Source organism: Microtus oregoni, unplaced genomic scaffold, assembly GCF_018167655.1.
Source record: "Microtus oregoni isolate MIOR12 unplaced genomic scaffold, Mior012 000064F_ref0000363, whole genome shotgun sequence".
Taxonomy (NCBI): domain Eukaryota; kingdom Metazoa; phylum Chordata; class Mammalia; order Rodentia; family Cricetidae; genus Microtus; species Microtus oregoni.
The window spans coordinates 9,396,083-9,540,261 of record NW_024543874.1 but is presented as its reverse complement, the minus strand read 5'-3'; the positions used below and the strand labels follow the sequence as shown (position 1 = coordinate 9,540,261).

General features: G+C 42.3%; 1 protein-coding gene across 1 annotated transcript; it reads right to left on the bottom strand.

Moving 5' to 3' along the window:
* Nucleotides 1–26,800: 26,800 nt before the first annotated feature.
* Ube3c (ubiquitin protein ligase E3C) lies at nt 26,801–131,726 on the bottom strand. Its single transcript, XM_041640591.1, has 23 exons — nt 131,352–131,726; nt 114,958–115,011; nt 111,160–111,234; nt 109,983–110,129; nt 104,697–104,812; nt 100,639–100,796; nt 97,975–98,128; nt 97,239–97,459; nt 96,236–96,387; nt 93,103–93,290; nt 86,263–86,349; nt 81,884–82,041; nt 81,521–81,753; nt 71,481–71,585; nt 69,803–69,890; nt 67,563–67,660; nt 65,963–66,095; nt 63,456–63,703; nt 50,302–50,514; nt 44,915–45,103; nt 44,749–44,815; nt 39,480–39,610; nt 26,801–28,505 (listed from the first exon to the last, which is right to left on the bottom strand). The coding sequence occupies exons 1-23, from the start codon at nt 131,415–131,417 to the stop codon at nt 28,335–28,337; spliced, it is 3,252 nt and encodes a 1,083-aa protein (XP_041496525.1). The 5' UTR covers nt 131,418–131,726; the 3' UTR covers nt 26,801–28,334.
* Nucleotides 131,727–144,179: the final 12,453 nt, after the last annotated feature.

Here is a 144,179-nt window from a genome sequence, read left to right as displayed (position 1 = left end):
TTCTAGATTCTTCCAGATGCCTCTGGCTGTGCGCTCTCTCATAACGTATCACACAGTGGTCACGTCAGTGCAGTGGCCTTTGTGCTATCTGTGTGGCTAGAGACTTTTCTAGCTCCGGTCCCTTATTGTGAATGTGTTTTTTTCAGGCAATCTATAGAACCCAGCTCTATGGACTTCACAAAGAGTTCGATGTCATCACATCTGATCTGTATTAGCTGACTTCGTTCCTTTTGAGTTATGTTATGCCAAACTGCCCTCTTGCCTCCCCTGTGAAGGACACAGAGACCCTCCACCAGGGGACCCAACCCACTCTGTGAGCACACGGTACACATACATACCTGCAGGCCAAACACTCAACAAAAGATTATAGCCACACTTGGGAGGCAGATCTCTGAGCTCGAGTCCAGTTTCATCTATAGAACAAGTTCTAGGACAGCCAGGGATACACAAAGATACTGTGTCTTGAAAAACCATTAATAATAATAGCCACAACTCTTTCCTTAAGTTGATTCTAGTCATTAAAAAATTGTGTATATATGTATATGTCTGTGTACCGCTACCCACAGAGACCAGAAGAGGGCATCGCATCCCCTGGAGCTGGATTTGCAGGGGATTGTGAACTGTGAACACAGGTGCTGGGAACTGAACAAGCAGCAAGTGCTCTTAACTACCAAGCCATCTCTCCAGCCCTGGTGATGGTATTTTATCTCAACAACAGAAAGTAACTCGTATACTCAGAGCTGGGTCAGAGCCCTCATACACGTACTAGGTAAGCATTTTCCTGCTGAGCCACACCCCAGCTTTCCCTCTCCCTAGTAGAAAAGCAGTCATTGTACTCAGGACTACCAGCATGACCTCATCCCAACTACCCACTTGGCATAAGCCCCATTTCCCAATGAGACTGGAAGGTCAACACAGCGTTTAGGGATCACAGTTCCAGAGGCTTGTTTGCACCTAGTGAAGACTCTTGCTGCCCCTCTGGGCTGTCTGGGTTCAGCACGCACTGCAGTCCCAGGGCGGCAGAGACCCTCACTGTACACAGCAATCCTAGAGACCCGTAGCTGACTCACTGCAGCTTCGCAAGCTTACACATGTAGCAAACTTGGACTGTGGGCGAATAATAGATGCTTACAAATGCATGACAAGGAATGTTTAGGCTGTTCCAATTAATTAGGCACACACTCATTTGAACTGTTACTGCGGGTTGGAACATAGCTTGGTGGTGCAGAGCTTGCCTGGCATGTGGGACTTACTGGGTTCCCTCCTCAGGATGGCAAAAATGAAAGGTAAAATATCACTGATTTTACTGTGGACTTCGGGTCCCCTGGGATTTTCTCATTCAGTAAGTAATCAAATTATTGAAAGAGCACACTAATTAAAATTTTGATTTGATTTTTTCTCCCCAAGACAGGGTCTCATGGGCTGGAGAGATGGCTCAGTGGCTAGGAGCACTGGTTGTTCTTCCAGAGGACCCAGGTTCAATTCCCAGCACCCACATGGCAGCTCACATCCTGTTCTGGGGATCTGACGCCTTCACACCAATGCACATGAAATAAATTAAAAAAAGAAAAAAAGACAGGGTCTCGTTATGTTGCTCTGGCTGTCCTGTAACACTGTGTAAACCAGCCAGGCCTTGAACTCACAGAGACCCATGTGTAGATCAGCCAGGCCTTGAACTCACAGAGACCCACCTGCCTCTGCCTTTCAATTAATTAAAGACATGCACCCACTACACCTGGCTGTTTTGAGATTTACTTGTTTTTTAATTATGCATAAATGCATATAGGTGTTTTATTTGTATATATGTCTCTGTACCACATGTATGCCTAGTGCCCACAGAGCTCATCCAATTCCCTGGAACTAAAATCACAGAGTTATGAGCTGCCATGTGGATGCTGGGAATTGAACCCAGGTCCTCTGAACGAGCAGCTAGTGCTCTTAACCACTGAGCCATCTCTCCAGCTCCTTTTATCCGCCTGCCTCTGCCTCTCGAGTGCTGGGATTAAATGCATGCGCCACCACCACCCGGCCGTTGGGGTTTTCTGTAGGAACTGGCACCTCTGGTTTTGGTCCAGCAAATTTCCTCTGCTATCACAGGAGAGTCTGAAGTTGGGCCCTGGGGGTGGTGTGGGAGGGTGGGGGCTGGGTGTGGGGTTGGTGGAGCAGCCTTGCTGCCAAAAGGAGGCAGGAGATGGGGCTGCCATGGCTCCCTCCCATGCAGCCTGATGTTAAGTAATTCATTCAGTAGGGGAATCAAAAAACTCTCATAGCACTAGGGTTCTCCCAAGGGTTGAGTGAGATCTGAGGACAGTACTGTGGTACTGACCCACAGTAGTGTCAGGACAACTCCATGGTGGTGGTGGTGGGGGTGGGGGTTCTAGCATACAGGAGACCCTGGATCCCATCCCAGCACTGTGGCAATAAAACACAAGCTAGCCCCTCTCCTGGGGTCTTCAGCTGTGAGTGCTTTGTACATAGTATCCATTGTTCCTTACAAGCACAGGGATGGGGTTGGGGGTGGGAGTGGGATGAGGGGGTGGGGGGATGGGAGGTGGGGTGGGGAGGTGGTGACACTAGCTTCCAGAGTGACTGGGTCCTGGTGACTCGGACCTGGGACCTGGGCTTCAGACCTGGGGGGGTTCCCTGCCAAGGGTTCTTCTGCAGATAGGAGAACTAAAGTTTCAGAGCTAGAGAGGTGCCCTACTTTGGGTTGTCAGCCCAGGGTCACTTTAGTTCTGACAATTAGTGGCTAGCCAGGTCCAGGTGGGAGGCTCCTGTCCCATGGTCCTCTGTCTTTGATTTTTGTTTTTTGTTTTTTTTTAGTTTATTAATCATACAATGATTTTTTTTTAGTTTTTTAGTTTTTTAGTTTTTTAGTTTTTTTTTAGTTTATTAATCATACAATGTACTGCTGGCAAGGAAGGCACCAGGTCTCATTATTGATGGTTGTGAGCCACCATGTGGTTGCTGGGAATTGAACTCGGGACCTCTGGAAGAGCAATTAGTGCTCTTACCCTCTGAGCCATTTCTCCAGCCCTCCTCTGTCTTTGTAAGTCTGGGGTGTGGCTCACCGGCCCATGGTCATATGGGTGGACTTTGCCTGGAGCTGTGCTCTGAAAGAGAGGATACCGTAGTCACCATAGTGCAAGATTGGGCCTCATTTTTGTTTGCTTGTTTTAAAATCTGTAAAATTTGTCACTCCAGATTACAACAGTTCTGGAAAAATACAAACACATGGCTAGCAGCCGTTTTTTGTTGAGGTCAAAACAGAAACCTCAGTGCTGTCTTTAGTAAGGGCACCTACATGCGCTGGCCCTACGAAGGAGACATTCCTCTCCAATAATTTAGATACAACTGCCAGGTAAAGGACCCTAATTCTCAAGTGCCTTTACAGATCTGAGAGTATGGCACTTAACAAAAGAGCTTCTTATGACAGAGAGATGTGCCAGCTCCTGCAGCATCCTATAGCGCCTTCAAGAAGATGCATTGCTGCAGAAGACCTTCCTCCTGGTCTTGCCTTTGGATATGGTAAAGCCACCCACACAGCACAGAGCTGCGTTTCACCTCATCAGCTGCCTGGACCCTGCCTGGAACGGATGACTGTACACTGGGGAGTTGATCCTGCCAAGACAGGTAGACTGAACCCACTAACAGTAAGTACTGTTTCTGAGACTAGTGTTCGCCAAAGACCATGGAGAGGCTTGGGATTGTCTGGGTAGCTGGAAAAGCTGTCTCACTTCTGCTCATATACTTATCCCTCTGAAATCTGTCTGACAGCATTTGATGGCTAGGGTACTGGTAGCTCGTTACTTCATTTGTTAAGTTTTCTGCTAAAAGTACAGCCAGGTGTGCCTTTTTCACAGGCTTCATAGTCCAGAATCAACAGCTTTCAGATGTATCTTCAGAGGTTCAGAGTTTTCAGTTTCCTTTAATTGTCTTCTAAAATGTTCATGACTTTTAGCCATAGCCTTTTGCTATGACACCAAGATGTAAATCTGTTCCAGCTGTCTTACAGATATCTGCAGGTTTCTGGGAAAAGAAAAAAAAAAGATCTGTGAGTGCCGTGTGAGTTAGGATTCAGGCGTTATGCTGGCCTGCCCTGTCATCTGGGGTCCTGGTCTGTACACAGGCACAAAGGTCCCTTTAAGAGACAAGCTCGGGGGGCTGGAGAGATGGCTCAGTGGTTAAGAGCATTGCCTGTTCTTCCAAAGGTCCTGAGTTCAATTCCCAGCAACCACATGGTGGCTCACAACCATCTATAATAAGGTCTGGTGCCCTCTTCTGGCCTGCAGACATACACACAGACAGAATATTGTATGCATAATAAATAAATAAATATTAAAAAAAAAAAGAGAGACAAGCTCCGGCCACTCCTTTCTCTATTTCTTTCTGTCTTTCTCTCTAAGTAGGATGCTTTCTGTACCCCCCTCCATCCCTCTCATTTTCTCTTCCCTTCCCCTTTCCTTTTATCTCAATAAACTCTACACTCTGTCTGTATGGCGTATCTGTTTGTCTCTCACTCACTCAGTCCCACAATATGGATGCTGGGAACTGAACCTGGGTCCTCTACAAGAGCAGCTAGTATTCTTAACTGCCCAGCCATTTCTCCAGTTCCTACCATTAATTAATTAATTTGTTTGTTTGTTTGTTTTTGAGATAGCATCTAGGTCCAGCTAGAATTTGGTATGTAAACCAGGCCTGTAATCATCTGCTTCTATCTGCCTGTCTCTGACTCTTGAGTGCTGAGATTAAAGGTGTGTGGCATTCTGTCTGGCCCAAACCATTCATATCGTGTGTGTGTGTGTGTGTGTGTGTGTGTGTGTGTGTGTGTGTGTAAAATACATTTGGTTTTTCCAGACAGGGTTTCTCTCTACATATCCCTGGCTAGCCTGGAACTCACCCTGTAGACGAGGCTGATCTTGAACTAGGAGATCTGCCTGCCTTAAGAAGTTTCTTCTCAGCCGGGCGGTGGTGGCGCACGCCTTTAATCCCAGCACTCGGGAGGCAGAGGCAGGCGGATCTCTGTGAGTTCGAGACCAGCCTGGTCTACAAGAGCTAGTTCCAGGACAGGCTCCAAAACCACAGAGAAACCCTGTCTCGAAAAACAAAAAACAACAAAGAAGTTTCTTCTCAGCCGGGCGGTGGTGGCGCACGCCTTTAATCCCAGCACTCGGGAGGCAGAGGCAGGCGGATCTCTGTGAGTTCGAGACCAGCCTGGTCTACAAGAGCTAGTTCCAGGACAGGCTCCAAAACCACAGAGAAACCCTGTCTCGAAAAACCAAAAAAAAGAAAAAAGAAGTTTCTTCTCCTATTGAAGGCCTCCCAGGAAGTTTTCTGAGCTGGGCTGAGGGTCAGTACTTCTTCTGTGAGGCGGTATCACACACAGCTGTGAAGAATGAGTTACCAATAGGGTGCTAGGCAGGAAGGGACACTTGATCTCCTCTGCTCATCATCCACCCTTCCCCCAACCCACTTGGCCTTGCTGCAGTGTACTTAGAAGGCAGTGCGCATGGGGGAGGGGCACAAGTACGCACAGCCTTTACCGCGCCCAAGGTTGATCAGGGCTAGCCAGCTCTAGGACCTTCAACCCCGGAGACAAAAAGCCAACCTTAAGGCCCTTGGCCTTCCTGGAAGAGATGAGTCTGTCTTTACTGTGTTCAAGGCTGAAGACGGTCTAGGCAAATACCCTGGGGCACCTCAGTCAGCCTAGGACGCTCTGTGGGTTGGGTCTGGGAATCCCCATGGGCAGCCACACCCTGCCTGTGCAGGCTGAGTCAGAACTTAAGTGTGTAGAGCCTCCAGCCTGCACCAACCCTCATCAGCACCAGGTGAGGCCAAGCACTGGCTGAACTCTCACAGCCCCAGAGAGCTACAGGCTCTGTTCCCAGTAGCCATCCTATGCCTTAAGCACTTCCTTATGACCTTTCTGCTGCCACAGGCCCCTTTCTGAGGACACCTGGAAAGGCAGGTGATTGACCTAGGCCTAGGGAGTACTAACGCAAAGATTTGTGAACCTCAAGCTCCCTCTGAGACCTGCAAATGGCCTCTCCAGGTGTGGACCAGTCAGCTGGGCTGGAGAACCCTGTGGCTCTCCGGACATATGCATTGCCAATATCACTGTCCTGCCTGCACGCACACACACACACACACACACACACACACACGCTTGTATACACCCACCCACTGACATGCTCACATGTGAGAAATACCAAATACTATAAAACTTGTATTTAGGACAAAGAATCAAATCTTTCTTAAAATCTCCACCTTGTGAGATTTGCGTGCAAACATTTTTTACATCCCCCTCCCCAGTAAAACCTTTGTTCAGCCAAAGGCCCCTGCTATATCCCAAGAGCATCCGTTTACTCTTGGCAGCAGTGAGCGCTTCCCCCTTCCTCCTTCATTTCCTGTGTACAAATCCTTTTCAAATCAGCCAGTGAACGAGACTGTGAGGTAGGACCCCAGTCAAGAAGCAGAAGAGAGTTACTATCTGAATCAAAACCAAATGCACCTCCTGTCTCTGCGTTGCTCTCCCAAGCCCACCCTTTTGATCGACAGTCAAGTTCTGCCCTGTCCAGCCCACCAGGCAGAGTGGTCACCTCTTTCTTTGGGACCCTGGACTTCTCCCATGCACAGCCACACTCAGATGGGTGTGTGCCTGTGCACACATTTGCAACCCTCCTCCTTCTGAAGTGCTCCTCCATTGCCCACTGTGCTCCACGAGAGGACAGAGAAGATGGCTGCTGTTGTCCAGGGAAGGAGGATCTCTGTGAGTTTGAGGCAAATTTGGTTTACATAGTGAGTTCCAGGCTAGTCAGGGCTACACAGTGAGACCATCTAGGATTTTCTGGTTGTGTCAACAACAAGCCCAAGCCTACAGTACAGTCTCAACAAGACAGACAGGCTGTCCTCCCCTCAGGCAGCTGCTGCCCATTCCTCAGTTCTCAGGAGCACCCTACACACACACACACACACACACACACACACACACACACACACGAAGATGCGTCTTTTCATGGAGCATGCCAAACCGATGCTGCCATTTTACCATGTGACACCTGCTTCCTTCCTGGGTGGGCAGTGATGGTTCACTCCTCCTGTCTGACGTAGCTGTTGATGGGGCCGTGGCTTCCCTCACAGCTACCCCAGAACACTGGGCCTTGTGTCCCAGTTCTGGTGTGGACAAGGTGGGCAACCTGATGGAAATGGGCTCTGGAGACAGAACTATGGCTTACTTTAGTGTCTTTGGGTCAAATGTGCTCCCTTTGAGCATGGGCTCCATTCCACCTGTTTCTGCAGAGCAGACTGAGCACGAGCCCTGAGGTCTCCATTTGCTTCTGAGCATCCGCTGTTGATAAGTAGGGACCTGAGCCCATGCTGCACAGGCACAAGGACCCTCCCCCACTGTCTCCCACTGTCCTCTGTGCTGCTCCACTGTGAAGAACCCTTACACATTGTGCAAGAACCACTGGGTTTTCTACCCTTCCCCCTCATTTACCATGTGTGCCACCCCCCACCCTGGGGAGCCCTCCTAGTTCTCACCATCATCCCTAAGGATTGGTATTGTTCCCATTTGGTGTGTTTTTTGGGGAATCAATGTTAGACTCTATCAGGGTTTCATAGACATTAAGGAAAAGATCTGACAGTCAGGGCGTGGTGGCCCAAGCCTTTAATCCCAGCACTCAGGAGGCAGAGACAGGAGGATCTCTGAATTTGAGGTTTGCCTGGTCTACAGAGTGAGTTCCTGGACAGCCAGGGCTACACAGAGAAACCCTGTCTTGAGAAAGAATAAAACAAACAAACAAACAAAGATCTGTTACTATTCTATATCCCCCAGTCTCAAGACATGTCTAATTACAATAAAAATTTAAACATTTTATTTTGTGGTTTTTTTTTTCTTTTTCTTTTTGTTTTTTCAAGACAGGGTTTCTCTGTGGCTTTGGAGCCTATCCTGGAACTAGCTCTTTTTTTTTTTTTAAATATTTATTTATTTATTATGTATACAATATTCTGTCTGTGTGTATGTCTGCAGGCCAGAAGAAGACACCAGACCTCATTACAGATGGTTGTGAGCCACCATGTGGTTGCTGGGAATTGAACTCAGGACCTTTGGAAGAGCAGGCAGTGCTCTTAACCACTGAGCCATCTCTCCAGCCCCCTGGAACTAGCTCTTGTAGACCAGGCAGGCCTCAAACTCACAGAGATCTGCCTGCCTCTGCCTCCCAAGTGCTGGGATTAAAGGCGTGCACCACCACTGCCTGGCTATTTTGTGGGTTTATGCTCATGTCACAGCGTTGTGTGTGTGTGTGTGTGTGTGTGTGTGTGTGTAGGTCAGAGGATAATTTATAGGAGTCAATTCTTTCCTACCATTTGGGTTCCAGGGATATAACTTGACTCAGGTTTGGCAAGTGCCTCTATCCACTGAGCCACCTTCAAGGACCTAGTTTTGTATGTGTGTTTGCTCTTTTAATTTAATTTACTTAGGGGTTGGAGAGATGGCTCAGAGGTTAAGAGCATTGCCTGCTCTTCCAAAGGTTCTGAGTTCAATTCCCAGCAACCACATGGTGGCTCACAACCATCTGTAATGAGATCTTGTGCCCTCTTCTGGCCTGCAGGCATACAGACAGAACATTGTATACATAATAAATAAATATTTTAAAAAAAAATTTAATTTACTTATTCATTTATCTGTTTGTTTGTATGTTTTATCTGAGGTAAGTTTTCTTTTGTGTAGCTCTGGCTGTCCTGGCTGACTCTAATCCAGGCTGGCCTCAAACTCACAGAGATCTACCTGCCTCTGTATCTGGATTGCTGGAATTAAATAAAGGCATGCACCACCACTGCCTGGCTTTTTGTTTATTTGTTTTTTTTTTCTCTTGAAGAATGGGTTTATTAACCTACCACTAATAATGCATTTAAAATAACCATATGATTTAAAATATTAGCATATTGAGGTTTGTTTTTTTTTTTCCAAGGATAAATGCCTCAAAAGTTTCAATGCAAAAACCAAATAAATAAAACAAAGCAAAAATGTCAACAACTAGTCCTGGAGAGGTGGCTCAGTGATTTAGAGCACTGGCTGCTCTTCCAGAGGACCCGGGTTCAATTCCCAGCACCCACATGGCAACTCAGGGAATATTGTAAGACTTTAAGACAATCCTGAAGCCATTTCTGACAATTCTGAATCCTCTCAGCCTCTGTGCCATAGTGCTTCCCCTCCTCCCCTGGGAACCAAGGACCTAACAGCTACACATGTACGTACTCAGTTCCTGAACAATTACCCATATACGTATGTATTGATTCAGTCCCCTGGGAAATGGGGTCAAAATGACCTCTTACCTCATCTGATCTGGCAACAGCCCTCCAGTCAATTATTGGTAATAGCTCTTTCGAATAAGCCAATCAGAATAGTCAAAGAACAACCCCCCTTGCTTCTGTGGCCCCTTTAAAAGTAGCCTGTGCCAGCTATTCGAGGTCTCTCAGCTTCCCGAATGCTGAGGGACCCTGTCATGACAGAATTAATAAAATCCTCATGCTTTTGCATCAACTGTGGTGTGTGAGGTGGTCTCTGGGGGCGACTCCTCTTCGGTGTTTGGACGCTAGAGTCCAACAATATGACACCCTCACATAGACAAACATGCAGGCAACTCATCAATGTACATAAAATAAAATAAACTCACCAATGTACATAAAAAGTAAATAAATCTTTTTTTTTTTTTTTAAGGTTTTCGAGACAGGGTTTCTCTGTGGTTTTGGAGCCTGTCCTGGAACTAGCTCTTGTAGACCAGGCTGGTCTCGAACTCACAAAGATCCGCCTGCCTCTGCCTCCCAAGTGCTGGGATTAAAGGCGTGCGCCACCACCGCCCGGCGTAAATAAATCTTTAAAAAAAGAATAAGTTATGTAGTCGCAGGGCATCAGCTAAAATGTCAACAGCTAAACATAAAAAGATGCTTTTAATAATAAAGAAAAAATGGGATGTCAGCTGTGAAAGACAACTGGATGTAGAAATATGAAGTGTTTGATGCTCTCCACTGATACATAATGAAAACCATCAAACTGATGTTAAAATTAAGAACCCTGCCTAGTCATTCACATTTACTGTTCTTGATGAGCATGTTTCTTGTTAATTAATTTAGATTTTACATACCAGTACCAGTTCCCCCTCCCTCCTCTCCTCCTTCCCCCCACCCCAGTTCCATCTGCTCCTCAGAGAGGTTGAGGCCTCCCCTGGGAAGTCAACTAAGTCTGTCCCAAAACCTGGTTGAGGCAAACCAAGCCTCCCCTACCACCCATGCCTAAGGCAAGGTATCTCTCTATGGAGAACAGGTTTTACAAAGTCAGTTCATGCCCTAGAGTTAGATCCTTGTCCCACTGCCAGGGGTACTGACCAAGCCACACCGTTGTCACCTGTATTCAGGGGCCTGGCTCAGTTCTATGCAGGTTCCCCAGCTGTCATTCGTGAGTCAGTGATCTTCCACTAGCTCAGGTCTGCTCATTCTGTGGGTTTCTCCATTGTGGTCTTAACCTCTTTGTTCATGTTATCGCTTGTCCCTCTCTACTCCTGGAGCTCAGCCCAGTGCTTAGTTGTGGCTCTCTGTATCTGCTTCCATCTGTTTCTGGAAGACAGTTCTAGCTTTTCTTGGGTTGTGGACTTGTTGTTCTTTGCTTTATGTTTGGTATCCACTTATGAGTGAGTACATACTATATTTGTCTTTCTGGGTCTGAGTTACCTCACTCAGAATCTTTTTTTTTTTTTGTTTTGTTTTGTTTTGTTTTTTTCGAGACAGGGTTTCTCTGTGGTTTTGGAGCCTGTCCTGGAACTAGCTCCTGTAGACCAGGCTGGCCTCGAACTCACAGAGATCCGCCTGCCTCTGCCTCCCGAGTGCTGGGATTAAAGGCGTGTGCCACCATCGCCTGGCTAAAAATGTGTAGCCCAGGCTGGCCTCGAACTCGTGATCCTCCTGCCTCTGCCTCCTTCAGCAAATCCTACCAGCGTGCGCCACCACAACCGGTTTGACTGATGAATCTATTCTGTTGTTTATGTTTGCATTTGTGGTTCTTGGTTGTTTACCCAAATTTTCCACTTGTGCTTTCTTTATTGTCTCGATTTTAGTTTTCAGGTTTGAATTGCTTCTTTCACCTGTTTGATCGCTTTTTCTTGGTTTTATTTAAGGGATTTGTTGATTTCTTTCAATTTTTTGGTTGTCTTTTTCTCCCTTTATGGGAATTTTTCATTTCCTCTTTAAGGGCCTCAATCATTTTCATTGTTATATTTAAGATTGTTTTCTTCTGCTTCAACTTCAGTGGGGTGTTCAGATCTTGCTTTTGTAGAGTCACTGTTTCTGGTGGTGCCATATTGCTCTTTATGTTGCTGAGGGTGTCATCTGCCCATCTCTTCTTCCAATTGGTATAGGTGGAGCCTGTGCTTCAGGGGGTCCCTCTTCCTTCAGTTGGTGTAGTTGGGGCCTGTGGCTCTGTTGAACTCTCCTTTGAGTGCAGGTAGATCAGAGCCCCCAGTGATCTCTCTTCCATGTGCCAGTGGGTTTTTAGCCTCAGATGATTGCTCCTTGAGGTGGACGCGAGGTCACATGCTCTGGGTTTCTAGGGCCTCTGGCGCTCCCAGGTGAGTCAGTCCCTCAGACCTCCTTTCTCTTTTGAGACTGGGTTTCTTTAACTTTGGAGTGGGGCCTGGAACTCACTCTGTAGACAATGCTGGCCTCAAACTCAACAGAAATCTACCTTTCTCTGCCTCCCAAGTGCTAGGATCAAAGGCATACACCACCACTGCCCAACTATTTTTTGTTGTTTTTGTTGTTTTGTTTTTTCGAGACAAGGTTTCTGTGTAGCCTTGGCTATCCTGAAACTCACTGAGATTACTGGCCTCAAACTTAGAGACCCACCTGCCGCTGCCGCTCAAGTGCTGGGATTAAAGGTGTGTGCCACCACCGCTGAGCTGCTATTTGGGTTTTTTAAGATAGGGTTTCACTATGTAGCCCAGGCTGTCCTCAAATTCTTCCTGCCTAACTTCCTGTTATGTCTCATACTTAAGACAAATGGCTAACTGAGGTTCCTATTTAACACATCAAAGTGCATTCTGCCCACCAGGTTCTCCCAGCATCTCTTAGCACCTGTTACAAAGTCATCCTGGTTGGCACACCTCACCCCTTACCCTAAACTCCCAGTCTAGGGAATGGGCTGGGCCCCTTCTCCCAGCTTCTCTTCTGTTTATAACTCAGCCATTTTGGCTATGCTGCTCTCTGGGTCTCCTGGCCTCTTGGCTCCTGGTCCCCTCTCCTGCCCTCTCTCCTCCTCTCCCCCACTTCATGGCCGTGTTCAGTCTGGACCCTTCCAGATGCCTCTGGCCATTCTTTTCCCTCATATCTGCAATAAACCGTTCCCTCAACTAAACCCTGGAGCAGTCAGGGCCTCAGTTTCCATTTATCTGGTGCTGAAACCATGGGAGTGGCTAAATGAGCTTCCTTCCCAGGGACTTAGCTGCTCCAACCCAAGCTGCTGAGCTGACTCTCCTAAAGTATGGATGGATCATTTGTTTCTGTTGGTTTCTGCCTCCCCCCAAATTTTTTTTCATTTATTTATTTATTATGTATACAGTATTCTGTGTGTATGCCTGCAGGCCAGAAGAGGGCAACAGACCTCATTACAGATGGTTGTAAGCCACCATGTGGTTGCTGGGAATTGAACTCAGGACCTCTGGAAGAGCAGGCAGTGCTCTTAACCACTGAGCCATCTCTCCAGCTCCCTGCCTCCCCCAAATTTGACAGCAAATTCTAGTCTGACACCTCAGTTACTTCTCTCCAGCTGCTCTAACCTTCCTTCTTCTTGTCCTCTAGGTAAGTGTCTCTTCAGCTCCTAGAGCCTTGTATGTCCTTCTGGGTACCTGCCTAGGTGTTCATCTCGCATCTTTCAGCTCTGGCCTGCTACACCCATCTGGGTGACTCTTTACACCCACTCGGGCACATCGTCCTACTAAAGACACATACTGTCTCCCTTGTCCCCAAAGCCTCAGCTGCTCTCTTCTCTCTCTACTGGATATGTGTCACCATGGAAAGGCTGGGTTATTCTGGGTTATAGGAATGAGACACCATAACTGGCAATAAAATCATGGTCTTCACTACACACACACACACACACACACACACACACACACACACACTCCAGCTCTTCTCTGCCTGATTTTCTGCCCTGGTGTGTCATCCTGCAGGGTTCTCAAGACTCGTCTGTGTACACACTGATGACATGACTGGTCCTTGGTTAAGGGGAAGGTTTTTTTTTGTAGATATCAGAGAGAGAACAGCGAGAGGGAGAAATTAGTGCCCTGAACATGGCCAGGCTATCCGTGAGAAAGTGGTGAGAAAGGGGAGCATAGCAGGACGTAGAGAATAGATAGGGTAATTGAGGAGAAGATCTAGTGAAAGTGGGAGGAGCAGAGGGAGGGAGCAGAGTGAGAACAGCAGGGTTACAAGGAGAATGCTCAGCTGGGGGGTGCAGGGAAGCCTGTGAGTTTGGGGTAGGGGAGGAGGTGAGAAGGGCATGAACTTTGAAATGTGTAATAGGTATTTATGATAAGGAAGGAGCCTGGAGGCCAGCGTGAGCTTTGAAATACGAATAGGCACCACAGGTGGCCCTATGTTCCTTCAGCCAGAGTTGAGGGAAATGACTCCTTTAGGTAGAGGGGAACCTCCTTCATAATTCCTGAGAAATTCCAGCTTTTATCCAGCTGCCTGAAATCTTCCTATGGTCCAGGCTGAGCCTATTTCTGGATATTTGGATGCCTTTGGGGATTCAGGGAATTGGAGTTTCCTTTGGACCTGACACACTGCAGGCCACCTGCTCAGAATGTCCTTCCCAGCAAGACTAGGTGACCTGGGAGTCTGTTTCCATTCTGTTCTCCCCAGTCACTTTCCCGGATGTTACCTCTGGGCTCTGAGGGGCAGGAATTGACCATATGATGAAGTCATGTACCTGCTACCTACAGGGCTGTCCTGAAAATTGCGGAATACCTCCTACTCACTCCACAGCATCCCTGGCTCAGAGTAAGTCAAGGTTTTTGTTATTAGCTCCTCAGGTGCCATGGTGGTCACATCCCCTCTCTCTCTTTTCTCATTTGCCTGGCTCTGTCCCTGCTATACCAGGTGGTGTATCCTCTTTCCCCATCCTCCTGTGGCTCTGGTGGTGACCTCTGTGCAGCCCTTCTCTGGTCATAGGTGTTTCAGACGCGCTGCATAGACCTTCGATGCAGAACGCAGTGTTCTGTGTGCACGTTCTCAGACACCGGCCGCCAGGTGAGGAAATAGCTAGGACAGAAGCCCTTTCAGGCTGGTAGGAAGGTTTGGCCTCCAAGGTCATTCAATCACGGGCCTGCCTCCCAGCACAGCCAGGCAGACCTGTCTGCTCTACCCACCAATGACTCATTGCCACCCACGCTTCTCCACCTACATTGCTGGAGAGCCCCTAATTCCTCCCATCCACTCCTCTGGGACAAGCCGGGTCTGGGCAGCAGCCTCTGCCCGGTGCCACCCTTAAGAAACATTCCTCAAAAAACCCTGAGAAAGTTCTCCAGACGCTCCGGATGATAGTGTCCTTCTCTGCTATCCTCCTAGTCGTACAGTCCTTTACATGAGAGCTGCAAAAAGCTGACTCTGCCAGCTCTCAGACAGAGGTCCTTTCAGGGGAAAAGTAAGTTCACAGCGCAGAGAGGATCTGGGTGTTTCCAGGAAAGCAGGTCTGGGCAGGGCACCCAGACAGGAGCCCTGAGGTTTTCCAGGGCAATGCCTGGAGGTGCTGCTGCCCTCAGGCACACAACCTTCCACCGGAGGCCCCAGCTCCCCAGACTGACTCAGTCCTGCCTGGGAACTGCTCTTTTCAGGGATGGACCCAGTCAGCAGGGACATTTTGTTTATTTCTTACCCCAAGGCTGTTATATGGCAGCTTATGGGCTGATAGGGCTACCTGTTGCTTTACTATGTCCTCCTTCCTGCACCCTCTCTATCTTGCATCTTATGCCCTGAATTCTTCATCCTCCATCTTGCAGCTTCCTTGTGTCCTGTATCCTGCATCCTGTTCCATCTACCCTGCACCTTGCCTCTTGTGCCCTGCATCCTGCATCAGGGATCCTGTATTCGTCATCCTCCATTCCCCACCCCGTGTCCCGTAGCAAACGTGCTTGGGGCAGTCTGAGGCTGTGGGGCTTGAAGCTGACAGATCTTTGTTTTACGCTGTTGTCAGCCACCTGGCTTCTGCTCACCAGGTGCCCTAGCTATCTCCAGATGTGGCCAGTATCCCCTGGAGAGAGAAGCGGGCTGATTATAGTGCCCTAGGCAGGGAACCACAAGAAGTTATCCCCTGGGTTGGGAGCGCTACCTCAGAGTGAAGGACCTTTGCTGCTTACAGCGCTCGGATCCTCCCTGCATGAAAGCATTCAGTGGACAGAGCTGCACCGGGCCATTTGACCTGGGCGGGGCTGGCAGCTGAGTTGGCCCTGTGTGGTGCCATGGGAGCAGTTGCCTTTGTTGACTACTTTGAATTCCTTGAAGGTAGGAGTAGCCTGGCAAGCTACTCAGCTCTGTTCATTTATCCACCCGGAACCAAGTGGTCCCTGCCTCATGGGGCGGGACTTCCTGAGTCATTCCCGTCACACCCAGAGCTTGGCCTAGGACCTCCATGCCCTGGAATGCATGCAGAGCTGCACTTGACTTCCCTGGTGGAATCTGAGCTTGTGAAGAGGCTCTGCATTAGAACATGGCCTCTCACAGGACTTAGGCTTAATAAATATTTGCTGGATGACATTCAAATGTGGAAATAACATCAACCCATCAGGCTGGTCAAGACTCATACACAGAAGGCCAATGTAAACAGCTGGTGCATAGCATAGACCATCCATGTGTCTGTAGGGTCTGTTGTCATTGACCCTTTCAGTCCGTGTGGGTTTCAGAGCAAGCCCTGTGCCTGATGGAATCTGGGAGCTGATGAGGAAGCTTAGTCTTAAAGGGACAGCAAATAGCCCGGGAGGCTGACCACTGTCATCCCACATTCACGGAATCAAGGGACATGTAGTCTACATTCAGCCCACATGGGGTGTGTTTTATACTTTGGATCCTCCCTGTCTATCTGAAATTCTGGCCTGGACAGGAACGCAAACTCCCAGTGCTACCTGTGGTGGCCTCCAGGAACATGGGAGGTCGCAGCAGCAAGGTTGATTGTAATAATAAGCTGTGAGGACCATGGGCTGGGATTGTGAGGCCGGCTTCCTCCTGTCCCATCACCTCGAGCAGAGGACAGGTAAGAGCCTTGGGAAGGAAGTGCGAGGGCTCCCGTATGGAGACACAGGGAGGCCAAGAATGCCAGCCCCACATTTTCTAAGGAGACTCAGAATGAGGAAACAAAGCAAAACAAGATGAACAGGTCTGGAGTCAGCGGCAGCTCAGCACTATTGCATGGCTTCCAAGCAACCCAGTTCCTTTTCCTGCCATGCAGCAGGGCCCTGGAGACTAAAACTGCCAGGAACTCTGCCAGGACACAGCTTCCTTGTTCTCCTTGTCTGGAACCAGGTGAAGAAATACAAGGTGGGGCTGCTGCTGGCCTTCCCTTCTCCCTCTGGCCTCTTTCTATTTCCTTGTATCTCTGGGCCAAGTATGGCTAATTCTCTTCTCTCTCTTTTGAGATAGTCTCTCAATGTAGCTTTAGCTGGTCCCTAGCTCAGAGAGACCTGCCTGTCTCTGCCTCAGGAGCGCTGGGATTAAAGATGTGCGCCATCATGCCTGTTTTATCTCTAATTCTTTTTTTTGTTTTGTTTTTGTTTTTTGAGACAGGGTTTCTCTGTGTAGCCTTGCTGTCCTGTAACTCATTCTGTAGACCAGGTTGGCCTGCCTCTGTCTTTTAAGATTAAAGATGTATACCACTACCGGCTAGCTTTGGCTTTAGTTCTGGTTATGGAGATTTTAGCTGTTTCCTGACCCTCACTTCACTGGGTGAGATGGTCTTCTCACTCAGTATGGACCACAGCCTCGATCTTGAGTCTGCCATCACTCTCCTTTCACCTTTTAAATTTTCAGTTGTTCTTAAACTTATGAAGAGTCTTGTGGGCAGACAAGGTGACTCAGGGAAAAAATACACCCGTTGCCAAGGCTGATAACCTGAGTTTGACCTCTGGAACCTGTAAATACTGATAACATGGCCACTCCATGGTATAGTTAAAGGGAAGTTGTTGTGATTTTTTTTTGAGTGTGTGTGCACGCTATGCGCATGCAAAGGCCCATGGAGGTCAGAAGAGGGTAGCAGACACCTGGAACTGGTGTAGTAATGGGGGTGGTGAGCCACTCTATGGGTGCTGGGAACTGAACCTGGGTCCTCTGCAAGATCAGCTAGTGCTCTCAACAGGTGAATCATCTCTCCGGCCCCAAGGGGAGGGGTTTATTGTAGATATGAGAGGGAGGACAGCCAGAGGCATCTGGAAGAGTCCAGAGAAGAGAGCTGTAGACTGAAGACGGATAGCAGACTGGACCTGGCCAGGGTCGATAGGGAGAATAGCAGAGAGCACTTGGCCAGAATGGCAGGGCTGTAAGGAGAATGAGCAGCTGGGGGGAGGGAGTGTAGGGGAGGGGAGGAGAGGAGAAGGGCTAGGATGCTAGTGGACTTCGAGATGTGTAACAGGTACTTGTAAAACCAGAATATGCTTTGATATGTTGATAGGTGACATAGGTAGCTAGCCATTTGTCCCTTCTGCCAGAGGTAAGGGAAGTGACTCCTCTTAGCAGAGGGGAACCAGTTTCCCAACTTCCTGAACACTGGATTTATTTAATCACCGGAAATCCTCCTATACTCCAGGTCGAGCTCATTTCTGGATATTCGAACTGCCTTTTGGGGTTGGACCTGACAAAACCCACACGGTAGAAGGAAAGAACTGACTCTGAAAGTTGTCCTCTGCCTTCCATACATGTACCATGGCACATGCATGTGCACACAAAAATTATATAATTAAGTAATTACATGGCTGGGGGGACTGGCCTCCCACTTCCTGCCTGCTAGCCTTCACTGCCCTACATGGTAACCCTGTACTCTTTTTGCTTTTTATTTTTTGGTTTTTCAAGGCAGGGTTTCTCTGTGTAACAGCCCTGGCTGTCCTGGAACTCACAGAGATCTGCCTGCTTCTGCCTCCCAATTGGTAGGATTAAAGGAATGCGCCCCCACACCTAGTTCACTCAAGGGGCGAGGGAAATGCTGATGTCCTTTCTGGAGTCTTCTGAGAAGGCAGAGCTGGGTGCTTGGGATCTTATTCCTGCCACACTCAGGTGGGTGGCCACCCGTCACCCCTCTCAGCCTCAATTAGAATGGCTATGTTCTCTGACCATCTACCTAGTCTGTGGCCTTAGGTAGATTGTCCTTCAGAAGGAGCTAAGTACCTGTGAGTTCTGAGACAGGACAGAAGGGTAGGGAAAACCTTGGTGACATCAGAAAGAAGAGAAGCCCTTCACCAGAAGCTGAGCAAGAATTCCAGCACAATTAACAACTGTTTTAGGTCAGTCTCTCTTCCAGTTGTGAACCTGCAAGTTTCTCGGGCTGTCACCAGAAACCTAGTGGCTTCTGTTAACAGATTATAATTCCATCCCAGGCATGTTGGGGGAAGAGAAATGGGGAGGGGGGGGCGGTAAAAAGGAGGAAGAGTAGGAGAAGTGATTCCTTAGCAACCTTCTTGGATGTAACCCGAGAATTATCAGAAGACTGTGTGGCTAATGATAAGACAATTAGTAGCTTTGCTGTCTGTGTTCAGGAGCCAGGCCTACACTTGGGTACCCTTATTCCCCAAAGCTCCCTTGGGAAACACATGCTGCTGCCATGGGGATCTTTCTCCTGTGTGCCTCTGTGTTATTTAGCCCTCATGTTTGGGACTGCACTAAAACACCTCTAGCAAAACTTAGCTTGGCCCCACTGACTAGCTGGTACAGTCAGCATTGCTGGTTGGGCCTGAGTTGAAGTCCCTAAAAACTTCATTCCTACTGCTCCGGCTAGATGTGCAGTGATGCGGATAGCACTGCCCTCACCTTTGTATCCGTTTTGTCATATAGCCTGGACTGGCCTCAAACTCAGGATGACCTTGAGCTCTGCTGATCTTCCCTTCCTCTATTTCCCAAGTACTGCTGAGTGTGCACCACCAAGCTGACATTTGAAGCATCTTTTAAAAACCATACACATATCCTTCCTTCCTTCCCTCCTTCGTTGTTGGTTTGTTTTGTTTTTTGGATTTTCGAGACAGGGTTTCTCTGTAACTTTTTGGTTCCTGTCCTGGAACTAGCTCTTGTAGACCAGGCTGGCCCCCAACTCACAGAGATCCGCCTGCCTCTGCCTCCCAAGTGCTGGGATTAAAGGCGTGCGCCACCACCGCCCAGCTTGCTTTGTTTTTTGAAACAGGGTTTCTCTGTGTAGCCTTGGCTGTGCTGGAACTTACTCTGTAAACCAGGCTAGCCTTGAACTCAGAGATCCACCTGCCTCTGCCTCTCACGTGCCATCACTGCCCACTTCTGGCTTCCATGGTCACTGCACTGCATGACTATTCTTTCTGGTCACTGCATGATTCTCTCCCTCCTCCCCCACCCCCCTCGCGCGCACACACACACACACACACACACACACACACACACACACTACATTGTGGTTGGAGGGGTCTGGAGAGATGGTTCAAGGATTGAGAGCACTTGTTGCTCTTGTAAAGGACCTGGGTACTATTCCGAGGGCCCACAAAATTGCTTATAACCACCTGTAACTCCATTTCCAAGGAGTCTAATAGGCATATCTGGTGCACTTGATGCTCTTCCAAAGGCCGAGTTTGGTTCCCAGTACCCACATGGCAGTTAACAACCATCTGTAACACTAATTCCAGAGGATCTAATGCCTCCTCCTGGCTTCCATGGGCATTGCACACGTCCCAAACAGACAAAGACAAAACACCCATACACACACATACAAAATCAAAATACATTAATCTTTTAAAACATTATGGCTGGTGATATGGGTCTTGCCACCAAGACTGACAACCTGAGTTCAATCCCTGGGACCCACAAGATGGAAGGAGAGAACCAAGTCCTGAAAGCTGTTCCTTGGCCTCCACAAGTGTGTGCACACATCATACACACATTAATTAAATAAATAAATGTAACTAAAAAAATTTAAAGGGCTACCATGCCCTTTAAAGGTAGCACATGCCTTTATTTTTTTCTTTTTTTTAAAAAAATATTTATTTATTTATACAATGTTTTGTCTGTATGCCTGCAGGCCAGAAGAGGGCATCAGACCTCATTACAGATGGTTGTGAGCCACCATGTGGTTGCTGGGGATTGAATTCAGGACCTTTGGAAGAGCAGGCAATGCTCTTAACCACTGAGCCATCTCTCCAGCCCAGAACATGTCTTTAATATCAGCACCTGGGAAGCAGGTAGGTGTGTATGTCTATGAGTTTGAGGCCAGCCTGGTCTAACAGTGAGTTCCAGGATAGCCAGGACTACATAACAAGACCCGGTCTTTAAAGACTTCTCTGTTTATATATTTCATGTGTATGGTACTTTGTTTTCATGTTTGTCTGTATACCAGAAGATGGCAACAGACAGCTGTGAGCTGTCATGTGGGCACTGGGAACTGAACTTGGAACCTTCGTATGAGCAGTGAGTGCTCTTAACTACTGAGCCATCTCTCCAGTCCTAAGACCCTTTCTTAAAATAAAAAAAGTATTTAAGGGGCTCGTGAGATGGCTCACTGCTAAAGGTGCTGGCTCTAAAACCTGTAGACCTGAGTTGGCTCCCTGGAGCCCACATGGCGGAAGGAGAGCTGATTGTATAAGTTACCCTTTGACCTTTACATATGCACCTTTCCTTGATCCCACAAATCAACATAAAGTAAACAGTGTTTGTGTTTGGTATGTGTCACTACCCAACTTCAGAACTTCCTCACATGCTGTCATTCCTTGTCATTCTCCCCCAGCCCTGGAACCACCTAGCCATGCCAAGCCACCTACCTTCATCATTTTCACGTCTGCCACCCTGCCGGTCTTACTGAAGGGGATCAGCAAGGTTTTGTTGGCTGTCCTCAACCCTTGGCTAATGTGACTAATGCTGAGGATGCTGGTGTGCTATCACCCGTGGACACAGGTTCTTTCCCATGCCATGCCCGAGTGAAACCGCTGGCCTGGAGAACTGCTCTGGCAGCATTTTTAGACGCCAGAAAAGGAGGACTTACAGTCCTACCATCTGGTGGTCACCACGTCACACAAGCCTGCTCATCCTGTAAATAGTGGCTGGGTAGGGACTGGCTGCAGGAACCTCTTTTTGTTTTGTGTCCTCAAGACAGGGTTTCTCTGTGTAACAGTCCTGGAACTCAGTTTGTAGACCAGGAATCTCTGCCTCCCAAGCGCTGGGATTAAAGGCGTGAGCCACCACCACCCAGAGCACCCCTCTTTTGGAGAGGGGTATTGTGCCTTTTGGGTGCAGATTCTCACTGACCGCTAGATGGTGCATGCTCCCTGTTGAGTCTGAGCTTGACTGACCTCGGCCACTAGGTGGTGGCACAACCTCCCCATTCAGACAGCTCTTGCAAATGGCAGAGGGTTTAGGAAGGAGCCCTCTGGCAAGCACATCAGTGCAGGCCAGCTCCAACAGTGCGAGTGAGAATGCACGTGGGTCTTGTTTGTTTGTTTTGTTTTGTTTTTCGAGACAGGGTTTCTCTGTGGTTTTGGAGCCTGTCCTGGAACTAGCTCTTGTAGACCAGCTGGTCTCGAACTCACAGAGATCCGCCTGCCTCTGCCTCCCGAGTGCTGGGATTAAAGGCGTGCGCCACTACAGCCCGGCTTGCACGTGGGTCTTGAAACAAACTCAGCAAAGCCTTTCTTTAAATTTGGTGTGTAGTTGTGTGTGTACAGGTGCACAGGTGCCATGAATGGCTAGAGAACATTCTCAGAAGCTGATTCTCTCCTGCCTTGTGAGATCCAGGGATCCAACTCAAGTAGGAAGGGCTGCACTCAGCACCAGAGCCACTTAGAGGGTCCAGCAAAGTTTTTCTCCATTGAGCAGATCCATCACTCACCAAGTATTTCTGAGCACCTTCCATGTACTAGGTATTATTCTAGGTGCTGAGAACTCGGCAATGTATTAAACAGACACAGAAATGAAACTTACCCCCATGGGCCCAGTTTTCATAGTAAGTTCTAGAACTGCTAGGGCTATGTATTGAGACCTTGTCTCAAACAAAAGATCATACCTGGTGCTACTGTGCACCTCAGTTCTGGTTGAGACAGAAAACATCAAGAGGATCTCAAGTTGAGTGGTGGTGGCACACGTCTTTAGTCCCAGCACTTGGGAAGCAAAGGCAGGGGAATCTCTGAGTTGAAGGCCAGCCTGGCCTACAGAACAAGTTCCGGGACAGCCAAAAGCTACACAGAAAAATCCTGCCTCTCAGGGGGAAGGGAAGGGAGAGGACTTTCCAGGGCAGATGGAGCCCTTTGCCTCTTGCAGTTCTGGGACAGGAGATGGCAGGGAACAGGGTCAAGGTGCTTAAAGGACAGACTAATGGTCTGGGAACTGAAGGCTGTGATGGTGAGGTCTGAGTGTGACACGGCATCTGTGGGACACAGCTCTGAGTGTGAGGGTGTTTCAGGAGCCAGTTAGATGCAGGGCTCTGGCCCATGAGTGAATTAATCCTTGGATGGACTACTAAGACATCAAGAATGGGGAAAATGAGGTGAGTCCCTGGGAAAGTCTTTAGGGGGAATCTTGTCCTGGCCCCTTGCTGCCTCTCCTGAGATGAGCTTTTCATGGCTGGATATTCTACAATGATGCTCTACTAACATGCATGGGGCAAGTGACCATAGCCCGAACCCTTTAAAAACAGGAGCCAAACCAAAGGGGTTAAACTCTCCCACTGTTACAAGGAATTTAGGTTTCAGTTCTCTGAGAGGGACAAACAGGTGTCTCTCCCAACAAAGAGCCATTTATGAATAATACATTCAGGGTCAAGGGAGAGAACAGAAACAAGGCCTGCAGTCTTATTCCCCAGTGTCTCAAGGACAAGTTCTACAGCCCCTTTTCTGGGTCACAACCAGACCTGCTCAAGCTTGTGAAATATGTCCAAAGTCAAAGAAAAATATACTAGCCATGTGGTGGTAGTGCCCACCTTTAATCCCAGCACTCGAGAGGCAGAGGCAGAGGCAGGCGGATCTTTGTGAGTATGAGGCCAGCCTGGTTCAGAGCGAGTTGCAGGACAGCCAGGGTTGTTACACAGAGAAACCGTCTTGAAAAAACAAAACAAACAAAATAAACTAATGTAGCCGAAGCTTGCTTAACCGATTACATTTGTAATGACCTCACTGTCCCTGAAATTCCCCTTAGGCCACATGCTTTTTAAGCATTGTCACCATTTTGTACAGGAGAATGACCTCACACGCATGCTGGCATAATAAATACACTGTAGGAGTGTGGCAGGGGTCCACGCCTTCCAGGGTGTGCCACACTCGGCACCTGGGCAGGCACTGGACAACAGAGTGAGACTTACATGCCTTTCAGACTGAGGTAGGAAGGCAGTGTTTTGGCTGACAGTTTCAATGGGCTTAGCCCATGGTTGCTTATTCCTGTGGCCTTGGATAGAACATTATGGTGGCAGGAGTGTGTCCACTGCATTGCAGACAAAATGCAGAGAGAAGGGCTTAGGGACCGGGTACAGCCCCTGGAGTTACTCCTCCAGCAACCTGCTTCCTACAGATTAGCCTCACCTCCTAAAGTTACAGAACCTACTAGAGTAGCACCAGCAGCAAAGGGCCATCCATTCAGCATCGAGGTCTGAGAGCATGTCATGTTCAAGTGCTCAGAGCATGAGACCCACAGGCAGCAGGGCCAGGAAAGGTGTCTCACCAGAGTTCACACGGTGGCATTTCTAGCTTCCTGTGGTGTCACAACAAAAGGAAATAAATAGAACAGTATTGGTATAGAAGGTGATGTAGCACACACCTTGGGTTGTAGAGGCAGGTTGATCTCTGGTGAGTTCAAGGCCAGCCTGGTCTACAGAATGAGTTGTGGGAAAGCCAGGACTACATGAAGAGACCCTGTCTCAAACAACAATAGCAAAAATAGTGTGTTGGTTGGTAGAGTACTTATCAGGAACATTCTGGAGGCAAAGAGGCACAGGAGTTCAAGGCCATCCTCAGCCACATTGAGTTCAAAGTTAACCTAAGCTGTATGAGAGTCTCTGTCTCAAAAGAAAACTATCCTCTTACACTTTTAGAGACAAATGGGAGACCTGGGTGTCTATGGGATACACCCCTTCTGTGGTTTCTGGGAAGAGTCCATATTTTATTAGTGAACCACATTTGTTAGTGGGTACTGTATCCCTTGAGGCCACATCGCCCCATACCTGCCTCCACAGCCTACATGTCAGTGTTTGTGTGCGAGGGAGAGAGAGGGAGAGAGAGGGGGGGGGGGTAGAGAGGGGAAGAGAGGGAGGGGGAGAGAGAGATACCCTCCATTTCCTCCCATAAACTGGCATGACAGACATGTACCCCCATGCCTGGCCTCTCTTAGGATGATAGGCACCCACTAGAATTAGCCCTCTCACCCATTTACAATCCAGAATGATCTCATCTCAAGGTCTTCAACTACATATGCAAAGATCCTTCCACTAAATAAAGCCTCCTTTATTGGGCTTAAGATATGCAATCCTATAGGTTGCCACCATTCAGGTCACCAAGTATTACCAAGTATGGTATGAGGTGGCCTTAAACTTCATCTGAAAACCGAAGCAAGTGGCACCTGGGATCTGAAAACTTGGTCCCAAGCTTGGAATTGTCCATTTGGCCTAGAGCAAGGCAAAGTAGTCAAACAGAAGGTGGGAGGAAGGGAGGAGAGCGGAGAAAAATAAATAGTTTAATAAAAATAATTAAAAAAAAACCCTCACTGTAGTTTTTAACATGTCTTCACTAAACTTAATGCTTTTTAGTTTTTGCTGTTTTTAAGGCTCTCACTCATGCGAGACAAGTGCTCTTGTGGCACACCTCTGACTCTTAGCTCAAAGCAGCAAACAACTCTTCCTTTTACTTCACCTGCAGGGCCACTGTAGAATTAACTGGACTGATAGCAACACTGCTGTATTTGTGGGACTAGACACTTAATGAGAGGGGCATGGAGACCACTGTTAGTAGTCAGAATATGATATTTATACATAAAGTTCACTATCTTATCCTGGTTCACCCTGTGGTATCCCCAAACAATTTTCTTCTTTTTGAGAAAGGGTCTCTCTCTGTGTAGCTCTGACTGCCCTGGAACTCGTTCTGTAGACCATGCTGGGCTTGAACTCAGAGATCCACCTACCTCTGCCTCCTGAGTGCTGGGATAAACAGTGTGTGCCATTGCTCGACTTTTTTTCTTGTTTTTTTTTAAGACAGGGTTTCTCTGTGAAATCCTGGCTGACCAGGGCTCTGTATACCAGGCTGGCCTCAAACACAGAGATCCATTTGCCCTTGAATGCTGGGAGTGAAGTTGTGCATCACTACCTGCCTGACGCAAAACAATTTCTTACAGGAATAACAAAGACTGTTTATCACAGACAACCATTTCAGAGTAACAAGGGGACAGTAAGTTTGAAATGTGACAACTGCTAAACCCGGAACAAAGACATCAAGAGCCCACTCATGCACCTCATATAGTCTACAGGAGGTGTGGCACCTGTGAAGCGTACTCAGTCCAAGTATGCCCAACCTCAGGTTTCTAGAACAGAGGCTTCCACGTATTTAGTGATCTTTTGCACTGGATCTCTGGGTCCCCAGTATGTTTACATTACTATCCAACACTAAAAGTTGAAGTCAGCTAGGACAACTCAAGTACAGTGCTGTCTGGGACCCGAGGGATCTTTTGTCTGGAGGCCTGTGGCCCTTGGGGTGGTGAGTGATAAGTAAGTTCTGGAGCTACTGACACTAGTATACAACAGACTGCTTTGCAGCTGGGTGGATGTGAGTGAAAGAGCAGTAGACTTTTTTTTTTTTTCATTTTCTTTTCTTTCTTTCTTCCTTTTTTTTCTTTTTCTTTTTCTTTTTTTTCCGAGACAGGGCTTCTTTTTTTAGCAGCTCTGGTTGTTCTGGAACTCAGCTTTGTAGACCAGCCTGGACTTGAACTAACAGACATCCACCTGTCTCTGCCTCCCAAGTGCTAGGATGCACCACCACCACCACTGCCCTGCTTTCTTAATTATTTGAGTAGCTATAAATTTTAAGCTTATGCTGTTTTCAGGAAACTTTTGTAAGGATTAACTCTACAACAAGCAGTCTCGAGCATGCACAAAATGCCAGCACCTCAGTGCACTACAGCTTTACAGCTCACATTGGGTGACTCCACATACCCGTGCCCACTTATTGACAGCACACACCTGGTGCTTATGATTTGGTGGGAGAACACTTATGTAATGAGCCCACAGACAACAAAGCAAAGTTCTCTGAGCCTGTAACAGCTCATGAGAAACACCCGTAACAACCAATGACCAACCCAATGTTTAAGTCTGAGAAAAAAGTTACCCAAAGTAAGCAAAATAAGATAAAACAAAAAGATACCTAGAACAATGAAGACCTAAGAATCTTACTTTAGGAAGGTTTCATTTTTTCTCAGCAATTTAATCTAAGACCCACTGAGAACTGGTACCTGAGCTCCTCACTTAGTGGGTATTCCAGGGCTGGCTGAATGCAAGGGACCACAGGCTGTGTGGCTTTCTATACTGCACACATATGTGACCAGTGACCTGGGGTAGAACTCCAACACGATCTTAGGGAAAAAGATTTAATGTAAATATTCATCCATTAGGACGTACAAATAAATAAGCTCAGAAGAGCCGATAGAAAAAAAACACACAAATATGTAAACTGCCAATTTATCTCCAGTATCAGATACTTCACTTCTAAAATACTAATACACAAATTAACTAATTAAAAGATATAGGACATTAAACATAAACATCCCCAAACAAAAAAATAAGATCAAGGATAAACGCTATTTCTTCCTATGTATCAAGACTACAAATAGCATTTAAACACTTTATTATTCAAATTAAGAAATTATACATTTTGTCTGATAATGGTCATTGTTTTAAAAGTGTCATTCAGTTTTCCCACATTTAAAAGTATATTGCTAATTCTGGTCACCTAACCCAACAGCACAAAGAGCCTCCAGGCACAAAGATGCTGGACTTGGCAGAGATGCGGGGTTTGGAGTCCTCACCAGCTCCATGTTGGTCCTTGCATGCGACTTCCTTAGATGCTTCCCTGCTTCCTGTGTGCAGAGGTTGAGGTCACCTGGAGACAAGTTGGACCCTGATAAAGCGCCTAAGTGAGAATCACCTGGCCTGATGCTCTTCCCTGACACACTCCAGGGTCACTGTCTTCTTATCAAAACAGCAGCAGGAAGCAGAGGTGCCAAGGCCTGGCAAATCCCCCCAAGATACCCAAGAAAATGGGCAGTACTGTTGGGCCAGGAGGGCGCGTGGATCACGGAGAGACGCAGCCCGCCACTTTGGTTCAAATGACTTTAATAAAAGCTGCAGTGCTCACATCCCCCAGTTGCCAACTCACTGCAGGTGACAAAGTACCTCAGGAAGTGCAGGGACCCTCCTCCTCCACCTCCCCGGAAAGCTCTCCAGGTACAAAGCAGAGACAGGAAAAGAGCAATGAGGGCAGCAGCCACCTCACACCCACACAGCCATGTCTAAACCTCATGATGCAGGTCAGTAGGAGTCTGAAGAGAAGCATGCGAGTCCCACCTGGGGGACATGGCTTAAAAAGCACAAATAAAATAATACTAGCGTTATCCATTTTCCAAACCTAATCACTTTGGGAAAAGGCAGCAGGAAAAATGCCTTCAGTTCTTATAATTAGGCTTGTAAACAATCAACCACATGAGAAGCAGTGGCTTGGGACTTTGTGTATCAGCCCCAGACCCCGTCTGCAGATACGGGCGCCTGACCCAAAGGGGATATGAACTGGGTCAGCAAGGCCAAAGCTTCATCTTTGGTTAATTTCACTGAATTGCCACTAGTCTAAAACCTGTGCTCTTCTTGGTGAACTTACTAAACCAGCCACATGGCACATAACAATGGTTAAGTTAGGTGAAAAGCAATGTCCACCTATGTAAGTGACTGTCTCAATAAAATTATCTAAAAAAAAAAAAAAATCAGAGAGGGAGGAAAGAAGAAAGAAGGCCTGAGGAGAGCCACGGGTCCCGCCTGAGTGCTCTGGGGGGGTGGGGGTGGGGGGTCTGGTAGGTGATGGTTGCCTCTGGGTCAGATCAAGTTCCCTGGGCTCAACTCAGCTCAACTCAAAGCCAGCAGCACACTCAATAGCATAAAGCAGCTTGCTTCGCAGCAGGGCTTCATCATAAAATTCTGGGAGCTTCAGCAGGTTCATGCAGGTGCTGGCTGTAGGTAGCCGCTCAAGGTCCGAGCCTCCATTGTGAATGCAAAACGCAGGATACAGCTCCTGGAAGACAGGGCACAGGACATGGTTAGAGGGATCTGGCACTGCCTAGAGCCTACCAGAGTCTTGTTCTGCCAGAGAGGTACTGTTGCTCTGGAAGCTACCTTTCTCAAAAATATTCTTTCTTTTAAAAAAGATTTTAAATTATATTTGTGTACATATAAGTGTGTCTGTGCATGAGTGCAGGCACCCAGAAACCAGAGGTGCTAGGATACTCTTGAGGCTCGGGTTACAGGTGGTTGTAAGCTGCTCAACAGGGGTACTGGGAACTTAACTTGGGTCCTCAACAAGAGCAGCATGGGCTCTTAGCCACCCAGTCACCTCCCTAAACCTTTGCCTTTCTTTATGTTATGTTTTTTGCTTAATTTTATTTGTTTTCAAGACAGGGCTTCTTTTTGTAACAGACCTTACTGTCCTTGAACTTGCCCTATAGACTAGGCCTCAAACTCAGAGATCTGCCTGCTCCTGCCTGCTGAATGCTCAGTGTTGTGATTAAGGGTATGAGCCACTATGCCTGACTACCAGCCCACCTTAAAAAAAGAAGATACATTTATTGCTGGGCGGTGGTGGCATACACCTTTATTCCAGCACTAGGAAGGCAGGGACAGGCAGATCTCTGTGAGTTTGAGGCCAGCCTAGTCTACAATAGCTAGTTCTTGTCGGGCGATGGTGGCGCAAGCCTTTAATCCCAGCACTTGGGAGGCAGAGGCAGGCAGATCTCTGTGAGTTCGAGACCAGCCTGGTCTAGAGAGCTGGGTTCCAAGGACAGGCTCCAAAGCCACAAAGAAACCCTGTCTCGAAAAACCAAACCAAACCAAACCAAACCAAACCAAGAGCTAGTTCTAGGACAGGCTCTAAAACTACAGCGAAACCCTGCCTCGAAACCCCCCCCCCAAGATATATACATTTATTTATTTTTTTTAAATATTTATTTATTTATTATGTATACAATATTCTGTGTGTGTGTGTCCGCAGGTCAGAAGAGGACACTAAATCTCATTACAGATGGTTGTGAGCCACCATGTGGTTGCTGGGAATTGAACTCATGACCTTTGGAAGAGTAGGCAATGCTCTTAACCACCGAGCCATCTCTCCAGCCCCCTATACATTTATTTTTATTTTGCGTGTATGAGCATCTTGCCTGAGTGTATGTATATGAACCATATGTGTACCTGATGTCTAAAGAGGTCAAAAGAAGTCATTAGATCACTGGAACTGTAGTTATAGACAGTTGTGAGGTACCGTGTGAGTATTCTGTAAGAAAAGTCACTGGTCTTAGCCAGTGAGTCATCTCTTCAGCCCCTGGTAAACATCTCTTATCAACTACTCAGAAAGCTGAGGCAGGACTCGGACTGAATTATGGATTCGAGGTTAGGCCACATTACATAGTAAGATACCCATCTTAAGGAAAGAATTTACAGAAGAGGACAGGGTCAGTTGGATACTTCAAATGAGCTGCAGTAAGTACACTGAACTTAGAAGCCATGCAGATGTTTCAACAACACACATAAACAAACACAACAGAAACGGGAGCAAAGCACAGTCTCTATACAGAAAGTTGCCAGAAAGAGGCTCAGTCACACAGTCAGCATGATTTCAAGCTATTAAAAGAAAAAAACAAACTTAAGTTGAGCTGGGCAGTGATGGTAAACAGCTTTAATCCCAGCACTCCAGAGCAGAGGCAGGAGAATCTGTGTGAGTGAGGCCAGCTTGGTCTAAGAGTGAGTTCCAGGACAGGCAAGGCTATACAGAGAAATCCTGTCTCGAAAAAAAAAACAAAACAAAAAACAAAAAATTACGTTGAATTAGTATGTGTGTCAGAAGACAACTTGCAGGAATTAGTTCCTGCTTTCAACTATATGGGACCCAGAAATCAAACTCAGGTCATCAGACTTAGTGGCAGGTACCCGTGGGGCATTCTTACCAGCCCCACAAATGTTTTTTTTTTTTATTTTGTGTTGAACCGGTAATTCCAGTCTGCACTTGTGTGATGGAGGAAAAGAGTGGATAGCTTCCAGGTATTAATGAACAATACATGGTCCCTTCAGAACTGGTACTCAATGACAGGTACAGCTTTGAGGACTTTACTCTAGCTCTCCTGTACAAATCATTTCTTGATATAACTTAACAGCTGAGCAGAAAAGTTCTTCCTAGAAAATTTCAGTTGGTGGCAAAATGATACATATTTTAAACATGGCTATGATCGCAAGTGGCCACTATCATCACTTGGTTAAAGGTGACTAGACCCATAGAGGGTCTAGATCCCAGTAAAGGGATGAGTCTCCCACCTTGCCGCCAACCAGATCTGAGGAAATGGTTGCATCTGTGTAGTGCTGCTGCCAAAAAGGGAAAATTCAAACCTAAAAACTGAGGAAATTTGCTGATTTCTAATGTTATAGACAGGAACATAAGGATGAGTCTAGAGTATGCAGCTTGTTTACAGCAGTACTGAATACATCCTACAGGGTATAAGGAGGACAGGGTGGTGCCATGGATACTATTTAAAGATATGACAGTGTATGCTAGTTATTATTCTTTTTAAAGATTCATTTATTTTTATTTTATATGCATGAATGTTTGCCTGCCTGTATATATATATATATGTATATATACATGTGCACCATATGCATGTATGGTATATCTTCAGAGGCCAGAGAGGGAGTTGGATCCTCTGGAACTGGAATTAAAAGATGGTTGTAAGCCACCTTCTGAGTGCTGGGAACAGAAACCAGTTTCTCGAGTCCTTCACTGAGTAATCTTTCCATTTCCATGTTGGTATTATTATATTACTGTTGTTGTTGCTGTTAGGCAGGGTTTTTCTGTGTAGACCAGGCTGACCTTGAGTTCCAGAGATCCACCTGCCTCTGCCTCCTGAGTGCTGAGATTAAAGATGTGGGCCACCACTGCCTGGTCGTTACTTTTAGTGTACAACATAGAACCCCTCATTTATATGTGTAGGTACTCAGATCCCTTAGGTGTGTCCAGACAGTTAAAGCAAAGAAGAAAGTATGTTTTCTTCTCTCGTATTGTATCAGCACATCACAGCCACCACTTTGTGCCTTTTTTTTTCTGTTATTGTGTCTTACGAATCTGAGTAGCACAGTGTTCCCACTGCATAGGAACACACAAACTCCTGATAGGCACACATTCAGTTTCAATACTGCATAAATAATAAGACTGTGAACATTACTTCTTTGCTTGAGACTTATTTGTGTATTCTGGGCTGACCTTGAACTCATTATGTAGCCAAGGATGACTTAACTCCTGATTTTCCTGCCTCTACCTCCAAGGAGCTAGGATGGATGACAGGTGATCTTTACACTTAGCAAGGATTGTGTGACTAAGTTAACCATTGCACTTGTCTGTAGGCTAAATATATATCCGATAGATGCTGACGGTACTGCAGACCTGTGAATGAGATCTAAAGAAAGGCCAAACGGTACAAGCAACTAATAATGACACCTCATTTTACCCAAGAGCACCATTAGGTACCATCTCATACCTGAGATGTGACCATACTCCTCTCCAACACAGAACAACAAAGCAGAGACTGCCTTGAACTGGCTTACTCTCCCACCTGGTTGGTACTTATTTCAAATCCCTGCCTAGTTCACCCCCCATTGCAAATGTCTACAAGATGAGGCCCTGAGAAGCAAAATAGTAGCTAGCTGTACATCTGGCTGGTAACAGATTCTGGATCTGCTCTTCAGGTGCTGTGACTGAAGTGAAGGCCATATGATGGGGCACAATGTTCACTCAAAGTATTTCAAGCTGTCATTCCAGCACTGGAAAAACTTTTAGCTTTCTTTGCTAAGTTTTATGTCAATTGACACAAAGCTAGAGTCATCAGATAAGAGAGTAACTTAGTTGAGGAAAAAGTCTCCACAAGATCAGAATATTCTCACTCTGTGGGTCGTGACCCTTTCTTTCAAAGGGGTCATCTAAGACCATTGGAAAACACAGATATTTACATTATGATTCGCAACAGTAGCAAAATAAGTTATGAAATAGCATCAAAATCGACTTAATAATTGGGGGTTACCACAATATGAGGAACTGTATTAAAAAGTCACAGCATTATGAAGGTTGAAAAAAAAAAATCACTGCTGTAGAGCATTTTCTTTTTTTTTTAAAAAAATATTTATTTATTTATTATGTATACAATATTCTGTCTGTGTGTATGTCTGCAGGCCAGAAGAGGGCACCAGACCTCATTACAGATGGTTGTGAGCCACCATGTGGTTGCTGGGAATTGAACTCAGGACCTTTGGAAGAGCAGGCAATGCTCTTAACCACTGAGCCATCTCTCCAGCCCCTGTAGAGCATTTTCTTTCTCTTTTCTGAGACAGGTTTTCTCTGTGTTGTAGCCCTGGCTGTCCAGGAACTCATTCTGTAGATCAGGCTGGAACAGAACTCAGAGAGATCTTCAGGCATCTGTACTGGCCTGAACTTGGGGTTCTGACAGGATATGTCCTCAGCTACAGTCACTAAGACAACCTCCTATGTACATTCATTATGTTCCCTTTTAAAAGGACCCTACGCATCCCCCATCTCTCTCTCTCCTCTCCTGTTACACCTATCCCCAAAGGCCTGTCTCCCCTCTGCCCTCCCCCTCCTTTCCTATTCACTATCACCCAATAAAAAACCCACCCGAGCTCTGTCACATGGTGTGTTTTTCTCTGGTGCCGCTTTTTCTAAATTACAACATATGCTAAGCAAGTGCCTTACATGTAAGCTATATCTCCAGCCCAAGATAATGCTGAATAAAAGCAGTAGCTTATGACAGTGAATAAAATAAGATGTAACAGTGGCCCGAATTGGAAAAAAACAGATGTTTTTATTCTTCTACCTAACCACTGATTCCCATTTACTATCTTGAAAACATAGATTTTGTTAGAAGAAAAAACAAATCCAACAGTGTAAGAAACAGTAGATACCTTACAGCCATTACAGCAAAACAAAGAACAGAATTTAAACAAGGGCTCTGCAGGAACTGGCAAAAGGCATGCCACACTCAGCTGTCTGGAGCTGCCACTTTAGCAGACTGCTGCATGTGCCTCTTGAACTCAGCATGTGTTTTAGGTTTTCCTCAACTGGGTAAGAACACCACCTGGAAAGGGCCAGGTGTGGTGGTACATGTCCTTAGTCCAAACACTTGGGAGGCTGAGCTACAAAACAAAAGACCCTGTCTCAAACAAACAAGACCTTATTGGGGTGTGAGCGCAGGGTGGTATACCTGTAAATTCCAGTACTTGGGAGACTGAGGCAAGAGGTCTGGTGTAAATCCCAGGACAGCCTGGACAACTTTAAGTTCTGTTTCAGTGAAACAGAAGCTGGCTGAAATACAGTAGCAATACTGTCTCCAAAACAAAACATAAACATAAGAACAAAACATTCTCATTCTATCCTTAATTACAACATATTGTGCCACTATGTATCTCTCATGAACAGGAAGCAAAGGATGCAGTTCTGAGTACACAAGGGCAGCCAGTTTCTCACACACTTGAGGCTAAAAATAGACACTATAGATTTGTTCGTTGGTGTTGATACACCTTTAATCCCAACACTTGGGAGGCAAAGGCAGGTGAATCTCTATGAGTTTGAGAACAGCCTGGTCTACAGAGCAAGTTCCAGGACAGCTAGGAATGTTACACAGAGAAATCCTGTTTCAAAAAACAAACAAAAACCCACAAAAAAAAAAAAAAAAAACCCAAAACCAAACCAACAAAAATTCCTAGAGCTTAGGAGGCAGATGCAGGTAGATCTTTTTGGGTTTGAGATCAGCCTCTCTATAGAGTGAGTTCCATGACAGTCAGGGCTACACAAAGAAACCCTGTCTCAAAAAAACAAATAAACAAAAAACCCAAAAACTCACCAACAACAAAACAAACCTACCACTAACAAGACAGAAGTATTTGATGGCACGGTCAGCAATACCTTTGTAAATGGAGAGCTCTAGATACACTTCACAGTGAAACATTGTGAATGTCGAGTCAGTCCACAACGTCTCCCCTCCCTCTCTCCCCTTGTCCTTCTTTTGGTTTCTGGAGACAGGGTTTCTCTGTGTAGCCTTGGCTGTCCTGGAACTCACTAAGTAGCCAGGGTGGTCTTAAACTCAGAGATCTGTCTGCTTCTGCCTCTTGGGTGCTGAGATTAAAGGTGTGTGTCAGCACTGCCAAGAAAATGTCCTATTTTATTATTTCTTTCATAATGCTAATTGGGTTTCCTACTTGGGAGTCTTAAAAGTAAAAAATGAAGTTCTTTACTAAAGTCTGAATCAAGGGTAGTACTTTATACATAATTAAATACAACACAATGAGAATTTGCATTAATTCAGAGAAAGAAAAAAAATCAATTTACTGTGTGGCCTGATGGTAACTTAACAATTTTTCTACAGCATTTAATGATTTCTTTTTTCTGCAACAATCCTACTTATTAAACATACTAAGTTCTAATTAGCTTTAGCAGATGCTGTTCTTCCCCAATATTGGGCACAGAGGTGTTCGGTGAGTTTCTTGCTATCTGCATCACAACAGATCTACACCGGTCCTCCCTCTCTGTGTCTGTCTGCTCTGAAGCACTCAAGAGGCACCTCCGAGAATCACAAGGTCAACATGCTTTGTAAACTCTGATGTCTGACATGACAATTGTAAAAACTAATATGGAATTCTTTTCTGGTAGAGAGGATCTTGCTGTGTACTATGGTATTGCTTGGAACCACTACCCTTCCTGCCTCAGCCTCACAAAGTACTGGATTACAGATATGCATTACCATGTAGCTTTTTCTTTCATAGGTGAGTTCAGCCTTAGTACAATCTTTTTTTTTTTAAAGATTTATTTATTTATTATGTATTCAATATTCTGTCTGTTGTATGCCTGCAGGCCAGAAGAGGGCACCAGACCCCATTACAGATGGTTGTGAGCCACCATGTGGTTGCTGGGAATTGAACTCAGGACCTTTGGAAGAGCAGGCAATGCTCTTAACCTTTGAGCCATCTCTCCAGCCCTTTAGTACATTCTTTATTGAAGAGTTCATGCTTTTCTTATTTTTATATTTTCTCTTTCATGATTTTTACAACTTTTTTTGTAGTTGTTGCTTTTTAAGATACGGTTTCTCTGTGTAACTAGGTTGTTCTAGAACTCACTTTGTAGATCATGCTAGCATTCAATCTTGTCATTTTTTAAAAGACTTATTTTAATTTTAGGTGTGTGGGTGTCTTGCCTGCATTATGTTTGTGTACCACACTGCCTGGTACCTGCAGAGGCTAGAAGATCTGTTGGAACTATTGTTAAATAGATGGTTGTAAGCTGTCACATTGCTGGGAACTGAACCTGAGTCCCAAGAGTGGCCAGTGATCTTAACAGCTGAGCATCTCTCTAGCTCACCTGACATTATCTTTACTCTCTATTTCTGTCAATATAACTGGTTCTTTACCTTATTTCAGTAACTTGGAAGACTCACATGATTACTGCCCTACTTATTGGATGTTCCTTTTTTCCCCTTTTGTTTTGAGACAGGGTTTCTCTGTGTAGTCCTGGCTGTCCTGAAACGTGTAGACCAGGCTGGCCTACAACTCAGAGATCTGCCTGCCTCTGCCTCTCAGGTGGTGGGATTAAAGGCGTGTGCCACCACTGCCCAGCTGAACAGATCTTTCTCATTACTGTCCCTAAACCCAGCAGTACAGACAGCTGCTTCCTGTGAAAAATTAGCTTCTGGCAGTTGTGCAGATCTTCCTCCAATTTTCATCTGAGTACAAACTGAGATGTTTTACTGACGGACTGTTTTGTTTCTTGATTTTGGGTTTTTTTTTTGTGTGTGTGTGTGTGTGTGTGTGTGTGTGTGTTTGAGACAGGGTTTCTCTGTGTAGCAGTCCTAGCTATCCTAGAACTTGCTTTGTAGACAAGCCGTGTCTGCCTTCCAAGTACTGGGATTAAAGGCTTGTGCAACATTGCCCAGCCCACTGTCCATTTTTAAAAAACGGTTTAAAAACTGCAATCTGCCTACTTTAGAATTTAGTCATTAAATTTATAATTCAGTAATCTAGAAAACTGCTACATTTGTGCCACTATCTCCACTATCTATGTTTGGAACATGTCCACACTCTCATTGAGTTCTTCCTTCTGCCTTCAGCCCTACATTTACCTTCAGAGCTCTGCCTTTAAGGGTAGTTCATGTGGTAGAAGTCACAGCAAGATGTCAATGCTCACACTTTCTGATTCATACTATAGTAATTTGTTTCTTTTACATTTCTGAATATCTTCAGTTCACGGTGTCTATTACCAGATGACCCTTGGCCTTCTTGCAGGTTGGGTCATCATAACCAATGCTGTCATTTATCCTGAGCACACTACTTAAAATGACACCCAAAACACTGTCAAAAGAATCTGCGTATACCTACCCAAACTGTCCAGAACACATAGATGGAAGGAAACGAAAGAACATACCTAGCCTGGTAAGGTAACATAGACCCCAAATCCCAGCACTCAAGAGTACAAAGCAGCAGAACTGAAGAGTTTGAGGCCAGCCTGGGTTAAATAGTGAGTTCAAGGGTAGCCTGAACTACAGAGCCATAAAACAAAACAAAATGAAAAAATCATGCCCATGCCTGCCCTGTGTAGCATTGCACTAGATCCTTACCTACAAGACAAATTCTACAAGGGACATTAAGCAACAAGCGGTATCACTTCACCAAGCTTCAGATACTTGAAAGAGGTTAAAAACATGGCTACCTAGCTCTACACAGCAGTATAAGGGAGCTGGTCCCAAGGGCATACAAATGTCTGTTTCTAACAAGCTCTCCAATGCTGCTAGAGTTTTAGATTGAACAGTAAGACTCTAAACCATGGTGTTAATACATCATGGGTAAATTCCTCTATTGCTGATCAATGAATTGTGGTGATTTACAGGAATATCCATTTTAGGGAAATATGAAGCCAATAAGAGGGAAAAAGAAATGCCCCTAACCTGCTTTGAAATGACTCAAAACTATAGAGCAAAACATGGTCACGTCAGTGGTTAAAGTGGGCAAAGAAAGTCTTTTCCAATTTTGCCACAGCACATGTACGGGGTAGAGGACAGTCTTGGGTGCTAGTCCTTGCCTTCAACTTTGTTTGAAATTGGGGTCTCTCTTTTGTTCATTAAGCATATTAATATCTAAAGATTTACTTATTTATTGTGTATACAGTGCTCTGCATGTGTGCTTGCATGGCAGAAAAGGGAGCCAGATCTCATTATAAATGGTTGTGAGCCACCCTGTGGTTGCTGGGAACTGAACTCAAGACTTCTAGAAGAGCAGTCAGTACTCTTAACCTCCAAGTCATTACTCCAGCTTCAAGTATATTATTTTTTTAAAAATCAATCAATCTCTCACTCACTCACTCACTCACTCACCCACTCACCCACCCACCCACAGGGATCCTGGGGAATGATTGAACTCAGTCTACCAGGCTTAGCAGTAGTTTAACCACTGGATAATTATGCTGGTTCCATATGTGTATGTACACACACTCGCATGTATGAACACCTGAGCCATCTTTGTTTTTGAGATAAGATCTTACCATATAACTCTGGCTGGCCTGGAAATCATAGATATCCACCTGCCTCTCTGCCTTCCAAGTGCTCTGATCAAGGTGTACACCACTTTGTCCATCTAAAAATTTTTAATACACTTATCTGTTGTGTGTGTGTTTGCATGATATACGTGTGTAAGCAAGGGTGTGGAGGTCAGAGGATAACCTTCAGGAGCTTGTTTTTTTTCTTCTATCACATGGGTTTTGGGGATTGAGCACAAGTGCCTTTTCTCAGTGAGATAGCTTAACAGGCCCTGCTGGCTCCACTAAGTACTCCTTAAGTATATATGCTGCTTCATATTATTTTATAATGAATATAGGAAATATCACTAAATGTTTCTCAAACAACCTTTTTTGTGTGTGATATGTTGTGTGGGTGGGTATGAGTATGTATGTAGATGCAAGAGTTTGGGTGACTTCCTTGACTGCCCCCCACCTGATATATATAAATAAAATGTGTGTATGTATAGTATGGTATATACTAAGGTTAGAGAACAACTTTAAGGAATTTATTCTGTCCTTCTTTCAAAGCAGAATGCCTTATTTCTGCTGCATTGCATACCAATTGGAGCTTCCAGTCTCCAATTCCCAATGTACTGTGGGAGTGCTGGCATCACCAAAGCACAGTACTGAACCAGGATTAGACTCAAGCAGACAAATAGGCAGGGAAAGTGACTTTACCAGCTAAGTCATCATGCTGGCCCTTGACTCATGTTTTGAGGGAGGTCTTCCAGTGAACTTCAAGCTTGCTAATTCAGCTTGACTGGCTGGTCCCGGTCTCTACTTTTCTAGTGCTGGGATTACAAGCCCAGCATTTGAATACTGGTTATCTGTTTGTTTTGTTTTGGAGACAGCATGGTCTCACTGGCTCTGACTACCTTGGAACTCACTATTAGATCAGGCTGGCCTCCAACCCACAGATATCAAAGTCCTGCTCAATCTGAGTGCTGGGATTAAAGGCATGTAACACCTTGCCTGGTAGATACTATGTAATGAATTTAGCCTCTCCTGCATGCATCGCTAGTATTTACTAATTAATTGAACTACTTCCCCAAACCCCCAATAACTTTAATTACTAAAAACAACAGGTAGGCCAAGTTATGTGAGATTAATACTAATTTTCAGAAGTAATCAATCAAGGGTAGGATAATGTAAAGCAAGTAGTACTAACAACCATTACCAATGTTTAGGCTGTATATTCTTCAACTGAGAGTGGAAAAGGATCACCACGACCTGAGGCTGGGCTGATGATTTCAATTGCAGGCAGCCTATCTGAACACAGGCTCTCTAGATACAATCCTAAGTACAATTATCACAGCACCTAGTACTTACAATAGGACAAAAGACAACAAACATAGAGTGGCCAGGCCTGTATGGTTTAAAATAAATAGCATGAAAGATGCATACCTTAAACCCCAGGAGAGGCGGGCGAGAGCAACTTGTTACAAACTTGAGTAACTTGCGCTTTTCTTCATCAGTGAAACCTTCTACAACTCTCCAAAAGATTTTAATGACAGGATGATCAGCAGAATAGCCCCCTATGACAAAATGAGCACATTATGCATTAAAGATAAAATCAATGCAAAAGCAGGAGCAACAAACTTGGAAGTATGACACCCATGTTTTGAGGGAACTTTCAGAAACGAGAGTGGGTTTACTAAGAGCCAAACTGGAAAATACTTGCTGCAGTAGTCTGAATGTAATTGGCTCCCATAATCTTGCAGGAAGTGGCACTATTAGTGTCACTTTGTTGGAGGAAGTGTATTACTGTGGGAGCAGACTTTGAGGTTTCCTATGTTTGGAATACCACCCAGTGTGTCAGTAGACTTCCTGTTCCTGGCAGGTCAAGATGTAGCCAGCAGTATGTCCGCCAGCACACTGCCATGCTCCCTGCCATGATGACAATGAACTAAAACTCTGAAACTGTAAGAAAGCCACCCCAATTAAATGTTTCCTTTATAAGAGTTGCCATGGTCATGGTGTCTCTTCACAGCAATTGAAACCCAAACTAAGACACGTGCCTCTGGTTCTTGGTGGAGGGCAGATGTGACCAACCATGACAGAGCAACTGTGAGCCAGAATAAGCATGATGAGAACATGAAATGCCTAACGAATGCTAGAAACCAACAATTCCCTTCTGGGTAGGACTGACACTTGGCTACACATCTAAACGGTACACACATCTTATTTCTCAGAGAGCTAGGCATTTGGCCAATATGATCTCCATGTCTTCATAATTTTATTGCCTCTTCTTCTTATAATAAGGTTCAGAGTTTAGCTGACAACCAGCCCTGCCTGTGATTAGACACAATTCTAAAATGTACTATCTGCTACTTACAGTTTTTAATCTCATTAAGTGCTTTCTAAAACTAAAATAATTGCTATATATTGTTCCCTCATTGTTAATCCACTACAGAAATAACATCAATAAGGTATCTTAAGTGCATTAATTGGCACCAAAATGACTACGGTACTATTTTAAATCTATTTACTGGAATAGCTGGGATCCTTAAAGGTATAAGCTCTCAGTGCAAGTCAAGGAAGGTCAAACAACCCAGGGCAAGTTCTTGGCAAAGAAAGGTCAGAACAATGGCATTTTCTTAAACACATGACTTGAGAGTGCAGACACTATGACTTTTGGCATTATTTGCTTTTATGTAAATTTAGAGTTCGGGTTTAAAGCAACAACTACAGAAGAAACAAATGCACACACACAAATAAACATATACATTTAAGTGACTGACATAACTAGATTTAGAACATTTCCATTTTCTCACAAAGATCCTACAGTTGGGGCTGGAGAGATGGCTCAGCGGTTGAGAGCACTGACTGCTCTTCCAGAGATCATGAGTTCAATTCCCAGCAACCACATGGTGGCTCACAACCATCTGTAATGAGATAAGGTGCCCTCTTCTGGCCTGCAGGTATACATGCAGACAGAACACTGTATACATAATAAACAAATCTTAAAATAAAAGAAAAAAAGATCCTACAGTCATCTCTGACCTCTGTCTCTACCTTAACAGATGGTGTACACAAAACGCCATTTAACAGAACACAGTAGCCTGAATTGGGTTTTTCCTTCTCTCTCCTTTCCTTTCTCTTCCCATTCCACCTGCTAATTTGTTTTTGATACAGAGTCTCACTTTGTAGCCCAGATTTGCCTTGAACACAGTAAATCCTACTAGTGTATGCCACCCCAACCAGCTGGGTTTCTTTTCTTAATTTAAAAGTTACATTTTTCATATCTATTTTTAAATTTTATTTATTATATGGACAGTCTTCTGCCTGCATGTGTGGTTGCATGCCAGAAGAGGGAACCAGATCTCATTACAGAAGGTTGTGAGATACCATGTGGTTGCTGGGAATTGAACTCAGGACCTCTGGAAGAACAGCCAGTGCTGTTAACATCTGAGCCATCTCACCAGCCCCACCCCCCTTGTGTATTGTTTGTTTGTATGTATGTATGCATGCATGCATGCATGCACATCATGTGCATACATTATACATGGATAGCAGAAGGGGTACTCCTGGAACTAGAGTATAGTTGTGAACTACCATGTAGGTACTGGGAAATGAACCCATGTCATCTGAAAGAGCAGCCAGTATTCTTAACCACTAAGCCATCTCTAAAGCCAAACAGCTCCAAGGAATCTGATGCTTCTGGCTTCTGTGAGCACCAGGCAAACATGTGATGCACAGACATACATTGGAAGCAAAACAGACACATAAAATCACACAATTAGATTGAATTAATAGGTCAATTTGGAGATAATTACCATTTTAATAATATTAGTTTTCCAGTCAAAGAAAACAGTTTTTCTGTTTATTTAGCTCTCCTTGAATTTCCTTTTTCCTTTCTTTCCTTTTCTAATTGTTTCATTTTGAGAGTTTCTGACTCAGTAGACCAGGCTGGCCTTGAACTCAATTTAGAGATCTACCTACCCTTGCCGTCTGAGTGTTGGGGTTAAAGGTGTGCCTCTACTGCCCTGCTAGATCTCCTTTAATTTCTTACAACTCTTTGCAGTTTTTATTATATATACCTTATATTTACATTACTGGGTCCATTTGTAGTCTATAATTTTTGATGCAGTCAGTGGAATGATCAATTCTTTTTTTCTCCACACAGGGTTGCTTTCTTTTTTTCTTCTTCTTCTCCTTCCCCCCTTCTTTTTCCTCTTTTTTTAAAAAAATTTTATGCATATGAGTGCTTTGTTTTCTTTTCTTTTTTTTTTAATATTTATTATGTATAGAATATTCTGTGTGTATGCCTGCAGGCCAGAAGAGGGCACCAGACCTCATTATAGATGGTTGTGAGCCACCATGTGGTTGCTGGGAATTGAACTCAGGACCTTTGGAAGAGCAGTCAGTGCTCTTAACCTCTGGGCCATCTCTCCAGCCCCGAGTGCTTTGTTTTCATCCATACCAGAAGAAGAAATCAGATCTCATTACATATGGTTGTGAGAGCCACCATGTGGTTGCCGGGAATTGAATTCAGGACCTCTGGAAGAGCAGTCAGTGCTCTTAATTATTGAGCTATTTTTCCTGTAGAATGGAGGAGTGAGCTGAGTCCTGCTGCCTGGCTAGCTTAACCTCCGAAATAACCACAAAGAAATTGTATTAATTTAATTACTGCCTGGCCCATTATATCTGGCCTCTTCTTGGCCAACTCTCACATCCTGATCTAACCCATTTCCATTAATCTGTGTATCACGACAAGGTTGTGGCTTACCGGCAAAGATTCAGCATCTCTGATCTGGCGACTTCATGGCAGCTCTCTCTCTCTCTCTCTCTGCCTTCCTCTTCCCAGCATTCAGTTCTGTCTACTTCGCCTATCTAAGTCTGCCCTATGAAAAGGCCAAGGCAGTTTCTTTATTCAACCAATGAAAGCAACACACCGTGGTCAGACGGATCTCCTACACCATTCTCCAGTCAAGAGACAGGGTTTCTTGTGTAACAGCCCTGGCTATCCTAGAATTCGCTTTGTAGACCAGGATGGCCTCAGACTCACAGAGATCCACCTACTTTTGCCTCTTGAGTGCTGGGATTAAAGGTGTGCTCTACCACGCCCAGCAGAATGATCAATTCTTGTGTATAGAAGCCCATGTTTTGCTGAGTTGTTTTTGTTTTCAGAAACCCATCTTATTGATTTTATTTTGTTTTTTTGAGACAGGGTTTCTCCGTGTAACAGTCCTGGCTGTCCTGGAACTCGCTTTGTAGACCAGGCTGGCCTCGAACTCACTGAGATCTGCCTGTCTCTGCCTCCTAAATGCTGGGATTACAGGCGTGAGCCACCACCTCCCGGCTCCCATCTGATTTATTAACCCAGAATATAATCTTGCTAATCAGTCTCCTACACACTCTTCAAAGTGGAGGTTGAACCTAGAGTCTTGGGAAACCTGCAAGCAAGCACCTGACCACTGACATAATTGCTTTTTTTTTATTGTTTTCTTGATATTAAGATAGGGTCTTGCTAAGTTGCCCATGTCGGCTCTGAATTCTCCATCTTCTGGCATTCCCAACCATCCATATATTATCAACTTCCCTTTTGAGACAGGGTCCTAGTATGGAGCTCTAGTTAGCCTGAAAGTCTTTATGTGTACTACAGGCTGGCCTCAAACTCAGACAACCACCCTGCCTCTACCCCATACATTCTGGGATTAACGGTATGCACCATCACACGCAACACAATTAAAATAGATTACTTAAAAACTAACCTCCCCACTACCCCTAAAGGCACATGCCTTTAATCCCAGCACACCTTGTTTTTTTATTTTTTATTTATTTATTTATTTTTTAAATATTTACTTATTTATTATGTATACAATATTCTGTCTGTGTGTATGCCTGCAGGCCAGAAGAGGGCACCAGACCCCATTACAGATGGTTGTGAGCCACCATGTGGTTGCTGGGAATTGAACTCAGGACCTTTGGAAGAGCAGGCAGTGCTCTTAACCTCTGAGCCATCTCTCCAGCCCCCACCTTGTTTTTTTAAATGTGAGTACATGGAATGTGAATTCAGATTCTCATGCCTGGGCAGAAAGTGGTCTTACCACTTGCTAATCTCTGAATCTAATTTTCCAATCTTTACTAGTGTTTATCTTTTGATAATGGAATCATTAGTACTGTTGTATTTTTTCATTCAATTAATTATTTCTGTGCTGGAGCTTGAAGCCAGAGGTTCACACATATTAAGCACATTTAACTATAGAGTGCTATGCTAGTTTATCACCCCCTTTTACTGTTGTTACTTTTGAGACAAGGTCTCTCTATATAGCCCTGGCTGTCCGGGGACTTAGTATATAGACTAGGCTGGCCTAGAGCTCACAGAGATCCATCTGCTTATGGATCTTAACTGTTGAGATTAAAGGCATGTACCACCATGACACCTCCTTTAAAAACAAGGATGGAAGCAACCAAATGTCTGTGAGTATAAGTAAAAGAAGGCAGGTTATGAAGAAGAGAATAAACAAGGTACAGAACACTACAAAAATTAGAAAAAGTTCATACTTGTACTTGCTGGTAGCCCTGCAAATGACTGAGAAGAGCTCTTAACAGTAAGGTGGACAGATAGGAATGGAGCAGTGTCCTGTGTCTCACAGTACACAACCCATGTAAGAGATTGTGTTGAGAGCTGACCTATGGGGAAGGTACACCTAAATGTGGTGTCACATACCTGAATAGTTTGTAAAGGATTTTAGGTCCTCCAGACTTACAGGAACTTGTGCACCAGAAATTAATACCTGGGGGGAAAAAGGTTAAATTGTAAACCCAAAGGGAGATTTTTCAGAAAGTGTCTTATTTCCTGAGGCAATGGTCTTTGATAGTAGTAGCTATGGCACCTGAATTTCCTGCTGGTCAAACATTCGGAGCCACTCTAGGCTCACAACGTTGGCCAGGCCCTGGCGGAAAGCTAGGCAGTGTGGTCGAATCTGCTTGTTCAGCCGGTAGTCAGCCACCAGGTGGATGTAGGCAATGCGGTTGGCCCCAGTTACTGGGATATCTTTCCCACCAAATTTTAGTTCAACCACCTGTGAACATAAAGCACAGGGTTCTAGAGGGTTCAACAGGGAAACAAAGTTCCAGAAAACAAGAATCCAACACATAACAGCAGCACAAGCTCACAGGACAGCATGGCAAGAGGCAGCACTTTCTGTCTTTCCTTCCATTAAGCATCCTGTCATCTCTCAGCACTAAGGAATCATGTAGTAATGGAATTATTACACTTCATTTAAAAACAGTAGAGCCATTAAGGGCAAACTTATGAATCAGAGGGTGATTTGAGTCCCAGAGACAAGGTACTCATTCTGGAGAATAAAAAGTCATCATACTCCGTTTTACATTTTCAGAATGTTGTCTCTACTGTAAAATGTTTGATTTAAAGACAGTGGTAAATTATTTTTGAGGGGGAAGGAGTAAGATATATTGAATGCCTTTAATTCCATTACTAGGGAAGGCTGAGGCAGGAAGATTCCTGGTTATACTGAGTTACACAGAGAAAACTGTAAAAACAAAATTCAAAACAAACCAAAATATAAAGAAAAAGACAAACCCTCCCCATCCTAATGCAGTTACACTGTGTTTCTATTTAGAATGAACATGAAGAACAGCTCTGTAATTGTCATGGCAGGATCAGTATGAAAGTAGTGCAGTGAAAATGTAGCTCTCACCTTGCAGTGAGTCCTTGCCTCAGCAGCAGGTGCTATGACTGTGTAAACTTTCACATACAGAAAAGACCACCACAGGTCACCAGAGATGCGGTACCATCAGCTACAAGAGCATGCTCTGAAATGCCTTGTTTATAACAATGTAAAAGAAATACATTTCTGGGGTTAGTGAAGGTTACCTATTCTGTGAATAAAGAACATACAATAATCAAGGGTAGGGCTGCACACTTGTAACCCCGGCACTTGGAAAGCAAAGGCAGACAGCTAATTCTAAGCTATCCTGGGCCACATACTGGCAGTGAGAGGGTGGAGACACACAATAAAAGAGCAAAATCATTTTTGTGTATCCACTTTAACATTCACTGCTAGTGAACTAAGAACGACATGAAATGGGATCAGTGTCTGGGAAAGCAGGAGGCAAGTTCTGACTGTAGGTGCTTATAATGTAGATTGCAGAACTACTGGCAACACCATCTCTCCAGCTTTACTTTTTTTCATGGCTCCATTAACTCTCCAGAATAACAAGAACATACTATGAGCTGAGTAGTGGCTTTTATACCAAGTATACCACTTTTTATAAAGGTATTTCACTGTGAAGTGAAGAACTTTACTTATCCGTATCTGGTACTGGACGGCAGAGTGGTCTAATTGCCATTTTATTAAAGTTATGCAGCTTTAAACTTGAGTGTTAAACTTGACTGATTCCTTCCTGCAGTATCTCACATTTTAGACATTCAATCTTTCTTACTAATTTGCTTTTTCAGTTTGGGACCCATCAAATCTTACAATGGGCTTTCAAGCCATTGTCTCTGGGCTGAGTGAGGACTGTTCATTACCTTAATTCCTCTCCTTGTATTCAGCTGACAGTTCATCTGTTAACCAGGCCTCCTGAGGCTGGCTATTATATTACCATATATAAAAACATTGCTTCCTTTAAATGGATTAAGGAAGGTAATAGATGATGATGTGATTGTATGATGCGAAGACAAAGAAACAATCAAGTTTTCAGTTAAATGGACTTCCAAGACCACCAATTATTTTGCCTAGTAAGATAACAGTGAAATTTCTAGTGACTTAATAAAGAGGCGATACTACCTTTAATTTAAAATCTGCCCTCAGACTAAATCTAAACATATTTTTTTATTTAAAAGTCACCCAAATGCGCCACAATTCTAGGTTTGATAGAAACATTAAGGCACCCTTTGAAGACTGGACAGGTTGTGGGCATAGTTTAGTGGTATAGGAAATGGCCGGCATCATGAGACTCTGGGTTCCACCCCCAGCAGTGCAATGAAAAGGCACCACAAGGAAGCTCTCCTTGTAGGCATTTTCCTCTGGGACTTCTGAGGGTCAACTGTGATACCACCACAGTTGCTCCCACATCAGGGAAGGCCCTGTGACTTATCTAAGGTCATATAGCCAAGAAAATTGAGGACGCCAATCAAGGTTTTATGACTCTATTCCCACTATTCATGATTACTTATGGTGTGGTCACACCCTTGGCGTTTTCCTCCAGTAAACACACATAAATTAGCATCTAAACTTTAAGTTCATTTTTAGACTAAGAAAAGGCAGATTGTTCACACTAAGGAAATACTCTAGGAACAGAACTGCTACTTTACAGAGGAAGAGTAGTGGCACATGGTCCACAGAGGGTTCTCTGCTTCTAAGTACTTCTGCAGAAGTCCCTTAGATTGGTACTTCTGTACTCTTCTCATGAGATCTTTGGTATAGCAATTTCTACACCAGCATTTATCACTTCTTAAATCAGTGGAAAATTCTATGCCACCAGTAGCTGCCTCAGGGATCACCTCACAGTATTAATCAAGTGTGCCAACTAGTTATTTTTTTTTTTAAATCAACTTGACATAGAATAGAGTCATTTGGAAAGCAGTATCCTCAATTGAGACTATAGGCCATCAGACTGGCCTATAGGTATTTTCTTAATTAGTGACTGACGTGAGAGGGTCCAGACCATTGTGGGTGGGGTCATCCCTGGACTTGTGGTCCTGGGTTCTATAAGAAAGCAGGCTGAGCACACTACAAGAAGCCACCCAGTAAGCAGCACTCCTCTATTGCCACTGCATCAGTTCCCGCCTTTGGGTTCTTTCTGAGTTCCTGCTCTGACTTCCCCAGAAGACAGACTATAAACTGAAGGACGAATAAACACTTTCCTCCCCAAGTTGTTTTTGGTCAGTGTTTTACCATAGTAACAGAAACCTTAACTAAGAGATCATGCTGCCAAGATACAGGGCAACAGTAGCATACATACTGGCCGTAAAAGAAAACATCCTTATGATGGTACAAACCTCACCTTCCAGCCAATCTTGCCCCTGCCCTCTGTGCTAGGATTACAGTTTATTCCCTAGATGTGACTGATTGGTGAATTCTGGAACCTTGGCACAGAACACACCCAGGATGTTTCCAGGTTACAACACTTGGCTTTCTACATGGGCAATGGGGTCCTCATAATTGAGCAGCAAGCATTTTATGAACTGAAATTTCTCCCCAACCCCCTAAATTTATTTTTCATTTGATACATTAAAAACAAAAAAAGTATGCATTTATGGGTTCCTATGTAATGTGATGTCATGATGTTTGCTGCATATTAAAGTCAGGTTAAACACATAGCCACAAAGTTTTTTGTTTTGAGACAGGGTTCCTTTGTGGTTTTTGGAACCTCTCCTGGAACTTGTTCTGTAGACCATGCTGGCCTCAAACTCAGATTCGCCTGTCTCAGCCTCCTGAGTGCTGGGATCAAAGGCGTGCACCGCCACTGCCTGGCTCACTTATCATCTTTTCAATGATAAAAGCAACCGAATTCCTTTCTTCTAGATGTTTGAAATACACAGGGACTTTTTCTCTACAGTCACTTTACTATGTGAATACATACTTGTATTTCATGTACTGATTACCTTTGAATAACCAACATCAGAAACAAGTAACAGTGTAAATTAAAAAAAATTGCTAGGTGTGTTAGCACATGCCTTTGATACTTGGGAGGTAGAGGCAGGTGGATCTCTGTGAGACTGGGGCCAGTTTGGTCTACATCGTGAGTTCCAGAACAGTCAAGAGCTACATACTGAGATCATTCCTGTCTCAAAAAACAAACAAACAAGAAAATCAAACTTTGTTACTAACCCAATTACTGAACTCAGAAAAAGATTACCGCTGTACATCAAGGACTAACAATGCTGTCTGGAGGCACAGTGCCTGCCTAGCACATGCCTGGGTTCTAGCTCCAACTTTTCTACCTATAACTTTTAAGTCATGCTTGTTAATACTTCACAGCTTATAATTTGTGCTTCCTTAGCTCACATTTTGTTTGGTGGCTAGTAATGATCCACTTATGAGGATGACGTATGTTTTCTGCTCTTTGTTGAGACAAATTCTGGATATAGACCAATCTAGAATCGGTTAGTCTGTTGCCTTAGTCTCTCAGGTGCTAGAATTACTACATCCATCAGTATGTACAGTTTTGTAAGCATTTTAAGGAGTTTTCTAAGTTTTGGGAACACTTAACACATAATACAAAAGATAGGATAGTATGCTGCTGTGCCAAGGTCGGGCAGAAAACAACTGTTTTTCTTCCTTTTCTTTCCCAGAGCTACACAATGAGTTCGTGTCTGGTCTATAGCATGAGCTCCAGGACAGCCAGGGCTAGTGCTACACAGATAAGCCCTGTCTCAAGAAACTACACAACAAACAAAAAACTAGTTTGGAGGTGGATATGGTAGTTTATGACTTCAATCCAAGCACTAGAGACAGAAACAGGTGAGACCCTGTCTCACCAGACCCTCCCATACAAAAAAAGAAAGAAAGGAAGGAAGGAAGGGAAAAAAAAAAAGTGATTTTGGGTTAGGCACATGTCTTTAATCCTAGCACTTAGGAGACAGAAGTAGGCAGACCTGTGTGTGTTGAAGATCAGTCAGCTTCACCTACATAGTGAAACTCTGTCTCACAAAAATCCACATGAGCTGGGCGGTGGTGGAGCATGCCTTTAATTCCAACACTGCAGAGACAGGTGGATCTCTGAGTTAAAGGCCAGCTTGGTCTTCAAGAGCTAGCTAGTTCCAAGACAAGCTCCAAAGCTACAGAGAAACCCTCCCTCAAAAAACCAACAAACAAAAAAAACCATGCACACAAAGTGCACACACCAAATAACAAAAGCCCAACAAACCAAAAACAACATCAAAACCTAGTCTGACTCTAATATAGGCTTTTTATTTATTTATTTTTCCTTTTTGCAAATAGGATGAAAGCAGCAGGAGTGACCAGGTAGATGTGAGGGAAGGAAGGTTTGGCAGTCACTCCCCAGGATGGAAATGAGAGAAGCTCCAGCTGCAGCACAGCTATGAGGCACTAATTTAGAGAGGGAAGGACTGCCAGGCAGGGCAAGCTATCCCTAAAAAGATGTTGAGAATAGGAGTGAAATGGAAGGCTTGAGCTGCTGTGGCTGCCAAGCCCACCCCAAAAATCTTTTCCAATTAAGAATACTGCCATGGCGACAGAGGTATGAAGAACATCTTCCCACTGAAAGAATGAAATGAGCCCCAGCTCACCTGTGCTTCCCCCAGGTCATTGTTCACAACAGTAAAGTTCAGTCCCAGCTCTTCCACATCCTCCTCGTAGCTCTTGAGGAAAAGCAGGTTCTTATAAACTTCAGGGTCCAATGAGGCCAGATGGTGAATGTCCACATCTGCACTGGTTCCCAGTAGCTTAGACAGGAAAAACCCAGCAAATGGTAGCTCCACCAGCATGTTTTCATACAGAGCCTTCAGACAGACCAGAGGGCAGACAGGGATTACTAACATTCAATATTATCCTCATGCTTCCTATAACCCAAACACAGTTTGATTCAACAGTGAAAGAGTCCTGAGTAGTAGTATACTCTGTCTCCATGATAATGAGACAACCATAAGTGAGGCCAATGCATTTACCATGTGCTAGGCCAGGGCTAAAACCACAGAGTGCTAATACCAAGTGGGACTTCTAAGGTCATTGCCAAGTCCTTTATGCCATAATAGGTAAGCAAATGTTTTCCACAGAGTCAGACATGAGTGCTTTAGGGTTTGTAGTAGTGTTAGGCACCAACAGGAAACTCAAACACACCAGAGTACTGTCTCACAACACTACAGATGGATCCTTCAAGCTCCGGGCAGCTCGGAACACCCATAATCTATGGCTTCAGCTGTACCCCTCTACTTCCTGCCTCTGCACCCGCTGGTCTTCACTGTGTCTTCTTTGTGTCACATCTTTCATTTATCTTTGAAAGACACTGGTCATTGGATTTTGGGACCTCTTCTAATTCAGCATGGTTTCATGTTTTAACTTGACCACATTCACAGACAGGGTGCACTAAAACTTGAACACAGCTCCCTGGAGATTATAGATCTGGACATATCAGCTGCAGCTGCTCACACTCTACTACTATAGTTCAGAAGACTGCTGTTCTTCCAGAGGACCTGAGTTTGCTCCTGTAACTATGGCTCCAGAAGATCTAATGTATTCTTTTGGTCTCTGTGAGCTCTTGAATACATATGGCATATGCTCACACAGATACACACATACACACCCCTTAAAAAGAAAAAAGAGAAGAAATATGTTTTTATAGCAGGTCATTTCTACCTTTAATGTTAACATTTTTTTTTTTGAAATTATTTGCACAGCAGTATAACTGACAGACAAACCTTGCATGACACTTGATAAATTTCTTACTTGGTTATACCTGAGTAACTTAAGGGAACCCCCTCCACAGATCTACCCTTAGTCTGCTCTCTTAACAGTAAGTTTCACCACTCTTATAAGATAGCACACATTAGGTTTTTCCTGAGGTGTGATAGATTCACCTATTTACCTGGTGATGGGTATGCGTGGTGTTGTCACTTCTGAACTCTCGTGAACATTAGGAGCAGAAGAGCACAGAGGTAGCTGGCACAAGGAAGACATTATCCAAAGAGTTCTAAAATGCTAGTACTTTTCTTCTACCAGTGACGTGTAAAGACTCCTGCTGGCTCTCATGCTCCCACCTGTCAGTACTGCCAGCTTTCTAATCTTGGCCCTGGTTGTTGAGGCAATGGATGATCATCTCACTGTGGCTAGAAGCTGACAACTATTGGATTAATTAGTGTTAGTTAGTATGTAGATCTCCAGAGATTTCTTGGCAGAGATGGAAAGTAAAGTTTCCAACATCAGGTCAGAGATTCACGCCACAAGGTAAATATTCCAATGGCCACAGTTGTAAAATGCAATAAAGACTCAAAAATGTGTGGTGAGATTAAAAAAAAAATTTAGAGTTAGTGGCAAGGTAGCTCAGGGGGTGAAAGCTCTTGCTGCCAAGCCTGATCCTCGGGACCACATTGTAGAATGAAAGAACTTTTACCTTTACATCCACTTGTGCACCATGGCAGATGAGCACACACAAAAGCACGTGAAAACCAACCACCCCTATATTACTGGTGTCTTATTCTGACAGGCAAACTTGGAAACTGTAACCAACCTTTGTCTAGTTTTCTAGTAAACAGCTTGGTTGTTGTTCTTAAACACTCTTGTAAACATAGGCATTACATTGAGCAGGCCATGACCAACTCATTTCCCCAAGATCTAACATGCTAAGAAACTGACTTCTAAGGAGCACAGAAATCTGAGTTCCTTCACAAGTGTTTTTTCTACTGGGATATGTCTAACCTAGAGATCAATGTTCATGGCGAGTCTGTGCTCCTTCCCCACCTCCCAGGGCAGTTACATGTCCAGGTAATGTTCAGATAAAAAAATACATCTCCTCCATGGGCAATTTCACTCTACAGTAACCCCTTACCCAGCGCTCCAGGCAAGGGGGCATTACCAGCTACATCATACACTTCATTTGAGACGTGACAGTAAGACAGTAAGAGGTGAATCACTTTTCACTCACTCTCAGTCCCGAGTAGCCACAGTCCTCACTCACTGTTTCATACTGCGTTCTATGATGTCATTAGTGGAAAGCCTAGATACAGTGTATGCAGATCTTGGAGGAGGACCACAATTTGAAAACTCACTTGGGTCAGAGGATTGAAGGACACTAGAAAATAGTTGAGGATCTCTTCCCCAAAGTAAGCATTTTGCATGGCACTGGTGTTTTGCTTCAAAAAGCTACTATCAGACACTCTAAAATGCTCCTTTCCAGGTTACCCAGTAGGAAAACCTTGTCAACCTTAGCTAGGAAAAACAAGATGCATGTCCCTGTGATTTACAGCCAATCTGAAGATGAATCATTTCCCAATCAACTTTTTAAAAGTTGACAACATAGTACAAAATGAGAGAATGAATAATAAAACTGCAACCACTCACATAGTATCCACTGACAATATTAAAAAAGTTGTTCCAAAAGGTCATAGTTCACTGAAGTTAAAAATGGTTAATACACTGTGATAGAGGAAGGTCATTGGCTAATAAAGAAACTGCCTTGGCCCATTTGATAGGTCAGCCTTTAGGTGGGTGGAGTAAACAGAACAGAATGCTGGGAGGAGGAGAAAGTGAGCTAAGACGCCATAGCTCTTGCTCTCTGGGGCAGACGCGGTGAAGGATGGACGTAGGCTAGAATCTTCCTGGTAAGGGCACCTCATGGTGCTACACACATTAATAGAAATGGGCCAAGCAGTGTTTATATGAATACAGTTTGTGTGTTGTTATTTTGGGGCATAAGCTAGCCAGGCGGCCAGGAGCTGGGTGGCAGGAACGCAGCCCGCAGCTCCTTCAACAACACTGGAAGTGGTGGGCTGGATCTCTGACTTCAAGGCCAGCCTGGTCTACAAGAGCTAGTTCCAGGACAGGCTCCAAAGCTACTCAGAAACCTGTCTCGAAAAAACAAAAACCCAAACCAAAAAAGGTGAAAACAAACAAAACAAACCACAACAAAATCTGAGAGTTCAAGGTCAATCTGGCCTATGTAGTGAGATCCGGGACAGCCAGAGCTACATAGTGAGATCCTGTCTCAAACAAACACAAAGCCCCCCCTCCCCCCAAAAAAAGCAAACAAAAAACTCCAACCAACCAACCAACCAACAAAAAACGGTTAATACTATTAACCTGGAGTACTTATAAACACCATTACTTCTAAATGAAAGATGAGTTCAAAGCCAAGGAGAGCATTCTGTATAAAGCCACATGATTGATCCCAGGTGTTGAGAAAAAGCCCTCATTTACACAGTGGACTTTGAAAGTAAGCTGGAGTGTAAATCATTGGATGTTCAATATGGAAGGTCATTGTTTGCCGTTTCTGCATTAGTAACAATAAACCAGAGAAATTCGTTAAATATATCAGGGCTACCTGAATTTTAAGCAGAAATCCCACTGTGACTCATAAAATGTAAATGTATAGGTATAATTTTTTACATAAGGCAGGTTTAAACCTTTAAAGCATTTAATATACAAGCACTAATAAATGATAGCACTGAAAACTATGACTGCATCAGCTAAATGGATTATAAATTAAATTTCCATAATGTATGCAACTGAGATACAGATGTAAGCATAAATCAAGGTATTTTCTAAATACAGGTTAGTTATATAACTCTAAAACTGTCTATTTTTATGCAAAATAACCCACTTAGCATTTTCCAGCCCATTGCACCATACTTGTTCCTAGAAACCTATCAATAACTACCTGTCACAGGAGAAAAAGATAGGTATACAGAAAACCCTGTGTTGTGTTTTCCAGCTATCTGTCCTTTATGAGTGTTTATAGCCAGAAATGGTGCCAAAATGGTTTGAAATGAAAAGGATTAATTATAGTAGAAGCCTTTTAATATAAGTGAGTGCAGTCTCAATGTAATTAATGCAAATTGTGGCTCTATCAGGAGAAGAAATGTGAGCCACAGCACAGGCCACTTCTGTTTGCTGCCAAATAACTTTGGTAATTTACTACATTAAGAATCAATAAAAAAATAATGCTTTTCAAATGCATCTCTATCAATCTTCAGGTAGTTCTAAAGTGAACATTTATAACTTAATCTAAAAACTATAGGAGATGATGTCTTGCTTTAAAGCCATCCTAAATGAGTAAGCAAATAGTAATTTTAATTATTTCCAGTCAGGCTAACCACATAGTTTAAAAAACAAAACAGAGCTCTGAGCTAAGTATGTATACCCAGAGTAGTACACTCTAAACCTGAGCTTTGGAAGTTAAGAACTGGACTGACCCATGAGGATCTGGAGTGTAAGCTCCTACTCTACAGGACACACCAAGTCTTGACTATAGGGCTCAAGTACATCAATAGTATCATCCACTTAAAACACTTATTAGTTGCCAACTACGTCAGGCAACATTTTACAGACAGGGCTACTCCTATGAGTTTGTTTATCAAACCACATGCCCTTTCTTGACCCTTTCAGGTCACCTACAAATGTGTAGGTCATCAAGACTCATTTAAGCTGCAATGGCTGCACAAGCCTTTGATTCCAGCACTCAGGAGACAGAGGCAGGTGGATCTCTGCAGCCAGTCTGGTCTAAAGAGAGAGTTCCAGCACAGCCAAGGCTACAGAAAGAAACCCTGAATAAAAAACAAAACAAAACAAAAAAGAAAAAAACAAAAAAAAAAAACCTCATTTAGAATCTTTGGTTTTCAGTCACAGGCAGTTCCTGTAGCATTTAAGCCAACAAAGTTACCTGTGCTTACAGAGCACATATTCTTCTTGTGATATCTACACTGGGACAGGTCCATGACACCTTGCCAGCACTGTCAGGCCTTCTTTAATACAAGATTTTCACTTCTGGGCTCAGCAGGTAAAAGTGAATGCCACGCAAGCCTGTGAAACTAAGACCCATTTTCAAAACCCAAAGTGGAAAAAATTCTTTCACAGTTGGCCTCTGACCTGCAAAAGTGCATTGTGGCACACGCTCACTTCATACTGCATGTGCATAACAACAATAACAATAATAATATAAAAAAGCAAAAGCTTTTTACTTCAACAGCCTTGTGACAACCTTTGGTGACATCAGTGACCCAGATGGCCATTATCTAACATTCTAGCTACTTAGTTCATGCCACCTTCACTAGTTTGGCATGGCCACCTGGTCTTTAAGTCTATTCTGCTATGTACTGACCCTCACTCAGATCCCCTTTACCCTCTGGGTTTGACAGTCCATGCTAATTTCTGCCTGACTCCCTATCTCACCCTAACTTTAGCCCCTTTTTCTCCTTTTCACTGTCTTTCTCTTCTTTTCCCACTCACAGACTGATTTCCTTCCTGCCTTATTTTTTAATGTGTGTAATTATTTTGACTGAATGTGTGCACCACAGGCGTGCCTAGCGCTCTTAGGGGTCAGAAGGAGTCAGATTTCCTAGAACTGGAGTTACAGACAGTTGTGAGCCAACATGTGTGTGCTGGGAACCAAACATAGATCCTCTGCAAGAACAGTACATGCTCTTAACTGTTGAACCATCTCTCCAGTCTGATTTCCTTTCTGAATAGTCCGGACTTTAAGATGGGATCCCGTAATCATTGTCTGTGTTTTTAATTTGTTTGCACCCAGTTCATCATTTTGTTTTCTTTAGTTTCTTGATATAGGGTCTCAAATAGCTCAGGCTGCCTTGAACTCTACCTCTCAAGTGCTTGGGTTATAGGTGATGCCACATCTGGTCCAGCTCAGCCGATTTTGCCTCCTTCTAGTTAGTGGTCACTTTGGCACACTCTAACTCAGACCTCAGTCAATTGACAACCCATGTTTCTCTAGAGAGTTACTCTCAGGGTCAGCCCAGCAAATGCTATGAGACTGGCAAAATACAGCTTACAGGCTTGGCAGCTAGCTAGCCCAAGAGACACATAGATTTCTATCAAGTCCCAGGTAAAGCTGTTATACCTGGGTCACCCTTGGAGAGTATCAGCCTCCTTCACACACAGGCTCTATTCATTCATCTTAGTACCCTTTGAAGCATACCACCTATGACTTCACTGAGGTCTTTCTGCTTGTACATGTGAACACACTCTGAGAGAAGTACCGAGAATCATTAGCACTCTCGCTGCCCTTCTGTCTTTTTCTAGTCATGCTCCCAAATACCCCTTAGCTCTACCTGAACCAAATACATCCCAATGGGATCCTGCAGGTCTGTGCTTCAGGCTGAGAGTTAAAGCAGCAGTTTGTTTGTCTACTGCTAAGGAAAATGTCCTTCATTTCACTGCTTGTCAGTTCAAATGGCCATATAGTAGTTCCCAGATGACAGTCACAGGTACAGAACACAGAATGTACCTTAGCTGCAGTGATGCTACTGTCCTTGACCATCTGCTGAGGCTTTGCTTCCACTCCAAAGTGATGTCCACACTGATAAATAATAAGGTGACCTCTCTGGTTCTAATGTTATTTGGCCCATCAGTAACACTGCATAGCAATTATCCTTCTTTTCCCTTGAGACAGTCTTTATTATGCTTCTGAGACATTGCATTCTCCTTGTTTTTTCTTTCCTTTGTAGAATTCTGCTGCTCCATGGAACCTGGCTCCCAAGTTCCACCTTCTGTGTGCCCCCCCTCCAGCTTGTACCTCTCTGGTTTTTTTTGTTTTTTGTTTTTTTTTTTTTTTTTTTTGAGACAGGGCTTCTCTGTTTAACAGTCCTAGAACTAGTTCCATAGACCAGGCTGGCCTCAAACTCACAGAGATCTGCCTGCCTCTACCTCTCAAGTGCTGGGATTAAAGGTGTGTGCCACCTCCTGGCCAGACCTCGTTCTTGAATACAGTGTCTGTTTAAGGTCCCTAGGTATGTCTCAGGTATCTAAACCAAATAACTGGTCATCCTTACCCAACGTTCCCTAGCTTAGCCAATACCACTTCCATCCTTCTGTTCTCAGAACAAACTAGGCAGCCTCCTTTCCATCCTGATGTGGGATGTCCCTCTGTATGCTGTGAATTCCAATGGTTAATAAAGAATCTGTCTTGGGTCTGGCAGGGCAGAATAGAGGTAGGTGGAGAAAACTAAACTAAATGCTGGGAAAAGTAGGCGGAGTCAAGGAGAAGCCATGTAGCTGCCAGAGACAGATGCTGGGCAGAACCTTGCTGGTAAGCCACAGCCATGTGGGTTAAATTAAGATGTAAGAGCTAGCCAATAAGAAGCTAGAGCTAATAGGCCAAGCAATGACTTAATCAATACAGTTTCTGTGTGGTTATTTCAAGTCTGGACAGCCTCCTGCAACACTATCCTCTTCCTTTTACCTTGATTCAGCAACAATGCCCTTGTACATAACTCCTTTTCAGCTCTACACTACCAGGGCTAAGATTCCACTGTCACCAATCTATGGAGCCTTCCTATTTGAGCGCTTGCTCTACCTACTTAAAACATCCAAGTTAGCCGGGTGGTGGTGGCACATGTCTTTAATTCCAGCACTCGGGAGGCAGAGACAGGCGGATCTTTGCGAGTTCGAAGACAACCTGGTCTACAAGAGCTAGTTCCAGGAGGGGCTCTAAAGCTACACAGAAACCCTGTTTCAAAAAACAAACAACAACAACAAAACAAACAAACAAACAAAAAATCAAAGACACTTCAGGTCATGCAATCAAGATCAGGAGTTCCTTACCTGGTCTCATGCACCTCAGAGATTGGGCTCATCTACTTATCACTGCCTTTCCAATATGACCTTCTTTAAGAACAAAACACACACACATCTAGTCATGGTCACTAAGTTGCTGTTTTTCAGACAGGGTCTCTTTCACTATTTAGTTCTGGCTGTTCTGGAACTTGCTTATGTAGACCAGATTAGCCTTAAAGTCACAGAGATCCTCCTGCCTCTGCTCCCCGCCCCCCCAATTCTGGGGTTAAATGTGTGCACAACCATATTTGGCATGGTCACTAAATGAGTATTTGTGTAAAAGGCTCTGTCTCAGTTTTAGGAAGCCTGTGCTACTGTCAAGACCACAAGTCTAAGGAAGACAAGAGCCTTTGGTCTGATGGCAAGGGGTAAGGCAGGGGACACCATGTACTAATAAGCTTAGGGCTGAAAGATGACTGCAGAGGAGAGGAGCTGTGTCATGTGAAGGATGAGGCAAGCAAGGGTCCTAATGTTCACCTCAAACTTCACAGATTTAAACCCAGAGAGCATTTTCTAAAGGGACACTAATGACATATAAGAATAAGTTCTTTTAGCTTCCAGAAAGGTCAAGATCATCTGCTAACTGTCAATATCACACTTTATGATACATTAACTGCATACTTACTCTACCAAAATACACAATTATAAAGCATGCTGAAGTTATACAATCTGCTAATTAAAATTTTCAAATATATGACCACAGTATTACCAAATAATCTGATTTATAGGCATTCTGTTCCAATTAAATCAATATTCTGAATCAAGGGGAAAAATTTCAAGTAGAATTCAAATACGATAAAGGATTTGTTCCAATAAATATTCTGAACTTAATTGGCTTAAATGGACTAAGGTGCTTCTGTCTGTAAAAAAGTAGAACATGACATGACCACATCCAGGCTGTTTACTTATCCCTGTCTAGGGTCTGATTTACAGGCAACAAAGTGCAGCCGCGACCCAGAGCCCAGGCAGGAACCATCTGCTAATGGAACTTTTAACTGAGAAGTGACCAGTGACGGGAGGTAATTCTTCCTGTGCAAAGCTGCTCTGAAGACCTTTGTGCACTTTATCACAGTAAACAATCACTAACATATGCATTAAGAAAATTTAAATATATTATGACCCAATAAATACCATAATCAATCAATAGCTAGTTTTCTTCTCTTGCAGATTTAGTGTTCAGGTGCTCACTATTAGTGCTGTATGGGTGCATTCATTTGGATGCAGACATGCTGATGCAAAGTTAACCACTTACAATCAGATGGTAAACAGGTATTTTGGAAATCCCTTAGGAATTCTCACGCAGAAAACTCTGTGGAACTAAATCAACCACTATTCTCAAGGAGCTAGTTTAAAAAAAATAATTTAATTAATTCACTTCTATTTTTATTCTGCAGTCTTAGGGTTTAAACAATGTGTACACATACTCAAACACTGAGTTATGTGCCCAGTCCTTGTTTTCTGAGACAAGATCTTGTTAAGGTTGGCTCTGAACTCACAATCTTCTTGCCTTAGCCTCCTAGGTGCTGAAATTAAAGTATGTGCCATTACCCTCTGATAAATATTTATACTAAGATAAATGAGGTTCGGTGTGAACATTTCTACACATGTCTGTGGTGGTATCTTGTTTGTGATCTAGCAAATAAAGATCAGAGTTCAGAGCTAAGCCACTAGTTAGCCATAGAGGGCTGGCAGTGGTAGCATATACCCTTAATTCCAGCACGTGGGAGGCAGAAGCAGATGGATCAATGTGAGTTTAAGCCCACCCTGGGCTACATGAGTTTGATCCAGTCTAAGAGAAAACAAGAGCAGTGGTGGCTCACACCTTTAATTCAGCTCTAGGAAGGTGAAGACAGGAAGTGATATGGCTGGGTGGAGAGAGGAATATAAGGCGGGGATAAGGATGGAATGATGGAATGGGGGGGAGGAATGAAGGAAGGAAGGACAGATAGACAGAGACCGACAGGAGTCTGGTCTCTTTCTGATTTGGAGATTTCAGCTCTAGTGGCTGGCTACTCTGTTTCTCTGATCTTTCAGCTTTCACTTCCTAATATTTGACTCCTGGTTTTTATTTTTAAGACCAATTAGAATTTGTACTACATATGTACTACACACGTACACAAGCCCACAGTGCTCACTGATCAAATCCAGCCTACCTTATCTACCCCCTTTTCTCCCCAACTTCTATAAATCATCATTCTATTTTCAGGACAGCTTAATTTTAGCTTTCACATACCAGGTTGTACATGTGGTACTTGTCTTTCTGTGTCTGAACTACTTCACTTAAATCCCCCCTCCCTCCCTTTTTTAATGAGACAGGGTTTCTTTGTGTAGCCCTGGCTGTCCTGGAACTAGCTCTATAAACTAAGCTGGCCTTGAACTCACAGAGATCCAAGAGCCTCTGCCTCCCAAATATTGGGATTAAAAGTTTTCCATTTATTTTGCTGCAAATACCAAGGCTTCATTTTTTACAACTGAATATTATTCCATCATGTACATATACTATAATTTCTTTATATCTTCCACTGTTGAGCACCTAAGTAAATTTCACATCTTAGCTATTATGATCAGTAACAGTGAATATGGAACAACAAGGACTTGATACGCTGACTTCATTTTCTCTGGAAATATGTCAGACCTTATAAGATTCAGTTTCCAGATCTGAGGGCTCTACTTGTTCTTTGAGGAACTATGCTAGAGTCTATATATACATCCTCACTAACTGTGCATCAAGATTCTTCCTTTTCTCTTTTTCTTTCAAGACAGGGTTTCTCTGTATGGTTTTGGTGTCTGTCCTGGAACTAGCTTTTGTAGACCAGGATGGCCTCAAATTCACAGAGAACTGCCTGCCTGTCTCTGGCTCCTGAGTGCCGGGATTAAAGGCATGCACCACCACCAGCCGAAGGATCAAAATTCTTTTTCCCCTTCTCTCATTAGCATTTCACCTACCCAAAGCTCAGGCTAGTATGAAACTTAAAGTAATTATCCTGTGTTCCAAATAATGGGATTATAGTCACGAGCCACCATGCCTGCCTATGTCTTTTAATAGTAGTTATTCTAACTGGGGAAAAGTGGAATCTCATTTTTTTTTTTAAATTGTCTGAAAGCTAAAGATACTGGAATTTTATACACATACCCTTTATTACACTTATTTATTTAGGGAGGAGGCACACATCATAGAGTATATATGAAAGGTGGTTTTCTTCTTTTACCATGTTGAATACAGAGATCAAACTCAGGTCATCAGGTTTGGTAATAAGAGTCATTAGTGTAGGTATGATGCGTGTACACTACAATGTTACTTTATACTACCAAATACGCTACATCTTCCTTCTATACTTTAAAACCCCTAACTCAGGCTGGGTGTGGTGGTTAATGCCTTTAATTTCAGCACCCAAGAGGTAGAAGCAGATGGATCTCTTTGAGTTTGAAGCCAAGTCTGGTCTACATACTGAGCTCCAGGACACCAGGGCTATGTTGTGAGACCTGTTTGCAAAAAAGGTAAAAGACCTGGGGGCATAACTTAAACTGAAAGTGGGCCAGAAGAGAGGGCAGATGAACCACCTCCTTCCTCAGCTGCCCTGCTACAACTGGCTGGGTACTTTGTATCTATCTTTTGTCCTCAAGCTACAAGGATTCAAAATGGGTTTGAGTTAGAGGTAGTATAAAATCTTCCCTGTATCATACTAATACGAACTGGGTAGTTAAGAGCCAGAAGGCAGAGATGGCTCAGTAATAAAGAGCAGTATACCGTTTTTCCAGAGGACCTGAGTTCAGTTCACAGTCCCCATGTCAATCAGCTCTCAATCACCTGTAACTCCAGCTTCAGATGGATCCAATGCCTCTGGCCTCTGAGGGCACCTGCACTCACATACACACATTCACAGACCTCTACATAATTAAAAATAAAAATAAATCTTGATAAAAATATTGAGCCTGATAGCAGACACATATCTGCTATTGGACATATCTCAAATGCACTATGCTTCCCACTCCAAAACTGCATGTCCCTTGGGATCAAACTAAAGCTCAAATACACACTCATTTAAGACACAATGGGTATGAATTTCAGCTCCTGATTTGACTGGAACAGTCTACTAGACACATGTATCCATAATTAGCAGTAACCAACATTTTTACTTAAAATTCAAGTAAGCAAAAAATAAACATATTCTAGAAATATATGCTTGTAAGGAAGAGTTCTACATTTAAAAACACTAGAAACCAAGAAATATAGCAACTACATTTTGTTGGTTACTTACAGGGAGCAATTACAATGCTGATCTCCCAGTGTCGAGTCTTGTATCTGACTTAAATTAGAGGGAACACTGCACATTTCACCATTAAACCGTAAGTTTGCATTCAGTTCCATACTCCCCTTTTATTTAACAGGTCTAAACTACATTAAACAAATTTAAAATAGGTCCTGTGGGGCTACAGTGATGGCTAAATAGGTAAAGTGCTTGCCACTGTAAACAGGAGGAGTTTCATTCCTAGCACACACAGTAACAAAACAAAACCACAGTCAGCATGCATCTGTATTTCCAGTGCTGGGGAGATGGGGAAAGGTGAGGCTTGAGGGTCAGTTAAGTGAATGAACAAGCACTAGGTTCAGTGAGAGACCCTAATTCAAAGAATAAGGAAGATAGGGAGCAACTGAGGAAGACACCAGTGTCAAACTATGGCCACGCACACACACGGAAATCAAATGAAAATAAATATATAGGTAGCTATTATAAAACCTCTATTTGCAAAGTTTTATAGTACTTTCCGTTTTCATACTATACTATTTTTTTTAAAGTCTAACTACTGCCCATGCAATATATGACGATGAACTGTAGTTGCTATATAAATAAGTATTAGCTAGGGATCACTAAAATGACTTTTAACAGTTTTGAATAATAATAATCAGTGAAATTTAGACAACAACAAAAACAGTGGAATGACAGACGTCTTTGTTTTGAGTCTCTCTCTTTTTTTTTTTTTTTGGTTTTTCGAGACAGGGTTTCTCTGTGGCTTTGGAGCCTGTCCTGGAACTAGCTCTGTAGACCAGGCTGGTCTCGAACTCACAGAGATCCGCCTGCCTCTGCCTCCCGAGTGCTGGGATTAAAGGCGTGCGCCACCATCGCCCGGCCCTTGAGTCTTATTTTTATATAAAGATTACCTTTCCAAGCATTCTGCCAAGGAAATAGTAATGCCTTGCAAAAGAATCTCCCACAAGCATCTGAGCAGCTGGGTTGGGGTATAGAAGCCCTTCATTAGTAGTTTTAAAGAACCCCTGGTTGGGGTTAAATCCGGATTTCAGTAGTTCATTTAAAAACTCTCTGAAAATACCACCACCATCGATACCAGCTTCATCCAGGCCATGGGCATTAAGCAAGTGCACACGAATTCGTTTTTTCAAATCCGGTTCTGTAAAAAAAGAAAAAAAAAAGGCAATAAAATAAACAGTATTACAGGAAGCATTATGTAAAGGCATTGAGATTATCAATCAGGGACATTTAACACTTATGGTTCAATAAAGCAGTAATACTAAAGAGACAATGACATCAAAGTTGCTTAAAATGAAAATAAACAAAATAAACATAACCTAGAAATAGCAATTTTTATGTAGAAGGTCCCATTAAAAACATTAGCAGCCAATAAAACTGATGGGAACTTGGGGCTGGAGAAATGGCTCAGTGGTTAAGAGCACTGGATGCTCTTCCAGAGGTCCTGAGTTCTATTCCCAGTACCTACATGGTAGCTCACAACCATCTATAATGAGATCTGGCACCCTCTTCTGGCCTGCAGGGAAACATGCAGGCAGAACATTATATTCATAATAAATGAACAAATTTTAAAATAAAACAAAACAACTTATAAGAGCCAGTTCCAGGACAGGCTCCAAAGCTACAGAGGAACTCTGTCTTGAAAAACCAAAAACCAAACCAAAACAACAACAACAACAAAAAAAAAAAACTGATGGGAACTTTCCCAGGGCTTACATGGAAAGCCTTTTTCCACAGATATATCACACAGGAGATAGCTGGTTAGTGAACCAGTGGGAGAAAGATTCTAAGTAAGAACAACCCACTATCTCTGAAGATGGAAGTTAGGCAATTGAACTAGGTTGGGCAGGGGAAAAAGACTTTTTATAAAGAGAGAGGTTTGGGACAACTAGAGTAATGGATAATAATGAGTAGTCCTAACCCGTTGTCACTGAAATGATCCACAAAGTAATTCCAACCAAAGACAAGCCTGACTACAAGCTAAAGATACTGTCTTCTTCATTTGAAACGACCCAGACCGGTTTTCTAGAGTTACACATTTCTATATATGAAGACTCACAGCGAGCTAGAAACACATCTGAAGAAGGAAGCAAACTACTGACAGATATCCTTTGTACTAACTACCCTGTTTCATCAATCTGTGGTGGAAATATATACACAGCTTTTTATTTTCTACACCAATATCCTGACTCCTAGACATGCAAGTGAAAAAACTAAAGACACTTTTACTCCATGCTTTTAGTCTGAGTTGAGCCTTTCACTGTCCCCCTTGCTGGAACTCAGTCACCACAAGGGCATAGTATATACCAGGCAATTGGGTGAAACCCAAGTATGCTTATGACTCTGACAGCTGAAACATGCACTTCATCAAGTTTAAGGCAACAGTGGCCTGAGAAATTGTTTAAGGAGTGAACTGGCTTGTGACAGAGGAAACTGTAAGTTTTGCTAAGGATGTTTCTGTCATACAAAAGGATTTAATACTCTGAAATGACAAGTGCTTCCTTTTCTTTCAAAAGAACTAAATTTCATATTACTGCTTCTATGTTGAAAGGCTTTTTTTTTAAATTAAAAAATATCTGTTCGTGGGTATGCTGATACATGTCTTTAATTCAAGAACTCAGGAGGTGGAGGTAGGATGATCTCAGTGAGTTGAAGGACGGCCTGATCTACATAAAGTTTCAAGATAGCCAGGGCTACATAAAGAGACCTTGTTTCAAAAATCAAAAAACAAATAAAAATTATTTGTTAAGTTTCAGGAAACCTTTCTCCAGATCAAAATGTCTAAACAAGCTGGGAAGTGGTGGCACATGCTTTTAATCCCAGCACTCAGGAGGCAGAGGCAGGTGGATCTCTGTGATTTGGAGGCCAGTCTGCTCTACATAGTAAATTCTAGGACAACCAGGGCTATGTAGAGAGATCTGGTCTAAGGAGGAAAAAAAAATTAAAAGCATACTGATCTTTTTAATGCCATTTATTAACATCAACTATAAATCAAACTTTACTCCCGAAATAACCACACAGAAACTGTATTAAATTTAATACAGTTAAATTAATATTAATTAATTTAAATTTAATACAGTTTCACATTTGTGTGTTTGTGTACATCCACTCCTATGCAGCCCTGGCCCTTTTGCTAGGGTTAAAGGCATGTATCATCATACCCAGAACCAGGCTTAACAGAATTGTTTATTTTATTTATATATTTTTGAGAGAGGGTCTCACTATATACTCCTGACTGTCCTGGAAATCAATGTGCACCTCAAACTCAGAGAGATCCACCTTCCTATATCTCCCGGGTACTAGGATTAAATACCTAGCAACAATTATTATTTTCTACACCAACTCCCTATTTCTCCCCTAACAAATATAGGAACACACAGAGCACTATATGTATATATACCATTTTCTGGAGAAAGTTTGTCATAAGCATCTTCATAAATATAATTTCTTCTTATTGTGACATTGATCCCATCCAGAAATGGACCATCTCCTTGAACTTCTTGCTTATCTGCATAAATCAACCTTTGAAAAATCTAACAAAAAGGTAAAGTTGTTAAGGTTATTAGAAACAACAGACTTGCTGTTAAAAGAATTAACAACCTAAAATCAAGACTGTTAAATGTTTTAACTTTATATCTCTATAATTTCTGACATCAGGTTTTTTATACAAGGTAGCAAACATTTTTTTCAAGAAATGAATATTTAAGTATTTCTAAAGCTGTTTCCCCTGCATTTACAGTGTTTTGAAAGATCCATGTCATAGTATGTGTTCATTTATTAAGTACTTTCTTAACAATTTAGGCAGGTAGGGGTACTGAGATGACCCAGTGGGTAAAGCACTTTCTGTCAAGAGTTATGACCTGAGTTTGATCAGGGACCTAAATGATAGGAGGTAACAGATTCCTAAAAGTTGGTCTTCAGCCTCCGGACGAACTCTATCGAATACACACACACACATACACACTGTTTAAAATATTATTTAAGAGGGAAATAAAGCTCTTAAAGCAGTAAGCTAATCTTAGAATATTTTCTCCAAGAATAAAATTCAAATGTCTATGATGGTGAAATACCAGTAGAGGGAGCTCAAGAGTTTGGTACTATGTTATGCCAGCATTTTTATGAACCTAGAGCAGTGGCTCTCAACCTGTGTACTCATGATCCCTTCCGCAAACCTGTCTTCAAAAAAATATTTACATCACGATTCATAACAGTAGCAGGTTATTACAGTTATAAGTAGCAATTAAATAATTTTAAGGTTGGTGGTCACAACACGAGGAACTGTATTAAAGGGTCACAGTACTAAGAAGGCTGAGAACCACTGACCCAGAGCCTCCTGGTTGGTCAGTCCATTTTTGTTTACCCCAGACAAAGAATGTAGGCCTGAAAAATATCAAGGCCCGTACCTGAGAGAAGGACCTAGCAATTTCTAGAAGATTTCTAATATAAAAAAAAGTCCATGCCGGAAGGTGGTGGCGCATGCCTTTAATCCCAGCCTTGGGAGGCAGAGGCAGGTGAATCTCTGTGAGTTCGAGGCCAACCTGGTCTACAAGAGCTAGTTCCAGGACAGCTAGAGCTTTTACACAATGATACTCTGTCTCGAAAAACCAGAAGGGGCGGGGGGAGAAGGTCCAAATTAAATGGGAAATATACATGTAATCTTTTAAACATGTGTCAAAATCATCTGGAAAAGAGCTAAGGTATTTTTCCATTTTACAAGGCAGTGATGGTCATAGTAACTTTTTAATGAAGGTACACAAAGAACCTTTACAAAAAAATTTGGCATTTTTAGTAACAACATATACACTTTGAACAATCTTCCATAGGCCTCACTATCAGAAATCTCTAGTCTAATACGCTGCTCAGCTAACTATAAGGGAAAGCATGTCTTCAGCTTATATAGAAGTAGCTGGTTAGATTTTAAGTATGAAATTGGAGTTGTTTTTTTTTTTACTTGAGGTGTTTTTCAATTATGTTAACATCATAGGGTCAGAATAGCATACCTTCACTCGCTCCTCAAATGGAACCACAAAAGGCAGTTCTGTCAGAATGGCAAGCTGTCGTTCCTCAGACACAGACAAGGGTGGGGACTCCAGACCCACTATAACACATTTGTTAAAACTCATTAGTCATTTGTATTTTCTTTCCGTTCACTGCCAGCTATTAAATCAGGATTTATAAGATCATTTTAAGAATCTAAAATAACCCAGTGATCCCATCTATTTCTAGATCCATAAACACCTTCCATGCCCAATCTGAAATCTGTGAGGTCATTCCAGCCAGGTGAGTGAGACAACCATCTTCAGCTGTCTGTTCATTCTATAAACACAGCCAGCACTCATGGAATGAGTGCACAACTTTAATCCCACTATTTGGGAGGCAGAAGCAGGCGGATCTCTGTGAGTTTAAGGCCAGCCTGGTCTACAAGAGTGAGTTCCAGAACAGGCCCCAAAGCTATACAGAAACTCTATTTCGAAAAAGAAAAACAAACAAACAAAAAAAAAGCTTTGACAGTTTCACACAATTTATGGTGATCGTATTCAAAGCCCATGATCCTTTTATCCTCCTCCTATTCATGCTGACCACTTTCCTCACAACTAATCTCCCAACTCTCATCTTTTCTGTGATCTACTGAGTTTAACTAGAGCTGCTTATAAGAACCCAGGAGCTGGGCAGTGGTGACGCACGCCTTTAACCCTAGCACTTGGAAGCAAGAAGTAGGTGAATTTTAGTGAGTTCAAGGACAGCCTGGTCTACAAAGTAAGTTCCAGGGCAGCCAGGACTGTTACAAGGAGAAACCCTGTCTTGAAAAACCAAAAAACAGAAAGAAAAGGAAAAAAGAATATGGGAAGGGAGTTAATACTGGAACATGGGGCTATATTGCTAAAGAAAATGACTCCCGGGGCTGGAGAGAGGTTAAGAGCTGGCTGCTCTTCCACAAGTCCTGAGTTCAGTTCCCAGCAACCACATGGTAGCTCATAACCATCTACAATGAGATCTGGTGCCCTCTTCTGGTGTGTGTGTGTAGGCATGCAGGTTAAATAAATAAATGTTTTTTTTTAAAAAAGAAAGAAAATGACTCCCACTTCCTTACAAACATAAAGTGCTAATAGCTCCTCAGAAGTTGCGAAGCCCATGAGTTCCTCCCTCATCAATGCCAGCATGATGAAGGGCCACGCAACCACAGCTACTATTCATTATTGAAATGGCCATGCTACATCCATAAGAACCTAGAAGACATGGTGGAGCACACTTTTAATCCCTACACCAGGTAAGGCTACACATAGTGAGACTTTGTCAAAGAAGTAAAAACCAATCAACCAAAACAAAACATGACAATCCCACAGACTGGCTGGGATACAAAGTAACAGTGCATAAATCATACATCAGTGGTGAAAGCAAGGTTCCATAGCTACTTCAAAACACAGTTCTTAGCAGGGCGGTGGTGGCGCACGCCTTTAATCCCAGCACTCGGGAGGTAGAGGCAGGCGGATCTCTGTGAGTTTGAGACCAGCCTGGTCTACAAGAGCTAGATCCAGGACAGGTTCCAAAACCACAGAGAAACCCTGTCTCGAAAAACCAAAAACAAACAAACAAACAAAAAAACAAAACAAAACAAGACAAAAAAACCCACAGTTCTGGCCGGACGGTGGAAAACGCCTTTAATCCCAGCACTCGGGAGGCAAAGGCAGGCGGATCTCTGTGAGTTCGAGGCCAGCCTGGTCTACAAGAGCTAGTTCCAGGACAGGACAGGAACCAAAAGCTATGGAGAAACCCTGTCTCGAAAATCAAAAAAAAAAAAAAAAAAAACCAACACAGTGCTGCAGTTTTTATAAAGTTAAACACATTAGTTAAACAAACACTTAGACACTAATAATAGCAGCTACATTCATAACCACCAAAGACTGACAAAATAATCAAATCAAAGGCTTTTAATGGCATAACTACTCAATGTGCAGAGTGATCAAAAAGAAACAGCTACGATACACAGATCCCTACTGTCTCATGCTGCTTTCCCTGCAGTTCCACCTTTCAGAAAAGTTGAGGTAACAATCATTTTCTACCTGTTTACCAGGGCACACAAGCTAATTGTTATTGGATGAAATGCTGTGTGGTGTTCAGCACAATCAACCAATCAACCAATCAATCAATCAATCAATCAATCGCAGAGCTAACAGTAAAGAACTGAATGTTGCAGAGTATTTGCCCTTGCAAAAAGCAGTTCCAACTGAGGAAAACTTACCCTCCAGGGTGGACTGCAGTGGGCCAATCCTGCCCATCCTCCGGAACCGCCACACATGTCTAGATGCAGGTACATAGAGCTGGGTGACCTGTGGGAATCAACTGCTGTCAGCATTTTCTTCGGCTTTAGTACTATCTGATGGCATCTGAACCTACAATTCCTTAAGGAGCTGGCTGTCTATCCCTGTCCAGGGCAGGGTGCCTTTCATGTCCTCATATTCTAGCCTCGGATACTTTAAAGTGAACTGGTGAGAGTCTGGGCAGAGTAAAGTAACAATGATATAATTACAAAACAAAGCATATCACTTAAAAAAATAATAACTTTAAACTTACCTACTTCCTCTAAAATTTTTCTTTCCCAATTAATTTGGATGAATTAGTATTAAAGTAAGATAAGTAGAGGAAGTTCTCTAAAGTTTTGCTTTAATCTATAATTTTTTTTCATCCCTTAGCTTTGGTCTTTGTAATTTTATTATAATGAAGGTTCAAATTTCTGCTTATAATCTGGATCATACTCACTACTTAGAGAGGCTTAGAGCACTAGGCCCAATATGTATGGTGGCAGGTTACACTTTCCCAGAACCCACAAGATAAGACACCCATTATCTGGAAGACATATAGCAGGAAGGCATCAATATTATCTAGATAGCCCTAGAGAGGCAGGTCAAATGTTTACTACTTTTTTCTTTTCAGAAAAGTCTTCAAAATAATGAAATGGTTCCTTCATACTCTATGAAACTGATGGATGAAGGTCTTTTTTTTCTTGAGTGCTACTGTGATTTTGCGGAGTTACTATACCAGACCAGTCCATGTGGTTATTTTCAGTGTTGCTCAGAGTTCCCAGGACAGTGTCTATGTCTGGGAAGAGGGGCTCTCAGGAATCCCTACTTGTCCTCACACATCAGCAGCCTCTACTGTGACAGGTCACCACACCTCAAATATAGAACTACAACTGTGTTAAAGACTTTTTGTGTTGGCAGGAAAAGTTCCTTAGAGTCACCTACCTGGGCCCAGGAGCTGTTCACTTTGCAAGATCTGTCCATTTACAGACTCTGCCAGTAGGCAGGGCTGGAGGCATCAGGCTCAACTTGAAGATGGCTTTTCCCCAAGGATCCAGTCATACCTCCACTGTCCTGCCACACTCCTGTGTTGGCTTCTTGTTGCACCCGCATTCCTATCCCCACCCCCAAAGATTCTAAAATGCATTAGTGGTGAATTTCTCTGGGACCACCTGATGCCCTCTGTTATATACTCTCGTTCTGATGGTCTGGAAGATTTAGTTTGCTTTAGATTCAAATCTTCATAATATTCTATTACATTGGCCCCTCAGACAGCCTAAAGCCCATATTTTTTAACTAATGAAAATACTTTTATTGGTAGTACTACTAAAAGTAAAATTGATTTCAATTCTAATAGACAAATATTGGGCTTCAGTCTAACCTGAGGCAAACAAAACAAAACAAAAGCCCAATCAGATAAAAATAATTAGCATGCTGTCTAGGCCAAGGCTGTTGCTACTTATCTTGCTCTCTGACCAAGAGTTAGCATTGCACACAACACTGATACCTACTCAGAAGTTAAATGAAGAGTTAAACAATTTTAAAAGACTTACTCTCCCCAGAAATACAAAAGGTGAGAAACTATTTTTAATGAAAACTATTAAGGAGATTTTCACTAACTTTATCTGCTTTGATATCCTCTTGTTCTGACAGCCAGTGGTTTGGAGGACAGAAATTTCTCCTTGTGTCTCTAGACTTCAGCATTTTCACTAGGTTGGTGATGACCTGAAGAGGAATAAAGGCAGTGTCATACAAACTACTCAGTGACTAACATCTCACAGAGCAGGCAGCACCACCAACCAGATGCCAGAAGACATAGGCACTTTTCTATCTGATAAAATGAATGTGGATTTTTCCAGCTTACAAAAAGTTTCCTTTAGGGACCACAAGAACATGCTAGAGAAATAAACTAGTTGTCTACCAACAGAAACAGAAAAGCAACACAAGTGCACACACAAAGTGGTCTTTAAATAGGAGGTTAGGGGACTGAAGAGATGGCTAAATTGTTATCATTATCATTATTATTATTTTGGGGGGTTTCAAGACAGGACTTCTAAGTGAAACAGTCCAAGCTGTCCCGGAACTCATTCTGTAGACCAGGCTGGCCTCTAACTCACAGAGATCTACCTGCCTCAACCTCTCAAGTGCTGGGATTAAAGGTGCGCACCGCCACCACTCAGTTATTAAGAACGACTTCTTTCTCTTGTAAAGAACCCCAAGTTTAGTTCACAGCACTCAGATCAGGTGGCTCACAAATAAAACTTGTAATTCTAGTTCCAGAGGATCTAGACCCTCTTCTGGTCTCTAGGGGTACCTATACACATCACATACACACATTTTTACACCCCCGCCCCCAAAACACCATGAAGTGGGTAAAATTACTTTTTTTTCTTTTTGCAAAAAAGTTCTCATACAGCTCAGACTAAAATCCTCTTAAATTCCAAATCCTTGGGCTGGAGAGATGGCTCAGAGGTTAAGAGCACTGACTGTTCTTGCAGAGGTCCTGAGTTCAATTCCCAGCAACCACATGGTGGCTCACAGCCATCTATAGTGAGATCTGGTGCCCTCTTCTGGCATGCAGGCATACAGGGAAGGAATGTTGTATACATAATAAATAAATAAATCTTAAAAAAAAAATCCAAATCCTCCTGCTTCTAATTCCCAAGTGCCAGTGATTACAGGTATGCATCACCACACTTTGTTTGAAATTCTTTTCTTTAATAGCATCCCCTTTAGATTTATTTTATAAATTTTTGCCTGCATGTATGTATGTGCACCATGAGTGTACCTAGTGCCCTTGGAGGTCAAAAGAGAGCACCACATTTCCTGGAACTACAGTTCTAGGTGGTTGTGAGTGTGGGTCCTAGGAACTGAACCTGGGCCCTCTGCAAGAGAAACAAGTGCTCTTAACTTGACTAGAATTTTTTTTTTTTCTTGAGACAGGGTTTCTCTGTGTAGCCCTGGCTGTTTTGGAACTCACTCTGTAGACCAGGCTGGCCTCAAACTCACAGAGATTCTCCTGCTTCTGCCTCCTGAGTGCTGGGATTAAAGATGTGGGCCACCTCTTGGCTAGAACTTTTAAGACACAACTCTGGCAGTGCAATAGCTTACCTAGGCTACAACGAAGCTCATGTCCCATTATTAGAGATTTTTTCCCCCCAGTTTTTCTGAAAAATACCACATGAGGGATGTGGGTGAAATAGCACCCTAAATCTCTATTTTCCCTACACACCTTGTCTGTTCCTCTGGAGCTAATCAATTTTCCACAGTCTTTTATCTTGGTATAATTTCCAAGCTGGCCGTGCTGCCCAACTGTAACATTACAGCTATGAGTGTCCTCTACATGTTCTTGGAGCAACAGCTGTTTTTGCTATGTCACGAGCTCCTTGGGAAGAGAGCCCAACAAATTACCTAGGGATCTAGTAGTTTTCAGTAACTAGTTTTGGACCAAAAGTTATTAGATAGGATTAAAGAAATCTAGCAGTACTATCTTAAAAAGACCTACTCTCTATACTAAAGCTGGCAAAATTGTTCAGTGAGTAGAGATGATTAGTACCAATACTGACAACTGAGTTTAAATCTTCAGGAACAACATGATGGAGAGAACCAACTCCCACAGGTTATATAATAACCTTCATACATAAGCTTGCACACATTGTATATGCACACCCCTCCCGCCAATAAATACGTGTTACATATCATCTATAAAATCTTCTAGTGCCAATTTCATATAAATATGAAACAACCTTTTTAAAAATATAAGAAGGGGGTAGGGGGGCTGGAGAGACAGCCCAGCAGTTAAGATTGCATATTGCTCTTTCAGAGACCCGAGTTTAGTCTCTACCGTCCGCACTTGTGAGATGACTCACCGCTGCCTGTTACTCCAGTTGCAAGGGATCTAACATTTTCTTCTCTACTTCTGTTGTAACATGCACTCATGTGCACATACCCCCACTTAAAAATAAACTCTTGGGAAAAAAAATGTAAGTAGAATAAGTTTACTCAAAATTTTAGGAGGTTGGGCTGGAGAGATGGCTCAGAGGTTAAGAGCATGGCCTGCTCTTCTAAAGGTCCTGAGTCCAAATCCCAGCAACCACATGGTGGCTCATAACCATCTGTAATGGGGTCTGGTGCCCTCTTCTGGCCTGCAGGCATACACAGACAGAATATTGTATACATAATAAATAAAAAAATTGTGATTTAGCTGAAATTCAAATGAACCAGAAAATCTGTATTTTTATCTGTCACAACTAGTATTAAACACTCTTAATTGTCAAACAATATTTTTTCTCTATATAAACTACTTTTCTTCTGAGATTTAAAGAAAAATATAAATTTTATGAAACCATGAAAATATGACTGGATTCGTTTTCATATTGCTTCTGTCCACACTCACTGATGAAACATCCAAGTGCAATGCAACCTTTAGCAAAAAGGTAGGTAGCTACTAGAAAGTACATGCCAGATGGTGGTGTGTATCTTTTAATCCCAGCACTCGGGAAGCAAAGGCAGGCGCTCTGTGAGTTTAAGGAGAGCCTACTACACACACACACACACACACACACACACACACACACACACACACTGCAGCAGCAGAACAAAGGAAGAGAGGTGGGTTTCAGTTTACAGTTTGAGGGACTACAGGATAGGTGATAAGAACACCGACTTGGAGTCAGAATAAAAAGGAGCAGATGAGCTAAGTCATAACACTTCAGCCAAGGATGGATTTTCCGTACAATAGGGTCCTGGAAGGTTGTAATACAGCAAGGATTGGGGCAGCCTGTGTCATCTAGGCTCATGGAAACACATTCTACTGGGTTTGCAGACACTGAATTACGCATTTCTAACTGTGACCCCATCTTTAAAGAACATGTGCTGCCTGTTTTGGGAGGTTTTTTGTTGTTGTTGTTTTGTTTTGGTTCTTCAAGACAGGGTTTTTCAGTAGCTATGAAGCCAATCCTGGAACTCATTCTACAGACCAAGCTGGCCTCAAACTCACAGAGATCCACCTGCCTCTGCCTCCCAAGTGCTGGGATTAAAGGAGTGTGTCACCACTGCCCGGCATGCTGCTAATTTTAATCCTTTCTACAAACAACGGCAACCTTGAAAATTCTCTCAAATTCTCAATGTCAATTCTCTCATCTGTTATACACAGACACCAATGCTGTCAATTCACAGACTGCTGTAGAGACAACTGGTGTGACATGTCCTTAAGAATCTTTATTCTGGGTGACACCCTTTTCATTAGTACTGCAGTGCCAGTGGGACTGTGAGGGAAGCACAGAAGATGTTGAAATACTCCACTTTTTGTTCGGGTTTTTGTTACTGTTGTTGGAATACTCTTAAATTAAAACAGCCATCAGGAACTGGGTGTGATGGCACACACCTTTAATCCCAGCACTTGGGAAGCAGAGGCAGCTGGATCTCAAGTGAGTTAAAGGCCAGCCTGGTCTACAGAGCAAGTTCTAGGACAGCCAGGGCTATATCACAGAGAAACTGTGTCTCGAAAAACTGAAAAAAGAAATCAAGGAAGCATGTAAGTTTACTAAATATGATGAAGGTAAGGCTAACTGAAGAAAGGCTTTGAACTGGATTATCAGCTGCTCAATTCAAATTCAAAAGATGGTTTTTCTTTCTGTTAACCAATCAAATTTTCTGGATAACTGTATCAAACATAAAAACTCCAAGACTCTTAGGTATACGTTGTAATGAAGTCACAGGTGCACTCATCTCAGCTAACTTTGAACAAAGGTTATAAAAATCTGCCCAAAGTGAGTCTACAGATTTGACCTTGTGGTTCTCTGCCTCTCCAGCATATGGGGATATTCTGGAGAGTGAACAGTATCCACACATAGGCACACCATCATTCAACACCCCAGTCTATCTCTGGTTTAAGGGGAGCCAGACAAACTGCCACTTTGAACTGTTAGCGATGAGTCTGAAGGATTTGAGAACCAATGTGGTTCATAAGAAACAAAAGCAAAGAAGCAAAGTTTAGTTACCATGTTACATGTGAATGTAATAGAGCATGGATTACATGTGTACTGTGATTTTACTTCTGAGCATTGAATGTAAGTCATTGATCTAGGATAAGGAACAACATTTAACATAGCAAGCAAGTATAACATTGTATTCATAAAAGCTGCCAACACTGTATTGTAGATGTTTCCTGGGTGTTGGAATTAAAGGTGTGCACCACGACCACCTGGCTCTTTGTATGTTTTGAGATAGGGTCTCTGTAAATTGCCTAGAAGAACCTTAACTTCCTTGGTAGCCCAGGCGGCCACAAATTTGCAATCTTGCCTAGTGCCAGAAATTCACAGGTGTGTGCCACCTGGTCTGGCTGTGGATGATTCTTTAAGGAGCTCTATACAAAGCACACTCAGCAGTAAAACACTTCTAGGTACTGAAGGGGGCAAATGTGCAATGTGATAAATACAAAACTTTTTAAAGATCTGATTTCAAATGAAGAACATATCAAAGGAGTGTGAGAAAACTAGTGGCAGGCAGCTACAGAAGCAACACCTGACATAAGAGGTTCTCCTACAGGGAATGGAAAGAAGACAATGCGTCTACCTCAAGCCTTCACTACACAATGATAATGCCAGGGCCCAGCCTGAGTTCATATTCCATTCCCTAGCACAGGGCAGCCAGCACTGGGTTGCTTACGGAATCAATGGTGAAGGCTTGGAATGTTAGGTGTGAGCTGCCTTACAAGTGAAAGTGACCCTTGTACACAGCTCTCAGCTATCACTAAAGATAGCTATCACAAAATACAGAAAGCTGTATTTTGAAACAACTTTGTTAGATGCCTGAAAGAAAAAAACGTTAACTTATATTCACTTCAATTAGCCACCGAAAAGTTAAAAAACAAAACAAAACCAACCAACAAACATCCAGCCAACCCTCAATAATGATAGGCCCAGCTTTACAAAATGCAACACCACTCTGGGACTCCTGGTGAAAAATGCACATCAGGATTGCAGCTGTGTCTGCATCCATTTATTTTGTTAAAAATTTGGGTTGTTCTTTTGTCTGTCTTTTTTCTTTAGTGATTGGGGCAGAACTCAAGGGCCTGCCTATGCTAGGCAAACATTCTACTTATTTCTAAGGCACATCTTTATAATGTTTTTTGAAATTAATATGCGTTAATTTTACATAAAACTGTGGGGGTTTTTTTGTTTATTTTTCTTTTAAAGACAAGGTTTCTCTGAGTAGTTTTGGAGTCTTTCCTGGAACTCTCTCTCTGTAGATCAGGCTGGCCTTGAACTCACAGAGATTCTCCTGCATCCCCTCCCAATCAAGCACTTTCATCGTCTCAGTCCCCCCCCCCACGCCTTTTCCTCATTCCTCCTCCTTTCATGTCTTCTTGTGTGAGCATCCCAGTAAGATTTGTTATAGTTGTTAACAGGAGCACAGGTGAGTTTGTTTATAGAATCATGAGCACCTTACCAGTGGCTATATTATTGAAGAAAAATTCTCTCCCTCTTTCATGAACTGCACATCTTAAATCTTATCTCAGGAGCTCCTCGAATCTCAATGATAGGCTACTGAGGACCTAATACTGTAAAGACAAGCAAAGCTGCTGTGAGTTCAAGAGTGCAGCAGCCATGTCATGCCTGGAAGTCAGCATTCTACACCTACTCCCTTTTTCTAATTCATGAATTCTTTCTGCCAATTCATCTATTATGTATGGTCCACTGCCTCGGATATTGTAGTGAATTGAATAAAAATAGACCCACAGGGAATGGCACCGTTAGGAGATGTGGCCTTACTGGAAGTGTGTCACTGGGGGCAGGCTTGGAGAATTCAGATGCTCAAGTCAGGCCTGGTGTCACTCTCTTTTCCTACTACCTTCAGATCCAATGATAGAGCTCTCAGCTACTTCTCCAACATCATGTCTGCTTGCATGCTGCCATGCTTCCTGCCATGATAATGGACTGATTAAACCTCTGAACTGTAAGCCGGCCCCCAATAAAATGGTTTCCTTTATAAGGGATGCCATAGTTGTCTCTTCACAGCAACAGAAACGTTAGGACAAATATGGATGTCCCATTTTATGGGTCATTTATTCTTAGTAATTTAGTCAGTTATGAATCTCTGCAGTAATTGCTGACCATTGTAAAGAGAAGCGTTTCTGACCAAAGCTGAGAGCAGAACTACTCTATAGGCATATATTTAGATGGTAACATGATAGGTATATCATGTTCAGTTAGCAAACAGCAACAGTAGCTTCTACACCATGGCGGAAGACTTTCTTAGACATGAACTTTTGACTGGGTCTACAGTATGAGGGCTAGTCAGCAGAAAGGAAGCTAATAGCCAAGTTTCAGCTTTGTTTTTCTGTCCTGTGAGCAAGTCATCCTTCACTCCTGAGTGCTGTGGTTCACCAGCACATTTTTTTTTCTTTCAAGTAGAAACTACAAACTGATAATCAAGAGAGCAAGAATCATCTCCCACAGCTCTCTCTACTCTCTCTGTGGCAACACATGTTGTGTACCTACCTCCCTGATACACTGCCTTTGTAAGGCACATCAAGCAGGATTTACCACCTCTTCACAGGGTTAAAGTGATTATAGCCATAAATTACACTTCAAAAAGAAGTTTATAAAGTTGATAAATGCATGATCTGCTTTAACAATGTTGATGAAGAATTTAGGAACCAATCTCAATTCCTACAGTGACAAGTAAAGATGACTCTAAGCACTTAAATTCTATGTTCTGTGACCAGACAAGAGAGCCTCTCACACAAATTAATTCAAGAGGGTTATCTGTGACTGAAAAATGAAAATGCTTACACTGGAGGACAAAGCCTCGTCTCAGCGCTTGCTTGCAATTCTGTCAGTCAACAGAAAGCCAGAAATCAATAGCAAATACTTTCACTTCCTTTGGTTGGTTTTATCACAAATATTTCAGCTCTAATTTGGAACTGCAATATACAAAAATAATGCTGACATTTTGGTACTTTCAGAAAAACATGGCTGGCTCTGTACAGAGACAACATTTAACATCTCCCACACAGAATCATTATTATATGAACAGACAGGCAATGCTTGCTTTTAGGAAAAAGTGACTACTCCTTATTGTTTCTGTTATTTGATATAAAGCTCATTTTCTCCTACAAGAATAGTTAATAGCAGTTGATCACTCATGAGCCATACTGGTTTGTATAATTTCAAGGACTCAACTCATAGCAAGTAGTATAAAATAGATTGCGGACATGTCCTTTAAACAATTCTATTTAAGGCCAGGTCTTTATTAAAACACAATTTCAAACCTAAACCAAACCTGTATCAAAAATAAAGACAACTATTAAGATTTTGAATGTAGTTCAGTGGTAGAATGCATACCTAGCATGTACAAAGCCCTGGGTTCAATCTCTCTTTCACGTACACATACATCAAGAGAGCAAAAATCATCTCCCACAGCACCCTCTGCTCTCTGTGTGGCAATGCACAGATGTGTCTGCCTCCCTGACACACTGCTTTTGATAAGTCCTATTAAATATGGTAGCAAGATATAAAACAGGATTTCATTTCTTTTCACGGGGTTAGGTCAAAGTACACACAAAGTGAATGTTGACCAAAATTTCAGAGGAGAGTGTTTGAGACGGGGTCTTGCTTAATTTATCTTGAAATCAATATAGCCCAGGCTGGCCCTGTGCTTACAATCAGTCTGCCTTGGCAACTTGAGATCTGGGATTAATTACTAACATTCATCATTGCACTTGGCTTCACAAAATTTTGTTTAATGTTTATGCAAAACAAAATATGGTCAGAGTGTAAAATATCTCATGGAGCATTATTAAATTCAGATACTCCTAAGCCCCAAAGATAAGACTGACATATGAAGTTATAAAACACCCAGTAGTAACTGTAAAACAGTGAAGTTATCTTCTAGTGTACACAAAAAACCCAGTGTTCCACAGAAGGGAAGTGTTACTAGCAAAGATCCCAGAGCTTAATTACATATAGACAAGAAAACATACACGTTACCATATGGCCCAAATCCACGAATGGTCACACAAGCACTTCAACCCTGAAGTAGGTGAGCTAGCTTATTTGTAACCTAGAAGAGGTTGCAAAATAGCCCATCTTCAAGGAAGGGCCCAGAAGGCAACTTTTAAAGTTTACTTACAAATGCAGAGAGAGGTGATTAAAATTAATTGTGCAAACATGTATTGCATCAATCTGTACAAATTATGAATTCAATGATGCATTAGCTCTATATTCACACAATCAAAACATTATCAGTTACTTTCACTACTGCTAATGCTTATGCTTCTAAGTGAAATGTGCTGTAAAATCAGGCAGAATGGGCTGCAGAGAGACTCTCATGGACTTGTAGGATGAATAAGCAGTCCCTAATTAGCCCATCAGGTTAAGTGCAAGCATTAATGGGTCTTTCCTAAAGTCTAGCTTGACATCTTTCTCCAAACATGGCCAAGAAGAAAGTTCCATTAGCAATATTAATACAAGCTTAGTTGATCATTTTCATTCAATTAACTTCTTTCAATTAAATAGATAGCTTGACAAAAGCAGTGATAAAAGACCTGAAGGGACAGCTGATGACTCTCATGGAACATTAGTGTGCGAGAGGTCGCTGGTATTAACGGCTGTAAATCTAGCATTCAATTTGGAAGATGCATTTCTTCTGCTCTCACTCTTTAACGAGCAATTTTAGCTGACTAGATGTGTTTGCAGCAGAAACTGCATGGGGGTCAGAGTCAAGCACCTTTTTTCTGCTCTGTTTTTTTTTTTCCACCCCAAGTCAGTAGTGGTCTCTTGCCAACACGCCAGCCATGGTACCCCATAACTTCTTTTTCTCTATGGTTAGACATATACTAGAGTAATAGATACACAGCATGCATAAAAAACAAAGACCAAGTCTACCTTTATGACTCCATTTTACAAAAGATTCAAAAATAATTTTTTACCACCAAAAAAGATCTGTTAGTGAAAAATAAAATGGAAACATTTAAAACTTTTTATTACTACTTCAACCTGTCAAATAGTCTTAAGACATTTTACTCATGTATTAACTGTGTAAAAGCAAGGTTTTAACTTTTCATCTTTTTCCCATTTTTTTATTGAATTTTATTTAAATAACATTTTTCATTTATTTTACATACCGACCAGTTTCCCCTCCCCCTTTACTTTTCATCCTGTGCAGAAGCACTTGTGCGAAAGGTAGAAGACAATGATTAGGAGTGTGTGTGATTCAGGCCTCAGCTCACGTCTCCAGGCTTGGCAGAAAGCCTTTACCTACTAAGGTACTCCACTAGTCCAAAAGCAAGGTCTTAAAACAAAACAGATATAAAATAAAAATACGGTTTTTTCTTTAAAAGTTTTGCAAATTAAAGTTATGTCTGAAGCTGGGCTGGAGAGACAGATGGCTCAGTTGCTCTTCCAGAGGAGCCAGGTTCAATTCCCAGGACCCACATGGCAGCTCACAACTGTCAGTTTCTCAAGTTCCAGGAGATGTGACACCCTCACATCATGTTCAGGTGTGAAAATTAAATTATTTAATTTATTAAAGCATAAAACTAAATTAAATAAAAAATTATGCCTAAAATCAACCTCTACATTTCTATTCTTCTGAAAGGAACCAAGCAGACACAAGTCTGTGCTAGATGCATTCTCCCCCCACACGTCACATACCTTGAACAACTGAACCCATCGCTTCTGCTCCATTTGTATGCACTGTTGCATCTCAGAATTAGTAGTGACCCCAATACTCTGAAATGCAGTGACATATTCTTCCCGAACTTCTGGCTTTGTTTCCGGATATGCTAGCTTGATGATCCCCAAGCAGGCATCCCGAAGGCAGCGAGACAGCAGGATTAGCTCCTCCAGAGTGAAAGGCATCATGGATGATTGTCTCTGACCTACAACTGAAACAACCCAATTTTCTACCAGTTTTTTTTTTTTTTTAATCAATATACACAGCAAGGGGGGAAAAGAGCCTCTTTCAAAGTAACAGGCCCTGACACAAGCAGCAAACCCATTTTTCAAAATCCTCACCTTCTATGGGATCACCAAAAAATTCATTGTCATGTATGGAAATCAGCGAATGACTGAACAAGGAGCTGAAGAGGTAAAAGAGTGGGATAATTCGACTAGAATCTTCAAAAGACATGGGCGAACCCCTTGATATCACCTGAAGCAATGGCACCATAGACCTAAAGTAGGGGAAAGGAGAAACAAAATGGCTATTTTAAGGTAAGTTTTATCTTAGGAATTAAGATATCAGATAAATATATTCAGTGAAAATAAATTTACATCAATGATAAAACTACTTACAAGGAAGGAAAGGTCCCTTCCTGAGACAACACAAGTCAATAACAGGCACCAGAAAAGACAAGAGTCCATCAGATCAACCTGTTTGATGGGTCCCTGTTCCTGCCACCCACAAGTCTAGGCAGCTACTGAAAGTGGACATAGCCCCAAGCCAAAGTACTGAAGAGTTTTAGATGAAGATTTGGTTCCTGCATGGAAAACTATCCCCTTTCCCCAGGCTTCCATTTAACAAATGCCAGTGTTTGTGGCAGCACAGAACATTTACCTAGCCCCTGATTTCAGGAAGGGTTATAACAGTTCTACATTGAAAACAAATTACAACCTTCAGGAATCACAGCTTCTACTCCTCTCAGTGCCTTGTTCCTCTTGTCCATGTTTATAAGTGGCTCCCCTGCCTGCTATATTGATGGTTTTGTAGAAAAATTGTGTCTCTATTACCTGTCACAAGCTGTAATCTGTTCCTTTCTTTCTAATGGAAGTCTGTCATATGCTATATCTTTCAAAACAAGAAAGCATCACATCCCTTCTGAAATGGAGACCTGTGAGTCACATTATACCTTCTAGAGTATACATTACACTTTCTTGCCTCCCTGCGGATTTTTTGCCACAAAATTTCTTTCTTTCTTTCTTTCTTTCTTCCTTCCTTCCTTCCTTTCTTTTTTTAAAATTTATAGCCCTGACTATACTGGAACTCACTTTGTAGACTAGGCTGGCCTCAAATTCACTCAGATTTCCCCTACCTCTATCTCCTGAGTGCTGGGATCAAAGTTGTGTGCTCCCAAAAGTTGCATTTTGGAGACAGGAGCAGGGGTGAAGACCAAGAAGCCAATACCACACATGTATGGTGGCAAAGTAGAAGCCTTTTAGTTCTTACTGGGAGTGGTGTGTGTGTGTGTGTGTGTGTGTCTTGATGAGTGAGGCAGATGAAGATGGAACTTTGGATCTACATGGTACTGTCTTCAGGGAGGGTCTAAAATGAGAACAGAAACTATGCAGGTCACAACAATCTGTTAACTCTAGTCACAGGGGATCTGATGTCCTCTTCCAGCCTACTTGGGCATGCATCCATACAGACATACATACTGTCCTATTATACTACCAAAGCCAGGAAAGCCGAGAGCTGACTTAAGCAGGTACAATAGTGGTTTCTTCCCCTGCCCAGTCCCACGAGAATAGAACCTAGCTCCACTTCCTGAGTCCTTACTGTGCCACCAGGCCATCCACAAAATTTTTTCCAACAGGAGCTGGAGAGACGACTCCAAAAGGGGATAGAGAGAGGTTAAGAGCAGTGGCTGGTCTTCCAGAGGTCCTGAGTTCAATTCCCAGCAACCACATGGTGGCTCATAACCTCCCTAATGAGATCTGGTGCCCTCTTCTGGCCTGCAAGCAGACATGCAGGCAGAACACTGTATATATAATAAATAAATCTTTAAAAAGTTCCAATAAACACAAAAAAAATTAATTCATTGCCATATATTTTGTTGAGATTAGTAGAGATAATGGTCAGTACCCTTTAGCCTGCTAGCCCAGAGAAGAGCCATAAAAATCACTTAAAACCAAGAAGCATATAATATTTAAGGGAACAAGGTCCAGCAAGTGTTAAACAGTTGCTGAGTATACATTGTTTCCTACATTTAAGCAGTGCTGAGCAAGCCCTGAAGAATCACTCTTGTTGTGAATCTTGGTCCTTACATTACCATAAGCCACCGCAGGATCACTCAGGCAGACAATTAAGGCTGTTAACCAACACTAACTTATTTGTTCTCTCCTTAATTCCATGAGGTGAGCAAAAGAAGTTAATCACTGTCTTTTGAATGAAGAAAAATGGAACTTGGAAGAAGAGTCACCAGTGGACTCTGAGGCCAGGGACAAAAGAAACACAGGCCATTCTTAACATTACAAACACAGACTCAAACATCCTTCTCAAATCAGATAAATCTCAAGAGACATGGAAGGAAATAAAAAGTCTATAATTTAATGTGACAAGTAGGACATCAAAAGCTGGTTGATTACAGACTTCAAATGAATCCCTGCCATTAGTAACCCTCAGAATAAGTATGTGCACCTGTCCGTGGAGAGTACTCCCTCCCCCTTTTGAAGTGTTTTCAGCTTTTCCTGTCTAGGGATGCCCTGAGAGCCCTCTGTGGACAGTGCAGTGACCACAAGAAGAGTAGCCTTTGGTAAAGCTGCCTGTTTGCTGGCTGTCGGTTGTTTTAACTTCAGTAAGTTAGAAACTAAACTGTCTCACATTTCAACAGGAAATACTGGAAAGAACACACTTGAATAAAAACAAACCTTTTTTTGTGTCTTGGTGGCGGCGCATTCCTTTAATTCCAGCACTTGGGAAGCAGAGGCAGGTGGATCTCTGTATGTTTAAGGCTAGCCTGGAAGACTACAGAGTGAGTTCCAGGACAGCCAGGGCTACACAGAGAAACCTTGTCTCAAAGAAACAAAACAAAACACCCACACATCTACCCACTCCCATTTCTAGACTTGTTGGCCTGGGCTGCATTTCATTTGGACATGAACCTCTTGTTACCTGAGGAGACAATGAGACAGTCTCCTAAGTCTGACCTAAGTCTCCCTACTGAGCTAGTCTTGCTGTGAAACTATTCTCAAACTAAATTCACTATCGTTTTCACAAAAATCAGGTGTTTCATTTTTCATTTTATTCCCAAAAGTAGTATGATGAGATGTTAAGTACAAATATACTAATACACTGTTTATGTTTCTGGAATTTATTTAATAAAGTAAACAAGAAACTCCAAATTCCTGACTATCTTTAAAAATTGCTTTAAAAAACTCTCTATAACTTTAGCCATTGTAACGTATTAATAATTTAATATAATTAACATTATCATTTTTCTTTCACACATCATGACTCCATTTCCTCACCAAAAGACAAATGTCATAAACAAACAGGCAATTATCAGGCAGACCATAGCAGTATCTCTGTTGCTAAGCTGGGTTACTTACAGGTCAATGGTAATTTCCTGCATCCTAATGATCTCCAATCTCCTCTTGCCCTAAGTAAACTATTGTTTAAGTCAAGGTCATGTCAGAAGGATTAAAATGCACCAAAACCTTTTATTTTAAAATTTCTAAGTATGAATCTAATCTAGGTGTCTCTAACCTCTGTTGATTGAACCACTCAGCCTTCATGAGTATCACCAACCACAGTGGGCTAAGAAAAACTCTCTTATTCATGTAAGAATCATTAAGATCCAAGTAATTCAGAATAATGCTATACAGGAATGGAAGTTTTCCTACCACCGATAGGAGGCTTTCTGAATGAGATGGTGCACACCTGTACTCCTAGTTCTCCAGAAGCTGAGCCAGGACTGTAAGCTCCAAGCCAGGGTAGCTGCACATTCAGACCCGGTTAGTTTTTTGCTTTATAAAAACAAACAAAAGGAGCAGAGCAGGGATTGGAAAGATGTTCAATAGTTTAGAGCACTGGCTGCTCTTCCAGAGGACTGGGGTTCTATTCTCAGCACCCCCACGGCAGCTAACAACCACCAGTACAGTCTCAAGGGATTCAACGCCTCTTCTGATCTCCACAGGCATCAACAATACATGTAGTACACAGATATACGTGCAGGTAAAACAAACACCCCCACATATAAAATGAAACAAAGTTTTCAAAGAGAAAAGTCCCAATGTCTGAGATTTTCTTTTTTTTTTTTTACAATTTATTTAATTTTATTTTATGTGTGTTGGTGTGAGGGTGTCAGATCCCTGCGAACTAGAATTACAGACAGTTGTAAGTTGTCATGTGGGTGCTGGGAATTGAACCCAGGTCCTCCGGAAGAGCAGCAGCCAGTGCTCTTAACCGCTGAGCCATCTCTCCAGCCCTGTCTGAGATTTTCAAAACAAATTTCCCTTTGGATAAAGCCAACATGCAAATGAAGCTTACAAATAGGTTAACTGTAAAATTAGGCACTAATTTTTCTGTGTTTGAGTGAAATTGAGGCCATTCAGAATAAAATTTTCAAAAAGGACAGAACAAGAATAAGGAGTAATTTAAATACCCATGCAACCCTTTCTTTAAGCTGCCACTTCCCATGCCCTCAGGCTGAATCTGTAGCCTGTGCAGCACATACCCTGTGATCATCTGCGTTGTCATTGAAGAGATGAGAAACCAAAGGTGCCGCAAAAATCTGGCATTAAAGGCTAAACTGTAGAGAAGCCTGAAGAGAAAGAGAAAAAGAGGAAAAGTAAGAAATTATTCATTCAAATCATAACTTAAAAAAAACAAAGTTACACTACATAGATTTTTCTGAACAAACCACAAATTTCCAAGTCAAAAATAAAAGAAACAGCAAAACAAAAACAAAAAAAAAAATAAATAAATAAAGCTACGCAACCATACAGTGAAGACAGTACACAATTTAGAACACTCACATTAATACCACAAAAGCTCACATGTGACATGGGCCCTGTGGTAAAGAAACTGAAAACAAGCAAACAAAAACACATGCCCTAGCTGCAGGAAGCCTGGCTCTCACCTACTCTTACTGCCCTGAGACTGAGTCCCAGATCCATCAGTACTGAGAATTCACGGCTGCTTTCACTTAAGTTTAGGTTGCCCTCCCCACAGTAAGGTTTACTAAAATACAATAATATTAATTTAAATGTGGTGGCATATACTTTTATCCCAGCAGTTAGGAGACAGAAGAAGGAAGACCAAGTGTTTAAGGCTAGTCTTGGCTACGTAACATGTTCAAGACCAGCCTGAGACCTTGGGTAAGAAACAAAAAACAGAATTTAAACCTAAAAAATCAAATCCCTGTATGTGAGATGAAACAAACAAAAATATAGACTAATAATGATGGAAAAACATGTCTGTAAAACAGGGATGTGATTTACTAAACACATCTTAAGACAAAGTAGAAAAACAACAACTAATTAAGCAAATGTAACTAAACAATTTTCACAATGAAAGAGATACATTAGGAATGATTGTGAGATAAAAATTTAAAGGCAGTTCCACCACAAGAGAAGACTGTATATCTTAAATATCAACACAGCAATCTCATGTCCTTTATGTGGCATCTCTGTTCCCGTCATGCACTGAGCCTAATATACAAAGCAAGGGGCAAAGAATCCAAATAACTAGCATACAAGTCAGTTTGTGGTAGAAGGAAAAACAAAGTTTCTTCACAGAATTGTCCTCTGGCATCCACACTCCACTGTGGTACATGTGCTATATCATATACACAGCACATATAGAATTAAAAATAAAATTTTATTTAAAAAATTAGTAGTGAAATGTCACACACTTTAAATCCCAGCAACCTAAGATGCAGAGGCAGGTGGATCTCTCAGGTTGAGGTCAGTCTGGTCTATACAGCCAAGTTTGCAGCCAACCTGGATTATATGAGATCCCCTCCCCACCCCAAAAAAATAAACCAACCAACAAACAAAAAACCAGGGAAAAGTTTGACATTTACACAGATTCCTGAAATCGTTTTTCGTGTGTTCGACAGTGTAGCCTAGCCTGGGATTAAGAACTCATGATCTCCCACATCAGCTGCCTGAGAATCAGGATCTCAAGCCTGGGTACCCACAGAGCAATCATAAAATCTTGAACTGGCAAGGCTCTATTAAGATTATTTTGCAGACTGGAGGGATGACTCAACAGCTAAGAGCATTGGCTGATCTTCCAGAGGACTTGGGTTTAATTCCCAGTACTCACAATCATCTGTAACTATAGTCCCATGGGATCTGAGGTCCTCTTCTGATGTGCAAATAAAACACCAATATATATCAGCAAAATATTAATAATTATTAATAATAAAATAATAAAAAGATTATTTTGCGAACTGCCTTTTACAATCTGCTTGTATCAGAAAGGGAACTTTTGCCCATCTCAGAAGTATTATAAACTTATAAAAATGTCTGTCAAAGGTTCATGATGAAGTGGTATCAACACTGAAATTCCACATTGAAACACGACTGGGTGAGACTCAAAATTACAGTGGGAACTTCTAAAGAGCCCTCTGAAAGCAATGAAAAGTATTAAAAACGTGTATGTTGCCAGACATGGCAGTACATGCCTTTAATTCCAGAACTTGATAGGCAGAAGCAAGTAAGTCTCTGTAAAGTTGAGGAGCCTGGTCTACATAGACAGTTCTAGGTCAGTTAGGGCTACATATAGGGAGAACCTGTCTCAAAACAAAACAAAAATTTGAAAAAAAAAAAGAAAAGAAAAGAAACACAACTATGAGACAAATTAGGCTAACTTTAACCATACTGTCTGCTGGCATTATTATCCACAAAAAGCTACTTCAAAAGACTAGAAAAAGACTATTTTAAAAAGAGGTTGGGTTTGGTGGCTCGTGTCTATAATCCTAACACTGGGGCAGAAGGCTTGCCATCAAGTTGATACCAGTCTAAACTGCATAATGAGTTCTAAGTCAGCCTGAGCTACAGTACTACCTTCAAAAAAGGAAGAAAAAAAACCATACTGTAGAAAATTAGAGCTATATTAGGAAATAATACATCCCTTGTATCTGAGATGTTTAAAGTAGTTATCACATGCTCAATTTTTTATCTGTGTATATGTATATAAGAGTGTCATTCTTTATACGGCTAATGAGATGGCTCAGTAGGTAAAAGAACTTGCCAACCAAGCCTGACAACTTGAGTTTAAATAAACCCCAGGACCCACACGGTGGAAGGAGAAATGGGACTCTTTGCTAAAGGTTTTCTGTCTTCCGTCTTTCATAAACAGTCCACGGTATACAAATGCCGTTTCTCCCAAATAATAAGTAAATAAAAGGAAAAAAAAACCCCACAAACTTTTCACATGAAACCTTCCTAATAGGCCCTATTTGCTTATTTTAGTTCCCGTCAATCAAGAAATTAAACTTAAAAACTATAGTAATTTTATATGCTTTCAAAATGCATGCCTTTTTAAAGCTTTTTCTGAAAACAACAACAAATCAAAACAGAACAAGGATAAAGCAGTATTTCACTTCACCCATTCAGAAAATATCTAGTAATATCTAATATACCAATAATCTAATAAAATATCTAATAATCATAGCTAGTAATCCTTCTCGATTATATACCCTTTTGTCTAATTTATACTGGATGGTCTTCTAAAACATCATCTTATGGTAGTTCTACTAAGATTTCTACTAAGAATAACATCTTTCTGAAACATCTATTTTTTTTCCTCCAAGACAGGGTTTCTCTGTGTAGCCGTGGTTTTCCTGGAACTCTCTTGTAGGTCAGGCTGGCCTCAAACTCAGAGATTCACCTTAAAGGTATGTGGCACCATGCCCGGCCATAAAATATCATTTTAAAGGCTACATAGTTCAAGTTATATTTAAGGCTGAATTTGAAATACCTGTATTTATTCAATGGGCAATAATAAAATAAATTATTAGACCTTTTAATTAAATTACTAAAGGTAATTTAGTTTGGGGCTCTATTTCCAAGCAGTAAAGAAGTGACTTGCTTTTGCCATGTACTGAGATAGATTAAAAGCACTCATACTTTATTCACTGTAACCACCCTGTAAGTTAATTCGGGAATAGCAACAATTTTATAAACTCAGGCCAGTGCTTCTGGGCCATATGAAGCCACAGAAGTGAACACTTTGGAGACATGACTCATACCCAAGACATTCCTGCCCTCTTGAGACCCTCTATGGGTAGCCTCATAGGTTTTAGAAACATAGCAAGACATATGCAATCCTTCTAGCATTTGGGTAGAAATGCCACACTTTGCATTTTGCTGCTGAAGGTATTACTTCTTGGCAAAGAAGTACTAAAATAAGATATGTAACAGTTTGTTTCTGAGATATGCAAGATTAAAAATAAATCCCAAACATCCTCAGAGGTAATAAAAAAATTTAAAACTTAGTTCACCTTGAATAAGCTGAGAACCTCCATAGATAAACTAGAAGTATAGAACAAAATCTTTTTTCGAGACAGGTTTCTCTGTGAAACAGTCCTGGCTGTTCTGGAATTTGATTTGTAGACCAGGCTGGCCCAAATTCACAGAGATCTGTCCACCTCTGCCTCTGGAGTGCTGGGATTAAAGGTACGTGCCACCATTGACCAGTGAAGAAAATCTTTAAATACAGAGCTGTGTTAAACTGACAATCCAATACTAAAACTATAACCACTTCGAGCAGACATTTCCCTGTAGAACTAATTGGTTTTCTTTTTTAAGAGTAGACTCTAAAAACACACTTTCCCAGATAAATGTGGCAGCTCACATGTGAGTACTTGGGAAACTGAGAAAAGAGTATTATTCTAAGTTCCAGGCCAACCTGGGCTACATGGGAACCTGAAAGCCTGTGTTGAGAACAAAACCCTAAGGGCTGGAAATATGGCTTAACACTTGCAGAGGACTTAAGTGCAGATCCTAGCAGCTACACAGGTGGCCTATAACCACTTCTAACTCCAGGATCCCCTGACCTTTTTCTAGCCTCCATGGGCACTGCCCCTCACATAATTAAAAAAAAAAAAACACAAAAATCGAGGAGGTGCATAAAAAGACACTGACTCAAACAACAGTCAAAACACACATCTAGCCCTAGTACAAAAACCTGTTTTAGTTGAGAAGTGGTGTTCACCACTCAGGATGCTGCCATCCTTTACCATTCCTTAACACTACTAAATGAAAACTTTAAAACGGATGGGATTCTAAAATGATTCTGGTGCGCATCTCTTCCAAATCTACGTATGCCCTTTCCCCTTCTTTTTATATTGAAAGCAGAGTCTCACATAGCCACAGATGGTCTTGAATTCTTGATCCTCCTGCCTCTACCTCTCCAGTGCTAGCACTATATGCATGTGCTACCACATCAGCAATAAATTATGCCTTGAGAATTTTTACAAACGTTTAAAGAATACTTAGCTTTCAAAAACTCATAATACATTAATATAGTGCTAATCTTGACAAAACAGTCCTATTTCTATTGTGTTTAACAATAAACTACATGAAATTAGCTTAAACTAGATAAGAATCCAACAGAGTTGTTAAAATGTTTAACAAGTTATTAGTTTTATATGATCTTCACTCATAAAACATAACGCAGATTTTAAAGCAAAGTTTACTAATCTATTGATATATTCTGACAACATAATTTAAAGGACACAAAATCACAGGAAAACAGAATTTGTCTCATTATGTCTTTACTGTTTTCTTTAACGCATTATAGAAATACTTACAAACCATACACACATTACATAATAGTTAATATACAAACTAACACAAACTGTAGTTACCAGCATAACCATTTACCCTAAATTATTAAAGGACAAGACATGAACCCATGGTTTGGGCTTATAACCAATGAATATGGCTGCCAGAAAGCTGCCCAAAGCTGTGTAGGCCCTCCCTAAGGAGCTCATGTAAAATAGCAAGACCCAGTCTCAAAAAGAAGTTTGTAACCAAGTTACTAGTTCAAAGAAAATTAGGCGACTCGATAACAAACTAAACATAAAGCATCAGTTGAAAGAGTTCTCCCCACCTCTGGATCATTCCAGCTAGCTCACTGTAGATGCAGCCAATCTATTTATACAACCACAGAATAATACACTATCATTCTTTTCTCCATCTTTATGCAGAACTGTGTCCTTCCATACAGAGTTCTCTGTCCTTTCTTCATACCCATGCTTGTCTCAGAAATCTCTATCAGTATAAAACGGACTACCACACCCTTTATAATCCTGAGAGCCAACACTAAAGAGAAACTAAACCCACCAATCTCAGCTTTGAAACTAGAAAATACTCAAAAAACAAAACAGCCTAAATTTAAAAATTTACTATATTTAAAACATAAATAAAATAAAAAGTCCTGGATAGTTGCTCAGAGAAAACAGGGCTGTACTCATAAAATTGAGCCAACACATAAAGTTGCTTTATTCTTTTTTTTTTTAGCTTAAGTATTTTTTAAAATGTATTAACCTAGAACAAACAGCAAGAACAAATTCATGTATGTTTCTTCATTTCTTGACAATAAAGCAGCTGTGATAAGGATGTTCTTAAATGCTTAGAGAGACCCTAAGGCTCATGGTCCACTCTAAAACCGCACTGGACATTATTCACTCCTGTCCTTAAACACCTCTGAAATTAAGCACAATCAAGGCAGCAATGCTCGTGTCCAAAAATTACCATCCAAAGCAAGGGATGACTTCCTGCTATTGATCATGTGCCCCAATCAAGGTGAGGCACCTTTGTGTCTCACACCTGCTCTACTGCAATTGACTACAAGGAGTGGATGGCTCATTATAGCAGAGAGCCCAGGTGACAGGCTGCATTTAAAAACTTACACACTTTGCTTTATCCCAACCAAAAGTTTCCTTTCTCTTTTCTTTTCTTGACAGGTTTCTCTGTGTGCCCTAGGTTGTCCTGGAACTTGGCTCTGTAGACCAGGCTGGCCTCAAACATAGAGATCTGCCCGCCTCTGCCTCCCAGGTACTAGGATTAAAGATGTGCACCCCCACTGCCCATTTAAAAGTTTCTTTCACAATTTACATTTCTATGTATGTATGTATGTATGTATGCATGCATGTATGTGTTGGTATTTTTACTGACTATAGTAATTTGTCACAGGAAACATGACTAAAATACACCATGAAGAAAGCCTAAAAAGAAATTCAGCATACTGACACGCAGCTATAAATCCAAATTTTAAAAATGTATGTTGAGGCCTAAACATTCATATGCAAGATACTACTGCAAGCGAAGCTAGCTGAAGAAATTTGCTACTATACCACACTCAGGGCCAGGAAGGATATACAATAATAATAAATGATTCCATAAAGAAAAAAAGTCTCTCATTTTTATGAAGGGTTTGGCAAGTCCAGTATCCTTTGTCCTCTTTTATCAGAAAACAAAGAGGTCACAATTCACATTCCATGATTCATAGGGAGATAGCACACTCCCCCACCTGTGCACATCAACCCCAAGAGACCTGCCTGACTTTGGGCACCATCATACGGTGCTGCACCATCAGTGTGTGGCAGATGGAAGCCATCCTCGTGAAGACCTCCTCACTGGCTGAGTCCCTCCACACCAGGTTCAATAGGGTGTTGGTCTGCTGCTTTGTATCCAGCTTTCTCAGACATTCTTCGGTGATGTATGGGGCTGAGACCCTGCCATCCTCCTACATACAACAGAGAGTGAATCTGAGTGAGTGCAGTGCTACTGGAACTTACCCAGCAATCACCTATCACTTTACACCTTTCTAGAGAAAACACAAAGGCTCACCTAACAATCAGCCACTACCTCCCAGTATTGTTTCTAACACACCCTGAGGGAATCTAACTCCTCAAGGACAGTCACCACCAGGGTCAACTCTGTTCACCACAGCAGCACACCAACTATCGAATGCTCAAGTTCTGCCTAAAATTCAGCATATACTTTAGCATTTATATCTTTCTTTTTTTTTTTTTTTTTAAGATTTATTTATTATGTACACAGTGTTCAGCCTCCATGTATGCCTGCAGGCCAGAAGAGGGCGCCAGATCTCATTACCGATAGCTGTGAGCCACCATATGGGTTGCTGGGAATTGAACTCAGGACCTCTGGAAGAGCAGTCAGTGCTCTTAACCTCTGAGCCATCTCTCCAGCCCCTAGCATTTATATCTTAAGAAAAATTCATTCCATATATCATTGATCTGAGTTGTACTGAGACACCAAGTGAAACTATCATCTAGTGAAATTTCTACTTTAGATTATGAGACAAAAAAATTTAAATATGCAAAATACAAAATAAATTTGGTGTTTGATAACTTCACTAGGTTTAAATTTATTGAATAAAACCTATGTCATGTGGCTTACTAATTTACAGTATTGACTAAAGATATATGCTTTTTCCGACATATGTGCATACAAAAACATAAATGAGAGTGTCTGTGACAGTACTGTCAACTATCTGAAAACTTATAGTAATTTACCAAATCCAACACTCCTTTAGAGTAAAAGTCTTAAATTCCAGCCATTAAACTTGAACCTTGAGAACACAATGGTAGTATTGCTGGTTTTGAGACACAAAATTTTACAAACTACTATACATAAGTGAAAACATTATTCTGAAACCAGAAAGTGAAAAAGGAATTGAGGGCAAACATTTTTGGCGGGGAGGGTTTGAGACATGTCTTCCTACATAGTTCATACTGCCCTCAAACTCACTAGGTAGCTCAAGGTGGTCTTAAACTTGAGATCCTCCTGCTTCAACTTTCCATGATTATAGTAGTGAGCCATGGCACTTGACTTATAGAGCAACTTTGACCTTGGAGAGGTCTCCTATAATCAAATTAAGTTCTACCTAATTAAGTATCAGAGGAAAGAAAAGGTAGTAATATAACCATAAACCTATCGGATCTGACCCAATAAAATTAGTGACAAATTGTTCTAAATTATTACCCCAGTAAATAAGGATAGCCTATCTATCCCTATTTCAGGGTGGTTTTATTTTTTCCCCTTCTCCCCTGCAGAGGGGATGCTATTAGGAATGAAACCCAGGGCCTGGGGCATGCTAGGCAAGAGAGTAGTCTACCACTGAACTACATCCTCAGTTCCTTAGTTCCACTGCCAACGACTGTCTGTCTCTCTCTTGAGATATAGTTTCTCTGTGTAACTCTGGCTATTCTGGAACTGGTTCTTGTAGACCAGGCTGGTCTCAAATTCAGAGATCTGCTTGCCTCAGGCTCCCAAGTGAAAAGATTAAAGGTGTACTCCATCAGACCCACCCCATCATGTAATTTGTCGTTTGTTTGAGGACAGGGTTTCTCTGTGTAGCCTGGCTATCCTGAAACTTACTCTGTAGACCTGGGCTGCCTTGAACTCAAGAGATTCGCCTGCGGCTTCCTGAGTGCTGGGATCAAAGGCACGTGCCACCACTGCCAAGCTCATCATATAATTTTTATGAGCCAACAAAATATACTTAAATTCTTAAGAATTAAGAAGAAGTCAGGTGGACTAGGGAAGTAGCTCAGAGGTAGACCACTTATCTAGCATACTCAAAGCCAGGAGTTTAATCCCCAACCCTACAAAATAAATAAAATTTAAAATATGGGTTTAGCAGTTATACCTTTAATCTTAGCACCCAGGAGGCAGAATCAGGAGAATCTCTATGAGTTTGGAGCCAACCAGGGCTAGACAGTGAAACCTTGTGCCCACTCCCAAAAAGAGTTATGTGTGGCAGCCCACACCAGTCATTCCAGCACTTAGGAGGCAGAGGCATAAGGATGGCTTAAGTGCAAGGTCAGCCTGGGCTACACAGTGAGTTCTAGCTCAGGTAGAGGTGCTACACGAGATCTTGTCTTTAAAAAGTCTTAAAAGGGGGACTGGAGAGATGACTCCATTGTTAAGAATACGGGCTGCTCTTTCAGAGGACTTGGGTTAAATTACCAGCACCCACATGGTGGCTCACAAATATCTCTAGTCTTCGGAGGGCACTGAATGCATTTGGCAGACAGACATGCTTGCAAAACAACCTATACACATATAAGAAAAAAAAACTAGAACGAAATATCTGGCCCAGAAATGAGTGGTTCTTGGTTTATTTATAACTTGATAATTAATTCTCAACCTAAAGAAGAAAGAATTATCTCCAGGATAGGAGAAAGAAAAGAGGAATCAAAGCATAAAACTGTGTAAGAGATCCCCTAAAACCATTATGTACTATGGGGAGGGAATGACTTAAAATGAAGTAACATTTTCCATAGATGGAAACAGCAATAAAACACAGTCAGGAAGGGGGTTTATACACGCTTTTGTTCCTAAATCAGTCTCTGCTCACAGGAAGGAAGAGCATCCTGTAACAAAGCCAATACCACATCTTAACACAGACAGGAAGCAGAGGGAGTTGATATTGGTCATACAATGCTAAGGAAGCTGCTTGAGCTGCAAGTGCGGCATTTACTTCTTTTATTTCCTTTGGCAAACTGAGACACTCAAGTTGATTCTGGGATTGGGAGGAGCTGTAGAAATAAGAGTAGACAGGGGACAAGACTGACCAGTTTAGATTAACAGGGCCTGTATACTTTCCTGGCTTTAGAACTAAAGGTGAGTAGCTAGAAGAATACTTCTAGTATGGTTGCTTACAGGGCTGGTAGGTTGGTCAGTCTCCTCATTATCATCCTCAGAGTCACTGGTGGAATCAGGGCAGCCTGTACCAGAGGGTGAAGCAGGTAGCTGAGAGAGGAAGGTCTGGAGCACTTGTAGATAAATCAGCAGGCCATCCTCAGACAGTGCTCCTTTGAAAAACAATCAGCACATAAGTTACTAAGAGTTACTTCAGACATTTTGGGCATCACTTTCTTCATCCAGAGAGGTACTTTTGAATGGGCCCTACTGTTTTAATTAAATCCAAACTGCCGCACACTATGCAATGAATTTGGTCTTTGTTTCAGGGAACCAGCAAAGTCTCTGGTCACTCCTGCAAGCCCTTTCTGCCCTTTTGCTTAAGGTTACTTGAAGGCTTAACAGCCTAAAGGTGTGCTAATACCTGGACAGGTAAAGTGATAAGCAGGCAAGAATTTTTACTTTAAACCCAACCCCAGCTTCTAAAGAGAGGTGATCAGGAAAAAGGGCTACTGAAACTGTAACAAGGTTCCGAGGGCCTGAACAAACCAGATAAGTGTTCAAGTCCCCATACCCTCCCCACAGACCTCAACACTATTGGCTGCTCAGCTGTAATGATTGCAATACAATAGTCAACATGCTTCTCAGACTTTAGTAAACTATCAGGCTCAAGGAAGGGGTTTCAGGAACCCCAATTTTGTAACTTGGTCAGGAGTAAAGATAACAATCCATTTTATGCAACAGGGTCTGAAGTGCAGGCAGTTTCATGGTACTAAGCCTTCAACTTGTGGAATCTGACGCTCTCTTCAATTAGCCAGTGTTGGAACTAAAATAAATGCTAAGGGTTGGGAAAGCTCATATCTTGCTTTTTGATCACAAAAATGGGAATGAGGAAAACAGCCTGGACTTCAAGATTTCTAACAATTTGTGAAATTCATGCTAAAATGTCACTACAGTCTTCTCCTGACTCATCTGCTCAACTATCTATACAGGAGTTAGGAAAAGTACACCTTGCATTTCATACCCAAATAGTTCTCGCCAACAGTTAAAACAAAATAGAAGAGCCATGGCACTCCACTACTCCGTTTTGAATTTCGACTCTCTAGTAATAATAATGCATTCAGAAAGGGCTCATAAGGGAAGACGGTTTGTGCATCTGCTAACGCCGGAATGACGAAATGAAAAATTTGATCAGTAAAAGGTGCTGCCAGAAACTCCTCTGTGAAGGCTGAGAAAACTTGATGTCTGAAAAGGAAAAGGGATTTAAAGAGAATCAAAACATCTTACCCATCAAATCACAGATTAAAATCACTTCCCCAAAAGTTCTCCTAAGTAAATAATCTATATTCCAAAGTAGAGACTAGAACTTGATTTTATATCTTTTCTATTTTTTAAAATATTTATTTATTATGTGTACAGCATTCCTTCCATGTGTGCTCGCAAGCCAGGAAGGGGTGCCAGGTCTCATTATAAATGGCTGTGAGCCACCATGTGGTTGCTGGGAATTGAACTCAGGACCTCTGGAAGAACAGTCAGTGTTCTTAACCACTGAGCCATCTCTCCAGTCCCTATATCTTTTCTATTAATGTTTTTTTTTTCATGATGGGTACTAAAGAGCAGGAAATAAATAGCCAGATCATCAGAATTACAAATTTAGGTTAGGCACAGGCGAGACAGAGAAAAGTACACTGCACACTTCCCCATGAACCATGACATACTAATAAAGAAAACATGTGACTACCCAATCTTCACTCACCCACCTTGCACCTTCAGGACAAGAGCTGTATGTAAAGTGCAATGGTTTTAGGATATTCTCCAGCAAAATTTTTGCTATAGGAACTCGCGATAAATCGGAATATTCAATACTTGATGGAAGTTTGCTATTAATCAATAAGTAGAGAGATCTATAATACCCTAAAAAAAAAAACGGGGAAAATGCATTTATATTTAGTGCCCTTTTTCATTACAATAGAGAAATGCCTTAAAATTTTTAAAAATATATTTTTGGGAAGCCTAAGAGGACAATTTGGAGGAATCTGTTCTCTTCTACATTGATGAACCCAGGAATTGAACTCAGTTCAAGTTTCCAGAAGAAAGTGTCTTTACTCATTGAGGTATCTCAATTGCCATCATCAATTTTTTTTAAAAGATTTATTTATTATGTATAAAGTATTGTGTCTGCCTGCAGGCCAGAAGAGGGCACCAGATCTCATTACAGATGGTTGTGAGCCACCATAAGGTTGATGAGAACTGAACTCAGGACCTTTGGAAGAGTAGGCAGTGCTCTTAACCACTGAGCCATCTCTCCAGCCCCACCATCATCAATTTTTAAATGTTTTATAAAGTTAGATGGATGAAAAGGTGAAGAGTCTCACTCTGTAGTTCAGTCTGGCACCAAACTCATAGCAATCCTCCTTCCTCAGTCTCCCAAGTGCTATGGTAACAGGTGAGTCACCACGTTCAGCTACATCTATTTTGCTAAGACCTGAATGGCACATAGACTCTCATATCTACTGCTTAGTTAGTATCAATAATGCCTACAATGCCGGTATGGACATACCGTTACCTATTCATTCAGAAGCAAACCTAAAACATAATTACTTCAGTATATCATGAAAAGATTAATTTTTTTTTCAAGATAGGGTTTCTTTGTGTAACAACTCTGGCTGGCCTGGAACTTGATTTGTAGACCGGGCTGGCCTTGAACTCTGAGAACTCTTGAGATCTGCCTGCCTATTGAGTTCTGGGATTACAGGTGTGTGCCAACATGGACTTGCAAAATATTTTAAGAGGACCATTATCATAGCTAAAAATGAATTAGTACTTTCCCCCTCCCCTGTTCCAAGACAGGGTTTCTCTGTAATAGCACTGGCTGTTTTAGAACTCACTTTGTAGATCAGGCTGGCCTCAAGAATTAGTACTTCTTAATATCACAAATAGCTACTAAGTAATCAAGTTGCCAACTGTCTGGTGTTATTAATTTTATTTAATCAACATGTTTGACTCGTAATCCTATAATCCCAGTAAGATCCATAATGTGACCTTCTGATTACACTCCAAACACCTCTGAATGAAATTAATGTTGTAGGCTCCCTTAGTGTTATAATGAAATCATGGATTCAGACATGTTAATGTTCTTCAGTCTACAGTATCCTTAAGACTTTCATGCTACCCAGCAACTGTTGGTGGAATGTCTGTCTCACCTTGCTAGCCTGACCAAGACCTGCTTGTCTGTAAGAGCTCCCAAGTTTCTTTTAGAAGAAACAACAACATACTTAAAGACCACAATCTGGACAGTAACACCACAAAATGATTCATTAAAACAACTGAAAAACAGCTACACCACTGCACACAACAAAAGCAGCAGTTTTAACGGAAGATTTTTAAAAATTATTTATTTTATGTGCATTCATGTTTTGCCTGCATGTATGTCTATGTGAAGGTGTGGGATCCCCTGAATCTGGAGGTGCAGGCAGCAATGAGCTGCCACGTGGGTGCTAGGAATTGAACCCAGGTCTCTAGAAGATTAGATGGAGCCCTTAACCAGTGAGCCGTCTCTCCAGCCCCCTTGATGGGAGATTTTCAATCACCTTTCATTTTTAGAAACATTTCAAAGAAGGTGTAGCTCATGATTATCTTCCTAATAGTTTTAGAAAACAGGAAAAAGAAAATTATCATCAAATGCTTAGCCTGAACTTGATATATACATTATACAAGTTCATTCAAGTTCAATGCCATCATGAATCTATTTCTTAGAAAATCAAACTCAATAAATTTCACTGTGATTTTCACTAAGTCAGTAGTTTTCTGAGATTTTTAACAAAGCAAGTTAGGGGTATTTACACTTACTAAGCTCAACAAACAGTAAAAATGAATGAGATCATAATTTTTGTGGTTTGAATATATATCAGCTAATCTATATAGGTTTATACTTCAATAAAAATCAGTTGTCAACACTTTGTAGTAACAGTAATTTATAACTTTCAAGAACAACCAACATTTTTTGTTTTTCCAAGACAGGGTTTGTTTAACAGTCCCGATTGTCCGGGAACTCTTTGCATACCAGGCTGGCTTCAAACTCACAGAAGCCTGCCTGCCCTCTTACTCCCAAGGGCTGGGATTAAAGGCACGTACCACCACACTCGGCCTTAAACCAGCTCCTTTTATGATTAACCAGAGGAACTTGTTTTTTATAAAACAATGAATAATTATGTACAGACACTGAAAAGACTTCTGCATTTCCAGAGGTTGGGACCAATGCTAGAACTCAGTGGCTGCGTCACTCTCCCAGAAGGCACACACACGCACAGCTTCTGTTCTGAAGATCATAGTGTGTTGTTCAGAGCAGTACCATCCTTCAACAGCACACAAGACAATGCATGCCTCCACAACAATGCCCACCTCCACAGGTTTGCCCCACTTACCATTGTGAACCATGTAGTGCAAAATTTGTTCAATCACTGACACCACATAGCTAGAATCTTGTAAAACAGGCAAGTATGTATTCTCAGATGAAAACACCTCAAGCATTCGCATTGGAAGTGCAACATTCAAACTGTCATCGCTACAGTTTTGCAGCAACCTGTAAAACAAATTCACATACTTACTAGAAAGTCAGGGCTGCCAGTTTCCCTGACGGCTCCAGTTTCTGTGACGAGCATGTGAATCAATGCACTACTGCTCAAGCAACAATGTTCAGAATGCCCGAGTCTTTTATCATGTGTCAACAGTATCCCTTTAGCAGGTAGACATGAAAAATATTCCATCTCAGAGGGAGAGACAGAAGAGGACAACCAAATATTACAAACAGTGACAGAAAACCATAGCCCATGGATTGTTGGAAGAGAAGTTACATTTTCACCTGGGTAAAGTTTTCTGTAAAAAGTGCCTTTGCAACCAGTGACATCAGGTCTGTCCAGACCTGCAGGTTCCCAACAGTACAGAACAGCACACTCTCTTTGGTCCAGCATTATCCTGACTGAGGTCTCCCCGCCTGCTAGGAGGAGAGCTACAGACAAAAGGAATCTTAATTATCACAGTCTGATTTGAAAATGGCCTCCAGCCAGGTGTAGTGTCACAGGCCTGTAATCCTACCATTCAGAAGGCTGAGTAAGACACAGAGGCAGGCAAATTTGTGTGAATTCCAGGCCAGTTGGGGTTATAGATGGAGACCCAGTCACAACAAATAAAAAAATTTAAAAAAGGCTCTATGACTCAAAAATTTTTAAGATTTATTTATTATATATACAATGTTTTGCCTGGACACCAAAAGAGCACCATATTTCATTGTAGGTGGTTGCGAGTCACCATGTCGTTGCTAGGAATTGAACTCAGGACCTCTGGAAGAGCAGCCAATGCTCTTAACCTCTGAGACATCTCTTCAGCCCTAAAAAAATCTTAACATGTATATGTGTGTGACTATGTGTATATGTGCACATGAGTGCAGGTGCCTGTAGGAAGCCAGAGAAGGGTGTCAGATTCCTTGGGAATATAGTTACAGGTGGCTGTGTACTAGGAACTGAACTCCAGTCCTCTGCAAAAGCAGCAAGCACTCTTAACTACTGAGTCATCTCTCCAGTTCCTCCATGTCTTTTCTTAAAACTGACGGCATAGGCATTGTTATACACTCTTCTACATCCCATACTTGAAAGACACATACAACCTCAAAAAGGAAGCTGATTTTAGGTGTCTCCAGTCAACCCTCTTCTCATGTTCCATTCTACCACTTGTCTCTGTATCTGTGGATACGGCTGTACTTTTTTTTTTATGCAAAAGAAGATGTACAGTGTGCTCAGTGTATTGGTTCTGTTTACTGTCTCTCTGAGGCTTATCACATAATACACCTGCAAACCTCAATCCCTGAGCACACTGAACTACTGTCTCCCCATGTGAAAATGTTACATCTGGGGTTGGGAAACTGTGTCTCAGAGGAAAGCTGGGAGAATATTTAATGACAAACTCCAGTGTATTCAATGACTCATCTCTTCTGGGTATTTTCTACATACAGAACTACTGGATCGGGGGCTGGAGAGATGGCTCAGAAGGATAAGAGTACTGGCTGTTCTTCCAAAGGTCCTGAGTTCAATTCCCAGCAACCACATGGAGGCTCAAAACCATCTGTTACGAGATCTGGTGCCCTCTTCTGGCATACATGCATTCAGGCAGAACACTGGATACATAATAAATAAATAAATAAATAAATAAATAAATAAATAAATGTTTGTGTTTTTTTGTTTTGTTTTGTTTTTTTTTAAAAAAAAGAACTACTGTATCCCAAATCTAAATTGCACATGAAGCCACCAGGTTCCCACAGACACTGTGAGGGGAAGTCCTGGCTGCACTTGGTAGGAAGCATTAGAATCCAGCAACTCTGAGTCTATGCGTATGTATCACAACATGGATTCCTACTTCTCTAATACTGGTAATATTTTCAAGTGTGTGCTGATCCAATTTAGAGAGAGGCTTTGTTTTCAAAGATGGGCTCACATCTGTTGCCTATTTTCTCACTATTTGCCTCTTGACAGTATAGATAAACTGTTCTTTTTTACCTCTCCAAGGCTACATGTCATGACCTGGAACTATATCATTTTCTTTTCTCTTAATTTGGAAAGTCTTCCTTCTGTACCATCAAGGCTAACTCCTCAAAAGACCAGGTATGATTTTTTTCCCCAAATACTATCCTCAATCTGTTCCTCATCTATTTCTCTCTATGGATGCTTCTGCTACTCCATTATTTCACTGCTGCAGCAGACCAAGGGTATTGCTCAGGGGGAAAATGAATAACTGAGATAGTTCCAAACAGGCTCCAGAGCACTCTGCCCAGCTCATACAGGCTGCTTCTTTACTTGGCAGAGCCATAGGTCCTACCAAACACTAAACAAGCTATAGAAAGCAAAGATTTCAATCAAGAAGAGAAAGCAGATTTGAGTCAGCTACAGCATCCAGACAGCCTCACATTGAAACATTAAGACCTGACCCATACTCATCTGAGAATCTGGCTTTAACCTCGTTGAGGCTCAGATGAAAGTATTCATTCTGACCTATCCCTCTGCTCCACCTCAGTTTTAATCAGCTGGTTCCTTTTGCTCTTTTCAGCAGCCCCCCAGGGCCAGTCTTTTGTTATCTTTCACACAAGTCTTTGGAGTCCTATCTAGGTTAAAGTTCCCATAGTCTCTAAAACCCTTCACTCACCTGTTTCTTGAACACACCTTCATCAAAGCCCCAGGCTTCACTGCTGCCTAGAGTGACTAACCTGTAGCCCATACCTTCAGATTCAGCTATCACTACTCTTCAGTCATTTCCAACACATCCTCAAAGTATACACTGGAGGGTATAGTTCTGGATACAGAATCAGTATACTCTATCATGGCAGGTTCTGTCTCAAGAACCTGAGAACGGACTGAGAATTTCACCCAATGCTACACTGGGTCTGTCAACCTAGGTGCTTGGACTCTCTGGATTCAGGCAACATCAATCTTAATCATTTTCAAAGTGATCATAACACTGGGGTTTGTAGAAGGACCCTTCTTTCTAGAACTGGATATGGGAGTATCTGGGGAATAGAGTGACTCCATGAGACAGAAATTACAATGGTTCAGCAAAACATTCAACTGGTTGACTGCAGTTAAATCATTCCATGCTAGGTGTGGTAATGCACACCTTAATTAATCACAAGGCCAGCCTGGTCTACATAGTCAGTCTCAAAAAACAAACAAACAAAAAAACCAAACAAGCAAACAAAAAAGAACTGCTGACTCAAGACAATAGGCAACAGGTGTGGTTTTTTTTTTTTTTAATTCTTTTATGTTGAAAATTTTAGAAAAAAATTCACGCTGTGTGACCTTGATCAAAACTTTCCTTTGGCTCCCCACTTGCTCACATAAAGCCAAGACGCTTAAAAATCTGCTCTGGCTCTCCTCTACAGGCTAGCTCTGACCTAGCACATCAAGAACCATCCTGACCTCCAAATGACCTCATTACAAAGACTTTCTGCTGAGGTACCTCACAACCTCTTTCCCTTTTTAATGCCCCTCCCCCCAGTACTAACTAACATCTATGTCTTCCTAAAAAGGTATCTATATTTTATTACTGCACTTGAGAGGCCAAGGCAGGAAGACTGCTTTGGATTCAAGGTCAGCCTGGGCTAAAAAACAAGTTCATATCTTTAAAAAAAAAGAAATGAAAAAATCATAAGGCTAGAGAGATGGCTTAGTGATTAAGAGTGCTGGTTGCTCTACCAGAGGACTGAGGTTCAGTTCCAAGCACCCATAAGGTGGCTCAACTCTGTAAGTCCAGTTCCAGAGGATCTCACACCCTTTTCAGGTCTCTTTGTGCACCAGGCATGTATGTGGCACATAGCCATACACATTAAAAGAAAAAAAAAAAAGGAAACCAATAAAACAAAACAAAGCTGCTTCCCAAACCACTTAAATTCTAAAGATATCTCACACATTTTTAGGTTTCCAACTATGACAAAACTTACCTGCAACAAAGACTCATCAACCTCTTTATTTGAAATAAGCAAGTCAGTCTCTCTGATCCATCCAACTGCTTTACAAACAGAGAGCTGTGCTTAATTAAGTTCTGATATAGCCATATCTGTAAGAGTAAAACATAAAAATAACCCATAAAACTTGCTTGATTATTTAGATAATACTAAAAAATGTCTTTACATGGTTTCTACACTTTAATCAAAACTCAATAAAGAGTAAGGTTTTTAACTCAAAATTTTCTTAGCAGGTTGTATATCTCCATCTTAATAACATCAATGTTAATATACACTACTACATTAGTCTCTAAACAAAGAATATATAAAGCTCATTCTACTTAAAACAAGTCATAAGAAAAAGGAAGCAATCCACCAGAACACCACACAGGGAATGTAGCACTTCCCTCAAGTTGCATGAACAATTCTTTGCCCTTCTTGTATGCAGAGCTGCAGTCTCCTTCAACATCCTTTCTGTTTCCTTTCCCTAACTCCATGCACTATTTAAGGGTTTTTTGTTTTATTTTTATATTATACACAGAGATTTACTAAAGGGAAATTTCTCCCACACACTCTTCACAGGAAGGCAATAACAGGGCTCCCTGTCCAAGGACAATCACATAACTGGGCTGGTCAGAGGAACTGGTCACTCTTTTAGAAACAATGATGACTAACTTATGACTTCAGGAAAGCAGAATGTCAGATTCTGCCCTTGTGTTCACAAGGTTTGATTGTAAACCATATGTATGTGGCAGATTCTAAATGACACTGAAACCTCAACACCCAACAAGAACTCTCTTCTATTTCCTCCACTGTATTTTTACGAAATAGATTCATATTGTTTTCTGGTTGTAAAACCTATTTAACACCGCCTGAAAGTAGATCACTCTGATCTGGAACCACCCTATCCATTTTCATGGGAACCAACATGAAATAAACCTTTCAAACTACCTAAGACACAGCTTATCTTAAATTTTGTGGCTCCTATTAACAAATAAAAATAACACATATAAAACTATAATGATAAAAAGCTAGAGGGCAGTTGTAAGAACTCCAAGAATAAAGTTTTATTCTATTAACCAGGTATTTGAAGTGAATTAAAAAAATCTCAAAGTAGTTAAGAATATTATACTATTTTCAACACTTTCTGAATTAGCTTCGGTTCTTCATTTGACAATCTTTTCTAAATTTTTTTCATTTAATTTTTATTTATGTTTTATGTGTACATATGTACGTGAGCATATACCATGGTATGATGTGTTTACAGTTTAGAGTGACCTACAGGAGTCAGTTTTTTCCTTCCACAATATTGGTCCTAGGAATTCAACTCAGGTCATCAGGCTTTGGCACAAGTTCTTTTAACCTGCTAAGTCATTTTGCCATCCCCTGGATTTGACAAGTGATAGATGCGCCATTATTACCGAAAAAAAAAATTGTACTCAATAAATATCTTATTTGCTTAATATTTGTTATTTACTAAAGACAGATGAGAAAATATTTAAAACTATTTTGCTTTTCCGTTTGTGTTTGCTTCTGTAATGCTGGCTAGTTTTTATGTCAACTTGACACAAGCTAGTGATCTGAGAGTAACCTCAATTGAGAAAATGCTTCCAAAAGATCCTACAGGGAAGCCTATAGGGCAGTTTCTTAGTTAGTGATTGATGTGGGATGGCCCAGACTATTGTGGGGGTTATTGGTCCAAGATTTCTCAGCAAATCATAAAGAGCAAGCCAATTAATGTTACCTCTTCATGGTCTCTGCATCAGCTCCTGTCTCCAGATTCCTGCCCTGTTTGAATGCCTGGCCTGACTTCCTTTAATGATGAACTGTGATATGGAAGTATAATTGAAATAAATCCTTTCGTCCCAAGATGTTTTTCATGTTTCATCAGAACAACAAAAACCCTACGATAGGATGGTCTCACACATTTGAGGTAAGCACTCTATCACTGAGCTCTACCTCCAGAGCCCCACACTGTCCTTATATACCTTAAGTGTCAACCAAGGATGAATGAGTATCAGTAACATAAGAAAATAAACCAAGAAAAGTCAGAGAAATCAGAAAAAGCAAAACAAAGGCTTTCTCAGAGCAACAGCAGGCCTAGAGAGTGCTAGGAAGAAATGCATGAAGACAGGGACAGCCCGGGTTTATGAAAAGTTGCGCTAAGAATGAAGCATAGAACTGTTGCCAGGTGGAAGAGAGTAAGAGATTCAAAGAAAACCAATTAATTAAAAAGTGTGGCAAGCTTTAATCCTAGTACTTGGGAGGCAGAGGCAAGTGGATCTCTGTGAGCTCAAAGTTAGCCTGGTTCTACAGAGCAAGTTCCAGGGCAGGTTCCAAAGCTACTAAAGAGAAACCCTGTCTCGAAAACCAAAGAAACAAAACAATAAAAAGTAAGGCAAATATTAATTTAAGAAAAGTTAAAAGTAAGATACATACAGGAAAAAAGTGCAGTCACAGCACATCACTCTCTTGGCATAGGACCATATTAAAGTAACAGTAAAACATATATTTGTGCTGTGGTTGTGGTGCATACCTTTAATCTCAATGCTTGGTAAGCAGGGGCAGGTGGTTCTCAGGGAGTTCAAGGCCAGCCTAGTCTACAGTACAGATCAAGTTCCAGGACAGCCAGGGCTACAGACCCTGTCTTGGAAAAAAAGAGAGAGAAAGAGAGAAGGGGGAGGGGAGAAGAGAAGGAGAGAGAGAAAGAGAGAGAAATATAAATAAAGAGGGGGGGGAATGGGCATAAATGTTTAAGTCTGCATTTAGTACCACTAAAAAATCCTGCTTGTTTCCAAGTGGGAATTGGGGAACTAATTAGGTGACTTTGTCACAGGAAAACTGTTCTTGTACTTTTGTTAGTGAATTGAAAATATTCACGATCTCTTCTGAACTTCCTTATTTATTTTTGAGAAAGAGTCTCACTTATAGCTCAGTTAGTCAGAACTTGCCACAATGCCTAGTACTGGGATCACAGGCATTCACCATCACATCTGGTTTTAACTCATTTTTCTTTTTTTATATTGCGGGTTTAAAACAATATTTATTTTTATTTTATGTGCATTTGTGTTTTTGCCATGGGTGTCAGGTTCCCGGAACTGGACAATAATAGACAGTTGTGATATGTGGGTGCTGAGAATTGAACTTAGGTGCTTTGGAAGAGTGGCCAATGCTCTTAATCAATAAGGTCATTGGTTAAGACCTAATCTCCAGACCCTAATCTCCCCCCGACCTTTAATATGAACTGTGTTTGACGACATTTTGCTCTACTTAGGATTTCACAATCTGTACATGAACTATTTGTTTTGCATGTGCCTGGGGCTGGGCCAAAGACTCCTCTTCACTCTACGGTTTCACATCAGCTTCTGAAGCACTTCTGTGTACACCTCTTTAGAACCAGATTACAGATGAGCTCTGGAGAGAGACAACACCTACATGTTTTCTGTAGATCATCCTTAGAGATCTTTCCATATCCAGGAACAGGGAGCCCTAAGGCAAAGGCAGTCTGTTGAGAGGCAAGTTAAATGGTCTGCTACTGTGCCTTTACTCCTCTTCTCCTGGACTTCAGAAAGGATTCCAGGCAGCTGCCCAGAAGCAAAGTCCAGAATGGTGGGCATATTAACTACTGTGCCCAACCAACCCCCTTTGGTTTTTTAAATTAATTTTATATGTATGGGCCTTCTGCCTGCATACACGTCTGTATATCACATGGGGGCCTGGTGCCCTTGGATCCCCTGGGACTAGAGTTATAGACATTTGTAAGCACATGGGTGCTTGGATTTGAATTCAGGTTCTCTGGAAGAATATTTAGTGCTCTCAAACACGAAGCCATCTCTCCAGTCCCTGTTGTACCTCTCTTGATCAGCTTCAATTATACAAAGTTCTTTCATGCCCCAGCATAGCTCAAGTTCGGCTGCAAAGCTAGGACTACAGCCAAACTCTTAGATAAATAGCAAAGCAGCCCCCTTTGCCTTGTACTTGCTCCATGTGGGGCTCTATCTAGCATACAGTTTTCACTGTATATCCTCTTTTAATGTGATTTGGAAATTCCAATAAATAAAAATATCTAACCTAACAATTATATAAAAGTCTCATAATATTTCCTGGGAAAGATGAAACACAAGGGGTCTTTTTGGGGGGCTTTTTTTTTTAATATTTATTTATTATGTATACAATATTCTGCCTGTGTGTATGTCTGCAGGCCAGAAGAGGGCACCAGATCTCATTACAGATGGTTGTGAGCCACCATGTGGTTGCCGGGAATTGAACTCAGGACCTTTGGAAGAGCAGGCAATGCTCTTAACCTCTGAGCCATCTCTCCAGCCCCCTGGGGGGCTTTTTTGTTTGGTTAGTTTTTTCTAGTTTTTTGAGACAGGATGGTTAGTTTTTTCTAGTTTTTTGAGACAGGATTTCTCAGTAGTTATAGAGGCAGTCCTGAACTCACTCTGTCGACCAGGCTGGCCTTGAACTCTCAGAGATCTGCCTGCCTCTGCCTCAGTGCTGGGGATTAAATGTGCGTGCCACCACTGCCCAGCTTGTTTTTTTTTTTTTTTTGCAACAGTGTCTAATGTGGTCCAGGTCGGCCTTGAACTCCTGATCCTTCCAGTGCTGGAATTACAGGTATGAACCCTCATACATAACCACGCATTCCACTTTTTAAGAATAGTTCCTGCCAGTCGTTGGTGGCACACGCCTTTAATCCCAGCACTCTTAAGGCAAAGGTGTCATCTGTGAGTTCAAGGCCAGCCTGATCTACAGAGCTAGTTCCATAACAGCCAAGGTTACACTAAGAAACCCTATCTCAAAAAACCTAAAAAAAACCCCAAAACAAAAAAACACAAAAACCCACTGTTCACCGAAACAATGTTCTCTATCCCTTATTAGCAGTAACAAAAAACCTGCAATATTTTAGAGATTACATTTTTAAAGAGACCCTATATTTGTATCGTATCACTATATATGCACATAATCAATAATGAGGGTACACACCTCACAGCAGCTGCACAAAGACAAGAGAGGCTGACGAACAGAGGAAAGTGGGCCACTTTTAACACTTAAAATACCATAATAGAGAAATCAATTAAAAAGTATGTTGACTTTGAAAAGTAAAATACATCAACACAAAGGTTACCTATTACAGCTGGATTTAAAAAAACAAAAACAAAAACGTAGACTTGAGGAGACTTGGCTTCCTCAGACACTCACCACTTCCACATGCCCCTCCCCCCAAAAGGAGATGGAAAATAGATACATAGAACTAAGTGAAAATATCTCTATACTCACCAAACGTTTGGAGTCTTCACTCTGTTTGTAAAAGAAGAGAAGCTGCCTTACTAAGAGGGTAAGGTTGGGACCATCGGCAAGGCAGAAGGTGCCACCAGGCTGAGCTGAGTCAGCACATCGGTCAAATGCACTCCTTTGGAGGGAATACTGTAAGCAGAGGAAGTCATGTGTCAACATACTGCTCTACAGTTGTCACAATGGAGATTAGCAATGAGTGTTTTATAGGTATGGTGACCAACAACTAAGAAATGATTACTGGACCACCATTTCATTTCACAAATGAAAATTCCTAACTTGGAATGCAGTAAAGATCCAAAATGTCTACTAACAGAACTACCCACACCTTTCTTCTTTGTAATTACCACTTGTCTTAAACTTAAAATTTCCCTCAAATTCATCTATTTATAAATCTTTTTAGTAAAACAAATACAATTATTTATTAGGAAAAATACTATTTATTAAGACTAAATTCTATAAAGCAGGCATGATAAATTCATTTCAGACAGATATTACTAATACAAACAATACTATATCTAAAATAACTTCTCATACAGCCTTCTATTTCCCTCTCAGTTTTACTTCCCTTCAAGTAAATCTTTTTTTATTTTTCTTCTTTTATTTGAGTCGGGATCTTTCTACATAGCCTGCCCTGGAATTCCATGTACTCCAAGACAGCCTTGAACTCACCTAGATCTGCTTGCCTCTGCCTCGCTAATGCTGACACTAGACACGTACTCCACACCTGGTTCATTTTTTTCCTTTTTTTTCTTAAGAATATGGTTGTATACATTCATATGTTTTGCTTCTTTTTTAAAAAGACCTATCTATTTATTTGTTATATATACAGTATTCTGCCTGCATGTATGGCTGCAGCCAGAAGAGGATACCAGATTCCATTATAGATAGCAGTAAGTCACCATGTGGTTGCTGGGAATTGAACTCAGGACCTCTGGAAGAGTAGCCAGTGCTTTTAACCTCTGGGCCATCTCTCCAGCCGTGGTTAATTTCTCTTAATTTTTACATTATATTTATTTAGTTTGTGTATGCTTAGGTGATGGATGACATGTTACATGAAGGTTGAAGAGCTGGTTGTCTCCTATCATGTTGTTGAAATTGAACTCAGGTTGTCAGCCTTAGCCACAAAGTACCAACATCTCAACTTTAAAAACAAACTTACTTGTTGTTTTCTGTCTCTATAGCCTCGAATAAATGACTGGATTATTATTGCATTTTTCAATCTTCGTCTTTCTTCCTGAATTATGGAGGAAAAAAAAGAAGGAACAATCAGTTAGAACTGGTGAAAATGACAGTTACTAAATTTTTTTTGATAATTAGTTTTATGATCCAAATACCATAAAATTCATTCTTTTAATGAACATATGATGTGGGATGTCCCTCTGTATGCTGTGAATGTTTTATTACCACTAGTTAATAAAAAAGCTGCTTTGGCTTATGCCAGGGCTGAATATATCTAGGCGGGAAGTCCAAACAGAGATATGGGGAGAAAGGTGGATTTAGAGGGACGCAAGCAGGGGAAGAAAAATGTGAGGTAACAAGCCACGAGCCTTGTGGTAAAATACGGAATAACAGAAACGTGTTAGTTTATACGTAGAGCTGGTCAGCAAAAAGCCCGAGCCATCAGCCAAACAATTACAATTAATATTAAGCCCCCAAATGATTATTTTGCAAGCAGTTGCAAAAACCGGTGGTCAGGAGAGAAACCAGTTGAGAGAGACTGGATAGGACAGAAGAAAGACTTCCAGTTACAAACATATTTTAATAATTCATTTTATTATTATTGTTGTTTTTAATAATTCATTTTATTATTATTATTGGTTTTGCTGTTGTTTGAGACAGGGTCTCTATGTCCTCAAACTCACAAAGATCCTCCTGCCTTTGCCTCCCAAGTGCTAGGATTAAAGGTGTGTGCCACCATAAGCAGCATTTTTATTAAATTACTGTCTGAAGCCGGGCAGTGGTGGCGTACGCCTTTAATCCCAGCACTCGGGAGGCAGATGCAGGCGGATCTCTGTGAGTTCGAGGCCAGCCTGGTCTACAAGAGCTAGTTCCAGGACAGGAACCAAAAGCTATGGAGAAACCCCATCTCGGAAAAAAAAAAAAAAAGAAAAAAGAAATCACTGTCTGTACCTATGTGTGGGTATATGCACGTAAGTGCAGGTGCCCTCGGAGGCCAGAAGCATTGGATCCCTTGGAGCTGTGGTTAACAAGTGGTTGTGTCACTTAATGTGCCTACTGGAATTGAACTCTGCAAGAGTACTATGTGTTCTTAAAAATGAGCCATCATTCCAATCCCATCACTGAACATATTTCTAATGTGTGAGAGTTTCACAGCCATTACCACCATCTTTTCTATTTTTTTCTTTTTTGTTTTTTGAGACGGGTTTTTCTCTGTATTTCTGGCTGTTCTGGAACCCTGTAGACCAGGCTGGCCTTGAACTAAGAGATCCTCCAGCCTCTGCATTCTGAGTGCTAGGATTAAAGGCATTTGAGAGCATTTTATCATCCCCCAAAAGAAACCTCTTGATGTGGGAAGTCTTTCTATATATGTGTTGTTTTTATTGGTTAATGAATAAACAAGTGCTTGGGCCTATGACAGGGAAGACTAGAACAAGGCAAGAATTCCAAGCAGAGACAGAGGAGAAAAGAAGGCAGAGTCAGTGAGACGCCATGTAGCTACCAAAGGAGACAGACACCCCCAGAACCTGACCAGGAAACCACAAGCCTTGTGATAAAATATAAATAATAGGAATGGGTTATGTAAGAGTTAGTTAATAAGAAGCCTGAGCTAATAGGCTGAGCAGTGTTTTAATTAATACAGTTTCTGTGTGATTATTTGGGTTTGAGCGGCCAGGAAACAAATGAGCAGTCCCTGCCTACAATCCCTTACCTATTTTAGGAGGCACCCCTCATTCCTTGCCTAGTCCTCCAAGTCATTACTCATACACTTTTCTCAATGGATTTTCTTAGCTTGAGCAGTTGATACAATGGAATCACTCAATCTGTCTTCTCTCTGACCTTTTTCATTTGACACAGTGTTTTCAAGCTTTATACACACTGTAGTATGTGTTAGTACATCATTCCCTTTTATGGCCAAATAACATTTGATCATATACATATCTCATATTCTGTTTATCTGTACATCATCTGGTTGGCAATTGTCCTGTTTCCATTGTGGGCTATTATGAACAATCCTGCTATAAAAACTTATGTCCACCTTTTTTGAAGGAGATAGGCTTGCATTTCCTGAGTATAAACCTAGGAATGAATTAACATTTCTATGACAATGTTTTCTAAAATGGTTATAACCATTTTGCAAATCCCATCATAGATATATGAAAAAATAAACACAAAAAAATGGACACACTACAGAACTTCCTCAGACAGTGAAGAACACCAACAAGCAAACACCTTTCCTGACTGAGCATCTGAATCTCAACTGTGCTACTTTAACTACGCAACTGTGATCTGTCTCAACTGGAGAGAAGAAATGCTACTGTGAGGACAGTCCTCACAGCTCAATGTCCTAGCCAAAAATGTCAAAAGTGATGAGGCTGGAAATTAATTTCTGCTATTGCTATGTCCCCTTACCAGGAATGCACAGAGAATGGCTTTAAAGTATAGGAATTTCCCTAAAATTTTAAGCTAAATCAGTTCTAGCAATTTAGTTGACCATAAATGTCATTAGTTCATGAGCTAGTTAATTTAAACTGTCAATGTGACACAACTAAAATCTCCTTGGAAGAGTCTTAATGATGAATTAAAGAGAACATGTAGGCCTGTGCATATGCTGTGGGGAATTGTCTTGTTAATTGATGTAGAAAGACCCATTCCATGTGGGTGGTACCATTCCCTAGGCAGAGGATCCTGAACGGCATCAACCTCTAGTTTTTCAGTATCACCCACTCTGCTCTGTTCTCCAGTGCCCATCCATCTTAATCTCCTCAGTGAGCAGCCATGATTCTACTGTCTTAACAACCCTAAATACCATCTTAGTCTTTGACTGTCACCCAGGACTCACCACCACAGAGCAGAGTCTTGTTTATTAACTGTTTGCTATCTGTATCAAGCAAACACAACAGAACCTGACAAGCCACAAGCTCCCAAACATCTATTAAATGCAAGATTGAGCTGTTGAAATAACAAGACCCAGGGAGGTGGTGTAGACAGGCAGAACTAGCAGTTTCAGGCCAGCCTGGTCTACAGAGCAAGTTCTAGAACTGCCGGGCTACCCAGAAATAACAAGACCCATGCCAGGACTATATAAAAAGACTCTGTTTCAAAGATACAAATAATAAACAAACAAGTAAAATAACAAGACCCAAAACATACATCTAGAAAAGCAAGGTCTTATAGTATGTTATAATTAACCATTAAAGTTGTTTGAAGTTAACTATCCCCAAAAGATGTAACATCAAAATAAGATACAATAGCATACAACTGCAATTCCAATAATCCAGGAGGCAGGAAAATGGAGTTTGAAACCAGCTTGGCATAGCTAGGCTGGCAGGAAACAGGCATTAAAAAATGAAAACAAACAAACAAACAAAAAAACCCAACAACAACAAAAAAACCCAGAATGGCATTAGCTCCTTTTATCTTTTTTATAAACTTGTGTTAACAAGTACCTTAAAGTTGAGTTTTCTCCTTATATGGGAAAATATGAACACCGTACATTAAGGCTTTCTAGATCTTCTGGAAACCTTCTTATAAACAAAAAAGGCAACCAAAACCCCATATTCTTCTCCAGCCAGAACTCAACCTTTAAGCCCATTTTATCTTTTCCTACAGTGGTTCCAGAATGAAAAACTTACTGTAAAATTTAATACAATCCAAAACCGTTGCAAAAGTTAAAACTCACAAAACATACATGCATGCACTTATAGAACAAAGTTTAAAAAAATGCCGCAGAAAAGGGTTTGTAAAGAGTAATCTACAGACTAGTCAAAACCATTACCTCTCTCTTCCGTCTTTCTTCCTGAGTGCGATGTAAAAGAGAAGCCTTTTCTTCCTAAATCCAAAAAGAGACAAGATAAGGATTATAATTCCAAGCCTGAAAACATTATCATACAAAGATTACAGAATGTTTTGGCCCAAAAGGGATTCCCAAAGATCTACTTAATACTCCCAGTCTTTTCTGACATATGAAGAATCACATGTACAAACAAAAATTGGTGAAACACAGCATATACACTGACACAAAGCACATAATATATAGAATCAAACTTCTCCAACAATATGCAAAGCAAAAGAAAACCTATAGCTTTGTCATGGAAATCTTCAAATAAAAGCCTTTATCTAGGGACTGGAGAGATGACTCAGAGGTTAAGAGTACTGGCTGCTCTTCCAGAGGTCCTGAGTTCAATTCCTAGCAACCACATGGTGGCTCACAACCACCTACAATTAGATCTGGTGCCCTCCTCTGGCCTGTAGTCATACATGCAGGTAGAATACTGTATACATAATAAATAAATAAATAAATAGTTGGGAGGGTGCCTTTATCTAACACATGTCCAAAGGTGACACAATTTGCTTTAAACTTACTAAAGGATTCATTGTCACTAAAAGTTGTTCTTGAAATTGGCCTTTTAAACTCTTTAGACAAAAAAAAAAGCAAAAATAATATCTCTAATTTAAAACTGACCTTTTTCAAATTGACCTTCCTTTGTCTGTATACTCCTTCTTGACTTCCCCACACAACCAGAATATCAACAAGAAACTAACACAGGTACAACATTAACTAAACAAGCTTTCTATTAGTGGACTTCACCTATTTCCAAAGCCCACTCAGTATCCCACACAGCATTTATTGCTCTCCACCAACATTCATCCTTAACAGGTTCCGTCTTGATTTTTTTTGTCTTGATCCTGTCTACCAGCTTTGGTTTCCAACATTCTCTCATGATTCAAGCAACATTACGCAATAACAATAGATACTATGTTTAATCAACAGGACCAGGTCTATCTCCATGACACCATACTTACAAAAATAACTGAATAAATACAGCAGGAAAAAAATCTTGTCTTTGCCAGGTGGTGGTGGCACATGCCTTTAATCCCAGCAGAGACGGGTGGGTCTCTGTGAGTTCGAAGCCAGGCTGGTCTACAGAGCAAGTTCTAGGATAGCCAGGGTGACACAGAGAAATCCTGTCTCAAAACAAACAAACAAACAAACAAACAAAAAACCCCCAAAATCTCGTCCTCACTACAACTAGTCAATTGACAGAACAGTCTTAAGCATTAGGCAGTAACTACTGCAGATAAAACCCACTGAAACAGGCTAATACTATCATAGCCCAAAGTTTAAGAATAAGCATTTCCCTGGCCTCAATTTCATATCATAATTACCAAGGGAAAGATGACAAATCACAATGAAGAAACCTTGTAAACACCAACCCAGGAATCAGAGAAACATTACAGAAATAAAACCTCAGGAGCTGTCAACTCCAGCTCTGAACAACACAGAGGACACAATGTGACTATTCTGATAATCTTACCAAAGACTAAGTATGTGCATTTATTTGAAGAAAAGACCTTTACATCTCTATGGTTGAAAATGTATAACACTTGTGATAAACACATGAACAAAATAAATTACCTTTAGGATTACATTTTAAACCAGACAAAGGCCCATAATCCCAGCTATTTAGGAGGGTAATCTCAAGGGCAGTCTGGTAACTTAATGAGATCATCAAAAAAAAAAAAAAAAAAAGTTAAAAGTTTGGTGGGGACAGCTGGAGATATCTTAGCCTTTCTAACTTGTATGAAGTCTCCAGTTCAAACTCCATTACAATCAAAAGCAACCTTTATTTATTTATTTGTTTTGTGTTTGCTTGCTTGCTTTTTGAAGAAGGGTTTCTCTCTATGTAGCCCTGGCTGACCTCAATCTCAGAGACATTCTTGCTTCTGCCTCCTGCGTGCTGGGATCAAAGGTACACATCACTACATTTTGCAAAATAATTTTAAAATTATTATTATTTGGGGGAGTTCAAAATATGGCTTCTCTATGTACCCCTAGCTGTCCTAGAACTCGCTCTGTAGACCAACCTGGCTTCCAACTCACAGAGATCCACCTGCCTCTGATTACTGAGTGCTGGGATAAAAGGTGTGTACCACTGCAACCTGGAAATTTAATTTTAAGGGTTTTATGAAATATCATTCTGAAGGAGCTGTCCACCTTGGGGTTTCTGTTTGTTTGCTTGTTTTCTTGTTTTGTTTTGAGATAGGGTCTCACTTGCAGACCAGGGTTGCCTTGAATTCACAGCAATCTATCTGCCTCTGTAGATTAAAGGTCTCCCATTAGGACCTAGAGCTCCTTGATTTGGCTAAACTTGTCTGGCCAGCAGGTCCCAGGGATCCTCCAGTATCTACTTCCCCAGCACTAGGATTAAGTTCATTCATTGCCACCATTACTAAGGATTAAATTCAGGTTCTCATTCTTTACATGAGAAGCACTTTACCAACTAAGCTGTTAAGCCCCACTCCAGCTCCTAAATAATTTTTAAAAATAAAGACTGTAATATACCAGCACTTGAGAAATAGAAGGATTAGGAATAAAACGAAATCAAACAAAAACAGTACATATCAGACAAATCCTACACTTCAGAAATCCTGGACAAAGAAGGGCTCTGACATCTTCCAGTGTGAAAGAAAAGCAGGTGCCTGCCTTCACAAGTCTGGAGCTGCATCTAACCAGTGTGGACACTCCATATGCTGACACTGATAAAATGTTCCTGCACATCAAGATCAGGAATGCTACTACCTAGGGAAGCAGATTTGATTTTGGATACTTTCCAATACTGGAGCACACCAGACCATGCCCTCTTGTTTAGCAAACACACAGCATGCTTTGGTCAGGTGCCAACAATAGATTCCTCTAGTTTAGGGATTAGAAAAGTCTTCGAAGTCTTGGTTATTCAGTAAAGAAGCCATTGATCCAACCTATGACAGGCTGCTGCTTCTCAGAGACCAGATCAACTGTCTGCCTTAGAGAACAGAGTCTATGCAATCTGGTCCTGTCTATAGTAGACTGCAACTGTGTCATCAGAGAGGAAAGAATCTTGTTGGCTGTCTTATTTGCTTTGTCACTAGTTATCACTTCCAGCCCTAACTCAGGAAGCAGGCTACCCACTTAGCAATTTTGCATCCATAACCTTTACAGCTCAATGGGATCCAACTGAAGTCTTGAAATGGCTGCAAGATAAAACCTATGAGGGTGGCTTCCGCTGGAATTGGGGTACATAATAGGACAAGTTCATTTTCTCAGTCACTACATTAAAAAAATAAAAACAAAAAAATTGCTCAAAAAGCTCAATCTACTTGTTGACTTATGTTTTTCCTTTGAAGATAACAAGTTTACAACACAGACTAAAAAGATGCCTCCAAAGAGTCAGAAATGCGAGAGATACACAACCATCCCAGTCATAATCAATACTTGTGTTTATACAACCATCTTCACCTTCAGACTTTAAAAAGTTCTATTTCCTTTAATATCTAACTGGTATCAGGGTCAGCAGTCAACAGGAATAAAAAGCACAGGCATGACCCTAATTTCCAAAGTGACTCATACTAGTAAAAGTGCAATTTCACCATGCTGCTGAAAATGAACCAGTCTGTAAAACAGCAGACAAAATTTCGATCAGAATCCACAAAGTAATATGCAGTTCCATCCTGTGGCTGCATCACCAAACCACCACCACTTGGTGTTAAAAATCTCAATGTGGAGGATGACATTCTCTAAAACAGAGCTGCAAAGCTTAGCTTTGAATGATAAATTTGATCACAGAATTAATTCAGTTTTTTAGAAAGCAAGCCATAACCAAGATTCAAGACGAAAAAAAGTGGAAACAAGTATTTGTAAAAGCACAAACATGACTTATTATAGCATAGCACTCGGAAATAATAAGTAGGGGCTAAAGTGATGGCTCAGCAGTTAGGAGCACTGGCTGCTCTTCCAGAGGCCCTGAGTTCAATTCCCAGCAACCACATGGTGGCTCACATCTGGTGACTTCTTCTGGCATGCAGGCATACATGTATGCAGAACACTGTATACATAATAAATAAATAAATATAAAAAAGAATAATATGAAAAGCAAAAGCCAAAGGGAAAAATCAGCAAAAGCATATGCACCAAATAGAAAATAAACCTTTTTTTTTTTTTTTTTTGAGACAGGGTTTCTGTGTAATAACCCTGTCCTAGAACTCACTCCATAGACCAGGCTGGCCTCAAACTCATAGAGATCTGCCTGCCTCTGCCTCCCGTGTGCTGAGATTAAGGTGTTAACTACACTGCCCAGTGAAAATAAATCTTTCAAGCACAAGAACTTCAACTTTATTTTATGGAAGAATGAAAACTTATAAAGAAATAAGAGTCTTTTCTAATACTATAAAACTTGTAGGTAAGCCGGGCGGTGGTGGCGCACGCCTTTAATCCCAGCACTCGGGAGGCAGAGGCAGGCGGATCTCTGTGAGTTCGAGACCAGCCTGGTCTACAAGAGCTAGTTCCAGGACAGGCTCCAAAACCACAGAGAAACCCTGTCTCGAAAAACCAAAAACCAAAAAAAAAAAAAAAAAAAAAAAAAAACAAACAAACTTGTAGGTAGGAGGACAAGGAATTAAGATCTTTTTGTCTCCACTGCCTTATAAGACTTGCAAATATTTTAATCCTCCCCACCCAACAAAACCTGATTACTCAAAGGCCCACCACTGTTCCACTCTAGAAATTTGATGGCCAGAAGCAGTAATTCTTTTCTCTTAGGAGCAATGACTCCTTCCCCCTTCCTCCATTTCCTATGCACCAATTCTTTTCAGACTAGCCAACTGAATAAAATAGTGAGGTCCAACTTCAGCAATCTAGGAAAAGACAATCACCACCATCCTTAGTATAAATATCAAATGCACTTCCTGTCTCGATGTATGTCTGCTCTCCCAGAGCACACCTTCTTGATCAGGAATAAAGTCTGTTTCATCCAGATACTTCAGTTGGAATGGTGGTCTCTTTCTTTCTTCTAAGATTGATTTATCAAGTATACACAGTCTTCTGTGTGCTCACTTATATGCCAGAAGAGGGCACCAGATTTCATTATAGATGGTTGTGAGTCACCATGTGGTTGCTGGGAATTGAAGGCATGACCTCTTAACTCATGAGCCATCTCTCCAGTCTGTTGGTTTCTTTCTTTACGATACTGAACTTATTTCTAATATGTGTTTAGGATATAGAAAGTTAACTAATACAATGTATAGGGCAGATAGGAAGAAGAGGCTCTGACATAACTTCCTCAGTTTCATAACTTAGAAATACCTATTAAATTCAAAACTACATACTTAGAAGTTTCACTTCCACGAATTTAGTCTACAGACAGTAATGACAGTCACAAGAATATTCCTTAAGTATTATATGAATTAGAGAGAAGGGGAAAATTCTGCAAGGTCTGTAGTACACACCTATAATGTCAGCATTTAAAAAGCTGTGTCAGGAGGGTGGCTACAAATTTCAGACAATCTATATACAGCAAGTTTCAGACTAGTCAATAATTAAAACGCGCACACACACACACACACACACACACACACGCAGGACCTAAACTAATCAATGTTGAAAGCAACTTTAATGAGCATTTAAACCATCAGCAGTGGGAATATTCACTGCAGCCAATCTCAGAGCCACTCAGAAGAATGAAGTGGACCTTGCCATTCTCCCAGTTGAATTAGGGGGAAGAGACAGACAGAGGGGCTCAAGGAGCTTCAGACTGCAGTAAACAACTAGAGGAATGTGGACACCTACATGATTAAATGCAGAGGACAGCACTGGAAGTCTGTGGAAAGTCTACAAGTCAAGTCTTGATGTGGGATTCTCCTCTGTATGCTATGAAGCACTGGTTAATGGATAAAGCTAATTTGGCCTACTGGCAGGGAAGAATTAAATAAGGTGGGAATTCCAAGCAGATACAGGAGGAAAGAAGCAAAGTTAGAGAGATGCCATGTAGCTGCCAAAGGAGATAAATGCCCTGAAACCTTACCAGTATATCACGAGCCTCGTTGCAAAATATTAAATAATGGAAATGGGTTAATTTAAGATGTAAGAGCTAGCTAGGAATATGTTTAAGCTATTGGCAAAACAGTATTACAATTAATATAGTTTGTGTGATTATTTTGAGTCTGAGCGGTCAGGAACGAACAAATGAACAAGTAACCTCTGCTAACAAAGTCTAAAATAAAGAAATAGCTGGGAGGGAAGAGGAGGAGAGTGAAAAGATAAGTAGACAATCTTATTTCCCACTGTTTGAACTATGTAAATTAGTTATTTTCTTGCTTTTTAAATTTTTAATGAACTCATTTATTTATTAGTTTTTTTTCAAGACAAGGTTTCTCTGTGTAACTCTGACTGTTCTTTGTAGACCAAGGTGACCTCAAACTCACAGATCTGCCTGCTATTTATTATTTTTACTCTCAGAAATACTCTTGCCTCTACCTTCCAAGTAGCCTTCACTACTCTCTTGAATTTGTTTTATCTTCATTCCCAACAGAACCACTTCCCAAAAGATGTCCTCTGAAACTCACACAATACCACAACTTGCAAACACTCACACACTTTTAATTAGAAATTGGAAATATGTATAGATTATATGTTTGTGAACATGCATGCAAATATACTCTCCTGTGCATGCACATATGTCGACCAGATCAACTTTGGGTATCTTCCTCTACCCCTATCTTCCCCCCCCCCTTTCTTTCTGTGACAGGGCCTCTCACTGAACACAGAGCTCCCTGCTTTGGTAGACTGGCTAGCCAACAAGTCCTGTGGATTCATCTGTCCCTTCTCCCCCAATTAGTAGGGTTAGTTACAGGCATGCTATAAGAACACAACTTAAAGGCCATTTCCTGTGACTTCGTTAATGGTCTCTAGACTTACTCCTGAGACACAGCTTCTCTAGCCTCTGTACTGATACCCATCAGCAAGAGAACTTGAGACTCTCAGTGGTGCTGGCCTCAGTGACCATTGAACTTCTGGTGCTGTGGCTAGACCCACAAAGAACCTCTATCAGTGCCACCCTCCCAGCTTGCTACAGCTGAAGGACTCTACAGAGGAAATGGGTCAAGCCTGCAAGTGTCTGAAGAACCCTCGCCAGAGAAAATTCCCCAGTGGGACCCTATAGCATTTCTGCCCAAACAATTGTCCCTACTTGATGAGATGTCTGTTTAACTTTTATATTAGCATGATAGTATAAGGAATGTTTGTGCAAATAAACTGAACTTATTCAAAAGACAAATCTTGTATGGGCATTCCAATTGCTGAGCACCTTGTTCTCCACACATGTACCCATCACACCCAATTTTTACACTGGTTCTGGGGATCCAAACTCAGGTCTTCACACTTGTGCAGCAGGTACTTTACATACCCTCCCTGAGCCATCTCCTTAGCCCTATAAATGTTTAAAACAAGGAAAGCTCACAACAGTATGGTTTCCTCATTATCAAGAATTACAGTTTCAGGGACCAGAAAAAAGTCTCAGTGGTTAAGAGTTCTGGCTACTCTTCGAGAAGACCCTGGTTCAATTCTTAGCACCCACACAACTACTCACAATAATCCATAACTCCAACTTCAGAGGATCTGACATTCTCTTCTGGGCACCAGACACACATGTGGTAAACAAATAAACACAAGCAAAACATTCTGTCACATAAAATAAAATGTAAAAATTGTATTGTCATGCCAGGCATGGCAATGCATGTCTTTAGATCCAGCACATGGGAGACAGAGGAAAGCCTGGTAAGTAATGAATTCAGATCAACCAAGGTTACACAGTGAGACTGTTTAAAAAAAAAAAAATTTAAAAAAGCACACAGCTAAACTACAGACCAGTTTCCAGGGTACTTTTGACAGTTTCATCCTTTGTAGTAAATTGTTTCATAACACAAAGATGACACAGGCACCAAACTATTTGCCAGTCACTAGAGCTTACTAGCATGATTAGAAGAATTAATTAGTGTTGAAGCTACATCATAAGAAAACCATATTTATGGGGCTGGAGAGATGGCTCAGAGGTTAAGAGCACTGACTGCTCTTCCAAAGGTCCTGAGTTCAATTCCCAGCAACCACATGGTGGCTCACAACCATCTGTAATGGGGTCTGGTGCCCTCTTCTGGCCTGTGGGCATACACACAGAATATTGTATACATAATAAATAAATAAATATTTTAAAAAACATATTTAAGCTGGGTGGTGGTGGCGCAAACCTTTAATCCCAGCACTCGGGAGGCAGAGGCAGGCAGATCTCTGTAAGTTCGAGGCCAGCCTGGTCTACAAGAGCTAGTTCCAGGACAGGCTCCAAAGCTACAGAGAAACCCTGTCTCGAAAAACCAAAAAAGAAAGAAAGAAAGAAAACCATATTTAGACAAATTTAGAGCCTAATGCCCCTTTCTCATGTCCTGAGCATCCAACCACAGGTACAGACAGCAGAGTTCACAGCAAGGACACTGCATACTTCTGTGCCATACTGAGCTGTGAACAGACCAGGGCTCAAGCATCCTGGTTTATAGTAGGTTCTGTTTAATTGCTTCCTCTAGACACTAACAGCTCTGCTTCACAGAAGAGTCAATGAAAGAGAATCCCGTAGAAAGGACAACTGAGGGCAACAACTGTCTAGTGTAATATACAAGGAGCAAGCATCCTCCAAAGAAAATACCCTGAGGCTCCCCTAATACTAGGAGATCCAATGCCCTCTTCTGGCTCTGCAGGCACTAAGCACATACGTGACACACAAACATATATTTCAAGCAAAACACACATATAAGGAAATAAATAAAAATTAAAAATACAAAAAGAAGCAATAGTCCTTACAAGAAAAAAATACTGGGACTGGAAAGATACTCAGTGATTAAGAGCACCTTTCTTGGCAGGCGGATCTCTGTAAGTTCCAGGCCAGCCGGATCTACAGAGTGTGTTCCAGGACAGCCAGGACTACAGAGAGAGCTTGTCTTGAAAATTTTTAAGATAAATAAAATAAAAGCACTGTTCTCAAAGAGGGCCCTGTTGACTGAGTTTTCTGTCCCACCAGGTCCCCCAGCCATTTAGTCCCAGAGAAAATCACAGAGGTCTATATTAGTCATAAACTGATTGACCCATTAGCTCAGGCTTCTTATTAACTCTTATAACTTATAGTAGCCCATTACTCTTATCTGTGTTAGCCACGTGGCTTGGTACCTTATTCAGTGGGGGTGGGTGGTCACATCTTGCTTTTTCTGTGGCTGGGAAAGAACTGTGTCCTCTTCCCAGAATTCTCCTAATCTTGTAGCCCTGCCTCTACTTCCTGCCTGGCTACTGGTCAATCAGCATTTATTTAAATATAATTGACAGAATATAAATCATTGTCCCACACCAGAGCCCAAGTTTGGTTCTTGTTCTCAGTACCTTCATGCTTCATTACCATCCAGAACCCCAGTGCCATAGGATCTAAAATCTTCTAACCTGCATAGTCATGAAACACATACATAATGCACATACAACGTACATCTAGGAAAACACTTATACACACAAAATTTTTTTAAAGGGCTGGAGAGTTGGCTCAGAGATTAAGAGCACTGACTGCTCTTCCAAAGGTCCTGAATTCAATTCCCAGCACCCACATGGTGGCTCACAAGCACCATTAATGAGATCTGGTGCCCTCTTCTGGCCCACAGGGACATATATATATATATATACAGGCAAAACAGTGTATACATAATAAATAAATCCTTTAAAAAAAATCTAAAGTCTTTAAAAAAAATAATAGACAGGCTGTACATAACAAGGGGGCTGGAATACACAGTCAGGCAGCAAAAACAATAGAGACCCTGCCTCAAACTAAGGTAGATAGGTATCTTCTAACTTCCACACATCCACTGTGGTATACACAACTATCCCGTAAATATATGCTCTGTTGTGGAACTTTTCTTGGAGAGACCGAACAAATGTCTATTCACTGCAGATTGGGCACCAACAACAGACCAAAGAAACAATTTCACCGAAGTCTAACTTGATGAACTAATTAGTTTACTGGATTACTTACAGAGTATGGACAGTTCAAAGACAGCTGCATCACTAAAAACCTCGTCCCATCATGGACCCTCACAAAACTGGCATCCCTGGAGCTTTCCGCAGGACATGTAGACCACAGAACAAGTTGAACAATCTCCTTACTGTTTATATACCCTTAAACAGGAAGGAACCCTGTGAATCTTAACAGGTTTCAGAGTTGTGAGTTGTTTATTTTCCATGTCTCACTGACCCTCCCTCTAGTACAGTAATATTTTATTTAGGACATTGCTACACAACCCTACACATACACCCAAAATAAATAAATAAAATTATAAAATAAAACAATTCTGTACAGCAAACAAAACCATCAACAAAAAGAGGCAACAGCCGGGCGGTGGTGGCGCACGCCTTTAATCCCAGCACTCGGGAGGCAGAGGCAGGCGGATCTCTGTGAGTTCGAGGCCAGCCTGGTCTACAAAGGGAGTTCCAGGACAGGCTCCAAAGCCACAGAGAAACCCTGTCTCGAAAAACAAAAAACAAAAACAAAACAAAAAGAGGCAACAGCATACAGACAGAAAGAAATATTTGACGAAGAGTTAATCTTCAGAATATATACACTCAAGTAAAAAAAAACAAAAAACAAAATATATTGGTTTTTCAACACTGGGTTTCTTTGTGTAACAGCCCTGGCTATCCTGGAACTCTCTCTGTAGATCAGAATGGCCTTGAACTCACAGAGATTTGACCTGCCTCTGCCTCCTGACAACAACAACAAAAACATACAGATGGCAGCCAGATGTGGTGATGCACATTTAAACAATCCTAGCACTTGCTTTTAATTTCAGCATAGAGGAATCAGGAGTTTAAGGTCCACCTGGGCTATATATCAGAACCTGTTTCAAAAAACCAGAGACTGTCGGGCGGTGTTGGCGCACGCCTTTAATCCCAGCACTCGGGAGGCAGAGGCAGGCGGATCTCTGTGAATTTGAGACCAGCCTGGTCTACAAGAGCTAGTTCCAGGACAGGCTCCAAAACCACAGAGAAACCCTGTCTCGAAAAAAGCAAAAACAAAAAAACAAAAAAACAAAAAAAAAAACAGAGACTGGAGATAAGGCTCAGTCGAACAGTTGACCATGCTCAAAGCTCTGGGTTTGGTCCCCAACGTTGTGAAAAACAGTAAGAATAAAAAAGGTACTTATTGGTATTTACCCTAATTCAAAACTTATATACACACAAATGTTTACAGTGGCTTTATTCGTAACTGCCCAAAATTTGAAAGCAATCATTGAGTCATTATATAATACAGCTGAGTAAGACAAATAATATTAAATAGAAGAGTTATCAAGCCACAAAAGACAAGCAGATTGCTAAGTGCAAGAACCCAATTTGCAGGGCCAGGTGGGGTGGTTTACATGAGCAGCTTAAAGAAGAATTGCTGCAAGTTTTAGGTGAGCCTAGGCTGCATAGGGAGAGCTTGTCTTAAAAAAACAAAAAACAAACAAAACAAGACAATATGCAAACGTCAAACCACAGAAAATATTTAATAACAATACCAGAAACAAAACTATAGTAAATAGTAAGAAGTGAGAAGGAATATTTAAAAACTTTATGTTTTCACCCATTTTTCTATAAACCTCAAACCACTCTTTAAAAATATGCCTTTATATATGTATATAAAATACCATTAATTAACACAAAATAAAATGCAGGCTGGTATGATGACTCAGTGGGTAAAGGTACTATAGTCAAACTTAACACCCTGAGTTTGATCCCTGGGACCTACATAGTGGAAGAAAAGTTCTGACTTGCCTAAGATATTCTCTAACCTTCACAGGAGTGATATGGCACTCATACCCACAAATGTGTATACTCATAAAATAAATTTAATTTAAAAATTAAAAATCAAGTGGTGGTGCATGTCTTTAATGCACTTGGGAGGCAGAGGAAAGTGGATCCCTGTGAGTTTGAGGCCAACCTGGTCTGCAGAGTGAGCTCCAGGATGGACAGGACTGTTTCACTGAGAAATCCTATCTTGAAAACTCATAAATAAATAGATATATAGATAAAGCAAATAAATAAATAAATAAGGCTAGCAAGGCATGAAAAGATATGGGGGACTTTAAAACACATATAAAAGTGAAAGAAGTCATTCTGAAAGGCTGTGTTTTTTTTTTAATTTTTATTTTATTTTTTTATTTGAGACAGGGTTTCTCCGTAGCTTTTGGTTCCTATCCTGGAACTAGCTCTTCTAGACCAGGCTGGCCTCGAACTCACAGAGATCCGCCTACCTCTGCTTCCCGAGTGCTGGGATTAAAGGCACGTGCCACCACCGCCCGCCTAAGGCTGTGTTTTATATAATTCCAACACGGACATTCTGGAAAAAGCAACATTACTATGTAGACAGAAAAAGATCAGACATTTTTAGGGGTAAGGAGAATTAGGGCAGTGGCTAGGCAAAGAACAATGGGGTTCAAAGGCAATGGGAACTATTCTGTATGATGCTTGGTTAGGGTTAGATCATTATAGCAGTCATTTGTCAGAGTACTGTGGACTTCAGTTAACACAGGAAAAAAACTCATCAAGACATAGGAACTCTACCACCTGCTCCATTGTCTGTAGCCTAAAGCTGCTCTAAAGGATAAAGCAATGAACAAACACTGAAGTGATTATAATTTTATTGCCACTATTAGATTAAGTAGCTATGGAAAACCGCAAAGGTGATGTTAAACTTGCAAAGGTAATGTTAAAGTCATTCCTCTTAACTACAACTCTTTTAAATATACATCCATCCTCATCTTCAATCCGAAAGTAGTTCCAAAGTATATACATTTGTTTTTTCCAGGCTTTCCCCTGTATTTTTACACCCTGTCTCCCCTCTCTTTGCTTTGTCCCATTTTGTAAAACTTGGTCAAAATGCCCTACCACCCAAATCTTCCTTAGGCTTCAAATTCTTTTTTCCTGTCATCCAATCTTCTGGTCTTTTACAAAGAGGCACTGCACCACTCCCTCCATTTCTCATCAAATTGCAAGTCTTGACTTCAGCTCCTGCTACCATAAGGGACACACTTTCCAGTCACCAGTTTTCAGTTCCAAATCTAGACTATGGTGTTATCTGGAGGCACCATTCAGCACCTCTGGCCCACTCCTCAGATATCAGTCTCCTTAGATCTCCAAGGTGTATAGGTGTATCTGTAATCCTTCCTGTCCAAAGCTGAGTCAGCAACTAAGCCATCAGTTCACTGACATCCCCCATACCTATATGTCTATCCAGAATTCCTCTGGTTCCTCACATTAACTTCAGCATTCGTTTCTCAAGCCCTATTCTGTAAATCTTCTAGTTTGGCCACACACCTAGAATAATCTGTGCCCAAAGATTCCCTCTCCTTGTTCCTCAGAAGTTGGAACTCAGCTTACAAATGGAAATCATGACCCAGTCAAGCAGATTTCCTCTCTAGCAGGAACGGAGATCAAGGCAGTCAACCAGGAAGTCATACATGGCCACTGGCTGGCTAGAATGAAACAAATGGACAGAACCTATGTACAGATCAAGAATGCAGCTCAGGGAGGATGGCTGAGCTAAACTATCTTGGTACTGATAACATGGAAACTTAGGTCAGTTTTTGGCTTATACGTTCTATGAAATATCATCATGTCTCTCACAGTTTGTTTGCTCACTTTTTTGCACTAGTTTCAGTGTACTAGCAATCAAATGACTACTAAGATAGTCTACACACACACACACACACACACACAGCTGCCAAATAAACTGTGCCATCAGAATGTATCCTGATTTCAGAACACTGACTCATAGCTGGGTGTATTGCTACATTACTATTGATAATTCCAGCAACTGGAAAGCAGAGGCAGGAGGATTGTACTTAAGCTTGAAGCCTACCTGGGTTATCCTCAGGCTATTCAGGGTTATAAATATAACAAAATATATGTAGATGGTAGAATTGAAGCAGTGGAACCCAGCAAACAACTATTTCAAACCCTTTCAATTATCCTTTCAAACTCCTCCTACTTCTTCCCACCTTTCTAGATCAAGCCAACCAATTCTGCATTTCTCTTATCAGCCTGAGGGAAATAAAAACCAGTCATTAGTACAACACTCTAACTTTTCAAGGTTTAAGTCTTACCTCCCCAACAAGACTCATCAAGTCTTGGACTTTTCCAGCATAAACCCTTTACAGATAAACATAAAAATATTATTTAACTTTTTAAAAAGGAAAAGACCTATTCAATTTTAAAAAAATCCAATTTTCCACTAAGCACAGGTAGGGGAAGATTGCAAATAAAATTTTAACATGAAAAAGTAAACCTACCAGAATGCCAAAATTCCAAAGACTCTCAATACCACATGTTGGTAAGGATATGAGCCACTGGTGCCCTCAGACTCTGCTAGGGGCAGGATAGTGGGCACAGCAGCTAAGGAAATAAACAGGCAATGCACACCAGCACCATTCACCAAAGCACATACAAAAAGCACACATAAAAACCAGAACGAATTGGGCTGGAGAGATGGCTCAGCGGTTAAGAGCATTGCCTGCTCTTCCAAAGGTCCTGAGTTCAATTCTCGGCAACCACATGTTGGCTCACAACCACCTGTAATGAGGTCTGGTGCTCTCTTCTGGCCTGCAGGCATACACAGACAGAATATTGTGTACATAATAAATAAATAAATAAATAAATAAATAAATAAATAAGAAAACCAGAACGAATTAACTGTGTTTTCCTGGACCAATGGGGACACAATGGAATGGGAGGATCTATCAAAAACAGTCCTAGCCAGTGGTGGTTACTGCCTTTAACCCAGCATTCAGGGAGGCCAAGGCAGGTTGATCTCTGAGTTTGAGGCCAACCTGGTCTACAAAGTGAGTTCCAGGGCGGCCAGAGCTAAAACAGTGAAACCCTGTCTCAAAAAAACAAACCACAACAATGCCTAGCTGATGAAGAGGCAAGGCTGATCAAGCTGCACCCACTTCATCTGACCTCATTGGCACCAAGTTCAACAACAGTTAAAACTGACCTGTGGTAACTGGGCGGTGGTGGCACACGCCTTTAATGGGGGGGGGGGGGGCAGAGGTAGGTGGATCTCTGTGAGTTTAGGGCTAGCACGGTCTACAAGAGTTAGTTCCAGGACAACTAGGACTATTACAGAGAGAAACCCTGTTGGGGGGGGGGGGGGGGGGACGGGGGAAGCATGACCTGTGTGTGGTTAACACAAGTCAGAAAAGCAGTCACCTTCGATAAGAACTACTACAGCTAGAAATGCCAGGAACAGTTTTTATCAGAAATAAGGGGTGATCCTTTACATATGGGTGTGTCCACATAAAAATCCTCTGAGCTGGAGCAATGGTCCACAACAATAATAATAAATTTCGGAAAGAATTTACATTAAGGAGTTAGGGAGATGGCTGGGCAGTTACCATCACTTGCTGCACTCGTAGAGGGCCTGGATTTGGGTCCTAGTACCTACATGGCGGCTCACAATTGTCCTTAACTCTAGTTCCAGCGGATCCGCAGCCCTCTTCTGACCTCTGCTGGAACTAAGCAAGCCTGTGGTGCACATACGTATATGACAGCATACACATATTTCTTTTTTAATAAAACTTTAAAAACTTGCTTAAAATTAAAAAAAAAATCCTCTTAACTAAACTCTAGGGATTCTGTCTAGGTTCCGGACTCAGCCTAGAACTCGATTGGCTGCCCTCCTCCTTCAGACCGTCCAGAATGCTAGGCAGTGTCATTCCGCCTTCACCAGACATCCCAGGTCTCAGGCAGGCACAACTCTGGAAAGCCCTGAGTGGGACAGGCTAAATCAAGACGCCTGCTCCGAAGACCTTGTCCTACTTGCCCCCCCTACACACACACACACACACACACACACACACACACTTCAGAGGCACGAGGGACTCTTCCCTGGGCTGTTTCAGAGAGCGGCACACTCTAAGCTTGTGATGAGCGGGTATGTCACGTTTACAGCTCGTAAAGAGTTCTTTTTGAAAGGACGGAGTGGGGGACAACGACCTTGTGTCGCACAGCTGGACAGCTAACCGTGTAACTCCCAGGCCAGAGACTGCCGGTGCACGTGTATTTCCAGGTCAAACCTGCGGCCCCTGGCCCGGCGCGGCGAGGTCGCGATGAATGACCCACCCGGTCGCTCTCTCCACGGCTCGGCAGCGCTCCTCGGGACCTGTCAGGACAGTGCCCCGGCAGCGCCCAGCCCGAGCTCGCTCCGCGGCGGCCCGCCGAGCACCACCGCCCGGGTGCTGACAGGCCGGCGTTCGCCTCCAGCCCGGGTTCGGTTAACACCTCGGGCCGCACCGCCTCACCTTCCTGCTCGCGCCACCGAGAGACACCTTGGGCCTCGTCTTGAAGTCGCCTTCGAAGCTGAACATCTTCGCCGCCTATCCCATCTGCGCGGCCCGGCAGGCTGCGGAGCGGCCGGGGGCGGGCCCGGCGGGCTGGGCGGGGCCCGGCAGGGTCGCGGCCTCGCTGTCCCGCGCCGCCCCGCCTGCGGCTCTGCGCTCTCCGCCCTGCCCGCGGGCGCGAGCGCGGCGACGCTAGAGGCCGGCCTGTCCGCGCCGCTTCCTCCACGGCGCGCCACCGCCGAGCGAGGGGCGCCCCGACTCGCGCCTGCACCGCGCTGCCGTCGGAACCAAGATGGTGACCGCCTGCCCTGCGCGCGCGGCCCCGGGAACGTGCGCGGCCCAGTCATCGATAGCGCGGCACTCCTCCCGGCAGCCCCCGCGAGCGTCAGCGCCGGCGCTAGCCATCAATAGCACGGCGCTCCTCCCGGCAGCCCCCGGGCTCGCTTGCGTGCGCGGCCCCGCGGGGTGCACCACACTTCCGTGCGTGCGTCACGCCGTCAGCCGAGCCCCCAAGCGACAACAACGGGGTCGCGCACGTTCCGGAGACTGAAAGCCCGGGAAGGAGGCCACACGCGCCTTCCAGCTAAGTGTGCGGGACTAGGTTACTAACGCTGAGACTCTGCACCATAACTCAGACACGAATAATATATGACATAACAAAAGAACTGGGCGGTGGTGGCGCACGCCTTTAATCTCAGCACTCGGGAGGCAGAGTCAGGAGGATCTCTGTGAGTTCGAGACCAGCCTCGTCTACAGAGTTCCAGGACAGACTCCAACCCTGTCTCGAAAAACAAAACAAAGCAAAAAAAGTAAAAGAACAAAAGTAAAATGCACAGCAACACAAATTATACCACACTACATAATACATGAATATATAGTTAGTATACACATAAGTATGTTTAAGATATAGTCTCTTACAGATACACAAATATACACCAACATAACGAGGAAAAAAATTATACACCAGCATACTATATATATATATCACTATATGAATATCTAGTATACATAAATGCATGTATAAGTTATCACATAGATACACAACACACAAAATACCCTAACATATCCATACATTTATATACATGAACATATATCTAATATATGCATGCACATGTATAAAAACATCATAGACTGTTACATATGCACAAACATAACTACACAGAGCAATATAGATGAATCTACATCATATACAACATAAATATACACATACATGTCACAAAGCTCCATAAATATATATCATGTATATATGTATATACACATGTACATATGCATAAAACGATATGCACATACATAGAGTTCAATAAACATACAAAAAATAAATACATGCCATGGTATATATGAAATATATATAATATCCACATGTTTGTACTATATGATAGTATGTATATCATATAGTATATGTTCTGTGTGCATACAAATGTAAGTTATGTGTATTGTATATGCATGACATAAATAATAGAATATGCACATACATAAATATATCTCATATAATACATATACCATGCACACATGATTGAGAATGTTATCTTTTTGGATTTTTTCTTCAAAAGATTTATTTTTTTAAAGATTTATTTATTTATTATGTATACAATATTCTGCCTCCATGTATGCCCACACACCAGAGGAGGGCGCCAGATCTCATTACGGATGGTTGTGAGCCACCATGCGGTTGCTGGGAATTGAACTCAGGACCTCTGGAAGAGCAGCCAGTGCCCTTAACCACCGAGCCATCTCTCCAGCCCCCAACATATCATATAGTATATGTTCTGTATGCACACAGAACATATACTATATGATATACATACTATCATATAGTACAAACATGTGGATATTATATATATTTCATATATACCATGGCATGTATTTTTGTATGTTTATCAAACCCTATGTATGTGCATATCGTTTTATGCATATGTACATGTGTATATACATATGTACATGATATATATTTATGGAGCTTTGTGACATGTATGTGTATATTTATGTTGTATATGATGTAGATTCATCTATATTGCTCTGTGTATAGTTATGTTTGTGCATATGTAACAGTCTATGATGTTTTTATACATGTGCATGCATATATTAGATATATGTTCATGTATATAAATGTATGGATATGTTAGGGTATTTTGTGTGTTGTGTATCTATTTATGTTATGTGTATGAGTATTTTGCCTGCATGAGTGTCTATGTACCACATATGTGCCTGGTGTGTGCCAGAAGAGGGCATTGGCTCTCATGGAAGCAGTGTTTCCATGTAGGTGCTGGTAGCTGAACTCAGGTCCTCTGCAACAAGTGTTTATAATTGACGAGCCATCTCTCTAGTCTAGTTTATTTATTTATGGTTTGTTTTTGAAATAAGGTCTCACTGTACAGCCCTGGCTGGTCTGGAACTCACAGAGATCCTCTTTCCACTGCCTTCCAGTGCTGGGATTAGAGGTGTGCATACCACAATAGGCAAGCCCTTTTTAAATTAAAAATAAAGCAATACATCTTCGCATATTTAGTGTCCATGAAGGGGAGAGGCAGACACCCGTGGTGTTCATGTGGAAGCCGGGGCACGGATTGCCAATGCTGATTCTCTTCATTCACCGTATGGGCACCAGGAATAAAATTCAGTCACTCTTGGTGACAAGTGCCTTTACCTTTCACCTGCTGCACTATCTCACCAGCTCTTTTCTCTCTAGACCGTCTTGCAAGCTTAGTGCTATACTGGCAACAGCACTAAGTAAGAGGGCCCCAAATAGTGTTTGAGTACATAATGACTAAAAGGCCATGGGAAGAGATAGGTCAAACTCCTATAGATACACACTCCTACTAACCAGATGAAGACTCGCACCACCACATACTGTAAGGAGGCCATACAAACAGACCTCTCCTTCTGTTGAGAACACAGAATGAACGCAGAACTGCCTGAAAAACGCTTTGGTGTTTTTTCTAATAAATATGTAAACACAGTCTTACCACATGAGCCAGTAACTACTCCCTTACGCATTTGTCCAAGCCTGAGGAGGGCTATGACATAAACCACATCTGAATATGGCACACACAGCAGCTTTGTGATTGCCCAAATCTGGGAACAACCAAAACATCAGAAAGAAAGTAACGATTGCACAACATCTTGGATGGCCCTTGAGGACAGGATGTCACACTGACCAAAACACCAGTCCCCAAAGGTCACTCTGGCACTGAGATCCCATTTAGAACCGAGCCATGGTGAGAGAGCTGGGGACAGGGCAGAAGAGAACTCAATGGTCTCTGGTGCAGGAAAATCTTTAGATGTGATAGTGTTTGCACAAAAATGTGTTTGTGACAAGGTGACCCACACCTATTTGGGGAAGGCTTTGCATGTGTTGTTATCTTGTTTGTGGTGGTAATATCATAGGGTTTATGTTCAAAATAATCAGTGGGATTTACTAAACACACATCTCCCCCTTGTACATCTTTTTGGTTACCTACACTCAGTTATGATTTTAAAATATTAAATGAAAAATTCCAGATATAAACAACTCAAAAGTTTTGAATTGTGCACCCACCTAAATGATGGGATGAAATTGTGCTGTTCCTCCTAGAATCTGAATGATGCCCCCATCTAATATACACATTGCATTTGCTACCCTCCCATTAGACACTTAGTAATCATCTTTGTTACTGTATCAGTTTTCATAGAATCTTAGGACTTGTGAAGTTGTCAAGTGCCTTCTTCCAAGGAAAAGGTGCAAGCCTATCAAGTATGTGTGGGGAAAACACAGTATATTTATGGTTCAGTACTATCCATGCTTTCAGAGTTCCAGTGGGGAACTGAGGACACAGCCTTATGGATTCAGGAACCACAGCTTGAGGAGATTATACATCAATTGTACAGAACACAACCAATAACTATATAAACATGATGTCACCCTAATTTGGATATTGGGCCATGCTGATTTAAAATGTAATCACAGTCAGAAACTAGATTTCCAAACCTGATATCTGAAACACATGTGTAACGTTTTTGTGTCTGTGAATGTGCACAGGCATGAATGGTGTGTGTGTGTGTGTGTGTGTGTGTGTTTATGTGTGTGCCTAGGACAAGTGTGGCTGTTGTTTCTCAGGCACCTAGACCTTGTCCTTTGAAACAGGATCTCTCACAGTCTGGAACTAGACTGGGTGCCGCCTCCTTACTCGTCCTCCCCAGAACTGAGACTAAAACTCATTCCACTCAGCCAGGCAATGGTGACATATACCTTTAATCCCAGCACTCAGGGAAGCAGAGGCAAGAGGATCTCCGTGGGTTCGAGGCCAGCCTGGTCTACAGAGTGAGTTCCAGGACATCTGGAGATACACAGAGAAACCCTGTCTTGAAAAAACAAAAACAAGCAAACAAACAAACAAACAAAAACTCTTTCCACTCAGGTCCTCCAATTCTGTAGCAAGCAGTATTCCTGCAACTCTCTGCGGATGTGTATAAGGAACTCAAAATAACAAATTTTAAATGCAGCCTAAAATAATAACCACTACCGTGCATGGCAGGTGTGGTGTGTGTAGACTATGGGGATGGTTTATTTTATGTGTCCAGAAACTAAGGGATGTCCAGATGGCTAGTAAAGCATTATTTTTAGTTGTGTCTGTGAGGGCGTTTCCAGGAAAGATTAGCATTTGAACAGGACTGACGAAAGATCTGCTCACTTCTGCCGGCCGGCATTCTCCAGTTACTGCTGGTCTGACAAGCGGGTGAGGGAGGGTATTTCGGGTTCGCTCTCAAGGCAGGAAGCCTTCTCCTGTCACCATCCTGTCATCCACATCTTGGAGCTCCCGATTCATGGGTACGGGTGGGGGTGGGGTGCGAGGAGGAGGGCTGTATCAGCCCCCGGCCTCCGGCCCAGGCTGAATCACACCACCTGTTCCTTGGAGTCTCTGGATTACAGATGCCAGGGATGACCTTTCCCAGTATCCATAGCATAATCACTTCCCTGAGATCAGGTTGTACCCTCCCCTAATTACTCCATATTGTGTAAACATGGGTTTGGTTTGGTTTTTCAGATGTGCCTTTTTACAAGCAGCTTTTGACCCCAGATTGAGGGTGGAGGATGACTGTGGTCTGGGTAGATGCACAAGCCCCACCATCTGCCTGATCACTTATCATGTAGCACAGACTGATAAATGAATTATTCCTGGGAGTAGAAAAAAAATCATCTTATAAATTTATGAGAGTGAGCTAAGAACTGTAGGGGCACATGGATGCTTTAAGCTCATGTCAGAGAAATCAGGCCTAAGAACACCCCCCATGCCAGACTGCAGAAAACGTATAACTCCCTCACCTGGACCCCACAAAGTGAACACCTAAAGCTGTGATGGCACAGGTCTGCGAGTCTGACTCCTGGTGTGGGTCAAAGATCAACAGGCAGAAACCTCCCGGTTATCCCTGGAGTTCAGTTTGGTTCAGCCCTCCACTGTTGGTGCAGCCTCCTCAACTGCTGTCTGCTGGTCCACCTGCTTCCTCGTCTGGACTTGAAACCACTGTTCTTGCTCTGGATCTGCTTTTGCCCTTTCGTCTCTGCAGCTGGTTGTACCTTCAGTCTCAACCCTGACTCTCCTGTGGGTCAGTTTCTACAGCAATACCTTCTTTCCCGCGACTGGTTCAGGGTCCTAAGTGATATCAATACAGACTATTGCGTTTCTCACTCCAATTTAAGTAACACATTTTAAACTATTGTGGGCTTTTTGAGGTTGAATTTAGGGTCTGATTCATGCTAGATAAGGGACCTATCACAAACCTGGTGTAGGGGTGCACAACTTTAATCCTAACACTCAAACGGTCTCTGTGAGTTCGAGGCCAGTCTGATCTACAAAGTGAATTCCAAGACAACCTAGGGTTACAGAGAGACCTTGTCTCAAAACAAAATAAAATTAAAAACAAAACCTGTTACAGAGTGAAAGCCTCAACTTTTATGATGTTTGGAAGTCTGTGAGACTGGGTGCTTTGAATGAGAAATATCTCTCAGAGGTCAGCTAGTGTTCACCTGAGTGTTTTGCCTGCATGTGTGTCTGTGTCAAACTGTGTTAAACTGGATAACACCAGTTGTGTACTCCGTTGGTAGCATTGTCTGCAGAGTTTTAGGAGGTGGGGGCCTTGGTGGAGGAAGCATCTCCCTAGAGGTGGGCTTTGAAAGTATATTTTCAAAAAGGAAAAGAAATGTTGACACTCCTGTGTTCATTGCAGCATTTTCTAAACTACAGGGAAAGATTAATGTTCATCAGTAGATGAGAGAAATAAGGTAAGATTCAACTATTTTTTTTTGTTTGGTTTTCTTTCTCTTCTTCTTCTTCTCCTTCTTCTCCTTCCTCCTCCTCCTCCTCCTCCTCCTCTTCTTCTTCTTCTTCTTCTTCTTCTTCTTCTTCTTCTTCTTCTTCCTTCTTTCTTCTTCTTCTTTTTTGAGACAGGGTTTCTCTGTTTAACCCTAGCTCTGTAGATCAGGCTGGCCAGGAACTCAAAGATATACCTGCCTCTGCCTCTGTCTCCTGAGTGCTAGGATTAGAAGTGTACATCACCATCACCCACACCATTCAACCTTTAAGAAGAGAAAATCCTTCCATTTGCAGCAACATAGAGGGCACCACACGAAGTGAAGTAAGTCAGGCACAGAGAGAAGAACTGCGTGCACTCACTGCCATGAATCAGCTGGCTAGGTTCCTTTTGCTCCTCTCGATGGAAGTCCTAGAGAGCCAAGGAGAAGCTCTTCAAGTGCTAGTTTCTAGAAGCTTTCATTTCCTCCTGTTGCAGACAGCAGTGAACTGTGGCAGTAAAGTCACACAGCAGCAGCAGCAGCAGCAGCAGCAGCAGCAGCAGCAGCAGCAGCAGCAGCAGCAGCAGCAGCAGCAAGTGGAGCCCTCTAGTGCTCCTGCATCGGCCTCAGGGATGGTACCCTTAGCTAGAGGTGGGAGATTGAGACCCTTGGTCTGAAAACTCGACAATTTTCTTGGATCTTTCCAGTGACTGAGCCTACAGGTTTTTCTTCCAGCCTTCTTGCTTTCTTTAATGGGCTCGCTGCTCCGGCTGTTGTCCAACAGTTCAGCTGTTCCCCTAGCCGCATCTTCTACAACCCGGCGGCGGCCGCTGTCGGTACGGTTGAACACATGTTCGCTCCTCTGCACTTGGGAGGCTGGGTGCCAGCTGAGACTCCCACTGTTGCTCAGGAACAAAGTACCAGGGGTCGTCAGGATCACTCAAGCATGGGCAGCCAAGGCTGAACCGCCACCAGCTGGGTTCAGGCTCCCAGGCAGCAATGGATAGTATTGGACCCACAGTTGGTGCCAAGTGGGATCAAGCTTATGCGTTGAGGTCCTGGTTACAGCTGTGGGGCCATCAACTGCCATGCTGTTGTGGAGTTCACCACATTTTATCAGCTGTCATCGTGGTCTTTGCCACCACAGCTTTCTGCTGCTTCATCCCTCATAGTCCCAGCTGATGTGGGAGTGTCATATATCAATCTGTTGATTTCATTGGTTAAGCAATAAAGAAACTGCTTGGCCCTGATAGGTTAAAACATAGGTGGGAGGAGTAAACAGAACAGAATGCTGGGAGGAAGAGGAAGTGAGCTCAGAGACTCCATGCTCCTCTCTCCCGGGTAGACTCGACAGCTCTGCTCTCTGGAGCAGATGCCATGCTCCGCTCTCCTGGGCACACGCTGTGAGGCTCCGACCCAGGATGGACGTAGGCTAGAATCTTCCCGGTAAGCACACCTTGGGGTGCTACACACATGATTGGAAATGGGCTAGTCCAGGTGCAAGAGTTAGCCGAGAAGAGACTAGATAGAAATGGGCCAAGCAGTGTTTAAATGAATACAGTTTGTGTGTTGTTGTTTCGGGCATAAGCTAGCCAGGCGGCCAGGGTGCTGGGGACGCAGCCCCGCCACTCCTATTACAACACCCAGCTCAGCCCACACGGCTGAAAGCCCACAAGAAAGACGCCACTGAGAGGCGTCTTCATTGGACCTGGTTTGGAAAACCGTGGACAATAGCATGAGAGCGTGTCACCCAGCCAACTCGTGGATTTAGACATTTCTGAGCCTTAAAGAACCTCTCTCCATGGTGCAACGTTTCAACTCTGAGGAAATTACTATACCATAGCCAGTCAAGCTGTGCCCAATCACCTGTCCCCTGGAGGTGTCAAAATCCCACAAACAGCCATTAAGGTGGTTTGGATGAGAATGGCCTCCATAGGTTTGTGTATTTAAAGGCTTGGTCCCAAGTTTGTGCAACTGTTGGAAAAGATTAGGAAGTTTGGTCCTAAGGGCTGTGTCGCTGTTGGCTAGCTTTGAGATGTCAAAAGATCCATGCCATTCCCGGTGGCCTTCCTGCCTCCTACCTGTGGATCTAATGTGAGCTCTAGACTATTGCCCCAGCCACCTGCTCCCGTGCCTTCACTCAACCTTCTGGAACCTTAAGTCTAATTTTTATGTTTCCTTGGTCATGTTGTTTTATCACAGCTATAGAAAGTACCTAATACACAAGTTAGTGCCAAAGTGGGACATTGCCATTATATTTAGGGGGGAGGGGCAAGATGGGGGAGTGACTATGGAAGATTTTGAGACTTTGGACTAGGAAAACAATTGAGCTTAATGGACCATCTGAGTAGGAACTTGGTAGATGGAAGCACTGTTAGCTGAGAGGGCTGACGAGGCCCAGCTCAAAGGCTCCAGAGAGAGGAAAGGACTTTAACAGCAACAGGGCTAGAGACCATTCCTGTGAGGTTTTGACAGAGTCTGGCTCCATTCTTCCTCTGGCTTAAGAAATTTGCCAGAGGAAGCCGGATGGTGGTGGTGCACACCTTTAATCCCCTCACTCAGGAGGCAGAGGCAGGCGGATCTCTATGAGTTCGAGGAACAAGAGCAAGTTCCAGGACAGGCTCCAAAGCAAAAAAAAAAAAAAAAAAAAGAAACAAAGAAAAAAAGAAAAAGAAACAAAGAAAAGAAAAAAATTGCAGAGGCTAATAGTGGATTAATTTCTTTAGCGGAGAAGATTTCAAACACAACGGGCTGGAGAGATAGTACAGTAAGTAGTTAAGAGCACTGGCTGCTCTTCCAGAGAACCAGGGTTCGATTCCCAGGACCCACATGTTGACTCACAACCATCTGTAACTCCAGTTTCAGTGGATCCATGCAGTACCCTCTTCTGGCCTCTGTGGGCACTGGATGAATGTGGTACACAGACATAACAAGCAAAATACCCATAAAATAAAATAATAAAGGAAAAATACTTACAAAAAAAAAGAAATTAAAAAAAAACCTAAAATGTACCAAAGAGTACCAGGAAATTTAATGATGGAGCCCAAGCCTTTGCTGAAAGAGATCTGGAGATTAAGGTGAGGCCTGGTCTACTTGGGAATAAAGGGAAGGGTACCCTCTGGGCAAGACCCCACCCAGCTAAGCTTCCAGCTTGTAAAATAAAAAGGGCTAGGAAATGTTCTGCCCCTAAAAAGCAACAGCATGCGACAAAGCAAAGCCGATACAAACGTGATTCGAGGGTGCCAGGGTTCCCCCAAGCTGATGGTTGAACTTGGCCGTGTCTGGCTTCAAAGTCATGAATGGTACACAAATAAAGGGGTTGTGGAATCATGCTCAGTGGTTAAGGAGAGCTTGTGAGGCCAGGCAATGTGTGGCACGGCAGTCCCTTGCACAAAGGCCCCCAGAGGGTGAGAAGACCTGAGAGGCCTGGGTGCAAATTGTGAAATGTAAAGGATAGATTTTACTGGAGATTCCAAGATGCTGTTCAGCGTCATGGGATATCTGCCAAGGAGAACTGCAGACAAAGAGTGGGACCAACCCAAGGGAGAGAAGTGTGTCACAGTCAGCAAAGCTGGAAGGGAAGCGCCGTCTAGGCTCTTTGGACGAAGATGGGACTATAGGACTTGGAGTTTGCCCTGCAAGGGTTTAGCCGAGTCATACGTGGATGGAAGCACGCATGTGCATGCGAGTGGGTCACACGGGGGGGGGGGGGGGCTTTAACATTCAGGCATCTCCGCGCCCGAGAGCCCATCTGCACGTGCTCACCTGTAGAATCCGGAAGTGCAGCCTTATCTGTGGCTGAGTAATTACAGATATGGCCATAAGACTATGGAGTGGAATGCGGTGGTTTGAACAAGAAGGGCCCCCATAGGTTCATATATTTAAATGCCTGCTCTGCAGTTGATAGTTCTGTTTGGGAAGGATTAGGAGTCATGGCTATCATGGTGGAGAAGAGTGGCAGCAGGCAAGCATGGTGAACTGAGAGCTCACATCTTAAATTGAAAGCAGGAAACAGAAAGAGACATGTCAAACTGAGAATGTTCCATGGCTTTGGAAACATCAACGTCAACCCCCAGTGACAGATTTCTTCCGGCAAGGCCACACCTCCTAAGCTTAACCAAACAGCACCACCAACTGGTGACCAAGTATTCAAATGCTTTAGATTACGGGGACATCGCATTCAAACTACCACATCTACTGATACTATTTTTCTGCATTGTCTTCAACATCATTTTAATCATTTAAAGAGACTAGCCAATGACAAGTGTGTTTGGCAGCCATTCCATACGTGGGAACAGATAACCCGAGCACCAGTGCCCGATACTGCCTCACCATCTTTGAGTACAGGACCAACAAAGAGCAAGGCACTACATTAAAATTAGAGCACACAGCACTCTGAGAAGCTGTGCGCAGGCGTCCACTAGAGTCACCCAGAAGTAATTAGGTACTGGAGTGTATAAACAACGGCAGGGCATCAAAGCCACCGCAGGAGCTCGAGAGTCCTGTGAGGGTCCGCAAATGTTACAGACTCTCACTTGCTTCTCCCTGATGGCAATCCTAGGTGGTAACGAGGACCACCACCTTTTACAAAGAACCAAAGCTCAGAAAGAAGTCAAGCAAGAGGACTCAAGAAGTCAGCACTCAGGACTGGGGCCAATTCCTCTGGAGTTCCAGAGCCCAGCGTTTCCCTCAAGGTGCAGCTCTGTGAACCCACCAGAAACCTGGGTTCAATTTCTGGCGGTGGAGATGAGGCTTTTCCTCAAAGATGCCCATGAATTTTTTTTGTTTACTCGGGTAGGGGGTGCTATAAAACATACTGATTGTCTTTAGACAATATTGAAAATAACACTTCACTTAAGTACTTTCTGATAGTTAAACATCGGGTGGCAGAGTCTGCCAAAGAGTGAGGACATTTTATTTAAAATTACACTGGCGTAAGACCATCAAAGTATCCTTAACATTTTCATTAAATTGAGATACAGAAGAGTTAGGGCAGTAAATCTCTTCTGATACAAGGAGTTCATGTAAGAGCCAAGGAAGAGGTAGCAGTGGGAGCTAAAAGAGCCACGAGCTGAAGAAATCTAGAAATATCCAAGACTTTGGGGAAAATGTTTTGTGTGTGTCCAGGTCATGCATGCGGTGGGCATCCAGGCTGTTATTTTTTTTGCGGGAGGGCACGCAGGCGGCGGGTCAGACATATAAACACAGGAAATAGCCATATAAGAATTTATTAAAAAGGAGAGAAAGAAAGAAAGAAAGAAAGGGGGAGGGAGGGAGGGAAGGAGGGGAAGAGAGAGAGAGAGAGAGAGAGAGAGAGAGAGAGAGGAGGAAAGCAAAGCCCCGTGTGTACACCTGTACACCGGGAGAGAAAAGCAGGAAGAGAGAGAGGGATGGCGGGCGGAGGTCAGAGGTTAAAAAGGAGTGGGCGTGGCTAGGGCAGGGACCGAAAGAATAACACAGGCCATGTGGTGGGCCAATAGTGACTGAGCAAGGTCTTAGTGGTCCAGGCCTCCCGAGGCCCTGGCTATGCACCGTGAGGTGAACAGTGCCAGGCACAGTGGCTCTTTGAGATTTGACTCAAGGGCAAGTAGATTAGTGACTCAGACAGTGACAAGAGGGTGTTGTTTACTGTTTCCAGAGACCATAATGGCACAGGGCAACGGGCTGGAGTGAAGGAAGCAAAGGGAGGGGCCAAACTGCTTCTCATTATGGTTTCTTGGGAAGGAATGTGACACGCTGACCAGTTCTGATGCAAACGGGTAAGCAGTTGCCCAGGAAGTGAGACCCCTATGGGGGAGTCTAGCCCCGTAGTGGTGTTAATAATAGTCTAGGAACTAAGTCTGAGAGAAGAGGAGACCCTCCAGGGTCATAATAACCAACCGGTTAGAGCATTAAAGGCAGAAAAAAAAAAAAAGACTGAGGATAACACAGCATGAAATACTTGGAGTTGTCTTAGTCAGTAACCTTAAGTCAGGTACTATTGCTGTGATAAAACACCATGACCAAAAGCAAGTTGAGGAGGAAAGGATTTATTTGGTTTCTATTTCCATTGCTGAAGGAAGTCAGGGCAGGAACTCAAACAGGGCAGGAACTAACATAGAGGCCATGAAGAGGTGCAGCTTACTGGCTTCCCCATTATGGCTTGCTCAACCTGCTTTCTTTTCCTTTTTTTTTTTTTTTTCTTTTCAAGACAGGGTTTTCAAGACAGCTCTACCTGTCCTGGAACTAGCTCTGTAGACCAGGCTGGCCTCATACTCACAGAGATTCGCCTGCTTCTGCCTCCTAAGTGCTGGGTTTAAAGGCGTGTGCCACCACCGCCCAACGCTCAGCCTGCTTTCGAATAGAATCCAGAACCACCAGCCCAGCTATGGCACCAACCACAATGGGCTGGGCCTTTCTCCATCAACCACTAATTAGAAGAATGACCTGCAGGCATGTCTGACTACAGTCTGATCTTCTGGAGGCATTTTCCCAATTGAGGTTCAAGCCTCAGGCACCACTGTGAATGCATCAGGTGCCCCTGG

Excerpts from the sequence above, each read along its gene's own strand:
- Ube3c (XM_041640591.1), bottom strand. The coding sequence starts at position 131,417 with ATGTTCAGCTTCGAAGGCGACTTCAAGACGAGGCCCAAGGTGTCTCTC. Across the intron at positions 100,797-104,696 it reads TTGATGAGTCTTTGTTGCAG|GTTGCTGCAAAACTGTAGCG; the intron begins GTAAGTTTTGTC and ends TTTGTTTTACAG. Across the intron at positions 81,754-81,883 it reads TTTTGGTGATCCCATAGAAG|TTGTAGGTCAGAGACAATCA; the intron begins GTGAGGATTTTG and ends GGGTTGTTTCAG.